Source organism: Blennius ocellaris (genome assembly GCF_963422515.1).
Source record: "Blennius ocellaris genome assembly, chromosome: 19".
Classification (NCBI taxonomy): domain Eukaryota; kingdom Metazoa; phylum Chordata; class Actinopteri; order Blenniiformes; family Blenniidae; genus Blennius; species Blennius ocellaris.
This window is the reverse complement of record NC_137668.1, coordinates 10,599,821-10,729,858: the sequence shown is the minus strand read 5'-3', so window position 1 is coordinate 10,729,858 and position 130,038 is coordinate 10,599,821. Positions and strand designations below refer to the sequence as shown.

The following is a 130,038-nucleotide window of genomic DNA, read 5'->3' as shown; positions in this document are numbered from 1 at the left end:
GGGGAAATTCCTTCCTGACTCGACCCATCGGTAGCAGCCACACAGAGCAGCAGTATCTAAGTATTTTTTCATGTATGCACTCCAAAGGTCTGCGAATAGGGCCCATCCCCCTACATCTTGAAAACCCTCAGTCAAATGGTAACAAAACATGTACAACTCTCTATATTTGACTTTATATTTGTTCAATCCACACAGAAACAGAAGTGCAGAAGTAGCAAACTGCATGGGCCCACATTTACTAACTTACACAAAAAGTAATAATCACAGTTAGATTTATGAGTTAGTATTAATCTAACATAGAGATTTCCAAACTGTGGCCAGCTGCGGCCGGTGGTCCATTTTTAACTAGTTTACCACAGTTTCCAAAATATAAAATGGAGTATGGTCCACAAAGAACTTGCACTTACTGTACTTGTGAATTTTAACACTGAGTGAAGCAATTGTATTAAAAAAAAAAAAAAAAAGCTATTCAGCAACACAAAAAACGAGATCAAGAAATGTAAGAGAGCAAGTGAGTGCAGAAAGAAAAGTAGGAGATATATTTCACATCTCATGAGTGGAACTGCTCCCAGTTTATTTTGCTCTGTGTCCCTCAGTGAAAGAGGCTTGAACAGCCTTGATCTAACAGGTGGTTATCGCTCAGCAAAGCACAAAGAAAGTATATTGTCTGGTTCTGGCCAAAACATGGAGTTGTTGAACATAACAGCATCGCTGCAGAATCTTCTTTTTAAATCTTATTCATGACATGTAAATGTCTGAGCTGATCTGAGCTTGTATCATATCAGATAGTCAATCAATCAAACTATATTTAAATTTCACACCTCAGACAAATCTATTTGTTACTGTTATTGTTTTTAATATTTATTATTATTACTGTCCACCTGCTGCTGCTGCAACAATGCAAATTTCCCACATGTGGGATAAATAAAAGATCCTTTCTTTTCTTTTCTTTTCTTTTCTTTTCTTTTCTTATACACAAACACAGAATTAAATATCCAAGGCTATGAAATTAGAGACTAAATGGTAAACAGTTAGACAGCATGAGAAAACAACTAAATTCAAATCAAAATGATATTTTCCCTTCATGAAGGAATATGAGAGGATTGTTTTTAATTATATTGTGTATATCAGGAAATATTTGTTGATGCAAGCGTATGTATTGATATTGTTCATTTAATGAGCATTCTCTTTCTTCAGGACCTGATTACGTGAAACAACAGACAAAGGAGCCCGTGGAGATTAAAGAGGTCCCTGTTGAAAAGAAGGAAGGCTCCCCGAAAGATTCTCCCCACTTTTATCGCAAAGGCACCACTCCCCCCCACTCCCCAGTGACCAGCCCTGGAACCACGCCTCCTCCCTCGCCTCACTCCAGTAAGAAGAAAGGCCAGACCGCCAACAGCACAAATCGCAAAACCAGCAAAGAAGAAAAACCTTCACGCAAAATCAGCAAAGAAGAGAAGTCCAGTCAAAAGCCCAGCAAGGACGAGCGGTCCAGCAGGAAAGTGAGTAAAGAAGAAAGGTCGTTCGTCCCCGACGGTCCCAAAAGTTCTCACGTGCACGTCGAAGCTCCGCCGAAACCCAGTAAAGGCCAGCAGTCTGCCCCAGCGCCGGCCCCTCCTCCCCCACAGCCTCCTGCTGTTCCAGTCAACGGCCAGCTCCACACTGAGTACCACAGTTACTACGTCAAGGCCCCCACGAGGGTCGCTCCACCTCCAGACCCCGACCCTGAGGATATAGACGAGGAGCCCAGTGCCCTGGCCCTGGCTCGCATGCCCCCACAACCCCCCAGATCCTTTAGTACACCCACTCCTAAGCCAGCTTCCTTACGGGACAGCAAGAGTGACTACAAACTCAGGAAGCAGGATTCCCTAAAGCCAAAGAGCCTCGCAGACACAAAGAAAGCTAGCATGGAGCTTGCAGACGGCACGGAAGAAACAGTAAGTAGCATAAAATGACGTGAGTCATCCATGAAGAAGAATGTATTTGATGTGTATTTAGATTTTGCTTGGTGCCCATCCATTTACACAGCGACGGTGGGATTTATGAGCTACACATCTGCCCACAAAGATATTACATCAATGTTTTGTATACAACTTGTCTGTGAAAAGAGAAACTCAAACATGCATATTATATCTTTCTAAGTTTCATATGTGAGGAAACTGGTCACAGGTACAACTGGGAATGAAAACATGTTATCTGGTTTGTGTTGGTGCTGGTTGTTATCTTGAGATGAGGCCAAACTGGGCGTCTGGCCATGTGTTTAGTCTTGAGGCCACGCTCGGCTAAACACCTGCTGCCTCTAATGTCATGTGATCTCTTATCAGGTATCAATGTAAACAGAGCTATACAGGCCAGTTATTTATTTTCTGTCTTTATTTGATGCCAAGCTCAAAAGCTGCTGACTATAGCATCTTATATGATGATCTCTTATGACGTATGAATGTAAAATGAAGCCAAACAGGGCCTCTTTTTAATCCTCAGGCTTTGGCTAAGCTAATTACCCACTGGGTATATTATTATATTATCTCTTCTGATGAATTTTATACATTTATCTAATCCTGAATATACACTGATTGTTACACTGCAGTGATGCTTTTCTCATTTAAATGGATGCTAACAGCTTTGATTTATGAAGAACTTTAGTTGTGCACATCATTTGATGGACTATGCTTATTATGTGAGATCTAATCTGTGTAAATTGCTTTAATTTTTTTATTTTTTTTTTGCAGGGTCCTAATTCAATCCTTGTTGCCATGGTAATGCTGTTGAATATTGGCCTTGCAATTATATTTGTCCATTTTCTGACATGATGATGCTGTTTCTCAGGTGAGTTTCAGTGGTGGAAGTGTTTGCTCGCTCCTCGTGCGCTGAATTGTAACGAGGGCCCAATTAAAAACCAAACTGGTTTTTTTTGTTTTGTTTTTGTTGTTTTTTGTTACAGTGAAACCATGGCGACCGGTACCGTTGCATCGCCGGGCCTTGAAAAATAAAAATGGCGCCAGTGAGACACGGAGGCAGCCCGAGGTGTTTTAGGAATCGGCATGACACCGAAGAGAATCAGGAGGAAGGCACCGCGACCACCAACCTGTCTTTGGCCTCCTTCGGGCCCAGCCCCGTGAATTATCTCTCCTTTGGCTCCTCAAAACCAGAGGTGAAATGTCGTGTCTAGTGAGATTTAAAAAAAAGAGGAAAAAAAAAAAAAGAAAAAAAATCTCTCTCTATATATATATGTAGATATATATATATATATATATATATATACAAAGATATATAAATAAAGCGTTTAGAAATGCAACCAAACATACACAGTTTGAAAACAGAAGTAATTGTAACCCACACGGGGGCCGATCCAAGCGCGGGTCTCTGTGGTCCGCTGCCTCGGCGGAGATAGCGGCGGGCCGAAGGACCTCGCCGCAAGAGTGTGGAGATGCACTTTTAGATGACGGGAGCAAACAGCTGCCTTTCTATTTTGCCATCTGACGTTTTAATGGGGAGATGTGAGCCCGGTCCTGGGGGGGGGGGGGTGGAGGCGGGTGGGGGTGGGAGGGGTGGGGGGGGGTGGGGGGGTGGTCGCAGTGGGAGCACGCTCAAGTGTTGGGAGTGTTTTCTCGAGGGTTCACGCCACTCTTGAAAGGGGAGGAACTGGGCATGGCCGTCGCCAGCAGTCAGTGCTAGCACGGTCACTCGCCAGTCTTACTCTTTAACCCAAACAATCTCCGCAACTTCCTCGTGCTCCGTCCATTGTTAACCAGGACACACTGCTTTGAAACACTCCCCGTGCATGGTACAGTTTAACACTTTGTGTGTTTTCTTCTTTTTTTTTTTTCTTTTCGTTCTATTGTAACTTTTTGTTCGTTGTTCTTCTGAATGTTGGTTACCTGCTTGTGGAAGTCTCAGAATGAGTAAATACATTTATTTTCCCTTTTTATTTTCATTTTACTCATCTCTAACAATTGAGCTGTAATTTGACATTACACATCCATGAAAGTGCAATATGTTCTGTTATTTTTTTGTTTTTTTGAAAAGCTTATATTTTGCCAAAAAAAAAAGAGGGTTGTATCATCATAAGAAATATTGTTATTTTTGATTGTTTAATTTTTTTCTTTAATTGTCAGAATGGCATAATTTATTTTAAAAGTCTAATTTAAAGAGGTGTTCTTTTGACAGCAGGCATTGTGGTTAAGAAAGCAGTTCTAAGCTCTGTGAGGGTGAAGTAACAAATGTCTTATAAAAGTTTTGAAAATCAGAAGGCAGATTATTTCATTGTACATGCCTAGACCATTCTAGCTTGAATTTTTAACTTCACTATACTTTGCTTTCAGTGTACTGAGATTGAAACACACAGTTCACACCGCTGCATGCTTACAAGACTGGATCAAGTCGGTCTTGTGGACAGTGGGAGTATATTCAGGTTGTGGCCGTGGGGAATGTGGATGAAGGAGAGATGCCTTTTTAAGTCTTTAACAGTACTACTGTTTACCTCAAAAAGATGAGGACAGGTGGGGAGGGTGTGTGTGTGCGTGTGTGTGCGTGTGCGTGTGTGTGTGTCTGTAAGAGATGCCATCCTTGTCTTAACTTTGTTGTGTGGGCGATAATCTGACTGTTGTCATCACCTGAGTCATGCTTTTAACTTGCCTCATCGCAGCTGCTTGTCGTCTTTGTTGCAGGTACGGCGTGAGTTTCTTTGATTTTCAAAGTGGTTATTTATATGGTGGACATTCGCTGTCACCACTACCAAGATTGATTATTTATTCATTGTACATCTGACGTGTTTGTGAACATTGGTCACCATGAAAAGGGCTTTGATATGTCTCGGTTTTCTTTGCTGCATTTCTCTTTTCCTTTTCTCGAAGGTCAACTTGACTATAACGTCTCTTATAGAACGATCGTCAATCAGTTTGAAGTCTGCATACTGTCCGAATGAACTACTGCTAATTGAAACTACTGAAAACTAACTACTGAAATTAATTTAAAATCTGTTGTAGACAATAAAACAGTGCTAATGGAAGTGATGGAGAGTTCACCTGAACGGCCTGGTTATGGGATATTTTTTGAGATGCAACATTGCATGTTGGAGACATTTATATATATATAGATTATTATATACTATTTGTAAGGATTTTTACAGAGCACAATCCAGAATCTGGTATGACTTGGTATTTTTCTAACAATTTGCACACCTGTATTTTGACAATGGGTATAACTTGTTTGTAATTGGTAATGTAATGCACATATGATAATGTTTGACAGTGGAAAAAAAAATATTTTATTTCTAATTGGTTGTACTGTATGTACTATTTGGGGATGTGAAAGGCAGGCGTATTTGTTTGAGTATTTTAGGAAATAAGAAGAAACTGTGGGAGACTTTTGATATCTCAAGGTTAATGTGACCCCACTGATTTGTGCAAAGTCTTTGGAGATGAAGTTATGTGTATAACAATAAAGATGTTATGCCTTGGTAAACAATGATATGCTTTCTTGTAGTCTGTCAACAAGCGACACCCACGACACAAAATACGAACATCAGCCAAGGTTTCATTGATTTCTCAATCAAAACATACAAACAATAAAGTTTCAGGCAATTTGATTTTATGAGAAATTCTGATAATTTTGCGAAATCTAGTATAAAATAAAAGAATTACATTACATCATTTTAGTTTGTTTCTGTTGTATTTCTATTACATCTACAGTTATTCCTGTTCGAAATACGAAAGATTAAATCACACTCGCACCCCGGTTGCTTTCAACCTTAAACGACACTGTATTTTGAATCTATTTACATAGATCGTTCAAAAACGATGTGTCCATTCAGATTGAAAGAAGCAATGGTTTTGATCTCTCTCGTGAGATTGTTTTAGATTCCACTCTGGTGTCGCCGCGTATGCGTCTCACAGCAGCGGTGGCCTCATGATGACCTTCTCATAATGAGATCCGGGGGGAAAAGACCAGGCACAGAATCAAAGTATCCGAGTCCGGGTCTCACGTTAGCGGCGCGGGTGCAGGCAGGTGCCCCAGTTTGTCTCAGGTCAGTTCATACTGTTTCCACTTGCTGGTCAGCCTTGGATTAGTGTCGCATTACACCAGCGGTGGCACCTGCCTGGAATCCGCACCGCCATGCCATGCACTTGTTGTGCCCTCTGCCCTGACTCCACGAGAGTCTGCAGAACCAGCAGGGTGTCTCCTCACCCAGATTCGTGGTGGACACGTTGGCTTTCTCACAATCTCATTCACTGATTTCTAATGAGACGCTTTCTTTTCTAAAGGAATTGACTGAAGAATATAGAATCCTCCAACTTAAAAACCACTCTGTAAAAGTAAACTTGTCAGTAATAGTATAGAATATCTCTGTTACTATTCTAATATGGAGCAGCAAGCTGGACAAGATTTGGTTGCAGGCGCTGTCTTGGACAAATATAAACCGAAACCTTATAAGCATGTCTCATCTTCGTAGAGGCCGTTTAACAAATTCCAGTGACATCTATGATTTTACCAGGCTAAAGATTATTCTGTGATTGGATTTATACACAGTGAAGGTGGCTCTACCCTCTGCTGGACAGGAGACAAATATGAACTCATCACAAGTGGACAGTGGCATGCGTCTCAATTTGGTGCTGTCGTAGAATTTGTTTACAAAGAATTTCAAAAGCGCCTCTCAAGTTTTCACAGTTACCAAAAGCACATTTAGGAGGAAGAAGCTTTCCAAAAAGGCCTGGCTTCAAGATCATGCACAAATCACAAAAGAAACTCTAAAAGAAGCATTACATGAAAACCTTCTATTAAAGAACATAATCATAACAGTTCAATTAATCAAAAACAAACTCACATATAAAGGAATAAGTGTTTTCGGGTTTTTGTATGGGTGTGGGAAACACCCTGTGAAAATCCACGGGGAGAACATACAATCACTGCATAGAAAGGCCCCCAACCAGATTCAAAACTGGGATTTCCTCACTGTGAGGTAACTACGAGCCACAGCCTCACCCTGCTCTCCTCTATGACATTTGTGTTTTGAGTTTATCGCCTTTAAAACATAGCAATTTGCAGCAACCAAACTCCTACATGAATATTTTTTTTTTTTAAAGAACATTTTTGAGATAGAAACACATCATTTATTAATGCTCCTTCTTGCATAATAGTTATTTATATTGTGTTTTCCAGAAGCTGCAGGAAGGCTTGTTTGTATTTTCTAACTTTCCAAACGGTTATCTTATGTTTCCTTATTGTTTTAATCATCGGAAACCTTTTATATTAAATGCATCTAAATACTCACAGGAGTTATTGAGGACTTAATTATTAAGAAAAGAAAAACTTCCTGCTTGCTCTTTTTTCCATAACAACCCATGCTTCTATAATGGGTACTTATGCTTAGATAGCAGTGCACAGAGAAATGATCATTATAATAATATTTCTCTTTTGCTTCCACTCACGAGGATAAAAACAGGGGTTTCTCCTGTGTATATCTAACATCTCTCTCTGAGACCAAGCATCCACCAAAAGCAACTTGGTTGTGTTTCTAAAATTGGATTAAGTCTTGTAAGCAGTGAGGGGATATCAGTGGCCAGCGTTTTTCAAAACTGTAGCTAAGACATCAGTATTAAGCGGATCCCCTTTCCATGCCTCGCATAGCCAACCTAGCTTAGCATCACTTCATCTGTTATATTTACACAGAGACAAATCTCAGTTATAAAACTATAAACCTGTCACCCTGTCATCTAAAGTAAACTATTATCTGTCTTACCGTTTAAACATGCGCTGTAAGTCTTTTCTCATCATAAGCTCATGCGCAGGTTGCGCCGGGCCATTTTTGTGCCCACCAAAAGATCAACGCAACTCAGACGTATGCCATTTAAGCACAAGGCTTTCTGCGTCGTGTTTATTTAGCGACATGCGAGTTACACTGAAGGTTTTCATCATAGCAGGCTGTAGGGTGAGTCATTAGAGTTCAAACCAGCAAGACCTCAACATAATGCATTCGCCTCAAGCTATTGAAAGTAAATGGTTGTCACATCCACTTATGCGTCTGTTGAAGCTTTCATCATGAGCAGAGTACAGGCTGTAATCAGACAGGGTTTTGTTGAAATAAGCAGGAATGGACTTCTCCGATCATTTGGAAGATGTTGTTTTATTCTCTTGCTTGCACCCATGTCACGAGAAAAGTGGTTTATCTTAATGGATTGCACAGACTGGCATCATCACTGCATTGCAGGGTGTGCTGTTAATGACTGGATCTTCACAATGTTCCCTCCCTGGCTCGCAGGTAGCTCCTATTCCTCTGTGACACATTTGTTTGATCAACAGCTCAGCAACCTGCACGTCTGTTTATTCAAGACACACATGAAGAGACTCCAAAGCGACAAAACCAGTTTGCAGAGACTACTCTCATGTGTAAAGTGTCAGTGTGACACTGTGTGTCTCACACAGTGAAACATTGAAATAGACAACAATTAACAATAATTGAACCACTGGGCGCTATTCGAGGGTATTTTCTAAGTCTTCAAGTTACTACTGTAAGTGAACTACAGCCCATTTCCATAGGATAAAAATGTGCACAAACTACATAAAACTAACCAGAATATATATATTTTTTCACTATTCTTAACCCAAAAGTACTCTAAATCATACGATTTATCTCTGATTTGCTGTGAAATATTCTATTTTACATTTAAAGTCATATTTTCTAAAGGGAAACATGATACATGATTTATTGGGGACATGTTTGTAGATGAATACACTGTGTTTTGCATTGGGTTTGTGTAAACATATTTTCCACCACAACTTATGTTTTGTCAAATACGTCCAGTACACAGACTAAAAGGCATATTTACCTTTCCAAAACAAAACGCACCACACATAATGGCAGTTATGCTATTGTAAAGTGATTTGTCATAGCTTTAGTCGTGATTTTGTAAAAATTCAGGAATCCTAAATAGTAAGTAAGTAAGTAAAATGTATTTATAAAGTGCTTTTCACAGATAAAATCACAAAGTACTGTACAGGAGAAAATAAGCAAAGTCAATTAACAATCTCACAATGGAAACTGTGATGTCATCAATTATTTTAATGTTCATTTAAAAGAACGAAAAGTGGTTGTAACCAAATATGTCGACATGATTGATTATAAATTTGCCTTCCAACCCGAATCATAGATGATTTCCTTCAATACTTGAGCACCAAAACATCGATTAAAACAACAATCATATACCAAATATGACATATTCACTTAAAGTATGTACATTTTTGTAGTAATTTCACTATCATGAAATACATTTGGATCGTAATTAGCTCTTAGTCAATGAGACAGTGTTGTTTGCCTCATGAGTTTCTGAGCAGAGGTCCAGGAGAATTGCAGGATATTGTGATTGGCTGCAGGCAAAGGGGAAAGTACCCACAAATTCATTGTGACAAGCCTTTATTTCTTTTCAGAGAAGAAATGCCCAAAGACATTCCTCCCCCATCTTTCTCTATCATGACTAAAATTCTGACCTGGTTTCTCTCAGGCCTTTTCTACCAGAGCCATTGTACTGTTCATAAATGATCGTATGTATTGACATTTGACCGACATTGTGGAAGTGAAACAAGTGGTGCTGATGGAAATGAGACTTGCTGGTTGAACATGGGGATGTGGGACACAGCCTACATTCAATCCATAACATCACTTTTACATAATAATTAAGCCTTTAAAAGGAGCAAATATGGCAACCTCATTACTGCAATATCACCGTGTGAACAGAACATAAGCCATGTAAAAAGTGGCACATTTAAATGTCAAAGATGTGCAAACATGGGAATAACCTCACAAACAATGAGGTGAGCAAGTGACTTTTCTAGCAGATTAACTCTATCCCACCATTTCCAGAATCCCATACATGCGTCCAAGGAAGTGTGGCGGCAGAAAGTGTAGGGTTGAGTTGTTAAAGGGGTAGATGTTGTCATTTGGCATGACAAGAGACGTTTGCATGCATTGTGTGTGTGTGTGTGTGGTGTGTGTGTGTGTGTGTGTGTGTGTGTGTGTGTGTGTGTGCGTGTGTGTGTGTGTGTGTGTGTGTGTGTGTGTGTGTGTGTGTGTGTGTGTGTGTGTGTGTGTGTGTGTGCGTGCGTGCGTGCGTGCGTGCGTGCGTGCGTGTGTGTGTGTGTGTGTGTGTGTGTGTGTTAAAGGAGCCCTGTTTGAAGGGCCCAAAAATAGAGCTGAGAGCAGCTGCCGCCGGGTGGGTCATATCAGGGGGACTTCAAAGCTCCTGCCGCCACCCGCCCGCTCTGATCATAAGCACTTATGGTGTAATGGGGGACTGGAAGGTCAGTGATTGTTTTTGGTTGTGTGTGTGTGTGTGTGTGTGTGTGTGTGTGTGTGTGTGTGTGTGTGTGTGTGTGTGTGTGTGTGTGTGTGTGTGTGTGTGTGTGTGACAGAGAGAGCAACACGGGTCGTCTCACAGTCTCACAGAGGTTACTGGAACTTTCTGGAACATAAACTGACAGCATAGTTGAAGCTGGTATTATTGTAAATGCAATACTGGGTCAGATGTCACCTTTGCCAACTTCTCCAATGACATCTGATGGCAACAAAGGGCACAACCATTTAAACAGAGACATAGACATCTAAAATGACAACTGCATTGCAACTATCTCCTCAATTTGAGAAAAAGCTTGTGTATAAAACACAGGACATGAATTGAAATTCAAATTCTTTACCATCCTGCTCTGGAACATAGAGCACCAATACCACAGTATTCTGTTCTTAGTGACACGGCTCGGGTAACTCTGCTTGAGAAGCTTCACATTTCAACAGTCATCACTTTTCCTACAGGAGGAAGAAAATATTCTGTGCAAAGCCACACTCCGAACCTGTATGTGACAACTCGGTGTCCCCTCTTATGATCACACAGTCCCAAAGGTAAAACACTTGTTGAGCTGTGATAGTTGTGTTGTACATGAACCACAAACTGATTTACACTGATTTCTTTTATTGCTTGTTTCACCTTGCCAGAAAATGCTCAAAAAGCATTCAAATACTCTGTTGAGAGTTCAAATATGTCAAGCGTAATAATCTTTACTGTCGAAATTGATTACCTATTTTAACCAACTCGACTTTGGAGAATCTATTAAAGTGCAGATTGCATGCCTTCTCTTGCTGTCATTCTTTTTTGAAACTGGATTTATATCTCTGTCATTTCCAAGCAGCACCTGCTGCTGCACATCACCACCACCAGGCACATTCAGAGTGGTTCATTTGCGCCCCCTGCTGGACAAATAGGACAGTGGCCTGTCAGCGCTGAATATGGCAAGTCATTTTGCTCAATGGTGTCCAATCCTGATCAGGAAAGTTCTCTGCATAGCATGAATTTGAATATTGCACCATTCAATTAACATATGTTTCCTCATTAAGATTTTAAAAAGGGCTGCCGGTGAGTTAATGCGATCCAAGTTTCATTCACCCTGACCAATGTGATTCGAATAGAATAGAATAGAATAGAATAGAATAGAAATACTTTATTAATAACAGATTACAATTCGTTTTGTAGCTTTGCTCCACACACAATAGAATATACAGAATAAATAGAATAGAATTTTAAAATAGCAATGAGACTAAACAAAAAATGAATAAGTAACATTAAGTAATAACATCGACAGGGCTAAACTTGTAAAAGTATAGATGAATTTAACAGAAAAACACATCAAAGAATATTTACAAGAGAAGTTACAGCCATATTATTTGTAGACATTATTTCAACATTATTATGTGCATTATTTTGTTGAATTTTTTTTAAAGTCCTTTTTCATGATAATCTATCTGGATTTAAAATTTACTTCAGATTCAGCCAAAACCATAGCATTTTACTTTTTTATTTATTTATTTTTAATATCAAAGAGGAACAGTTCTCCTCGAGAACTAGTTTCTTCGGAGCACATTCTGTGCGGACCGGTGTTTGTATCCTCTTGTGGCTAACGTTAGCTGAAACACGCCGTAAACTCACCTTCGCAACGGTAAGAAACACTGATATGTCTTCATAACAAGCTATAATATCTCACCTCGCATTCTTGACTTGTTATCGGGACTCAATTTCCAACTGTGACAAAAAGATGTAAACTAACATCGAGTGTTTTGATGTGCGCTAGCTCGCTAGCCTGTGCTTGCTAATGCTGACTCGCTAAAAAAAATCTTGTAAAATAGAGAATAAATATTTATGTCCACAGCTGCTGTAGGACTCTGTTTGGATTTGCGAACTAGATGTATCTTTGAATCCACCTAGATTCGGTTCATAGTTTGGTTTTCGTGCAGTCACTAGCTGATGTGTCCTCGCCATTTGTCGCAGTGTTTGCTATAAATATCTCAGAAAGCCCGTTGTACAATTGTCCGAGCCGTGTTTCATATAGTCCATGTAACTTGATCTGAGTGTTTCCCCGTCGTGTGTGATTGATGATCATATCTATTTCAGGTTTGAGACACTTCGGAGCAGGATGGGTGAGTAATTAACACAGAGTACACCTCCAAATTTTCAACGCAGGTTTTTTTTTCTTTTCCATTTCATACAGTGTAACAAATTGGCAGGCTATTGTAATGTTTGCTCTCATGTGACGATCTTGCTTGTTGCGTGTTCGAGGTAAGAGAGTGTTAAAAGACTGCCCTGTCTGTTGATGTTACTTTACAGACGGCGAAGAGAGAACTTATGGTGGCTGTGAAGGGCCCGATGCCATGTATGTGAAGCTCATCTCTTCAGATGGCCACGAATTCATCGTGAAAAGAGAACACGCCCTCACATCGGGCACTATCAAAGCTATGCTCAGTGGGCCAGGTAAAGATTTGCACAAAGACAAAGCTGTTCTTTGGGATTGCCTTGTTTATTTTACTTTGGAAAATAGTTGCGTAATCCAGAAACGAAATCCAAATTATTTCATTCTATTTCATAATGTTATGACGCCCCCTCTCTGAACCAGATCAGTACCAATCAATGACCACTGGAATTGGTCCTTGTCTGGTTTTCTTTAGTAAGTTTCATGCATGATGTCGGGTGTAGTTCTTTTCTTCTCTTTCACTCCCTCCAATACGAGCACAAAGGCCACACAAAGACTGATTGTAAGGCAAAAGGGAAAACAGCATTGGAAGACTGTTAAAGGGGACCTGTTAACATAATCCTTTTTGTCAGCAGTCAAACAAAAGACTGAAAGTAGTTTACTACATTTTCTGGCAGGATTGTCAGCATTTGTTTCATAGTTTGAATATCTACAGTGCATTTAAACTCAATGTATTGTCTGTAGGAACTGAATTGTGGCATTGATGAAAGTGTTGTGATATTGTGTTTTGAGGAAACTCATATCTTTAAACAAATGTTGCATCAGTTTAAAGAGTCAAAGTACTTTATGAATGCATCCCATGTAAAACTAAAACAAGAGGAATGTCACTGTATTAAGGAATACGAGTAATTATATCCCTAATCAGCAGTATTTAAAAAAAACCCTGCTTGCTTTCATCTTTCTACTAGAAAATATATTTACTTGGCTTTTAGAGATTTTGCCTGGCTTTCAGGTGATGGTTAGATCAGAAATGGCAACTACAGCCTCCTAAATGACATTATTGAATCTAGAAATTGCAAAGATGCAATGAGATTTTTCCATCCATCTTGAAATGAATCCAAGATGTTGAATGTGGGTCATTTAAAGGCAATATTGTCAGAATTCATAGGTGTTTTCAATACTGAAACAAAATAAACAGTTTGAAGTTATTCACAGGTCATGAAGCCATCATTTCACTCACTCTGCCTCAACTGAGACCCAATTAGTCTGTACATGACCCCTCAACTAAAATGAGTTCCACACAACTAATTTATAGCGAAGTATGTTTTTTTGTAATTTCAGTTTCTGTGAAAATTGCTTGCTGTGAATTGTTGTTCCTCTCGCGCTGTAGCTATTTATTTGTGCATCAATTATTAAATCAAATATTCCGTGCTGATGCTTTACTAGGTTAATCGACTGTGGATTGGCAGGAGGTTGAGTCTGCAATACCTAAGTATCTTGATTAAAATGGGTTTTATTTGCTCTCTCATTTTGTGAATTTTCCTGTCCAGTTGGTGGCACTATACTCACACCAGATGAGCATTCATTAATAACCTATTCATTTTTCAAGAGTGCAAATTCCCCATATTGTTAGTGGGGGGGAATAGTTTGAATGCTTAGTCCAGAGTTTGACACGGTGTGTGCATAAATCATTTAACTGCTGACACGTCGGGAAACTGTCTGCCCACAGGACAGTTTGCTGAAAATGAAACCAATGAAGTGAACTTCAGGGAGATCCCATCTCACGTCCTGTCTAAGGTCTGCATGTATTTCACCTACAAGGTCCGGTACACCAACAGCTCCACCGAAATCCCAGAATTCCCCATCGCTCCGGAGATCGCACTGGAACTGCTCATGGCTGCCAACTTTTTGGATTGCTAAAGCCACAAAAAATTAATGTCTCGGTTTCACTTTTTTTTTTTTCCTTCTATATTTAAATTGTATTGCTATCTCCTTCATTAGAAATCTTTTTTTTGTGCTTTCAGTTGATTGTGTCGTCCCTGTCATATTTTCATTAGTATTGAAAGACTTCATCTAATAGAAAATGTGAATATGGCAGAAAAAAATGTGACAGGTGCCCCCTCAGCAGAACATTTTCCTCTGCTCTCCATCGTAATAAAGAACTACTTGGTGAGCACCATTTTTACCCCCCAGAGTTCCTATATTATTTTCACATGAACTCCATCTGATTTAAGGGACACTTTCACAATGAATCAGCTCTGCTTTTTGTTGTTGCTGTAATTGTAGTAGAATTAATACACAGGCACATTTTCATCTTCCATCCCTGAACAGATGTTGATCTCCTTTAAGAAGTGAAATTGAAATCACAATGATGATCTGTCGTCATGAACAATTTCCCTCCGGAATTAAGATGTTCAAATGTTAAGGGTTACGTAACCTATTATAACATGTAATACAGAGGCTCATTTTTACAAGTAATCCAGGCTAATAAATGTATAAATTCATTCAACAGCTTTCCAGTGCACTAGAGCCAAACCCTGCAGATTGAGAAGCCAGGTTACACCCGGGACGTGTCACTAATCCATCACAATACAAAGAATCCAGTTCCACCCACAGCCATGAAGTCACCCAAGTAATTAAAATAATTTTGGTTGGGTTATGGGAGATACTTAACAATTTGCATATTATGAAATGCATTCAAACAAAAGGATTAAAAACTGCATAAAAATGAGAGTAAAAGTCAAAGTTTTATTAAGTTAAAAGTAATAAAATAAGTGAAATCTTCTGTTTACATCTTGCACACAGAAAATTCCCCAAGTCCTGCTTTGAACTTACTTGCTGTAAGGGTTAAATGTTAACTCCTTCACCACAGTGCAGCTCAGAGAATGTGTAAATCGGGACAATGTGAGTTGAAAATGACCAATTTCGAGCTTCAGAAAGTAGTTTGGAATGAAGGCTGACATAAAAGTACAACCGCATTAACACATGCATGCTTAATGCCATAAAGATTAGGCATTTTGACTTGCTTAATTATAAATAAGAAGAAAACGCCTGAAATGTGTCAGAGATTTATTTTACGATGAATTAACTCAAACAGATGGTGTGTGTTAAGTTCTGTTGGACTGAGAAAAAACAATTAAAATCCTCTGATATATGTGACTAAGTAAAGAACAATAGTGACTGATGTTTTCTGAATAGTGATTTAAAAATCAATTGAGGAATGTTTGAAATCCCTTCATGGAGTCAGTGACATGTAAATCAACGTTGGTCCAAACAACATCAGCGAAGTCAAATTACTGAGTCTGGGAAATAGAAATAGAAACTAAGGGATAGGAAATGATAAGAGTTGACCTGTATAGGGTGTCTCTATCCTGCCTTTGCCCATAAATTGACACACTAATACCGAATCAAATTTTAAAAAAAAGGCAAAACTACATTTCTAAATTAAATTGACATTCCTGCATTTAATGTTTCATAACCCAAAATAATCCTTATTGAGTTTAATAAGAACAATCCTTCATCCTACCAATACTTTAGTAGAATCAATTATTTATCAATTTCTAGAAGGACTGCAAAGAAGAAGACTGAACAATAGGATGTGAACAATAGAAGCGACAAGCGATACGTTGGTAAAGACCGACTTGAAGAGTCATTTTTACTGTCTTTTTATAATAGTTGTGCTTCAAAAACACACACACCTTAAGTTCATTGTCGTGCACACTGCACTACAGCGCTCTACTTTTGAGCTCTTTGTTTAAACCTGTCAGGCGAGAGCTTTATATCACATCTCAGCTCAATGTGAGAGAAGGTCAATTTTCCTCAAAGGAAACCTCAGAAGGCTTGTTCAGTTTACAATTCAGCTGAATAAAATGTTCCAAAATGGTTTGCTTTTGCAAGTGAATGAACATACATTTTGTGCTTCAGACAGCTCGGCAGTGATGAGCAAAGGGAAATGAGGATGTGTCCAGTTTGGACAAATTTATGCTTCAAGGTGTTTTGAGCTGAGAGTTCAGTTGGTTTTAATAAAATGGATCCATCAGACAGGAGAGATGATAAGCAACTGTCAGGGGAGATGGTATCTGAAAAGTAATCACAGTTTAATTTGAGATGAATTTCTGAATTTGTGATAGTACTTATCAGATCATGTGTAATTATTGCACACGGAGGGGACATTTAATAAAAGAAAATAGCGAAATTTAGCATTAGAGTCAGGTGGGGCAACCGTCTCTTAGTAGAGGTCACTGAACACTGTTGCATTCTGTGTGGCCTCATTGGCTTTGTATTTAAATGTGCTGTAATAATAATTTAAAAAAAAAGTTCATGGAGCTCTCACCTAAGCAGTGTTATTAAGAGCTTTACAGCACACAACAATGAAATAGGAATTATATTTACAATGGAAAACCAAAACAAAAAGAATCTTATCTGAAGCACAATAGAAGAAATAGTGGGTAACACACAACACACCTTGATTTACCTTGGTATTGAGGGTCTTACCACACCTTTTTTCACATGTGCTGCACAAATCCCCACTGTGTTGTTTGTGACTATGGTGATGGGTTTTGACTGCTCTTCCAGAGCCGCCGCAGAGGATCACGTGATATTCGTGTTTCATTGAGTCCACAGGTGCTCTTCTTGATTCGACCTGAGCACTTGGTGGTTAACGCCTTGGCTTGGGGATTTCGTAGTTGTGCAGTTGCCAGCGACCATGTCTGGTTACAATGTCACTTCTCTATTCTCTGGGCCACTACTGCCTCAAAGGTTGTGTCTATGATGATCAGTTAAAAATATGTCCTTAAAAAAACCAAACCCTTAATATAATTACAGATTTTTTTTTAAAATCACACTTTTCACAAGGAACTACACGTCACTGTTTTTTAAATGTATGGAGATAAAGAAAGCTGTGAAACCTTGACTTTAACCTTCCAGAGAAACTCTAGCATTTATTTCCACTTTGCCGGGAACCTTTTTTGCTTATTTTAGCCTCTTCCATTTCTATGTTTTTACCTTTTAGTGTTGAATTTGTTGTTGCTGTATATATAATACAGTATTGTCTTGTATTTTGTGCCGCATGTGTATTGCCTATAAGCAAAGGCAAATTTATTTAGATGTAACACCTTTAAGACACAAGGCAATTTACAGTGCTTTAAGCATAAATAATATATATACATTACAGCCAGGCGATTAGAAATCTTAATCTCTTTAACTTTATTTGTAATCAGTTGCCTATTGGGGAAGAGACAAACCAGCAAATTGTGCTTTTGTGTGTGTGTGTGTGTGTGTGTGTGTGTGTGTGTGTGTGTGTGTGTGTGTGTGTGTGTGTGTGTGTGTGTGTGTGTGTGTGTGTGTGTGTGTGTATCACACTAGTATCACAATAAATAAGTAATTCAAAAGTGCAAAATAAAGTCCAGTGGGACTATATCAGGAAATTGTGAAAATAAAAGAGTAAAATAAATAATTATACGAAAACATCGTGAAGCTTAAATAAATCACAGGTTTGTCTGAGGGCGTTTCTGCGCTGTGACGCAGAGCGTCAGCGTGCACGTTCACTGCTGTCAAAACAAGTCCTCCCAGGATCACGTGACGTCCTGACGTACTGCCCTCCCCCGCGCGCTGATGCAGGGGGGTTTCCATCATGGCGTCGATGCAGGTAAGGATACAATTGACAGCGATCCCGTATTTATAACGTAGGGGCCTTTCCGCGACGTGTTTGATGCTGGGTTATTTACCGCTTCTTATTTGTTCGTGAGCGAGGCCCGCGTAGTCGTGACGTCGAAGTAAAAAGAGTGACATTCGCTGTGAACGGCTCAGGTTTAGCGCCTGGTCGCTGCTAGCAACACAACTAGCTCACCATCATCATCGTCATGATCACCATCCACAGTGGGCTGAAGACGAGCTTCCTGGAGCTACGTGTTAGCGGCTGCTTGTGCGTGGACACACGGGCGGAAAACGTAAAACGTGTAATGTTGTGAGTTTAAATGCGGGGCTGACGTTTTGAGACGGGTGTCAACGGCTTGTTCGGTCCGTGGATCTCCTTGTGAAGCAGCAGCGAAACGAGGCGGTGCGGCGGCTTCCTCCCGAACAGGTGCACCGCCGAGCCGAGGCGAGGGACATTTCTTCTGGAAAATAACCAACAAAACCACCCCCCCCCCCAAAAAAAACAACAACAAAAACACTGTTTTCACCTCCCGTATTCACAATGACGCTGAGCCGATCACTCATTAGACCAATTAGTTTGCGCTGTTCGTGTGTTTCCGACAGATGTCTGACGATGTTGTGGCGGAGTTTCAACCTTTACAAATGTTTTGGGACAATCATGGACCGATCCGGCGCTCCTTACATAAAACCTTTGGTGGTTCCTTTAGGATTACTTGGTTGGCTTGGATTATTTTTATAATTTTATTTTCGTAGCATGGAAAAAGAAAACACTAAACTAATTTTACCAGAAATAGCGTTCACTTTAGTCCATAAGTTTATATATTATATGTCTATATATATATATATATATATATGGATTTATGCTATTCTTAATTTCTACAGTGCTTATTTCTTGTTTTTGATCTCGCCCAAAATACTTTTTTTATACTTGTAATGAAAAAAAATTAAAGTACTACCTTTCCTGTAGTAGATATAAATTAAAATCTCAACATCAACTCGAGTGCTAAACCATTATGCAGCAGACTAATTAAACACGTACCACTTATTCTGATTTAAAGGCATCGGACTGTCATGAGAAGAGTAATGAGCTTTGTTTACACCAGTGAAAACAATAATATCTTATAATGTGAAAAATACTTTTAAAGGTTGGCAAATGATATTAATGAAATCAGGATCAACTACATTGAAATACCCCTTCTGAACAAAGTAAATCAACAGTTCTGCCAAATGCTGAAGAAATAATACAGCGTAGCTTCAGTCACCATTATCTGAGCCTGTCTAAGCAGAGGTGCCATGAAATATGTATTGAGGCCAATTGGAGCTTGCAATATAGTACCTCACTTCCACGCAGAACATTGAACTATTTAATTATTTTGTTGATTTTGTTAATTTCTCAATGCTGAAATGTGCTAAAATCACACACACTGTAATGTTTGAAGTGATGGTGCATTTTGGAGAACTTCTATTGTGGTTTTAGTATGTTTAACATGTATTTTTGTGTGGATTTTAATCAATATTAGCTGTGATAACCCAGTGTTTCATTGAGAGATTTTGTGGATGAAGTGAGTATAAATCCAATCGTCGATGTTTGATTGAGGATCTCGTGACAAAACGAAGTGGGGGACGATTTTTCTTTTTTTTATCATTTTCATTAGAAATGTGTGCCACAGCTGTCAGACTGCACTGCGAATAAAACAGAACTCTTACAAAGAACTCGACCAAGTCAACAGAAGTTATGTAATGATATAAAAATAATGAAAATACAATTTAAAACCTTTTTGTTTTTTTTCCCAGTCATTTATATAAATAGTTATAGTGCCTTAATCTGTTCCAACAGGTCGGTCTGCAGCCTCGGTACTTCATCACAAATGTTTATCTCGAACAATAACAAAGCATCTGAGAATTTGGACAGAATCGAGCTGGATAACCACGTGTACAATGTGTTTTAAAGTAGAATCTTTAGTTCCGAGTGAATTCTAAAAGCACCATGTCAACTTCAGCCAGGATGGGGGGGGGGATGCATTTTCTCGAGGCTTCAAACTCACACACTTTCCCTCCCAACAGAAAAGGCTAACAAAGGAATTATTAGCCCTGCAAAATGATCCACCCCCAGGAATGACGCTCAACGAGAAGAGTGTACAGAACACCATCACACAGTAAGTCATCTTCTTCTTCTTTTTTTTTTTCTTCCTATTTATTTAAAATGATTCACCTGGGTCAGTGGCGGCATTTAACACCACACATCAATCATTAGGGTTTCTGTCACCTACGGTGGCGGTGGCAGGCATGACTCAATGACTAAGCACAAATTTAATGTGACTTTTTGAAATGTCACGTGGAATCGCTCGGAGAGGGCAGAGCTGAAAGCGGCGCCCGGTGCATCACGTCCAGTCAAAGGTTGCTCCTGCAGGAGAAGTAAGATCCAAAGTCTGAGCGGTGTCTGCTGTGGAGGAATTGGGGTCAGCGAGTGGCAGCTCTGCCTTCTTAGGAGTGTCTCTTAACGCAGTGTCACTATTCATCCTGATGAAATATTTAATGGTTGGCACAGTGGAGTCAGGCTAGAGTAGCCGGCGATGGAGCTACTTCGCTGACCTTTCTGTCTGGGTGCCTTGACGTGTCCTTAAACTTGATTTGGTAATGATAGAAATGTGTGTCAAAAGCTTTAGGAGTTGTGATCTTGAACCAAATTCCTGGCTGTTGATAAGATGTCTTTTATGCTGAAAGCTTATCGCGTTGGAAGGCAGTAGTGGTCTAAAGAAAGGGAGTCACATACTGAGACCGTGGGCCAAAATCTTGCCTGCAATGTTGGATCCGGCCAACGAAATGACCTTGGGAAGTTTAAAACCCCCCCCAAAAAACTTCACTGCCATTTCTAATATGTCATTGTGTCTGGATTTATTTTATTTCCCTGCTGCCTGTCTTTAAGCAAAATGAACCCTAATCTGCTCAGGTTGTGTGAGAAAACTCATACAGCATTAAAACAAAACAAAAAACAACCTTTGCTCAAATCAAACACTAAAAGGACATGAACCTCAGTGACGAGCTGCTGAAACGCCCTCTTATCATTGAAAGTGATCACCTTCACTAAAAGAAGCCTCGCAATGATAGAGGAGCCATTATGTTCACATTCTCGCCTCACTCGAAGGTAAACAACGATTGAGATTGAATGAACGTTCGACAAGACTCGGCTCTCAAAACCAGTTCATCTGGCTCCCGCAGCCACTGCGGATCCCAGGTTGGAGGTGGTGTGTGTGGGTGTGCTCTGTCGTGTTCGCCGCTGACGTTGAAGGACTTGTTCAGCTTGTGTCGGGTGATTTGGCACGACGAAGAACGTCTCCTCCGCGTCATGTGACTCCCAACGAAGGCAGATACAAACACTTCGCTCCTTGCGTCTGACGCTTCGGCGCATGTGGAGATAATGTGTTTTCGGTTGCGTATCTTCTGTTTGCATAATACACTCGGGCGCCCCGTGCTGCTCATTAGATCAGTCTTTCAGATGACTGCATGCTGGTACGGATAGCTTGGCGTGACGGTGTCGCGAGCCTGCCATTGCGGACAGGGAAATTGCTGCTTTTAAGTGCTGTCGAGGCTCCCAAATGCGAAACCCTCCCGAGGAACGGCTCGGTATTATTTTTGTTGACTGGTTCTCATAATCATCAGACTGTGGGGAATTTGAGCATTATGTCCTCGGAGACCTTGACTGCATTCAGTGCGGGTTGCATCAGGCATCACTCGCACTTCACATACGGACGGAAGCAACGCCTCAGTTTCCAGGAGAAAAAAAATGAATCTCCTCTGTGACATTCTGGCTTTCCAAGGATGACCTTTTAAAAATAGAAGTGACCGCACATGTAGGACCAAATCGTTGTGTGCCTCAGGCCAGATTTGGAAAGAGACACAATGCTAGAAACCCAGATAGCAGCCACTCGTCTCGTTGGTGTCCTGCCCGCTCTGCTTACATGGAAGACATTCGGTCAGAAATGGCCTTTCTTCCGTCACTGTGCCTTTTGCTTCTCCTCTGAGGTGTTTACTGCTAATAAGTGCTCTGCAGTGGACCTAAACATTTGGTTTGTTTGCCAGCAGGGCTGCTTCATCCTGTTATTTACAGGCAAAAAGACGGTGTGGTGTGGGCAACGCTTTGATCACAAACACTTGTACTTTCAATCATCAGAGCAGGACTGCTTTGCCACAGCTCACTCAGCAGAGTTCTGTAACCAGACTACAGAAGAGAAAAATAGATTTTGTCCACCGGATCAATAGCGTATCACATTAGTACTAAACCACTGTCATAACCCAGCTGTATATTGAATGTCACTGGAATGAGTCAGACTAAAAGCTTTTGATTGCACACTTACAGATTTGGCAGTTCACATTGTGTTTGTGTGATTTTATATAAATATATATATATATATTTTTTTTTTGTTTATTCCTTTCTGATGCCAGACAAGCTAATCAACTCATTTCTTGCTTACTATTTTTACCACGTTGATAAATGCTCCCTGTCTTCTTACACATCATGAGATTAGATGCAACACAGGGCACGTTGAGACGCAGTGAAATGAAACTTTATTCATTCCCAAAACACAGAGCTGTTCTGTGTCATAAAGGAAGTATAAAATATGACGCTGACATTTGACAGGAAGCATTCAAAAAAGACCGAACGAGGTGGTTCTTCATCCAGCTTGTCAAGCCAGTGTCTCAAATACACTATAAACAAGATAGTTATGAGTGTAGTGTTTTGTCTGACTTGTGTTTCTCTTCATGTGAACAGTGCAATGTTATATTTCTCCTCAGCGACACGACTGACTTATTTTTTTTGTTTCCCCTGCCCTTCCTTCAGGTGGATTGTAGATATGGAGGGAGCGCCCGGCACACTGTACGAAGGAGAGAAATTTCAGCTGCTTTTCAAATTTAGTAGTCGATACCCTTTTGATTCACCTCAGGTAAGCTCATTTCTTCAAAGTTCTTTATTGCAATAGTTCTCGCATCCTAATGGCCAAAATACAAGGAAATGTCCATCAGCCAAATCCTGTGTTCGTTGCCCCCCCCCCCCCCTTGAATTTTATTGCAACTGAAAAATCAATGACTCATCATTGTGGTACATTTTGTTAATTAATACTCTACCTGCCACAGTGTTTCTCCTCACACTAATGTTGGCTAAAGGTTATTGTTTAACAGTGCATGTGGTTTCATCAACCTTCATCATGCGCGTCTGAACACGTTTTCCTCACAGGACAGCAGCTGCTTTTCTTGAAATGATGATATAAATCCAATCACTCTGTCCAAATTGAAAGAAATTGATAAAAGATGATGATAGTGACAAGAAAACATCCCGACATAAATGTGACCTGCTAATATTTTGCTTCCATAGCTTGTCTGGTTGAACATTAAACATTGAGACTGGTCACTAGTTATAGTTATAGTGTTATAACTGGAGGCACGGAGGTGGCAAATTCTCAAATAGATGAACAATAATCCTTATCCACAATGACAAACACACAAAAAGCTCTGTAGTTGTAAGTTGGACGCCTTGGCTTGGGAGCAGTGGATCCTTGACTCAGTGACATTGAACCCAGCAGGCCGGTCTTACTGAGGCCACGTTTGATGGGATTAGTTTAACTCAACAGCCTTGTTTCACTCATCAGGAGCCTGCCCCCCCCCCCCTAAAAATAGAGAAAGAGCCAGTATAGAGACAATCAGATAACCCGAGCTACTTAGCCACCGGCCGTTCAATTAAGGGGGACGAGCTGTCAGCGTTGTCCACTGTTGGACTCCTCTTCCAGCTGCTATCAACCTCGCTATCAGCTGCTGCAGTGCCGCATTAGCCTGGTGTGAGCAGCGCTGTGCTGAAATACATTCTCTTTGAGCATTTGTCTTTATTTTGGAGATTTCCACTAATGCGAATGCATAATTTTTTTTTTTCTCCTTCCCTTTTTTAACCATCATGTGATGCGGCCAGTTGTCCATTGAGACTCTTGAGCCACAGTTTCTATAGAAACCTAGCCTTCTGATGCTTCTTTGTTGTGCCCATAAGAATATAATAACTCTGCAAAAGCTGCTGTCCAGACGTCCATCTTCTGTGGCGGCTTATCCAAATTAGGATTGTTTTGTCAGCTTTGATTTAACATTGGTGTTTAGACAGTGTTTTGTGTGGATGTGGAGGCTGCACTCTCCTGTGAGGCCCTGTCAGCCCCCTGGCACCCTCTTCACCAACTCCCCCCCTCTCTCCACTTTAGCACTTCAAGTCTTGACTCCAGTTCTCATCGCACTCCCTGTATCTGCTCGGGTTGCCATCACTCTTAGCACTATTTTTTTTTTTAGAATGTTTATAAGATCCATTTTCTTTAGTGTCCTGTGCTCCCCCATCCTGGCCCCTCCGTCCTAATCCCAGAGCCTCACGTCACTGTCAAGGTTTAAGCCTGAGCTCATACCGCAAGTCACGTTACAATACCAACAAGCCTTTCGCAGTCTTCCGCCACAATTTACCAGAAATTGTCACAGATTTCCTCTTAAACTTCTCTGTCTGTTTCATCCGTGCAGGTAATGTTCACAGGAGAGAATGTACCTGTCCACCCACACGTGTATAGCAATGGTCACATCTGTCTATCCATTCTAACGGAAGATTGGTCGCCAGCCCTCTCAGTGCAATCAGTTTGTCTTAGCATTATCAGCATGTTGTCCAGCTGCAAAGAAAAGGTAACGCTTCTCAGTTCCGGGCAGAAATACAATTGGCTGACGTGAACTGTGCTCTCGTTAATAGCTCAAAAAAAAAAAAAATCTAATTCTTTCTCGTTTTTTCTGCAGAGACGACCACCTGATAACTCCTTTTATGTAAGAACGTGTAACAAAAATCCAAAGAAAACGAAATGGTGGTATCACGGTGAGTGTTTCCAGGCTTCATCTGTTTGTTTGTCTTTTCAAGGATTCAAGACGTGAAATAATTCAAATTCTTAAGGCATCGCAATGAAATGTGTTTGTTTGCCTTCACAGATGATACGTGCTAGTGTACAAACTTTGTAATAGTCGTAGAAGAAAGAAGTCCTACTGACCTACGTAAAGCACTTTTTAATCATTCAGTCTTTGAACTCTGACCTTTGACTGGAACAATGGACACCATGCGCAGGAGGCTTCCGACTGCACCCCCCCTCTTACTGGCAGTTGGCTGCATGTTTTAATCGGGTGTAATATAGAAACCAGAAACAAACGCAAAGGCGTTTGGACACACCCAAGATGTATCGTTTTTGGCAACAAAAAAACAAACAAAAAAAAAAGGTGCAGCGAGCGACAAAGGCAGGTTTGTAGAGAGATAATATTAATTCCTGTTTTCAGATTTTTACTGTTACTTTTTTTTTGGCGTGGGTGCATTTTAAAGTCTTTGTGTTGTGCAATAAAAACTGATGGATGCCAAGTCTAACCGTCTTCTGGAAGGGATTTGACCATCAAAAGCCCAAGAAAATGCTCCATCTGTTTTTTTTCTAATTTCTTTTTTTTCCTTTTCGTTTTTCTTTGAACTATTACAATTACGATATGCACTGTGAAAGTATCGAGGTTAAGAAGTCACCATTAGTACGTCATTTCCACCTTGCAGGTCGTACTGTTAGCAGTCCTCCATTCACGAGGGTTTTTTTTTTTTTTTAAGCTTTCTAGCCACTGCGTTGAGAGTGCACGCAGTTTGTTCTTCTTCATCTTCCAAATGAGCAGCCGGTTGCGGTCCTTCCTGCCGACGGACAGAATGTCGGTACAGACGAGAGTAGGGCAGATATGACGGTAGAGCTGATGGCCTTGGTGTACGTCTCCTCTGGAAGTTGGACCGAGCTCTTCTAGTGTTAACTTGTCCAGCCTTTAAGATGTGCGGCAGCCTCTCTTTCATTGAAAGAATGTCTGCAAGAGAAATTTGCCGCATTTATCCATTTTTATTTGTATGATGCTTTTTTTTTTTTTTTTTTTTTGGAAATTCATGCTTTAATCCTCTAAAACGGTTGATTTAAATGTCTTTTTTTTTTTGGTACTGTTTTTCAACAAGCTGATACTTTGAAAAGCGGGGGTGTTTTAATGGGTCACTATGGTTATTTTTGATTGATTTTTATGCTTCTTTTTTTTTTTTGTATGTTATTTAATTAAAATCTTTGTTTGATCTCCAGAACGGCTTTGAATGACTACAAAGGAGAGTCTTTCTAGTAAGTCATAAAGATGAGGCTTTTGTGATTCCCCCTGGTCAGAGTTTTGGCTCAGGTACTTTTTTCAATAAAGAGATCACCTCTAAAAAGATACCTATCAGATATTTTGAATTTACCTATATTTTCACCAAAAGAGACTGTTATATTGTAAACCTATAACACGTCTGAAACTATTGTACATATGTCTTTAAACTGTTGGATGATGTGAAAGAAGTTGGCAGAGGGCGCATTTACTTTCTCGCAGACTGATAATAGGAGTGCTTTATTTCATTGGAAGTTAGTCTGCATCTTTTGCTAATTAGGACGTGTACAGTCGGCAACAAACGCGTACGTTGCTTTAAAACAAATAGTAGTTTTACAGTGGGGGTGCATGCGATTTTAAAACCCTGCTTTTTCTTATTGGCATCAAACATCGTGACCACTTTTAGTCGTTCCATAACTTAGACAATGGTTTATGGGATGAATATTACAAAATTCACCTCCAGACGCTGTAGTCCTTACAGACTGTAATCACTCCATTCTGGGAAAAAAAAAAAAAGTTTTATCGCCAGTCAGAGATACTTGAATTTACCATCTTGGGTTGTTTGTATTTCCTTTTTTTTTTTTTTTTTTTTTTTGTTTTTCTAGCTGAGTTTCTTGAAGAAAACTTGAGTGAATGTGATGATGCTCTATACTGTAGAGGAGATTACCACAGCACACTGCTATCTCAAAAAGAACTATATTGATAACTTAAAGACATCTATTTAACCAATGATTTTTTTTTTAATTATTATTATTAGCTTCATAGAATAGGGTCTTGTCAGCCGTCGCTGCGCTGTGAGGAATTAGAGATTAGGACTGAGATGATTGTGTAGAAATGGAGTCGCGACGGCATCCGTGCAGGGACAAAAGGCCTTCACCCAGTGGGCGGTGGATCAGTGGAGATTTTGAGAAATTTCTGAGTGAATATGTTACAAGGGTTTGGATGTGATTTTTTTTTTTTTTCCTTTTTCTTTCTTAGGTTGCTTTTCTTTTTTCTTTTTCTTTTTTTCTGTTCAATGTGGTTTGAATACTTAGCTTGCAGGTTGTTGTGAGTGATCAACACTAATGGGGGTGTGTTATTTATATTTGAAATTCTGTTCTGGGATGTGCAAGCTCCATGTAATAGGTGCCTGTTCATTTTCATAATCAATAATAAAAAGCAAAGATTCACTTTTATTCAACCTGGGTTTGCACCCTGTCTTTTCTTTTTAAAACCAAACATCCTAGTCTGAAAGGATTTTGCTGATGACGTTGAACATGGTGACTGGGTCAGCTTGAGTTTTAGCAAATGGTACAATTCAGCCAATAAGTAGTGAACGGCAGTCATCGTATTGTGTCTGCCACAAATATGCATGGTGATAAGGACGGTATAGCAGAAACTGTCGGTTTGTTCAGTCAGAAATTCTTTGGTTATTTTATCAAATATATCCTGCAATGTTTGCTCTGTAATGCAAACCCCTTTTACAACCATGTGTACTTAAACCTTTGACCCTATCATTAAATCTTTGGAGGGTGGCCACATGAAAAATTAGGACTATAAATAAAACAAACATCAGTCAACACCAGCCACCATGAACTCAATATGTACACAGGAAAAAATAAAGCTGCCACTTTGAAATTCCAAGCAAAGTTATTACCAGCATTATATAGATAAATCTGAGCTTGATTCATCACTTTTAATTGACTTGCTAGATGGCTGGTCCAGGACAGTCAAAAGGGTTTTCATGTGGTCCATGAGCCATTTAATGCTAAGGTCTGCAATATAGTGATGAAAAATGAGGATTACAGTTATTAATATGCAAGTCGCCTGATTTTATGAGTGAATCAAATTCAATGTTATGTAAGTTTAAGGCCTATGTTAAAAACAAAATAGAAGTGGGGAGACTTATTGATTCCCTTCGTGATGGTTGATATTTTACTGCAATAATCTATATGTTGTTATGAATTTTTAGTCCCACTGTGTTGTTGGACAGTTGGATCAGGGACATAGGATGTATGGTTTTGTGGCCCCCTCTACTGGTCAGGCCACAATAGCATGTGGTAGAACTCTAATAAACTACACCTTAAGCTTTGATAATGAATGGTTCTCCAGTCAGAGATGGACAAACGGAAACTTGCATGGATTCTCTTCAGCTGCACCCAAACTGCCAGGAACCCTCTGCCACTACTGGAAGCTCACAACTTGCCTCGGACACCAAGGTTTGAGGTTTGTAGGGCAAACCCAAGAAAATCCATCTGCTTTGCAATGCTTTGCATGTGATCTATTTTTTTTTTTTTTTTAATTTAGGTCAAATTCATTTTTATTCACAGTACAATACAACCGGCCTCAATGAATGGAAAGTGAATGGAAAGCCTTTTCATAAATAGAAAACAATGTGAAGCTACTGTATATTTTCCCGATGATTATCATAAATTAAGAAAAATCACTTCTTAAGTTCCATTAAATCACACCATAAAACCAAGCACATTTTAGGAAGTAGATGTGACGTGCATAAGAAAAAGAAGCTTCTTTTGGTTGTGAATCAAAAGTTACACTGAAGGCTCAGAGGAAGCGCACCAGGAAGGAACCATTCTCACCGCCGCGGGGGTGGCTGATTCATTCAAGATTTACCTCCAACTCGAAACACGGTCAGGTGGTGATGTGCAAAAATTACCACTGGCAGAGTAAACTAGGGTGACACTTTGTGCATTAAACGTAACGATGATCAGTTCATAGCATATAAAATAAGTTATTTGAAAAAAAATTACCCAGCTAATAGGATGGTACGTTCCCTCTTCCATCCAGTTCTCTTTAGTGTTTGCCAATGTTGGAGGTGTAACTGGGGTCTGGCCCTGGACAAAGGTAAAATATACCCTAAAATATTTGTCCCCGTGTTGTTGAATAGTGGCTGAAGTAATAATCACGCTGTCGCCAGTCTGTATATGATGTTAGCGTGGAGTGAAATGGCCCAGACTTTGGTGGAGGATGGGGCGGTATGGAGATGCTAGCAGGAGGGGTGCTCGGCCGTTCAGCCATGATGAGCTTTCACCGGCTAAACTAGCGTATCTGGAGGCGGAGAGCTCGGATTTATCCACCGGGAGGAGTGACAGCGACGTGTTCATGGCAGTATGCACGCTTGCCCATTCTGTCAGTGTGTTTTTAGGCGCTGACATTTGGAGGAAATCCCGCTTTCCTCCCCTCTTGGTCACGTTAGCTTCCTGCTAAGCAGGGCACAGACGAGGCTGTGTAGCGTTGGTACAGGGGGGCTGCAGACAGTTCTGGGGCTCTGCCAGGCGATCCAAACCTCCTCAACGCCCCCACGATCAACTGGGTGTGCAAGACAACCGTGCAGCAAGGTTGCAATTGAATGCTTCGTCCGTGCATACTGCTGTGAGACATCATGAGGAAGAGAGAGGGAGATGTGTGAACCTCCACTAACACGCAAGATGCAATGAGCATATGGACAGGAAAACCTCAGAAACATGCCATAAACCACTGTCACACACACATGCATTTGACAATTTGTGTATGCAACTGATTGCATGAGTTGTCTGTAAACGCAGACTGCACAGGTTTTTTGCACTCGTACAAAGAAATGGCCCATGATATGGACAGGTGACACCTGTAAGCATAACAGAGGAGTGAAGCTGATGAACTGGATAGAAATGTCTATATGAACCTGTGTGATGTCGTACGCAATATCATCCGTCACCTGTGCATGTAAGATTTAGCCAAAATGTAAGTAAATGCCCAAGAGCACTACATAGAATTTGTCCACGCTCTGCTGCACAAGTTGTGGTCCTGCATGCTTTTAGATGTTCCTCTTCTTCACAGACTTGTCACGAGTCATTCATTAATAGACTTAATGATGAGTTTGAAGGTGATATATTTATCACACTCGGGTGTGTTGGAGCAGAGAAACGTCTCCATGCCCCGGACAAGACAGTCTTTTTTTTTTTTTTATTATTATTCCTAGGATGGGTGTGTCACACTATTGTAGTTCAGGTGGCCACCTACAGCTCTTTGTTGTCAGTTAATTAAAACTACATTCTTAAAAGTGTTGATGTTTAACACTTTTGTTCAAAACATTTGAGGAACTCTTAAAATTCTATCAACATTTTTTTTTTTTTTTTTTAGCCTGTTTATCAAGTTTCTGCATCATCATGTTGCTATAATTGGCTGTTAATGAGTTTCAGTGTTAAGTCTTATATTATTACTTTAATTTTGACAGAATCTCAAATATGCTTCACTTTTGTTAGAAAGATTTCAGTTGATGACTTTCTTTATAGCTTTTACAAGTTTATCCCCCGGGTTAGATTGGAACCTCCCGTGTGCCGGTGGGATATATATTTGACTCACTTGGTCGAGGGCCAGGGTGTCAAAATCCTTTTTCAGTGAACCTGCCAGAGAGCCAACACTGGCTTATTATATTAGCGTAAACAATGTCTCCTAGTATCAGATAATATCGATTCCATTTGTTTTGTATATCAGGAAATAGCCACAGATTTGCAAATGAGTTCTGCGGTTTTCAAGGCACAATTTAATGCAATGTTGACATCAAAAGTTATAATTGGTTCTCTAGTTGTACTTTATTGCATCTATCCTTCCAGGTAAAACTATGAATCACATGTATTTATTAGGGCCTTATAAAATCTGAACGTGGGTTGAGGAGTTCAGCTTTAGCATCTTTAGCAACCTTTTGCTCTTACCTCTTTGAGGCCTGAAAGGAATTTCCCTCATTTCCTTTCAACCGCACTGAAATAAAAACTCCAAATAACATTTTGGCAAGATGTTTGGACACAGTTTGGGCTTTATTTTTAATTAAATCCTTCCATTACATATTCCATCTTTCTGTATTGCTGATACATAACACATGGATGCATATTCAATTACTTATGTTTCTTAACTGCAGGCAGTAATTGCGTTCACATAAATATTACATGCATACCTAAAAGATGAAACCTAAATTCTGGCTGCTTTATGAGTAGTTTCAGCAGGCATCAGGTTCGATTGCATGACATTAGAAAAACAAATGTGAAAAAAAAAGGTTCTGAGGCTAAATTGAGTGCGTTGGAAGCATAAGGATAATATTTAAAGAACAAGTTAATTAATAACAAACAGTACATGGTTGGTAAGAGAGGACAGCGTTTTCTTGAATGTCAGCATTGCACATGAGCCGTCAGAAGTATTGTGGGTCTTTCTTAATGAAACTGCTTACTCAACACTCTCATTGGGATTTCACAAAAAGCCTCCTTGGTTAGGTGATTTTACGTTTGGTAATGTCAAACAACACTGTTGTATAGTAACAAGGTCACGCGAGGAAAGAAGCGTGAGTGAGGTTTCACATTGGTAGTGTTGACCGCTGGATTTGTATGAACAGTAACACATTAATAAAGGCTGTCCCAGGTGAGCGACGCCACAGGCCCACAAGTTTATGTTCATGTCTATGAAGCTGAATTTTACTTTTTTTTTTTCTTTCTTAGGGCCGTTGGGTTCACACTTGTGTTAAACGTTAACCTTCCTGCTCTTTTAACCTCACTTGAGTCACAAGTAAGAGAAGATCTGACTTCTATTATGTGTTAATGCAACTATCACAGGATTCCTCCTTTTTTTCTGCCGAGCTTGGCGGCAGTAACACGAGCAAATCTCCTTCAAATAAAGCCTCATTGTCTGGGTGTATTGGCTGCCAGTGGATCAGAATGCGAGATAGGCCCAGTGCTGCTCAGTCTGAAGTCTGTCCTCCACAATTTGTAGACAGAAATCTAACAGTGAAGAACTTTGAATAGTGCAAAGTGTTGAAAATGCAGATAATGGAATAGTGGAATATTCAGTTAAACTCATTTCTGTACAAGTTACCTTCACTATCTTAGGTGGTAAAAATGGGTACAAACTAACAGTGAAAGACAGCAGGTATCATTCTGCTTCACTGTCATCAAAACAGTAGATACATTACCAAAAAAGCACAAAAGCTGTTGTCCAGTTCCCAGCTGACTGCAGCAAAGATGCCATTAACGACTTTGAAAAAGATTAATGGACATTCATCATCAGGCTCCATTTGTCAAAAGCTTGTGTTGCTGGAGTAAGATAGACTCAATACTCATCTAGTGTCCTGGAGTAATATTGCATGCTTATATCAGTAAATATCCAAGCACCACATTTTTGACATCCAAAAACCGCCGCGTCTCCGGTCACCTGGGATCAGTTCCTGTACCCCGTGACCCAGAAATGGACCGAGCGGTAAAGAAGATGGAAAAATGTGACATGCTGAACTTTGAATACCATGACCAACACCTACAGTGGCCAGAGCGTTTCACTTTTCACACATTTGTCTTTGGGTTTCAGGAATAGAGCATGGCTCAAGTGAAAGTACAGACCTCAGCGCCCCTGGCTGGTCCTGGCCTCTCCCCCGGAGTTCCCCCGACGGCCATGGCCAGCCCAGGAACCCTGGGTCTGCAGCCCTCCGTCAATGGCACAGGCCCGGCCCCCACACCCGCCTGCCCTGCTCCTGCAGTCGGATATGGGGACGCCCCTGTGTCTGCCTCTCCACCAGGTAGGCCACCGTAGAACCGTCTCTGTGCAACAAGCAGGAATCTGTATTTTGCTTTGCGTGGAGTGAAGGGAGTTAATACGTTTTAATACCTTTGGTTTCATTGAAGTTGTAAATAAGATGCATTGTTTAAGTGTTATTGGCAATGTAGAGTTGTGCTCAAGACAAAGTCCTCCATCATCTGCTCTCCTTCAGGACCATTCATAATATATGAATATCTCATAGCCTGTCACTCAATAAAACTCTATAATTCACCATGTTAAGACACTATAATTATTAATGCATGCAGGTCTAACCCACAGCAATGCTCTTTATCTGCTGTGCTCTGTTATAGGCCCACCCCAGGAGAACATGGCAAACCCTAAAGAGAAAACTCCAATGTGTTTGGTGAATGAGTTAGCCCGTTTCAATAGGATCCAACCACAGTACAAGCTCCTCAATGAGAGAGGCCCAGCACATGCTAAGGTAAGCTCATTTGATCTACAAATCCATCTTGCCATATGGGCTCGCGATAGAAAACTGTCTTCGCTGTGGGGTAAAGTCCTCCCCCCACCCCCGGGTATCCCTGTTCCAGATCTTCACAGTGCAGCTGACTCTTGGGGAGCAGATGTGGGAGGCCGAGGGCACCAGCATTAAAAAGGCCCAACACTCCACAGCTGCCAAAGCCCTGGCTGAGAGTGTCCTTCCCAGGCCGGCGCCCCGCTCTCCTAAAGTTGACGTGAACAGCAATCCAGGTAACGGCTTCACAGACACCCGATTCAACATTTCACACAAATCTGTCTTTGTAAAGAATTAGCTGAACTTGGAGCCTCCTTAAGATTTTTTTTATTTTAATTTTTTATTTATATATTTTTTTATTATTCATGTCAGCTGCAGTGACATTTAATGATTCATACTTTAATATTAATCTTTAGCTCAGCGTTCGTACACCCTCCCAGTTCACCGCTGTTGTTTCAGATTCTCAGATGAAATGCTTGTAGTTTGACACCGGCATCATTGTTTTCCATACTGTGCCTGTCGAAATCAAACCTCCAAAAAATGAATAGAGCTCTGAATGCAAAAGTTTTCTTTAAATTAGTTTTACTTTAATATACGTTTTATGAAGTTGAAGCTTCTTTGTTGCCCTTTTTTTTCTTTCTTCTTCTTCGAGGAATTAAACTTTTCATTTCCACTCAAAAATGTCGAGGAAATACCAGTATCTTAAAGTACAAATACTTATCGTGGTTGAATAAAGATTTTGTATTTAAAATGCTGTGTCAGACCAGACTGCAGCTGCCAGGCAACATCAGGTAGGAATAAAAAGGCTTTTGTCAAGCTCACACATTTCTTCCGTACTTGTGTGTACTAACGTCGATCATTCGGTGTACGTTTTCACAGATCCTGTTCTCACAAATATCAACAACTTCGAACAGTGTGAATATGACGTTTGCTTTTTGTTTTTGCCTCATGTTTGATATAAGCGGTGGGGATAAAATTGGTATTTTTTTTGTCCATTTTAATGGAAAAAACATAAGAGAACATCATTTTGAAATCCTGTTTCAATCTAATGCAGCCCAGCCTGACGGCAGTAGCATAAAGTCCAATGTGAGCGTAGGAACTATGCAGAGGAAGTAAGAACTGTTCGGTGCGAGCTGCAACAATTGAAGGGGAAATAAAGAAGCTTTTCTGTGGTTTAGGATTTATTGCAAAGAAGCTCTGAGACATTAATAAATCATCTATCAAATGCAATTGTTGGGACGTTTGTGTTTTGTTTGATATAGTTTAATCAATAAAAGAAGTGTATCAAGTGAAGTCGGCATATCATCATCCGTTTGTAACTCTATAAGTCTCCACAAGTCTGGTTAAACTAATGCATTTTTTGTTGGGAACTGTGAAACTAATGACTTAAATGAAAAAGACAGCATTCGATCCAAAGGAAACATTCAGTGTGACAAAATGTCGTAATAACTATTTCATCAGATAACCTATATGATAGGTTGTTATTGTTTAACACAATCACCTCATACGACTTGTTCGCCCAGCTTTATAACCTACGCTTTATAACCTGTGCTGACAATGTAACCGTATTCTATTGCTCAGTGATTTTCAAATGTTTTGCAGTGTAACACTTTAGAAAACTTTCAGCTTTCTTTGACTACTACCATTATGACCATTTCAGAACACACAGATTCTTGTACTCGCACCAGTTTTAGAACCCAGAGATTTTAGTCCATGACCCACATACAGACCGGTGGTTGCATTTATTTCCACTTTGGAATGACATTTTCTGGCCAACTCTGAATGTATCCCTTTGTTTTTGTTCAAATTAAGACTTGACGTTTAATTTAATATTTGATTTTCTCTAATATAGATATGGACTATTTAAACGTTGCGTAATTTTAACAGTGCCTCCTTGTGCAAAATACTGGGACATTTATTACTCAATCTTCTCCATTCACAGGATGCTGCAGCCGCTAGCTCGCATGTATGTCTTCACAAAGCTTTCACTGCTGTATCACTCACTGATACACTGTTCTCACCAAAACACTGCCATTTCTACCCCCGCCTGATTGGGCCCTCTGGCAGGCCAGTTTTGGCCCCTGGGCTGGATGTGCTTATTTTAAAAGTAACAGGTTTTGCATTAAGACGCTTTAACACCTCACTTGTGCTATACTTGTTATCACAAAGTAAAGTGCGAGGAAGAAACATGGCCGTGCCTCATAATATCATCATGAAATTGATTAAACGTTTCACTATTTTGAATGGGGTTTTTTGCTTTATCTCCTTGCAGTACACTCAAACCACAGAATGGCTTCAAATTAGCCACGTTCTCAAAAAAAAGCCTTTAAAGACCATTTTAGTAACACTAACAGACATACTTTATGTTTTTACCGCTGATAAAAACTGCCGTACTGCTGCTGCATCTGGTGATTTTCTAGTAGTAGTGAAGCTCAGAGCCAGCGCTTAATGAGATTAAGAAAGTCTTCTGATAGATTATAGAACATCAGTAGGGAGCTGTGGGATTAGTAACATGGGAGGTAAGAATGATGGACAAATTTTGTCTGGATGTATTCACCTTCGTTTTCTCGTGTTTCATGTTGTCAAAGTGACAGCTTTTCTTTTCAAGTGTGTTGTTTTGGATCCCTTCCGGGAATGTCAGTGACTTCTGATATGCTAATGCACAATTTTACATATTTAACGTCATAGAAAATACCTGGTCCTGTTTTCTCCTGCGTTCTTAATGTTTTTTCTCTGCGTGTAACCACACAGGCAGTATAACACCGACAGTGGAGCTGAACGGTCTGGCCATGAAAAGAGGGGAACCAGCTATCTACAGGCCTTTGGATCCCAAGCCCATGCCCAACTACAGAGCCAATTACAACTTCAGAGGGATGTTTAACCAAAGGTGAGCTCGTCAAAACTCGATTATATAACTCTCATTGTTTTCTATGAGTTGTGCTTATTCTTAAGGGCACAAAGAAAACATCTGGCCGGATGTGTCCGGCCCGTTGAAGGTAGAGTTTGAATCCTCGCACACACATGCAAGTTTACACTGAAAGGCCCCAAACTGGTGACTGTGAGGTGAGAGTATTAACCCAACAGACACACCATCTGTGCTTAATTTATATTTGTGAAGGTTTATCCTACTGCAGGGATGTGAAAACTATTTTAAATGATAATGACATACATAAAAAATATGTGTGGGGGGTAGTTATATGTCACATATACTTCTAGTGAATGAAAACAAGTAGTAATAGGGAGACAAATTATGCTTGATAATTGCTGGGAGAGCGATTAAAAATGAGTCACAGTCCACACTTGGTGTGCAGGCCACAGTTCGGGTTCCCTTTGTCCCACAGTGAGACTATTTGAGCAGACTCAAATAGTTAGCGTTAGATGGTCTCTCAATCGGAAGGTTGCAGGTTCGATCTCCCAATATATCGAATTGTCCTTGTGCAAGACATTGAACCCCAAACTGCTACCAATGGATGGATTGAGCACTTTGACAACGGCTGCCTGCTTTAATATCTGAGTGCAAATGTGAATGGATGAGTGTGACCAATAATGTAAAGCACTTTAGGTACTGTGAAATCAGACGAAAAACAAATTGCATCATACTATTTTATGGCGTTTTATGGTGTTACCTGGATGAAAAAATACAATGGGGATCTAAATCCAGAGGCCTGGTTAAATGAACCTATTTGTGCTCCTGTGAACACGGTTGTTCTGAATGTCGTTGATAAAAACACAACTCCTCTCGGGTCCTTTCATAATCTTTGGAGTCGTTTCCAGTTGACGTCTTGAAGCCCTCCAGATGGCAGTGTTTCATCATTTTGAAAGTCCTACAGCAGAGCTCTGCAAAGGTGACTGAGCACCCATTTTGAAGCCTTTAAGTTGAGAATGTGGTGAATTGATATATAAAGTTATATACTTGTGGATTTCTGCCTTGTAATCTTACAGTTTCAGGACCAAGGTTTTATTGTTTTGGGGCATGATTTCAGGCATGTAGCAGAGTTGCTTGTATGCCTGTTTAGCTCCAACGTAAAGTTTGGCTCATTAAGGTATCGCGATGGTGAAAGTGTGTAAATTCTTTTCAAAATGTGGCTCAGTACTCAGGAATGGTCAGTGTTGCAGGTTGCAGCGTCGGGTGAATGAGTCTAGTCAGCAGACAGTCTAGCATCTGGCTCACATCTTCTACTATTTGATCCATGCAGGAACAAACAGGGGGGGTTAAAGATAAATGTCTTTGGGGTAAGGGAGAAAATCTGTTTTCCAGCATCTGTCTGTCAATGTCATATGTCACAGTGATGAGTTTCTAAGAGACAGGCCTTATCTGTTCCTCATGGTCTGTTTTGTTTTCTTTTGCCACTTTGTAGGTGAGACAGAAGACGGGTGGAGTGGGGGGGGGGGGGGGGGGGTGTCTTTGAGGATGTGAGTGAAAAGACACTCAAAAGACATAGCTTATTCCAAGGTCACTTATGTTTTCACGAGGTCGCTTTCTTTCGGTGTAGTCGAGCCCTTGATGGATGAAAGCGAGACCTTCCGAATATTAATTCTTTTAATCAGATGTCTGACTATGTGGCGGAGTGACAGGCCATATTCACAATCCATCACCTAAATGATGCTGCAGGGAAAGGAAGGTTTCCATATGCCCATGTCCTTACCTATTATGATGAATAAGAGTGATCCAGAGTCATGTTGATGGAAAATCTCACCATTAAAAGGGCAGCCTGGCTCTGATCCATCAGCGCTCTAATCACCTCCAAGACCAGTATTGATTCATTCAGAAAGTGCCCTGATGAGGAAAGACAGCGGTAATATGAAACGAGCATTTATCAGCGTCTTAATGAATCTTATTTATGGCCAAGGACCCGTGCATAATGCCTTACCACCTAAGACCATGTTTAAATCAGCGCTTCATCACTGTTTTTCTGCAGACGTGGCCGTGCCATTGTTCATGCTCGTCGAACAATGTGTGCAGCTCATCCATTCGGTCACCAAACTGCTCTGAAACGTGTGGAAATTCGGTCCAAATGATTAGCGAATGCGATCACCGACTCCGGAAAATATTTGGGTTATCGAGAAATCTGGTTACATCAACCGTTTTCACAGACAATCCCCAAACTCCCGTGTTATCGTTGGAACACCTGATTCCAGTGAGTCATACTGGGCTCCTCCGGTTTATCCACGGCGCTCCCAGCTCTCCTCCTGCTGCTCTCATCTCACGGGGGTGGGGGCGCCTGCATCCTGGATTCTGTCAGTGTCGGAATTTGGATAGGACTTTCCCTGTTTGAGCAAAGCCACCCACCGACTCGCAGTCCTCATTTGGTTATGACGGTAACATTTTGTCAGCTGGACGAACAGTGGGCCGGGAGACCGGGGGCGCGTAGCTCCGTGTCATTTCCTCCTGTGGTGATGTCCCGATACCAAACTGACCATTAAAGGCTTTTTTCAGTAGGAATCGGATTAGAAGAAATGGCGCCCAGTGTGGAAATGAATTACAGCAGGTGACTAATGGAACATTTGTTCTTTGTTCCATTAGCACACTAGATTATTCATTAGGTTTTGCTTATAATTCCAAACCCACGTGGAATTATTACCTAACCCTGCACTTCCCTGAGCTCTATGGAGCATTAATGTGGCTTCTAGCTTATTGTTGTGACGTGAAGGACGATAACGCTTCATGCATCAGCTCTTTTATTGACTTTGTGTCCGACTGCAACAAGCAGCTTTCTTTGAGAAGTTGGAATATTCTCATGGAGAAAGTCATACGTTGTTGTACTTCCTAATGCAAAAAGTGTAAATTATGTTGCTTCTATCAAATTTCAAAAATACATTTAATATGGTGATTTTATTACATTTTAGCTGTTCAGCCCTTTTCGAGTTTATTTTGTTATAAGTAGCTGTCTTAGACATTTTGAAGGTGTTTATAGCTATTTTTGGTTGTTTTTTTATGCAATTTGCGTTGTTTTAACTTTTTTATGTTTGCAGTTTTTAGTAGTTTCAGCTGTTTTACATTACTTACTACGTTCCTTTTTTTTTTTTTTAGCTGTTTCAACATAAATATTTTTGTTTCTCTTCACACATCGCATTTACAATTAAACCAGCATCCACTCGTGAAGGCAAATCAATCAGTCGGCGAATGAAACCGTTTTATACTGATTTGTATTTGATCATGGTGGCTGTATCAAGAACATCGTTTGTAAACTCAACATTTGTCACTTGAACTGAAAATTAAGAAAAACAATCTTTATTTAGGAACTCTTTTTATGAATGCTTCCGGGAGAGACTCCAGCGCCTCAGGTTGCAGACCTGTGACATAAGTTGTATTCCCATTTGTATCTTGGTCTGGGCCAAGGCTGAAAAAAGAGGAAAGTCCTTCCTGGGTTACAGTTTGATTTTGTCAGGAGAATTTCCTCGTATAAAAAACAAAAACCTCAAGGAGACAGAACACACAGGAGTCAGACTGAGAGCAATTTGAAAAAGTTTAAGACAATTTTATTACATTATTCTTGCAAGAAGAGACACTGTCACAGTACAACCTCTGCACGATTGTCCGGGAGTTTGTCTAACTCTGGAGTGAGGCAGTACATTCTTAAAGGCTGAATTGTTTTAAGTCTGCATTGAAGGACACCAAAAGTAGCACAGAGGTCCTAAGAGATCTGACACAGGTCACACAGATTACACATCATTCTTCATAAGACAAAACAAGATTTCTCGAAAAGGTTTACTGCTGTTGTGACGTTTGTCCCACAGTATTATTTTGACACAAGTTGTGTGTTTGGATAGAAGCAACACAGTTGCATGCTTGGCTTATTCAGAAGGGATAATTAGCAGGTCAAAACTTAGGAAATGTCTATAAGATATATAAATAAGTGGAAAAACAGCAGACATTCATTCAGTTCGCACGTGTTTTTTGATAAACTAGAAGATGTTGGTGTCTACAGTCTCCTCTTGTCTGTGCTATGTTCACACGTCGACTTCACTTCAATTGTACTGCACTGGAGGACTTTTGAAACTGTACCAAGATCTACTTTTCAAACCTACCAGGTCCACTGGCAATGGCAGCGTTCACACTTCAACAGATGGACGGGTTAGAGAATGTGAATGTGATTATTGGGCTCAGATGCTTCAACTGCAGCTTCAAGCAGCACGGCTCATTTTCACGCAAATGTTACAATGCAATAATATATTACTCTTGTTTTGCCATCTGGTGGTTGGAGGCCATTGATGCAGCCTTAAAACCAAATTTGCTTGTTAAACGTATGATGTTTTATATTAAAAATATCTTCAAACGCCGATAAAACCAAAGAATTAGGAAAAACTCGCATCCCAGACATTCGGGATAAACGTCGTCTTAGTCACTGACTCTGTGGCACTTCGGTGCTTAATTAGTAGCCCAATTGCGTGATCTGCCCACATGTTTTGACATTGCTATCACCACAGGCATTTCATGAGCTGTTCTCACCGTGGAGAGCTGTATATACTTCACCAGCGACTACTGTGCGCATGACAACCTAAAAATCTTTGTTATAATTAATTTACACGTTTAATCCTGCTTATGTAACCACAGTATTTTAGGATCTAAAACACCCACAAAAAAAAAAAATTTCAATAATGAGGAAATGATTAATTAAATCCCAAATGCTCATCTTTTCGTCAATCTCTGGATTAATGTAGCTCAGACCATGACTGTTGACTGAGGCACACAGAACGTTAAAGGCATTATAGCTGTCTTCCAGACTTACCTTGTAGCTATATAGCCATGCCCTTATAAAAATGAATGACATCTTTGCTTATATGAGGTGTGTGTGTGTGTGTGTGCGTGCGTGCGTGCATGTGTGTGTGTTGGATGGCAAGATTTATCCTTGAAAACTGAATACCCTTCTCTTGCCTTAAGGAAGGCAGCATAACGTCTGGCAGCAGCACAGACACAAAGAAGGTATACACAGGTGTACTTTGTCATCTCCATCTCTAATTGGGCCAACCGGCCCACTGAAAAGGCAATTCTGCCCATGAGCGCTTTTCTATTTTCAACATTTCCTCTCATCTCTTCTTATGTGGAGGTGTCAGATGTCCTCTGAGGTCTCGTACGACCGAATCAGGACACCGTGTGCCTTTTTTTTCTCTTTTTTTTCACATCAATTCAAACATTTCACAGTTGCGTTTCTTCTGATCTGTCTCCTCAGCTGATACCAAATGGAGCTGACAAGGTTCGAGACATACGTTTAGAAACATTCTATTTGAATAGTTTTCTCTTCACTCACGTGAAGAATGCATTTTGATATCCATTTTCTTAGATGGACTCTGAATTACCACGGACATCGCGCCAGGAACAAAGATTTGATGTCCTCATTGTTTAAGTGGGTGTACACACATAAAACTGTGTTTTATTGAGGAGAGCGGAGGACTGCAATGCAGGTCCCTCCTAAACAAATGCCCGGGGAGATTTATGCTCGACAGATTCAGTGACACAGAAGTCTGGTCCGTCCTTTGATCTCGCCCACCTCTGAGTGGAGTTTCATGTTTTCGAATCTCTTTTCGCCTCGGTGGGTCGGATTTAAAAACGGACCCAAGTTACATCAGCAGATGCACCGTTCGTAATGCTGTCAGTTTGGCAGTCAGGTGATTTAGTGGGCTTCGGCACAAGTGAGTATCTGTTCACACAAACACGCCACTCAAGTCCCTTCCCGGGAAATTGGTCACATGTTGTGCAGCTGTTGTTAAAGTGATTGGTCCTACCTGATGCGCAGTATCACCGCTTCACAGCAGACGACTGTCGAGAGAACGGGTTGGTGTGTCTGACTGTCATTAGAGAGTGCTTTTTTTTTTTCTTTTTTTTTTTTTCCTTCTTTTTTTCCCGGGCAGTAGACACCAGCGCTGCGTGATGCGCATCATAACATCTGCACCCATTGTTGGCGAGGATCATCACGGGTTGATGCACATTAACTCGTTAGGACACACCGCTGTCCTACTTTCCAGTGTTTATGTGCGGAAACTTTGCAGGGCGACTGCCGTTTCAGAGAAGGCCCTTCTTAACACGTGATGTCAAACTTTGCTCATAAGCGGCCTGCTCAAGGGTCCAGTCTGGCCAAGGGGGTTACCCTGGTAAGTGAAAGTCAAAAAATACAAAGAACAGATTAAGCTGTTTGCATTAAAAATCAATGGTGATCACTCCTTAGGTGGCATAAAAAGATTGTATAAGTTGTGCTACAAAAATACAAGAAATGTACTGAAATTAAGTTCTCACATTTTGATATTAAGACCCCGAGGTCAGGGGTGGCCAATTCTGGTCCCCGAGGGCTGCAGCCCTGCAGGTTTTCAATGTGTCCTCCCATCAACACAGCTGACAGCAATTAGTGGCTCGTCATCAAGCGTTCTGCAGAGCCTCATCATGAGAACTCGGGTGTGTTTGAGCAGGGGAACATCTAAAACATGCAGGGCTGCAGCTCTCACGGACCGGGATTGGCCACACCTGCCCCGAGATGATACAATTGAAAGTCAATCTACTCCTTCATGTATGTTCTGTGTGTGTGCTGAAGCGCTGCATCAAATCCTGACCGGATTGCAAACTGTTAAACCCAAACTCAAAGAAGGCAGAGGACACTTTATTCTCCGCTCCAAAAAAGACATAAAAAAAATCAATAAACCACTCATAATTGTTCTGTGAAACTTCATAATTGTTCTGTGAAACTGCTGAAAGCCTAAATATGTGACTGATATGGACGACCCTTCCGTGCTCATTTCTCAGTGTGATTTGTTACATTTCTTGGGAACTTACAGATGCATAACAAATTTAGAAATATCACTTGTGACCTTCGGGGGCAGAGTTAAGCAGTGTAGCCCATGTGACGCGAAAGGAATGAAGAAAACGACAGAAGTGACATTTCCTTCTCAGATACAAGCACACATGCTTGTTGTAGCAATTTTGAACCTGTTTCTTCGGCCTTTGGATTAGAAATGTCCTTTTGTAAAATCAACAATGCGCTCTGCTGGATGTATTGATTAACAGCCACAATAACGTACAGGATGCAAGGTGTATATGATTTATGTGCTTCAACCAAGCATTCTGGGCCTTTAGTTGAACTACATCCACAGCTCAACAGGGGAGCAATAATGCTGCAGTTAATGCATGAAAACATTCAACCAGAGAAACACTGTAGAATTCAGATGATTCGGCTGAGTTACCAAATAAAACTTAAAGATGAATCACTTTTCCTTACAACAAAATTCCAAGACTAAAAGCAGGCTACTAATAGAGAACGTGGTTGTTGGATAGTTCAGTGTCTTTTGCGCTAAAAATCACTGTTGAAATGAGAAAACAATGTAATTTACACATATGTTTCTGGTAAAAATGAAACGCGTTTTAGATTCAGCACCTCTTGCTTTCTTCCCCTTCCCTTATTCACATGCCTCTGTGGTAAAACAAACCTTTACTCCTACGGTATATTGATTTGTGACATCTTCAGTACTTTAAGGAAACAGCACCAAGGAGACATAATCACGCTTTTGTCACTCTCAAGGTGTTCATAGGTGCACTTTTGTAATTTCCTGTAAGTCAGTGTTTATTAAAAGAAAAGACATGGCAGTCAATCTTTAAAAATTGAGAAATTTTAAAAGAGAACAGACGACAACAAAATTGTGTTAAAGTCTGTTATAATGGAAGACTGAACTGGCTTTTAGAGACACTTTCGTTTGACTTCAGTTCTTGTAACAAAAAAAACAAAAAAAAAGAGCACAGGTTCCAATTTCTGGGAAAACACAGATTTTAATCGCATTTTGACCTCTGTTCCCATCACAATCACTCTGCTGAGGTTGGAGGAGTCACTGGAAGATGTTACAAGTATAATAGCATCACCAAGTGCACTACTAATTTATGCTTTGTTTACTTTGCAATAAATCAAGCGCACAGTTGACAGAGAGCTGGAATATGCTTTTGAGACCTGTCATCTCGCATAGTTTTTTATTTTCTTCGGCGCAGGGGGAGTCAAAACAGAGTTTACTTTGTGAAGCGATGCTGCATTTCTTCTTTGGTGGTCCCACCGTTTAAGAACTTGCAAGGAAAGTGTGGAATCAGTGCAACCGATATGGGTTCACGATTATGCACCGTAATGCTGGAGAAATCCATTTTTTTTTAGGCCAAACGCTCCTATTTTTGAGCACATTGAGTTGGGAGAGAATATGGAAATTAGCTTGCATATTTAAATGAATGTGTGCATTGATGTGCACTGCAAGAGAGGAGAAAAATAGAAAGGCAGTGTGTTCAGCACCATGTTATCTCTTCATGAACAAACCAGGTAGCCTGGTGACAAATCATGAAATTAGTTAATCTGGTTGAATTACGGTATTCCCTGGGTGTAATCTTTCACCCCGGACTCCTCAGCTTTCTCCCATAAACATGTGCATTAAATTGACGAGCAACTAGAAATTGGCCCGTTGGTGTGAATGTGTGTGTGTGTGTGTGTGTGGTGGTCTCCCTGTGTTTTCCTTGTGATAATCTCCCACTCTTTCCAGGGTGTAAGTTTGACCAAGCAGGTGTAGAAAGAAGACGGATGTATGTGGGGGGGGGGATCTCAAAAATATAGATTGTACTAGAAAAACATGCATATGCCAAATTTCTGATTCATATTCGTATTGTAATTTTTACTAAATCGGCAGAGTGAAACTCATTTATCTCAACTGACACAATTTAAATAATGGCCTCAAATGTTTCCCTTTGTTCTTTTGAATCTCAATTTTTAATACTTTTCTTATAAAAGAGGGATGTCAAACATAAGGTCTGTGGATCAAATGGGGCCTACAAGAGGCTCAAATGTGGCCTGCCAAAAAAAACAAGCAAATTGGAAAAATTTCAAAGAAAATATCGATTTTTATCACAAGTTTCTTACAAAACAAAGCATTGAGGCCCGAGCTGAGATATCGGGGATGCTGCCATGAAAATTCTCGAAACTAGCTATGGAACTAGCCTGGGCCATGCTGTCAGTGTGAGTTTGTTAAAACTTACATAATGCAGCAGCTATAGGAGAAGGTTGTTTTGGACCTTTCACTGTATTATGCACCTGAAGGTTTCATTAAGATTTCAGCAATTGTTCGTTTTTGCAAAAATATCAGCATTTGTGGCAAATGTTCGTAAAAACCTTTCACTTCTCAGGGTTGCAAAAGCCTTCAGCATATATATGTTTTGATGCTGATGTCACTTTGCTATCAATAAGTTATCTGCCTTTCTCTGCTGCGTCACGTCTCAGATGTACGTGTCGTGAGCTCTCCGCTCCTCACTAATGTGATCACCAGCAAATAAATCAGGGAAAGTTAGACAACGGACTAATTTGGTCGAAACATCAAACACTTTTTCTGAATTAGGTGATACAATAAGCTGCATAAAAATAAATGCAGTTATAATGTGTTGCATCGACTAGAAAAAGAAAGAGCATTTCTTTGGCGCAGGAGGATTATTATCCTTAACAAAGCAATTAGTTTCTCCCTCTTAATGACAATGAACATAAAACAGCAGGTCACGTTGGAATATTCTTAATGAGGACAGAAGGCTCTGATTTTAGTCTGATCCTCAGCCAGCCATTCCTCTCAGTCAGCCAAGTCTGAACAGTTGGCACCGAAAGGGCACGGGGGTTAGGAAGTGTTTTTTTTTTTTGCTGTGTCACATAAATGCACACATGGTGTAATTGGTTCGCACACATTGGCAAGTCTTCTATTAGTCCCCGATCTTTATCTCAGCTTAAGTAGTCAGATTTATTCACGCGATGCCTGTTTTCAGTCAGATAATTACAGAATAGACGATTTTCCAGTGGTTGCTTTTATGACTAGCCTAATGGAAGCAAGCTTTAGTTTTATACCCAAGCCTATTAGGGTTTTTTTTTTTTTTTTGGTATGCTACCTGTCAGCTCCAGTACTGCCAGTCTAACGTGTCTGGAAACGACACTGGTTGCACCACTGTGGTTCAGCAGCAAAGCGGTGAAGGAAACCCATGCAGGCAGAGCCGGGACTTATCGTGAGCCAGGCCTTGGAAGGAGGGCACCGAAACGGCGCACTGATTACAGAGCTTGCACAAAGAAAGCTTTAATCCCTTGAAAGGGGGGGTGAGGTGGGGGGTGGGGGGGAAATTAAAACCACAACAAACAGGTACTGCAATGAATGCTGTCAATTTGGACAATTTAATTAGAACAGGTTATGGAAGCTTTGTTTTATGTACCGGGTCTGTCTGTTATTCTTGGGTAATATCTGTTGTCAGTGAAGGCAGCGGTTTGAGCGGTCCGCACGAGGCACCGGCTGTCTGAGACACAGCGACATGCTCCGCTGAGGGAAGGTGAGGGAGGATATAGATTGCTCCCACAGTGAACTTTAATGAAAACCTACACAGTTGAAAGAATATTTGTGATGAGTTCAAGCCTCCGGTGACCTTTTGTACAAATTGATTTCAAGTCACTTCTGAGCACTTTACACCCGACTTGAGTTTTCGCACAGAAGTGTTACCGTGCAATTTCTCAACAGTTTACACGACCACGACAACCATTTTTACGCGGCCAAAAGAACGTCTGATTGAATAAGGCTATTTTTGGCTTCTCGGAAACCACTACTCATCTGTCACACACACACACACACACACACACACACACACACACACACACACACACACACACACACACACACACACACACACACACACACACACACACACACACACACACACACACACACACACACACACACACACACACACACACACACACACACACACACACACACACACAGCTTGTCTTTATCCCCCTGAGTCTCTGTTGGGACTCCCCAACACCTCTTTACATGTTTCGACTCTCCTGTAAACTGTCAAAACCACAGTCATCTAAGGACGAGGCTTGCAAAAAAAACCTCCAGCTAAACTAAAGTTCCTGTATAAATGCACTTTGATAGTTTATTATTGTTACTCATGAGTCACATATTTGAGTGAGATTATTAACCACGGGGTGTTTATGGTTTGTACTACAAAGGTGTGTTGGTGATGGACATGAGCATCATGAATACAATCTCACTTTTTCAAGAATAAGGTTTTGTTGTTCGTTAAAAAAAACAAAACAGTATGAAGCCCTGTTTGCAGAAATCCAATCGTGAGAGATGTGAGTACACAAGTAGAAACAGCACCTTGGAAACATGTCTCACGTATTCACTTTGCCCCTCTTTATGGCCTCACCGCGTTGCCTGCGTAGATATGACTTCAGCCATTGGAGAACAAGGGATGTCCCTTGGAACTTAATCATAGTAATGAAAATATTATCACGCCCATGTTTACACAACGTTTCTTTTCTTTTTTTTTGAGAAAACAGAAAACTTTAGTTGCGTTGCCAGTGTCCCTTCATAACATGCAATGGTGCTCGGAGCCACTAAAGACAGAACTTTTTGAAAATGCTCCATATCCGTGCAGACTGAGGAAAACACCACTTTTTTTTGAAACGCCTGTACTTGCGTGCACGCTACGGCCGTGCTAAATAGTTCGATGAGTAAATGGACAATAACAACAACGGCGGCTTCCAGAGCGGCATGACTTCCAAGTCCATATTCTCCCGGGGCTTGTTACGTTTACAGTTGAGTCAATAGTAATAGCATTGAGGTAGTATCGACAACACAGCCATACTTCAATCCCTCTTTTAGTTTTCCTGATAAAAGTTCTGTCAGTCTGTTCTGATGGAAAAAAATAAACACCCCAGCTTGTTGCAGTTTTGTCGCTGGTTGCATGACAGTTAAACAGTGCCTTGTTGACAGACAAAACACTCGCCACTAATACCCTACTAATATTTCTGGTGCTGACTTGTGAGGGGGTCGACGTTTCATTGTTTGGTCAACAAGTTGTGCTCAGCCCCACACAAAACATCAACCACAGCAAGATTGAATTTGGGCAATGCTTCCCAGAGCTTCAGTTCATACAAAAGTGACTCATAATGGGTGATTTATACCCTGGCGATGCCACCAGAGGTTGTGGTAAATTAACCCCTGCCCCGTCACACCACACTGTGCCGTAATACTAAGAATCTGCTGGAACAACTTCACGCTTTGTTTCTCCAAATCAGCATCTAACCAAGAGCTTAATGAAACAGATTATTTCCAAATAATACTTTGTATTATTGCATTCCATGTCAGTGAATCGGTACAATGCCATATGTGGTGGTAACAGACAGAACAATCAAATGAAAAATACCCCAAAACATAAAATCTGCAGCTGGTTTATCTTTGATACTTTTCAATGGCCAGGATCACTATATTCCTGCGTGTATTTTGCTGTGTATGTTCATTTACTGCTTGTTTGCCACGGTATCAGTTTTAGATTTAATTGATGTCGATCACGTATCAATAATGAGTTTAAAATTATCGTTTCAAAGTAGCTTTTACTGTTTTAACACACCTGCATTAGTCAGTAACTGAGATACTACTGTTTTCCCCCAGTACAGGAGCACATGGCGATTGCAGCGGCCACATTGTTTTTGTAAATTGAGCATTTTCGAGCAGAGTACTGTTTGGTTGCAATCTTCAATGCATGCGGGTAGAGGCAGCTGAAGTCATGCCCTCAAATGCACGCGTGAACTGTGCCAAACTAGAAGAAGGTGTACAATCCCTTGATTTTTCTGCATTATTGGATTTTGACAAACTCGGCTAAGGCTTTATCAGGGTTTCAAACAAAAAAATAGGATATTTGAGCAACAGGAGGAGATCTGGGACGCTCAAGTCCATGTGAATTTCTGAATTTGTCTTCTTGGGACAAAGAGGGAATTTAAATCTTACTAAATTACAGCAATTGAAATAAAAACAACGTGACCACAATTTTCCTTTTGTGTGTTTCATCTACAAGTAGCGTTTGGAGCCAAAAGGATTTTTGAACCACTTCTACATCACATCGGATCAGTTTCACCCGTGTGGGCTCGTGGTTTGTAACTTCAGATAGGGTCCAAAGAATTAAGAATACACCCCCACAACACAATGACAGTTGGCGTTGTGAGGGCCGTGTTTACTTGACTACATGGGCTGTTTTCTCAAAGTACTATTTATTTTCTACATGAGCAATTGCGTGAGGCTGAAGGGAAGGAGTGCGTTCACTGGTGGACAAAGAGAATGAAGTATGGAAGTTGGGAGGGAGCGAAAACAAGGAAAAGTCTGGCAAGAGATTGGAAGAAAATGCAGCTGTTGGATGAGTAGGTTGGTCCAAGTTTTTGTATGTTTTTTCTTTTTTTTTTTTGTTTGTTTTGTTTTGTTTATTTTGTTTTATTCCCCAGATCTCTTGTCGCCTTTTTGCTCACAATACAGTCTGATCCACATTACAAAGCGCTGTGTGTGTGCGCAACTGTGGTTTCATGCATTGTACAGCTATTTATATTTGCCTGTGTGCTCAAGTAGATGTGTTGGTGGTCAAGCTCAGTGATGCTGGAGCACAAGTAGGTCAGTCCACTCCCTCTTTCATATGTGGTTATTTATCTGTGTGTGGTTGGTCCCCTTTCTCCTTTCTGCTGGATAGCAAACTATTTGTTTGTTTGTTTTTTCTCGTTGCAAAATCCATCAAGGATGCTGTTATTACTTAAATGCTTCTATCGGGTTAAACCAGATACAGGCAACTGGTGCCCCACAGGCCACGTGATGCCCCCATCCGCAACCTTTCCAAATGTCTGGTTTCACTATTGTAAACACATTGGAAATAGTTATCTATTGACATTTGTGTTTCGAGGTGAGGATATTATATACATGCATGTTGAGTCAAATTAAAGACATATATTTTGACATGTTCTTTAGCTATGAACATTTATGATATTTCGAAGATTTGAATGGTTGCCTAAGGTGTTTCCCCACCCAAAGCATAAATCCACAAACAAGCTGAAAGGTTGAATGAGTAGAAGTGCACTTATACCTGTGCATGTCCAATCATTTTTACTCAACTAGTGTATTCTGAGGTAGTGGAACTCTAATCTCAGGAGATAATCTTTTGGTCTGTTTGAACCACTCTCCTCCATCTTCTGTCTTCAACATGGCGTTTCCGCATGTGAGAGTGCACCTGTATGCAGTTTTCACATTGTTCCGATTAAACCCTACAGACCGTTTCCAAGCAATTATGCAATACTTGCTTAATCTATTCGAGAGTCAAGGAAGATTAGAGACTATCCCAGCCAGCACAAGGCAAAGAGCAGTTCTTCAATAATCCTAAGACAAAGACATACACTCACATTGACAGACAATTGAGAGTCGTCAGTGAGTCACCAGGTAGCAGAGTGGAGCAAGGCACAGTCAGGACATGCAGGTTATCACCAGGAATCAGGGCTGAACGATACATCACAAATTGATCATCGTCACAATGTCAGCATCCATAATATACATACCACATACCATATAAATATATATTACGTTTCTGTGCAGTGATCTGCAAATTCGAAATTAGCCATTTTTAAATGTGAAAAAGAAAAGTGTGATTAATTTTGATTGAATGACAAAAAATTTATAATTACATTAAGATTGTAGTCCATTGACAGGTGTAATTTACTCATATCTGGTAGCCACATTGGAGAAAGCAGGAGCACAAAAACCATGAAAAATGGTAAAAAAACAAACAAAGAAAAACAGCAAAGTGAATAAGTGCTTCTTCAGATAACGTTCAGACAACAGCGTAGCTTTCGTAGCGTTTTTGGGTGTCCATTTACACGACAACGGTGCTTGATGCCACCGAAAACATAACTTTTTGAAAGCAGTTCCCGAAGGGGAAAAAACTTCTTTAAAAAATTGTACTTGCCATTGTTATTGTTTTTTTTAACTTATTGTTCTCTGCGCACATGTGTTTGTAGTTTCATTATAAAAACAAGCAACAGCGCCAACTTGTGGTCTGGTATGCTCGCTCCATAACTTTCCGTGTTTCTGCCATTTCTGTGCAAAAGCAGAGCTGTTCTGAAACGAAAAAGCCAAGATGATGCACTTCGACTTTTTCCTACGCTGTACATACACCGTGAAGTATATTTCAGCTTCTCCCAGTTAAAAACACCAAAGAAAGGTGGTGAAATACAATATGTGTCCATGTGTCAAAAGTTGTGGTCTTTAACACTTCACAAGGCAGATTAAGAGCTTTGGAGGCAAAAGAAAAGATAACCAGCCTTAAAACCTTGATCACTTTGTCCAAATGTGGAACCAAAAACCTCGTTTCTGGCCTCTTGTGCTTTTAAAACCAACCAATCATCGTTCTGACTGGGGGGGAAAAAAAACAAAACTGCAATTCATACAAAATATTGCTTTTAATTCTGCTCTTCTCACCAGCTGTGTCCTATTTACTTTTTTTTTTCACTCCTCTCAGCAAAGTGAAAGATGTTTTTTTTTTTTTTTTTTTAATTCTGGAGTGCAATTTTTTTTTCCTTCGTAAATCAAGTTTTTTTCGTTACTCTGAAGAACAAAATGTGTACATGTAATGCGCATAATCAAAAGTACCCATCAGCTTAGAACAACCAAAGCAACAGCAAGACTTCACAGCTCGTTCAAAGTCTGTCAGCACAGCATCGACCTCAGACACATTTACCAAACTATACAAAGAGGCAATGACACAAATCCACACGACACATTTCAAGTCACTGTGATGCCGATGGACGTAAGCACCGGGGGGAAACAGATTGGCGAACTGTGGAAACTGGTGGGGGTGTGTCTGATGCCATGAATGCAAAGAAGCTACAAAACAATCACAAAGTCAAACCAGAGGATGAGAAGTGAAGCTGTTCAGTTGGGAAACAAGGATATAACATACAGTACTATGCAGTTTGTGTGTGTGTGTGTGTGTTTTTTTTTTTTACGCATGCATCTTGCAGCTTTTTCAACCTTTGAAGGAAATAGTTTCCAGCTGAAATGTCACCCTATCGTTTAAAGATGTAATTGCAACGCCAAATCCCCCCGTTTCCCCCAGTATGACTGTGTGTGTGGGCTCCAACACGTCTTTGAATGTCTCTCTCGCTCCGTGCGCTTTATGCATGTCTTTAAACGATTACGATGAAATGGTTACCTACACAGGCCACATTAAAGAGCGCTCCGGGGAAGGTTCTGGCTTTAAAGTCAAATTGATTACTCACTTCTAAACGCTGATGATTTATCATTTGATTGAGTTGCGGCGTCAGTTGTTTATCTTGCTTGAGTCATGCCGAGCGTGCACATGCAAACGCTTACATCATGCAGACAGACTTCTTTTTTTTTTTCTTTCTCCCCCCCCCTTCCCCCTTAGAGCAGTCTGCGCTCCCGCCCCACAGGTGTCCCGGTTCAATTCCCTCTCCGCAGGCCTAATGATAATAATAATAATAAAAATAAAGACTGACAACACAGCACAGGGCGAGCGAGCTCGCGTATGCTGATTTCCACACTGGCTGCGGAACACAAGCGATCTGTGATGTTGATGTGCGTACGTGTGCTCGCCTGTGTTCTTGGCTTGCTTTCTTGTGTGTAAGCCACTACTTTCCCACGTTGCAGAGTCGGGTCTCCCACCAGCCTCCCTCCACGTCCTGCTCCTGCTTTCTCTTCTCTCTCTCCCTCTCTCTCTCTCTCTCTCTCTCTCTCTCTCTCTCTCTCTCTCTCTCTCGCCCTCCCTCTCTCTGCACCTGTACTCAGCGCTCCAGCCCCAGCTGCTCTCATCTCGGCTCAGCGCTGTTGGCCGGAGCCCATGTTGCACTTGGCATGTCCTCTGAGACCCTGGGGCCACACTTGACGTGCAAGGGCCAGGCAGGCCCCCGCCCAGAGAAGGCTCCCGTGGCCAGGAGTTTGAGAGCAGACGGATGAGAGGAGGGCTGTGGGCTGGAGAAAGGCCGGCAGGAATTCTGGGAGTAATACGCTGACTCATTGTTAGGCCTGCTGAGCAAGACAGTGTGGAAAGACAGAGGTAGAACTCGGAGCAGTGGAATTAATTACTTGAAATAATTATTAAATCTGGGCTTTTTGGCGGATTTGTCCAGATTTATCCTGTGTTAGCCTCTCAATTTTTATTGAGCGCTCCAATCTTTCATTTATGACCAAAAACGGATGACTTTGTACTCCTGGTGAAGTCAGCTGGACTTATTCATGAGGAGTGATCAGCGACTATACTGTATGTTAAGCTGAATGAGACAAGGAGACATTTCTCTTTGTCTTCTGCAAAGTTATTTTTAGTGCTGCAGTTAGAAATTAAAGCTACTTTCTCAACAGGCTAGACCAAAAAAACAGAGATTTAAACCCCACATAAATCTACAAACTGGTCATGTAACAATAGTGAAACTCATCCAATTAACTCTATAGATACTTTGATTCATGGTAAGTCAAAACTTTTTGCTGAACTCTGGATTTCCCCTTTTGTGACTGCAAGGATCCTAAAAAATACTGATGAAAGCTTAACAGAGGGTTTTACTGTTGAGAGTCAGACTCTTCTTTATAAGATTGGGCAATGTTCTTGCACATGTGCAGAAGAAGTATTTGCTCTGGCCGCATTAGCAGCATTTTCAAAAAGTTGTACTTTCCTTTGCACAGAGACGGGAGTCAGAACATTTTTGAAAAGTTCCACCTTGGGAGCCATTTTCAAAAAGATGTAGTTTCAGTGGCTCCAAACACTGTTGTGTAAACGGGGCCTTATAGTTTCCTTGTTTCATGATCGTAATTTAAATTAATTCCAACTGCATCACATTGAGTTTTTATGAAAACAGAATAATCAAAGTAAAAGAAAGCCTCCCCCTTCTGGTTTCATTGTAAATTAAGCCATATTTTTACTTTTACACCGAGTAAACTTGTTTTTTTTCAGGGCATTAGCATGTGGACATTAGCTTTTGTTTTGAAAATGCATAAGGGAGTGTTTGTAAATTTCAGGTGTAATAAGTGCTTCAGCTAATCTTCATTTAAACGTGTGCGTGTGTGTAATTTGTTGTGGAAAGAGCCACAAAGTGTTTGCACGTTTTTCCTGCCCTACAATTTAAAACCTCGTCAGATTCTCCAAATTCCCACACAGCAGCTTGCCACGGTGCCAAGTAATATTTTGCGGTATAGGAATGTATACGTACAGAAAGGGGATGCGCGCGTATTTGGAACGCTTGTTTTCATTTTCTTCCAACAGGTCGTGAAGTAAACGACGACACAGACTCTCATTAAAAAGCTCAGCGTCAAACTTGAAGAGGTTGAATACAGTTTGAAAAGCCGACGCTAGTCGGAAAACATTTCCATAAATCTCAGCTGCTGCTGTCCATTTGTGTCGACCACATATGGCGGCTGTATGTCATTGTGAATATAAGTGTATATTGGCAGAGAGTGAAGCTGACAGGGTGACGGATATTAAAAACTTTGCATTTCTCTCTTCTCTTATTAGTTTTCCCACTATTCCTCTTTCCTTGTCCACAGTCCAGCAGACATTCTCAGCCCTTCTCCTACTGACCCAGGAGGGGGTATCACACACGCAGACCTCTAAATCTGCCGGGTGACAGCTCAGTCCCGCTCTGTCAGGGCCCAAAGAAAGGGAGTATAATCTATGTTTGAGGCAGGAAGAAAGAGGAGAGGATATATGTGCCTGTGCTTTGTTTTGCATCCCTGAGTGGAGATTCAATAGCAAGGCATTACTCAAGCGGTCGGCCAACAGGCTATTGTGTAGTAATTGACCCTGATGAAGTGGTGGGCCTTTTAATTTGGGAACGGTCTAAATGGCATGAATTTATAACTTGGCTCATAATGTTAGAGCCTCCCTCTTCTCTTGTTTTTTTTTTTTTTTTTTTGGTCCTTTTTCCGCTTCGAATTAATTCTGAAGTATATTGATTTGTGCCATTGAAGTTTTGTGGTAAACAGCCCCTTCTCTGCTTTGTTGTTGTTTATTCCAGGTACCATTTTCCTGTTCCTAAGACCTTCTATGTGCAGCTTTCTGTCGGGAGTCATGAGTTTATTGGCGAGGGACGCACCCGCCAAGCAGCCCGGCACCACGCTGCCATGCAGGCCCTGCAAGCCCTGCGCAATGAACCCATCCCAGAGCGGCCACCACAGGTAAACGCTCACAAACACAACAAGCAAATGGCTCACAATAACCCTGCACAGGAGTGTCTGTTAAGCATGCACTTGTTGGCTTTTACTCCAGGAATAATTCCCACAGCTATCCTTATTACACTCTTGATATTAAAGGAAATGCGTTCTCGGACTTCTGTGCGACTAACTCTGTCAAATTTGCTGATGAAAGTTGTTTATTTCTCACTTTTCTGGCTCCTGAACACAACCATATTGTTTCTGTTCACTTCTGTTGCATATTATACTTTGGCAACACTCTTGCAAAGTGCTTGTGTTTTTTATTAATCTATAAAAGAAAGTGTTTTTACAATAAATTGCTCAACATTACTCTGCAACTGTAAAAAAAAAAAAAAAAAAAAAAATCCTTATTTATTATATAAGTGTTAGGTCTGTTTGCAGGAAAATGCCAGCATGAGTCGATATTTTTAATATTGTGGACAAATTCAGCAATGCTCCCCCACTATTTCATGACTATGTCAGCCTTTTTGAACGTCCACACCCATTTCAACTTAATAAATGTGCCATGAATACAGTTTTAGTCATTTCATGTGTTTCAGTTCATGTGTTGCTTTTGAATACTTTGAACAAAAGCATTTTATGATGTCCAGTATTTTGAAAACGGTGTTTTGTGGTGGTTTGGGGGAAAAAAACAGGCAAAACGGGATCGTTTGGTATATTTTCTGACAAGTGCAGTTTCTACTACTTCTAATTCAGATGACGACTTCAACCTGATAACTATTGAAACTCTTCCCTTAATGATAACTCCTCCCTTTTTTTGTTGTTGTTTTATTTTATTTTTTTTAACCCAAGTCACTTAGACAAATGCAGAACCAGCTTTCATCAGATTCAATCCAAATCCAGCACAGCTCTAATTTCTCTAATGTATTATTTAAACCCTTCAATCTCCATAGTTTTAGCTTGCACCTGGCAGGGGTGTATTTTCATTTCCAAATTTCTTTTTTGGGGCCCTTTTTCACTAACTACTCCCAGTGTCATTGTACCTTTCCAGAGTTTCCCCTCGGGCATAGCTGTTAGCTGTTGTTATCATTTCCCACCGGAAATCAAATTACCCCATATCTTCACCGCCTGGCATCGCTGAGGGTTATTCAAACCGCTTTGGCTCTTCTCACTTGCCTGCCTCGCTGTCTTGTGGCGTCGGCCTCCATAAATGAGCTCTTTGTTTGCTGCTGCTTCTGAGTCTTGATTTACAAATTGAGGCACATTGTGTCTGCAGTATATGTCTGTCATTCTGCCGCCGCGTGATTGTGGGTGTTCCTACCAGTGTGTGTGGACGCCCTCGGACTGAAAGCAAGTCTTATCACTGTGACTCGTCAAACGTTGCTCCGAGGAACGCCACAGGTGAATATCAGTGCTGCTGTAATTAGGGTGTTTATACACAACTAGATCAACAACACGTGACCTCAGGAATCACAAAATAGGGGCAACCCTACATTGATTCAGTCAATTAAACTCTGTTGAGTATATGTGTATTGTTGCCACTGGGAATGCTGCGTATGCTATTGAAGTCTAATGTAAGATGTTAAGCACGTCTGTTTTCCCAGAAAATATCCCTCTTTCCTTGTCGTCACTTTTTATTCACACACACTCTTCAGTGGGACTGTGAATATCTCAGTGAGCTATATATACATCCTATACCTTCCCCTCAAGTCTCTCTATATGCCCTCCATTTGTCTTTGTCACGCAGAGGTTGTTGATCTGCTTGGTCACTCTGGTTCACACATGAATAAACGTATACTTGTACTACTTATACATGTATGCAAACACACACACACACACACACACACACACACCCGGCAGTTTGTTACAGCAGCCTTCAGAGAAGATTCACAACATTAATCACAAGTATCAAGGATGCACAAAGGAAAAGGAAATGTGACCGAGAATATCATGAATGCATACTGAATTATCAACTCAAAAGAGTAGAGGGGGGGGGAAATAGACGGACTGATTTTAGATCAAGGGTGGACAATTATGTCTGTCGATTCAAATGATAATCGTTCAGTGTTTTGAAAGGCACTCTTGCATGCATTATGTTCACTCATTTGGATTTTGTTCTTAATTTATCCTTGAAACCGGCATGCCCCATGTGGCCCTTAGAAAGTCCTGCTTTGTTGTCGATGCTTTCATATCATCGCTTTTACACCCAAATACAAGGGAAGTAGAAACATTGTCCATCCATCTTCTATGCAGCTCTTCTCAATCCAGGGTCACAGGGTGCATAAGCTGATTTTAACTGACGGCAGGGTGTGTGTGTGTGTGTGTGTGCGTGTGCGTGTGTGTGTGTGTGTGTGTGTGTGTGTGTGTGTGTGTGTGTGTGTGTGTGTGTGTGTGTGTGTGTGTGTGTGTGTGTGTGTGTGTGTGTGTGTGTGTGCGTGTGCGTGTGCGTGTGCGTGTGTTTTTAAATCATTGAATGGTTTGATCTTTCAAAGGCTGTTGGTTCATTCGTTGCTGCACCTTTTGAAGAAAGTTCTTTGTACATTTGTGACGTTGGGATCATGCTGCAGGAAGAATTTAAGATTGAGCTGACACAGCCTTGATGAAATTCAAATATCTAAAGTGCTTTCAACTGCTGTATTTAAGATAAAACAGGTGTCCTCTTCGCTGGCGTGGCCGGTGCAATGAGACCGTTTCCTGTGAAATCCAAGCGATCGCACAGTATTAATCATGCAACAATATCAGGTCACACAATGAGGTAGGAGAAGAGAAGAAGCCCAAAGGGAAAGCCATTCAGACTTTATCAGACAAAGAGGTGGACATGAGAAGATAAAGATCAAGACAGCACCCTGTATTCCCATAGACAACAAGCGGCAAAAAAAAAAAAAAAAAAAAAAAAGTCCCTTGTTGCATGGCCGATGATATGATCTCTGTGGTGTGAAACAGGTTTCTTTATTAGCCGAAGGGACTGTCACAACCAATAGTCGGACCTCTATTCAGGGCTGAATAGTGCCCAGTTTAAAAATCCCTCAAACTTGCTACAATTGCTGGTTATCAATCACATCTGTACTTAAGTGGGTAACTTAGTAATTCAGAACCCATTAAACTGTCTGAGAGCTCAGACCTGAGTCATCTGATAGCAAGACTGCACTCACTTGATTAGGTGGAGAAACATTTCTTCTTTTTGTTCATTCAAAGAAATGCTAATTATATCTGAATCAAGAGTTTAAGAACGATCGAGCTTGATGAAGTTTGTTTTGTGTTTAACGTCCGACCTTTGATTGAATGCTTGTTTTCTACTTCACATCGTCGCTACAAAAACAACACATCATCGGTAGGGTCAAGTGAAGTTGTGTCACAAGGGCACTTCATGTTTAGGACAAGTGGTATGACAATCATGCGCTTCTTCTGCCACAAAATCGAAAAAAGAAAACAAACGTTCAACTTTATGGAACAGATTTAATGGATCGCCCTTTCAAGAGATTGTAGTGCTGCAAAGATGTGACGCCTCTTTAAGAGTTTGTTTATGCATTTGGTCGGTTTAAACATTTGTGAAACTGCGCCAGAGTTCATCTGGAAGACCTCACTTTTCAAGTGTCGGTCCACTTGTTCAGTGGCGCACCAGGGTTTGCATGGCAACGTTAAACTTCCAGAGATGGACTCCACTAACACAGCTATGGTGCCAGGGGTTCATTTCAACCGGACAAACATGACAAGTGTGAACACACACTGAGAGACCTTGCTTCCTAGACAAAGGACCACCAGTCTTGCCCTGGTGACTGAGCTCTCGGTCTCATATCAGATCAGGATTGTATCCAAGAAGACAGACAACCGTCTTATTGCAGCAGGTTGGCTGACGTCCACAGGCTTGGTGTGCGATTCGGAACTGCGCTTATTTGATATGTGCCACAGTTTCGGAGTGCCGGTTGTATTTGTTGTTGTGTAACTGAAGTTTTTGTCTCCGTTCTTCTCCAGACCTCAGAGGAAAAAGGGGAGACTGAAGAAGGCACCGACGCCAGCAAATCCGAGATTAGCCTGGTCTATGAAATTGCACTCAAGAGGAATCTGTCTGTTAATTTTGAGGTGAGGCCAACGTGATCATCATATCCACAAGCATGCTATGCCACATTTACTTTTTTTTGTGCTACAATGATTTGCAAATCATTTCTTGGGTAAGAATGAGCTTCGGGGCCATTACAGTTCAGGAACATCCAAAGAGTCATTATTTCCTGGATGGAAAACGTCAGTGTGGGAACGTTTACGAAATCCGAACACCTCATTAAGATAACAGCGAGGAAGCCGAGGGAGTCACGTTGATAATGCTTCGTCATGTCATGATAAAATATGAACTGCGGAAGGAGTTATGTTTGCTTGGTTTTCCTTCATTTACACATCACTGAGGTTGGCTAAATAAATAAAAGATGACATAAAATCTGTGAACGGGAATTCTGAGATGGATTACCGCCACTTAGCAGCTCGCGGAAATTCCTCTGGTGTTGAGTTCAGTGCGTTTCATTCCAGAAAAGATGGATTTAGCAGGCTGTCAGATGGGGTTGTGTCCAGTGACTCACTTATCATGTAATCATTACTTACTGTAAAATTCAAATTTCTTGTATAGTGTAGTGCATGTCAGTTCTTCAGCATTCTCAGAGTGGTTTGCACGCACACCCACACACACACACACACACACACACACACACACACACACACACACACACACACACACACACACACACACACACACACACCCACACCCATTGCACCATCCTGCAGCGCCATCAAGCGACTACCAAGTCTATTTTGATGATCAGCTACATGTTGAAGGGAACTTGAAATAATCTATAAAAAACTCTTTCCAATAGTGCTTCAGGTTGTTAAATCTTATTTTGCTTGATGAAGCAAAAAAACAATTTTCTCTGAGAAGGTCAAAGGATTACTATTGGGCTATTCTATCTGTTTTTCATACATTGTCAAGGTTTGCAGTACTGTTAAATGTATTTACAGAGGCAAGCGTTTCTGTTAAATCTGCGTGTTCTGTTTTCGGTATCCATCCTCTGTGTGCTTTCGGGCAGAGCTGTGACCCCGTGCTTTACCTTCTCCTCAATATTCTAGCTTAATCTTTTCTGACTAATTCAAATTCAGTCTCAACATTTTCTGTCTTGAAAGGTTTTCTGGTTTGCATTGTGTGATTGTTGGGTTTGCTTCATGAGGAGTCAGCAAAGTTTAGACAACATTCTGGACGTACAAGTTGTACTTGTAACATTTATACCCACTTACGCTTTGCCCAGGAGAGAGCGTATCTGTTTTGGGGTCTCTGTTTTGAATACCCGGGAAATCATTAGCTGCTTTTGCATTGTATGTTTTTGTCCGTCAAATTGACATGTCTTTCCCATTGAAAGATCAGATTATCCTGTTTACATGAACACTGGATGAAGTGATCAGATTAATGTTCATGTGCACCAAGAATATCATTCAATGCCGTCACCGGATCGGCCTCATAAAGCTTTGCTCTGTGTCACGTTGACCGTTTTTGACATGCACACATGATCCCGCGTCCAGCTTTACCCGGACGCCGGCCAGGATTGAAGATGGATTTGTTCGCTGAACTAATCAAGCTTGTTGTGTTTCATTTGGCCTTTACTTTGAAACTGCCACACCAAAGAATACATTTTCCTTGTTTCCTTGAATATGAAGGAAGTGGCGCATTCGCCTCTATCCACCAGTTGGTTTTTTATTTTCCATCGCCGTTTTACTTTAATCATCACTTGCCGAGTGTGCGAACTTGGTGATCATAGGCGGCACACGTGCACAAAGCTCATGTGTTAAATGTGCCGTTTACACAGAATCTGAATGGATCACAAACGTGGTTACGTCACCTGGTGATTGTTGTATCAATCAAATAGAGTCAGTCTCATCAAATAGAAGGGTTTACGTGATGGTATTAATTGGGTTGGCGTTTAAATTGATTGCTTCTGTACTGTGTTGCCACGGGTCACGATGGTCCATATCCCAGTTGTTATTATCACTTTAAAAATTGGGGGGGGAAAAAGGAAAGAAATAAGAGGACACAATCATTATTGCAAAAGAAGTGGAAAAAGTGAAGAGTGAAAAAGACTCAAATGTAAAACAGTTGATTCAGTGTGAAGATAAAAGTATTGTGAAATAATTCCTGAAAACTTTGGGCATCCAGCAGGAATAATTAAAAAGTAATGACCGGTGTAATTTATTGACTCTTGAACATGTTTTCTGCATCGTTAGGTGTTGAAATGATGAGCCACTTTTTAAAGCCTCCTTATCACAAATAAGGATAATTATCAGGCCGAGAACTCTGGCATACTAGTTATCAAGGTCATTTATATTATCCATTAGTTTGTGTATCTTAACTACGATCAGGGGGCCTTGATTATTCTTTATTGATTATCGAATAATTATCATCTGATCTTAGACGGCTGATGAAGTTTTGCGATTTAAAAAAACACTGTGCATAACCTGAATTTACAGAAGGTTTGAAGGTAATCTGATGTATTTCTTGAGACTCACGCAGGCTTTTAATTGTGTGGAGGGAGGCCACCTTTGGCGTACACGTTTGTGGGAAAACCTTTGAGCGAGTGTGTTATAATATCGGGATGGCGAAAGAAACTGTAAACTCGGTTGGATTTTTTTCCCTTTCAAATCAGCACTCGCTGCCCACCATGCGGAGCAAATTAATCCAACGCAACCTCTGCTTTGGCCTCCATGTTGAGATGTGATGATTTCTGAAAGGTAAGAACATACTTAATCATCGCTGCGCCTGGGAAAAGGCTTATTTGCATTAGCGGGCTGACGCTCTGGATAACCTCCACAACGTGACATTCTAAAAGGAACAGCCGTTTTTACAGTGTTGGCCACATTCACTTGGCTGTTGGATGAGAACAGGGTTAAGGTGCTCCGAATGCTGTGACTTATCTAACCATTAGAGCCACGGCCCCGAACTTGTATAAATCCACTAAGTGTAGCACGGCCTCGTGTGACCCGCTGGTTCCGCTCTCCTTGGCTTCCGCCATATCTTCGCTGACTCATCCAATATTCTCTCCCTAATCGCCCCTCTTCTTCTTCGGCACTTAGCAAGGTGCCAAAAACAAGGGCGGCTCAGTTTACACTGTGTGCCCCCTCCCTTCCTTCACAGAAACCCTCCCTTCCACCTCTCCGATCCTCGTTCCCCAAAATCACACACAGGGAAGTTGCGTGGAGAGGCGCGGGAGGAGGGGTGGGACAGATGTGGTTCATAGGAAATGGAAAGCAGGAGGATAGGAAGGAAGGGAGGTCAACTATTCTCACGGTTTTGACACTTCTTGCTAATAGGAGATAACGCAACGCTCGAAAGATTATCGGGAACATCGTCCCAACTTCCTTTTAGCGCCCATCTTTCTTCTTTTTTTTTTTTTTGTCCGAAAAGGCATTTGCTCATCAGAGCATGACAGGGCCATCCTTCCTGGAACTGCTATTAATAATTATAACCGGCTAAATCTGGATTGATGTGATTCATTATCCATCATGTATTTGTCACTGTTAGCAATTATGCTGCTTTCATTTTCAGTCCCGTCAGATTGAAAGCAGACCAGTGTTTTTTTTTTTTTATTGTTGTTTTTTTTTTACAGAAAGGCCACATTCCTCCAAAAGTCTGTGTCCTGCTTACTGTCAATCCAGAGACGAGCTGTTCAGCACTGCTTCTGACGAGCAGTAAATCAATGACTTAGCCCCCATGTACTTTCTGTAACACTTTGTCTTTCACTCTCCATCGATCTGCAACTCTGTCAACAGTTCGTATTTCTTTTGTTTATTTCACGGGTTATGATTTGCCTGCTTTTTGACAGCAGTGTGTTTTGTTCAGGCGATCCTCTGTTTTAAATAAATTTCTGGATTATAGTTCAGAGAAGGGAAGGTGAGGACATGTCAGATCAAGAGTTTTGTTTTTTGTTTTTTTTACTTTTTGTGCAAATCTGTTTGTTTCTCTATGGCACATTAAGCTAAACTATCTGAAAGCTCGCTGGCATTGAACAAAAATCAGCATTTAATGGCTTTTGACATGACACATGATAGCAAGCAAAGAGGCATTTGGACACAAAAGATGTTTGGTTTAAGAGACAAAAGAGAATAAAAACAGTCCACAAGTGCAATTTGCAACGGTGCATAAAGCCAGAATCAGTGCAGGCAGAGAGAAAATAAACAGACACCCACACACCATTCATTCAGGTAAAGAAAGTAATGTCTAAAAATAAATACAAAAGATAAATTAGAAACCAAAGCAGATAACAAAAGTAAGAGCCTAAAGAGTGAACACCACATCGAATTGGATGCAGCGAAACACCAGAATAGAATTTTAATTAGTTAAATTGCCTCAGCTGTTGTTCGGTTCCATATGCTTATAATTTGCAATTATTTCCTCTCACAGTTTTCAAATTGTAAATATTAATCACATTCATTGCCAAGTAATTTAACACCGACAATAAATTAGTTTCTGTACAGGTGGAGGGGAAATAGAATGTAAAAGGCAAAGTGAACAGAGATGAAGTATAGCCCAAGAGTATTTACAATGCCAATACATTGTAAAGACTGAAGTGAGATTTTTCAAAAATAAACATTGATTTACAAAAGAAATCTATCTTCTTGAAATTAAAGTTTTGGTAGAACTCTATATTATAAATGAAATTATGAATAGCAGGCATACAATGTAAATCCGCAATGGAAATTATATATGAGTGTGTTGCAAAGACTCATTATTGCAGAAGGAGGGGAGATATGAAGACCAGAGGAACATTCCCTCATTCATCCCAGCAAATTGCACCCAGACTTTAATACCTGGATCCATATATGAGCCAGAAGTCCACGGACACTTGTTACCTCTTTATGTTTCCTCTGGCTTCCCTCCTTGTTGTAGCTCAAGGGTTTGCGTTGAAACATAATGGAAGTTCGCCATTGAAGGTGGATGAAGAAGAGTCGGGTAAATGGAAATCAATCCTTTCTCTCTCGTGACATAACATGCCTCTCTGTCCCTCTCATACTCCCCATTTCCCTCCAGCAGACTTACTTTGATCCTCAGTCATTTCGTGACATATTGCATACCACCTTGTGTTTGTGAGGCCAACTGTGAATTACACATCTCTCGGTTTTTTTTTGTTTGTTTTTTTCCCCCCTTGCCCTTTGGGTCTGTGATGGTAGTCGTATCTCATTGGACAACACTTGACTTCATCTCATTTCCTGCCGTTTGTTCTTTGTTGCGCTGAGAGGACATGGTAAACTCCCACGCACCCCCCCGAACGCTAAAACCGACACACAATCATGCACGGTTACACATTTGCGCTTCCAGCACAAAATTGCAACGGTCATCTCTCATGTGAACGGCTCTCGCAGCAGCTATGCGTTTACATCATCCCATCCCTGCCTGCACCGGGGCATGAAATTACTCGTGAGTCACCACTACCGAATGTCTGCTTTCCCATCTTCCTGCAACGATGAGGGTCGCCGCCACCCTGAGAGCCAGTTGGCTCAGTTAATCCCCCCGTCAGGCAATATCAAACAGATGTCAGCATCAAAGAGGAACCAATCTATAAATCACAGCTTGTGTGTTGGATTGGAGGCTCCCTTTCCAAGGAGGACACAAGAGGAGAGGGTCCGGGCCAAGAACCACCCATCTTACAAGGAGCTGCTTCCCTTAGGGCTTGTCCATCCACCACTCGCCACAAAAGAGTCTTTATTCCCTCTACCAGTCCCCGCCATTGTCCTGCCCTGCTCCCATAGCTTTCGCTTCCAGAGTACCTGAGTTCTCGCATACACCGATCCGCAGACTGTTCGGGGTATTAATGTCTATGGGAAGCCGAAGAGAAGGCCTCGCATGTTTGAAAAAAGAAGAGATCAGCCGAGAATGGGATTGGAGCAGGAGTGGGGAAAAAAAAAAAATCAACATTGAATTACCAAAGGTTTCCTGTGTCCAACCTGATCCCTGTCATTAGGTGGGAGACGGGCGTGTTTGTGTGTTTGTTTGCATCTATGTGTGTGTTGCTGTGCGCGAAGGTGAATGAAAGTGCTGAAATCCCATCGGTGTGCTGCAGATCCCGTGTCGTCTGCCAGCAGACTGACTGCAGCTTGTCTGCCGCCATCCCGGGCCAAGAGTATGTGACATTGTGTGCACGGATATACACTTTGTCTCATACCCTTTGTTAGTTGCGTCATGTACCTGCACAGACTGTGTTTGATGCCTTTATGTGTGTTAGAAACTGTATGTTTTCACTTCAGATGATACAAGTGAGTCATTTGTCAGTGTAACAACCCCCCCCCCCCCTCCTTCAGTGGTATTTATACAAGTTTAAAAAGCCCTTTGGATGAGCAGAAAAATAAAGCAGACAAACATCCTTATCAACAAAGAGCAAAGGTATAATTACAGGACTCAGAAGCCACAAACAGGTGAGCTGCCATTGACTGTCTCACTGATTACACTAGTGACAAGAGTGAAACATTTTTTTTTATTGCCTCCATGTAGTCCATAGTAACTGTTTTGAAACTCAAAGTATGTGTTAGGAAACACAACCTGCCCGGCATTGTAAAGGAGAAATGCATCATGAGAAAATTGTGCGTTTGCTTTTTTTGCCAAGAGTTGCATGAATAGATTGGTCCACTCTTTCATGTCTGTATGTTTAGCTGCAGCTGGTAAGCTGGCACAATGCAACGACTCGCTCTGCTCTCCCCAAAGATGACAAAAATCTGTCCATCAGCACTCCTAAATCTAATTCATTACGACTTGCCCAATTGTTGGGTCCAAGTGGGATCATTGACAGTTTGCTTTTTATGGGGCGTTATTTGCGGAACAATTTCTCGGCCCGGGGCCCTGACTTCCTGAAGGCCCCTTTCATTGCTTGACACATTTACAATGACATGTAACAGAGGGTCCTGGTCAGAGTCAAATCAGGAACAGCATCATCACTCCTGTCTAACAAGACGGCCAGTTTTCCCGTAACTGAAAATCATTCTGTTTGTGTGTGTGGAAAATCAGCTTTTGTTCAACCCCATTCGCTACTGCAGGCATGTTTATGTCTCAGTTACCATCGTTCTTCCCAACATAAGCTGAACTCCTACACGTTCCCCGTGATGAACAAATGGGGGAAACCAGATTTGAGCGACTGATTCCGTGGTTAAAATGAGAGGTAGCCGCAGAGCCGAGGACAACTTGAAGACTTGAATGAACAGTTAACATATCAAGCAGATTTTACTGATCCAACATTGGGAGAAACGTTGCGTTCACTGCCCTGCTCAAAAACCCGTTGACACATTGACGGGACAAGCTGAAAGTACCTTCTTCTGGATTGGAAGACGAGCCGTTTAAGATGGTTTTTTTTGTCCACTTTGTGGACTTGTGCTTGGTGTATGACCTCGAAGCGATTAACATTTTTAACAGCTCATTTCTGTTTATCCCAAGTGACATAATCTAAACTTAGCTGCAGACCATGATGTGGGGTGTCATCACCGACACCATCAGCACATTTGCAAAGTTCAGAAATGTGGCGTTTTCGGCCCTGTCGTGTGTTATAATGTACAAGAAGCTGCCATGTTTAATTTCCTTTTCCTGGTGATGAGCAAGACCAGAGGCAATCCCCTGAGAGGGAGTGGGCTCCACTCTTAGCTTGTGCAGCTAACGCTGTGTGCAGGAAGGCTGACAGCTTAACATGTTAAGCTTCAATGTGCTTTTCTAAATGGAATAAAGTTGCATTTCAGTTGCCAGTTTTCGCTTCAACATCATGTTTTTTTTTCTGCACTTTGCTGCAGTTTTTATCTTTCATCTCTGAAGATTCAATAATTGATAGTCCTTGGGTTTCGTTGTTATGCCTCCATTAAGGCTGCACAATGTAAGGACGTTATGCAATGTTCGATATTGTGTTTGAGTTTTTGAGAAAACCATACAAGTTATGACAAATACTTGACCCAGTTTTATAGTTGAGACTCACCTCTAATAGCATCCGATTTGTCATCAGTCCCTATTCCTCATTTTGTTCATGTTTGTAGTGTTTTGTTCTGTGTACACGTGTCCGTGTGATTTTATTACCAAAAACAAGCAATCACCCACCCCATAAAACCTCAGTTCTCTAAAATGAACTGATTTGTTTGTGTCAGTATTGTGTAATGGCCAAAAAAAAAAAATGAAGGATATGCACCATTTCTCCTTTGTTTTTGTCAAGGTCTGGTATTAGTCTGTGTTGATGTGTGAAGTATATGAGGAATGCTCGCCGTTCCGCTTATCAGCATAATCTTTTCTTATCGGTCACCGGGTTCAAACGAACTGTTTGTAGATTGCATGTGATTGCTACAATTTGTGCTGTCTGCACCACAAATTAAGCTTAAATAGAGAAAAGCCGGAGAGCGTGGGAGGTGGTTTGGAAAAACCGAAGCAACACACACACACACATGCACGCGCGCACACACACACACACACACACACACACACACACACACACACACACTGAGAGTGCCAGAGAAGGGCATGGAGTTTAGACCTGCGACGGTATCCACGTTAAGCAAAAACGTACCTCAAGACGTATGAAATGTGTGAAACCTAATTCTTCCCCCAGTATGTTTTCCTATCTTGGGCTGAGGAGAACCCCACCTGCCACACACACACACACACACACACGTGCGCGCACACACACTGTTATTGGACTTCACAGGAAGTAGATGTGATTGCAGAAGCATGACCTAACGCCAGCCGGTGTTTGTTTTAGGTCTCCCAGGTGACCAGAGGCTGGAGGAAGGAAACTGAGCCTCCATCACTAGAGACAGTCATCTAGGAACATGTTACTCTTTGTATGTGTGTTTGTGCGTCAGTGTTGTTCATTTCGATGTGTTTTTGTATATGCATAAAGCGCATATGGGTGGGTAGCAGTGTGACCATCGAGAGCAGATGTGTTGGGCCACCTGGTGAAACAGCTTGCCGAAAGGCGCCGCACACACTCCCTCACACCCATCGCGCACGACAAACACACATTCACATCCATTCAGTTAATTTCTGCCTTGTGTCCTCGGTCGTTATTTAATTTTCTGTGACACTTATTGTCCCGCCTTCCTCAGGTATTGAAGGAGAGCGGCCCCCCACACATGAAAAGCTTCCTAACCCGTGTCTCCGTCGGGGAGTTTTCTGCCGAGGGCGAGGGCAACAGCAAGAAGTTGTCCAAGAAGCGCGCCGCCCTGTCCATTCTGCAAGATCTGAAGAAGCTGCCCTTCATCCCCACTGTGGAGAAACCCAAGACACACTACAAAAAACGTACCAAGACCATCCTCAAGGTGCTACACCTGACTCAAAAAATATTTGGAAGTTATAGGTGGATGGGGGTTTTTTTTTTGGCCTTTTTGTGGGTGCATCCTATCTAAGGAACTCATAAGTAAAGCAGAGTTATGCACTAACGCCCTTTTTGTGGTCACTGATAAGAGCTAAACTTAATATGAAACTCGTTCTCAGTTTTACTGACATTCAAGACATGTGAAATATGATCATGTACGTTTTCTTTCTCGCCCCCCAACTCATTTCCTGTATTATCCTACAGGTCTCTGTATCTTTTCTATCTATCCCTTACAGATGATTTCATTTCCGTCCATCTATGACCAAGCGACACACACTTCTTATCAGCAACGCTCAGAAGACTTATAGTGATGGGAATTATAGAAGTGAATATGGTCACTGGAATTGACCACGTCCATGTGTTTTCCTCCTAGACGGAACCAGACTATGGCCAGGGCATGAACCCCATCAGCCGTCTCGCCCAGATCCAGCAGGCCAAGAAGGAGAAGGAGCCCGAGTACCTGCTGCTGTCTGAGAGAGGGATGCCCCGACGTCGAGAGTTCATCATGCAGGTGAACACCGTGTCAATTTGATCTTGTTCATGCTGGTACAAGAAAAGAAACAACATTACCTGACAGGGATTTCATATGTTTTAGCACATGTCGGGAAATCTAAAAGTGTTGGGATTTATGAGGATGAGCGGACGAGGAAAAGAAGCTTAACAAGCGTGTGCTGAATCCAAGTCTAAATCCAGTGATGACTGTGAGTCAGAGGATAATGAATATTACTCCGAAGGTGCTCCATAACTTGTGTTGGGACTGAGATCAAAAGAGAGGACACATCAAAAAAGAAAGACGACTTCATCCGTCTCACCAAAGGCAGCCAGCAGCAGTATTACATGACCTGTTCACACTACAAGACATGATTCTTTGTTTCCTCCTGGGATTAAAGTACCTCACATGTATTATTTCTCTCCTACATAATGTGATCATTGAGAACTTGCACATAAGCAACTCTTTTTTCTTTTTTTTTCACCATATCTTGTAAGTCATACAAAACAATAGTATAATGTCTCTCTATTTGATTGTCAAATATACAAAGAGTTTATCAATTTATGGGTTGAACTTGTTAATACAATTAAATGTGAAAGAAATAATAAAACATACATATTTGTACCACATGGTAAGACATGATCACTGCTAATAACAAAGTCATCATGTCAAGCACATTTTAGTTCGGGGGCCAGATTCAGCCCAATTCCAACTTGAGTGAGCCAAACCAGTAAAATAGTGCAATAATACTGTTTGAAGTTAAACTTTAAAGTTTGTCTTGTTGTACAGAGTATCCGCCATGAAAATGTCAATATTTTTGTGAAACCAAGCAAGTACTTTGGAAAATTACTACTCAATCTTAACAAAAAGCCAATTTTATTTAAACATTCTGGTGCAAAATACGGCGAACTGCCTAAAAACTGTCTCGTATAACTGTTGCGTCATCCGTGCTTTTACAGACTCACCCTGACAGCATGGCCTTGAGGCTGGAGTTTGATAGCAGTGAGGCAGCCAGATGTCGTGGCAGCATCACTGATATCTCGGCTTGAGTGTCAGTGTTGGGTCGTGTCCACTATTTTGAGGAAATTTGTTTAAAAAAACTTTTTTTTTTTCTTTGAAACCTTTACAATTTGCGTGGTGGTTTGACAGGTTGGATTGGAACCTGTTGCAGGCATTGTGCTTGACGCCCCTGCTTTAAGGCCTTGCTTCCAGAGATCATCTCCAGACATCATCTGAGGCTTTTTTTTCTGCCCTGATTTGCACATTTTCAAGAAAATCATAATGCAACACTTTAATATCAGTTTGTATGTTGACGAGAGTAGGCGTGTCCACCAGAGTTTGGCTTCACGGTAATGTTCTGGCAAATAGACTGAAGAGGGGCATTTATCTTACTTGTAATGTTGTGATACAACCTGTTTTTTTTCCACGGAAGTTATGGATCCCTAACAGTGGAGGCTAAAAAGGGTACTTGATTCCTTGGCTCTTACCCCCCTTTGTGCTCTGTGTTCCCTCTTCAAAAGTTCTGTTTAACATTTATTGTCTATATAGATGCAGTCATGGCTCAGAATAGACACACATTCATCTTTATGGCCTTGTTCTCTCCTCAGGCAGCAGACATTTGTTTCATGCTATTAAATGTCTTCTCGTCCGTTGTTGTTAGTACAGGCAGCACGGAGTCTGTTTTCTGTACAACGGGCAGAGAAAAGACTCCAGTGGTGTCGTAAGGAGCCAGTATTTATAACAAAATTTTAAACGTTATGTTCCTGAGGCAGTAGCAACCTTTAGCTCTTAACTAAGTTGTGCTTGATTTCCTGTTTATCGCTAATACAGTAAACAGAGCAGGAGAAGGAATCTCATCAGATGCTACAGTTGCCTTATACAGTGTTGTTTTGGCTTATTTCGGTTCAGGCAAAAAATAAAGTACGTTTGTAGAAAAAGAAAACAAATTGCCGTGTCTAAGTTTTTGCAAACTTTGACCATTTTGTGGTTTTGATTTTCTGAATGCTTTAGAGATCTAGTGTTTGATCAGATTTGGTTCACTTCTACTACGTTCCAGTGATAAAATTATGTTTTTATCCTCATTCTGCTCTTCAGATGCCAGTGATCATTTTATTGCAAGATTTAGGCCAAATTTAAAACAATCCTCCTAAAATTTACAGAAAAGGTGATCTCATCATTAGATTGTATTTATTTTTTATTGCTTTAGGGTTTCCTCCAGAAAGCTCTTTTAAATGTATTATTTTATAAAGTTGGGGTTTGTGAAAGGAAAGCTGCAAACCCTGTGAAAACGTAGGTAATTATTAAGGGCGTTCCTGGCAGCATTCAGAAAACAGTCATAATTTAGCACAATTTATATTTAAGTATTTTCAACATTGTCCACAAAAATGCTGTGTGTATTAGGAGCCATTCGAAGCCTTTAATAGTAATAATCTGCGACAACCATATCAGATGTTAAATGCTGTTTAAGTTTGAAGCGGTTGGCTTTGTGCGGTACCCTGGAAATCTTTTATTTGCTTCTTGGCATGATGTATTCATGCTCAATGTGTTCAATTAACTTCCTGAAGCCCTTAAGTTCAACAAAGCTAAGTGGAAGCATACCTTGCCAATGTCATTGTGGTGATAAGCTCCATTATCTTCTCATGCCTGGTGGGATTCCAGCGTCTCTGGGTAAACAATGTCATGAGTGTGGCTCGTACTACTGGCTTAAGTTAATTTTCCAAAGGTTTCAATTTAATCTTGTTGGTCATTGCTCCAGCTCAGTGATTATATGACAGACTATTTCCCCAACATGCTTTTTTTCAAAGCCGCACTCCACCCAGCACTGCCTTGTACAGGGATAAAAGTTATTAGTTTGAGCAATTAATTGTTAAGAACTGGATCAACCCGACTCGGTAGCTCTGTTTTGTGTCCTGTACAGCTAACCGGTCTCGCTTCCCCTGGTCCATTTTAGTACCAGTGCCACTGCAACGTTTCACTGCTGCTTCTGGTTGTCTCTCTCTCTTCCTCTCCGTCCTTCTCTGTTCGTCGCTCTCAGTCAACCTCTTTCCCTCTTTGTCTCTCCTTTTTCCGTAATCCTCCTCTTTCATACGAGGAACAGAGCTTCTCTTAGCATCAGGCAGTAACTCAGCCTCAAACCTATTCTCCATGCCTCTTTGATACACACATTAGGCCCTGTGAGTGTGTGTGTTCTTTTATGCAGTCCACTCACTCTTCTAAAATTTCCACATTGTTTCCCCCGGTAAGCAGCGGGGCTCCAATGAGGCTCTGTTTTCACCTCTTTTGTCTGCACCCATCAGCAGTTACAGAACAGGCTCCACCTTGTGTCAGATGCCTTTGAGGAGCTGATCATCTTTTAAAAGTGAATAAAAGAGTGATTGTGTTTGTTTTAGTGGTTTGGTAATTTATTGCCGGTTTCCCCTCGAGCTGTATGTTGTGGCCGACTTGATGCTTTCGGACGAGTGCTCGGCGAGCGCGTCAGACCACTTTGAGTAACTGCGCCGAGGCCTGGCTGTTCACAGGGCTTTGGCTCCCAGGACGTTATTTGTACAGTGTAATTGTCTGTTTGGATAACATAACGACGGCTGATATTCTCGCGGATTTCTGCTTACATTCTGTGCGGACAGATTTAATGTTTCGGGATTAGTGAAAAACAAACACTTTGCTCTGATTCGTTATGCACGTTAGTGCGGTTGACTCGCAACTGGAGTGGGGGAGGGGGGGGGGATTGAAGTTTGCGGAAAAAGTTCTCCACAGCTGTAATAATTGGTTGTAAACATCCCGAGCATTTCCTGTCATTACCCATCTCTTGATCTTCAGTGTTTGCGTGTTTGTCTCCGTGCAGGTGAAGGTGAACAACGAGGTTGCCACGGGAACAGGACCCAACAAGAAAGTGGCCAAGCGGAACGCAGCTGAGGCGATGCTGCTGCAGCTGGGATACAAGGCCTCCACAGTCCCCCAGAACCCCACAGAGGTACGGACCAAACCCCACGGATGCGCATACCAAAAAACACATCTCAGTGACTGTGTCTGACTAGTGTAAGCAGAGACATTTTTTCAGTGCGGCGTGCTGTCATTGCTCTGCCAAAAGGGGCTGGAGTGCAGAGGACTGCAGCTTTTATTGTTCGCAGCATGTTTCCATAACACACTAGGACTGTGCAAAGCTATTTTTAATAAGGACACTGATGCCAAACCGCGAACTTGTCTGAATAGATGATTTTTAATTTGCTTTGAATAAGGGCTGCACTATGGGAACAAAAGAGATATGAGATAATGTCGTGAGGTATTCCAATTTGTTGTGCGATAAATAGAAACACTCGAGATTATTTGCGTATCTGTCTGCATTGAAATTTGTTGTACCAACTTACATCGCTCTTTTTCTTGCCCCTAATTCACACCGCCTGGACCTGGGTCATGTTTTCCAATTTCTACATCACCTGTGCATCTGCAGTTTTGGGTTTAGTTTTTTTTACTTGAGTTTTGTGCTTCTGACTTTGATCTGTGATCAACCCACAATTTTTGTAAACCAATTACAATTATTCACATTTTGCTTTCGGATTTAAAATTGTGTCACTTTAGGGTTTGTCATTTTAAATTTTCCTTTCAGTTTGAAATTGGAGTGCAAACCAATCAGTTCAGTCGATACGTATATATCACACATCTTTTTTTTTTTTTTTCCCAGGCAGGTAAATCCGGTAAGATTATCTCCTGTTCAAGTTGAGGCTTGGGGTTGTTTCTGTGCAGTTTGCATGTTTTCCCTTCACATATATCAATTGTCTCAATGTCTCCTGACATGTGAGCTTAAAGCTTCAGCGTCCCACAGCCTCACATTTTAATAAACCGCTTTAGAAAATGAATGCATGGATCTTTTTTTTCTATAAATATCTAATATGACATAATCTGTTTATATTTTACAGGGTGTGATGTACCCGTTATTTTTACTTCAGTGGAACAGCTGCAACAATTACAGTTAATTATAGTTACAGTATAGTACTGAACTGGCCGTGTATGCATCGTCAACAGAGGTGACTGGTTTACTATATAGTCAGGTTTCTGTACCGTCCTTTCATAGGTGCAGCCAGAGGCACACAATCTCTACGTCACTATGCAACTGACACAAGCAGCAGAGGTGAAGGGAATTGATGTCCGTGGTTTGGTGTCCGTACAACTGCATCCAGTCCACCAATCCTCCTTTTAGCTCATCTCCACAGCCCCGTGCTGAAATACTGATCGTCCATTCCCAGATTCATCACAAAGTCCCAATGCCGCTGACCTATTATGCAACCTGCTCAGCTCCTCTGAACCGAGTGTGTTTTGCAAGCAACCATTGATCACCGTCATCTTTATTCACCTCGTTGGTTTTTTAAGCTCAAGGGAGCAGAATCCGATAGAGATGACGTTACATAACCTTGCTGTCTGTTGAATGTTAATTGTTCCCCAGACAGCTCATTAGCTGAGGAATGTGGTGTTCCATATATATTATTTAAACCGCCATACATATAGATACCGGAGCGCGAATCATTGTCCTCTCTAATGATGTTGACTTTTATATTTCTGAAGTAGTGCTGCAGTCACACTCTCACATTGGCCCGTATCGTCTTCAGTGAACTTATCAAAGTGTGCATTTTGAAAGCATCAGCAGGGACGTCTTGTTATAATATTACATCCTGTACTCAGAACATGTGCGCATTGCCTGTGTCGGCAAGGAAATGTCAAATGCTGCATACATGTGATTGAATTACGCTTTACATCATCACATGTTGTATTTGTTAGCCTTATAAAGCGCCATGTTTTGTTATCTAATGTTTCAGATAAATGAGGTCCTGCTGTTCTGGAAATAGTAGTGCGTTGGGTCTCACTGTTAAACTAATTTCTGGCAAGAAAGCCAGACCTCTCTGGTTACGTCCAAGGCTGGATCTTTAGCCTGAATGGAATCAGAAGCTGATACATGGATGTGCATTAGCTTGACAGCTCTGAAAACATCTCTATAAGATTTAGTTGGACGGCCTACTTTTCCTTAGATCCTCAGACAACCCCGGGCTCTGTAGCTTTTGTGGGATAAGTTGTCTCTCTTTCTCTCTCTGTCTCTCTCTCTCTCTCTCTTTCCCCTCTCCCCCTCTCTCTCTTCTCTGGGAGCTCTCCTGGTCGACATTCCCACTATGAGTTTTTGCCGCAGCAGGGTTTGTTTACAGCCATGTCATCTCCTGAGCTGTCACACACATCAGAAATGATTTGTTTCTGTTTCACACACGTGTTTGTGGCTGTGTGTGTTTGCGCAGGCAGACACGCATACCACAGCAAAAGTAACACACTGAATGGAGGCATTTTAAGTGACTAAACACTGACAACCCCCTCTAATTAAGTAGCTGGCCTGGAGAGACACACTAAACTCCTTAAGCATCCCCTCCTGTGAGCGCTCGTCTCTTTGTGGTCCAAACAGTAGGAAGGAACTTGTCTGACATGCGTGAAGAAGCTGTCTGTTCAGGAATCTACATCTCTCTTACCTCCCCCTTCTCTCCCTTTTTATCGCATCACTACAGATGGACAACAAAGGCTGGAATGGACAAAAGGCGTCTTTTACCGAAGCGACAAGTAACAGTGAGTATCGGCACGTCTCCCTGTGTCTCTTTCCATTTCCTTCTCCTCCTCCTCGCTGGCCCTCCATCAGTCCCTCCATCCTGCAGGTGGTTTTAGCCACCGAGATGGCCCGGCGTTTAATCTCTGTGACTGGTCAATGGGCTTCTGACTGTCAGCTTAATTGGCCGTGCGTCCTCGTGGGGAGCCTGCGAATTCAAGCTCATTCACACAGGCTTACAGGGCCGGCACACAGAGGCCCGCCGGGGAGTCCCCCCGCTGCCTTCCTGTGCATAAAACATCGCCTTTCACTCAGGATTAACACACAAGCACACCGGTGTGCAGATGCAAACACACACATACTCCTAATCCTACACACAGAGAGAAGCAACACATACGATGAGGCAGGGCATGTGATAGTATGACATCAGTATCGAAGTGGAGAAAGACACTTCTTCCAAGTTTCTACCAGCCGTCGGCAACAAAACAATCTGTCGAATCAACCTCATTATTGTAAACAGAGCCGCAAAATAAACCAAGGTTCATGTTTTCAAAATAACTGGCTGTGGTTCCATGAACCAGCAGTAATTCAATTCGACTTTTATCTGATCAGATTGTCCTTATCTGATTGATATGATCAAATGCGACTGTTAATGATCCAGAGTCCGTCTGAACAGCACGTCGGCCCTCCACCACAGTATTGTATTGTGTATACAGTATACAGTAATACAGTACAGTATTGTGAATATTACTGTTACATAATATCATCAAATGATGGTTCATGATGAGAAAAACGGCAGTGACGCTGGAAACACTGCTACTATTAAGCAATGAAAACACTTGAAAGGCTTTGTGAACTTGAAGTTTTCTGTCCACGAGAAGCTGAGTGTGGAGATAAGTACTTCATTTCCTGTTAAAGATTCATGTTTGACCATGTGTCAGAAACTTCTAATGTTATATTGCAAAGTATTATGGGATTAATCCCCATATTTAATCTGATTATAGTCTTCAATCAATCTGATCACTTTATTCAGTGTCCAAGTAAAAAAAAAAAAAGACAAGCTGATCGCAAAGTTAGAAAAAATTCAATCAGACTGAATAAAACTGACCTCTTAAATAACTTTTGCCATTTCCCTCCTGGTAACCTTGTGACTGATGGTCATCTTGTTTGTTTGTTGTTGCATTTCTAACATGGGGTGTCATATGTTCAGAGCTGGTGCTCTCTTCCTTATTAACTGATGTCCATCTCAAGAAATACCCACAATCATTTCCTCTCAGAAAGGTCAAGGTCTTGTTTGCTTCGTTCGGATGTTTGTAAATGTGATATATCATGGAAGAGTACAATTAAACCTTTAGGCCTCATAAACCATTTATTTGAGTCACTACAGGAACATTTATAATGTTTATGCACTTTTAGAGCGAGATGCTGGCTGACTTCACCTTTTCTCGGATGCACTGCTGTGCAAAGGTTTTAACATGTCTGAAAACAAATAATTTTCCCGACTATAAGTCACACCTGAGTATAAGCTGCAGCTGTCAAAAACAAAATACATCATGAATATGAAACTTATATTGAGTCACAGTGTGGAGTATAAGGTGCATTTAAATTTCTGTTGTGCTTTTCGCTTACAATTACTATTTGGAAACTGTTTCTTTGGTTTTCACCAGTCCGTCACACGTTTGAACACTTTCTGTTGTTTTCTGCTGCCTATTTTGGGTTTTTTTTCCAATTCTGCTTTGAATTTTTTATTTTTTTTTGCTTACGCTGTCAGTAAAATTTGGTTATTTCATTGGTATTGTAGCTCAATCTGTTGTCATACAGTGCCCTCTCGTGGTCCCAGCTGGTATATACAGGTAAGTTAAGGATAAATAAGTGATGTGACCAAACAACAACAAAAAGTTTGATTTATTGTCCAGAGAATTTGGTATTCCATCACGCATTACCGTGTCCCCACATTACCTCTACAGAAGAATGCAATAATCCTAACCATGCAGCCAATTTATTCACAACTGCCTTGTGGTGAAATGTGGTTTGCCCCCCAAGTAAGTCCTCATCTCAGTGTCGTGGAGTCTGTTTGGGATTACATGAAGAAAGTTGTGTTGTGAATGTTTATGACAACTTTGCTCACATGTTGCACGTGGGTGCACAGCGTGAACACCTTAAATACTGACTTCTTTGAGAGCATCCTTACCTTCAAATGCTTGTACAGTATTGTATATCAGCAGACATTTTCATCATGTGTTCTCTGCACCACAACAGAGAAAAACCTTTTTAAAGTTTAAATGTAGAGGTGGTTATAAGAATATATTCGAGAGGAAATTGAGCTGCATGTGGCCACTGAAGTAAAATGTCTTTGACCTCTCTGCTGTAGTGGGTATTTTGCGCGTTATATTAACGTCAAAATGTCCAAGCATTAGCATGTCAGCATTGCCCTGGTGAATGATTTTTTAATCATGGTTCTTAAAATTAAAATCAAAGTGCCTTCGCTGTCACCTCAAATAGCATCGGCAAGATTCCCACACGTAGACAACATGGGAGTGTGATAGGGTGAAGGGACATTGTATTTAAAGAGGGGTGGGTACGACTCAAAGGACTTACCACCTAAAGGCACAGGAATGCTGTTTTGTATGAAACAGCTGGTTTCAATCTGCTGTACCTGTTGTTTGGTTGACTGTTTGTTAGTAATCAAAAGACAAAAAACAGATTTTCTCATTTACATGAGAGGCTATTTTCAGTTGGGTTTTTTTTGTCTCTCAAGTCCAGCTATGTTTGGGTTTTTTTCCCCCCCCTGAATTTACATGGTGCTCAAGTTGAGACAATTCATATTTATCACAGGTTAAAAAGCACAAATAAAGCATGATTGTGTTGATGTAGCAGGTGGTTGATGAAGCGATATCGAGTCTGATAAATGTTTATGTCCCGGACTGATGAACGGACAAGCCTGAAAGCACTTTTACCCCAGATGCCATCAAAAGTAAATGCCAGCAGCTTGAGAAGGAGAGGTTTGGGGGACAAATGAGCAGCCTGTAAGACGTCGAGCAGCAAAGTAGAAAACAAACAGATAGCCTTATTAGATTCAAATGTGCTGTCGTCACTGGCCTAATGGAGGCTCTTGGCAGAGCGGCGGTGCTCTGACACGGGGTATCCAACTTCACTCTGGAGAGGAGAATGGATGTGATGTTTCAGCTCTCTCATGTCGAGCTGCAGGGGGAAAAAAGGAAAGCTGGGAAGGGGTAATCACTGGGGCTTGTTGTGTTTGCTCGTTGCTGGTTGACACTTGAAATGACGAATCCAGCTGAGAATTGACATGCTGCCACAGCTTACAAAGCACTCATATCTGTGATTGAGTCCAATCCTCTGAGTGATGCATCATCCAAATGATGTTTAAATATGAAAGATTATTCTCTTGGATAAACTATTTTGGTGGTTGTGGTTTCTATGGTTGCCCAAGCTCCAGGCATTGCCCAATACCTCCAGAGTCGAGCCCCTCGGGGAAACAAAGTCTTCCTTATTTGGTGATTATTCTATTGCTGGCGAGGAGTGTGCCCTTGGTCCGGTGCCATTTCTATTGAGTTTATCTCACCCAGCTTGAGGGCTAGCTCTCCGCTAATTAGCTTTTTAATGTTGCTCAAACCGCTCAAAACACTCACACGACGCTAATGTCTGAATGATGTTTATCACATAAACGCCATTTACAGCTCGTTCACGCAGATACAGCTGGTCTCGGTTTTTCCGAGTGTGCGAGTGTGAGAGGAGGATGTTTCTGGTTTCGGCTTTGTTTTGATTGACCGCAGTTTATTTGGTAGAAGTGGAAATCACAAACTCTGGTGTTCGCTGTAAAATGTGCTTTCCTGTCACTTTTGCGCTCTTTCACGATCACCGGTCGACGGACTTGACAGGCGTTTTTTTTTTTTTGCAGCTTTCTTTGCAGCTGAAGTTATTACGTTGTTGCGTTGTCAATGTGAGTACGTTGTCATGGTAAGCAATGAATGCAAATGTTCAAGATTACAAGGAGCCGATCGAAAGCTGCTGCACTTTAAGCCAAGTGAGCACAAATTCTGTAAAAAGCTTTTTCTGTTGGAAGAAATAAGGCTGTAAAACTGTCCCCCTTATATTTTGCACAATAGTGCAGGAGAATATTTTGTACTTTTTTTTTATCTGCAACTAATGCGATTTCATGCAGCACTGTGCCATTTAACCAGCAGGACCACAAAAGTCTCATAGCCTCAACTTGCACAGCAACAAATTAACATCCTTGAATCTGTGTTGTGTTAAACTCAAAAAAGACTTAACCTGCAAGTTTATTGTTTGTTTGTTTTTTGTAAACTGGAAGAGCTACAATCAACATTTCAACTTTCAGAAACATTGTTGGAACTTGCATTTTGAATTGTCTCATTGTGACACAGTTTGTTTTTAGAAAGCTGTGACTTTTATAGATAAATGGCAATTTTACATGCAGTGAAAAGACACAACATTCGAAACCGGTTTGACTTTTCACTGGAGCTATGCAAGGACCAACTAAATGAGTTCAAAGTTCTTTTGCTGAATTCCTTATGGAGGCAATTACTTCCAGTTTGGTGCATTATGATTATATAAGTAGAATTACTTAGATTTCTGAAATACCATTTGCAAGCCATTGTAACTGTTGTACGAAGACATAATCGTGGTTTCCCCATTTGACTCGCTCTTGTTATTTTTCACTTTACTTATCAGAGTAGCTTTTTTCTTAGTCTGCTCTAGAAAAGTTGGATCAAAAAGTCAAATATGATTTGAAATCAACTTTAAAGCCACTCTCAGGTGACATCTGGAAGATTTGTTTACTGTACATCTGTGATCATTTGTACAGTTTGCTTGCTTTAGGCAGGAAAAAAGATTTTCTATAGATCTGTTATGTCATCAACTACATTCTATACAAGGATCCTTTGTACGTTATCTAAGGCAGAGTTGGAGAAAATAGGTAAATGTGTCAAGGGCTGTCTATTTATTGCTTTGTCTCTTTTCTTTTCTTTTCTTTTCTTTTCTTTTCTTTTCTTTTCTTTTCTTTTCTTTTCTTTTCTTTTCTCGTACACACGCACAGACACACACACGCCTTAGACCCCCATTCAACATTCATGATGTGTCTATGTGTGTGCATGCAAGTGTCCTTTGCCCCGTGTAAGCTGTGGAAGACATTGCTACAACAAGCCGGGTGGCTTTAGAGACAGGAAGGAGGAGTTAAAAAAAAAAAAAAAAAAAAAAGTAAGGAGAGTGATTTTTCTCCTTTCTATTGCCATGGGTATTGCAGCGGGGCTTTTCACTTGAGTTGCCACATTTCATTTCCTGCTGTTCATATGTGTGTGCGCATGTGTGCCTGCGCATTGTGTGCATGTGTGAACTATGTGAAGGTCTTGCTCCACAGTGGTGATTTATAGCAGTGGGCTCCGGCCCTATCTGTTTTCGATCAGTCTCATGCTTGGCTCTGGCTTCCCTCCAGTGCTCCCCTGGCCCACCGGACACCGAGTCTGGGTGGGACCCCTCCACAACTGCCTGGAACCAGCACCACGAAACACACTCTCCCTCCGCCTTTCATTCCCCATCCCCTCCCGCCCCCCCCCCCCCAACTCCTCAGCCTCATTCCGCTGCTCTCCCCTCTCACTCGAGCTTGCTCCCACTTCATGTAGACAATTTCACAATCGCCGTCCAACAGCACGCACAAACACACTCCGTCACTCTTACTTATTCTCTCTGCCTCCTTTGTCTCGGCACTGCACTGCCTCGCTCTCACGCTCTCGCTCACTATCTGACAACAGCTTCAACCACTCAATCACATGCGACCATGCAAACATCCTCACATGCTCACTTAAGCAGTCACACAAGCTCACATGGATTGCATTCACTGCCCCTCCTCCTGATAGTCTTTGTACGCTGCTGATGTCATGTTGGCTAACACCTTTCATTTTTTATGATGCTACATTCAGAATGCACAGGCCTGCGAGTTTTACTTGTGTAAATTCAAATTAAAGTTGTCATCATAATTGGGAGGGGGGGGAGAAAAATCCTAGCGGTTGTGTCATTGCTGGCAAGGGGCAGTTTGTTGTAGTATGAGTAATAAGCCCTGGATTTCATTGCTGTTTCCTACAGCTTTTCTGCCCTTCTGGAAAGGAACGCAAGGTTTTTTTTTTTTTTTTTCCCCCTGCATAATGGGAAATACTGTCAACAGGTTCCCAGAAATCTTCGCGTAGCGAAAGATACGAGTGTGCAAAACTGTCTCTCTCGTCCTCGCTTTCGGCGTGATGGTAAATGTTAACTCAAACAGGAAGTGGCCTGTCACTCATGTGCTCACTCCAGTGCTCTCTCCCAGCTGTTGGTCCATATGCACTCACAAACAAGCCCACAGACGTACGCACAGACACACAGACAGCTGGTCTTCCTGTCTCTGGTGACCCTGGCTGGGCTTTGGAGGCTCTGCAACGGGTTTTACATCCACTCATCTCCACCTCCTCCTTCCATTTCAATAGCCTTTCAGCTCACCCATCTCTTTTATCCTTTCACTCAATTCATATACCTGCTTTTTCTTCCCCCGTCTCCCTCTTCTATGACTCATTTTCTTTCTTCTCACTTTCACCAAGTGACGACAACACTGAACATCAGCCCACCAGTGTTTCCTCCTTCCACCTGTCACAACTGTTTCAGGCCAGTATTATCTGAGTCCACAAAGCCAGTGTAAACGATTTATCCAAGTGGTGTGCACGAGGATGTGACCCTGGCATGCTTTTGTGCTCAGCAGACTGGGACCTGCCCGCATGTCTACATTGAGCCGCATCCAAATAACGAAGTGGCCGACGTCAAAGATCGTCACGTCAAAGCGGTTCTGCTCAAGTTTATTCCACACCAACAAAACGTCCAATTAATCCGATCCCGGTTCTGTTGGATCCAGTCGAAGAAGCACTGATAATGACGTGGAGCCGAGGACGTCGTTTCCCATCAGAGATGAAGTCATAGGCGCTCTGTTGATATTGGTCGACGCGCCGTTTGTGTCTCTGTGTTTGTGTTCGAGTGTGAGGACGAAAGAGGCAGCGTCTTTCCCAGCAGACCCTTTGATAGTGCCCCGGCCTGCCAAACCACAGGAAACTGTCAACTACGTTAGATGCAGGAATGCCACACAAATAGACACAGTTGGGCGAGCGCTGATGCAAAAACACACCTTTGTAGGGAGTTTGTGAGGCTGATCGAGGAGGTTTTCCTCAATCAATGTGGAATTTAAACTCATCAATCTGTAGCCAATAATGAGTTAAGAATGCGAATCATATTTTTTTTCTTCTCCCCCCCCCCATCTTTTCTCTTCCTCCACCGCTTCAGCCCAGAAAGGTCTGCTCCACCTCAGCCCCGACGTGTATCAGGAGATGGAGGCCAGTAGAAAGCAGGGTGGCAGCGCTCCGGGCCCCGGGGGCAGCAGCGGGGGCTCGGTCAACTACATGACATCCAAAGACCTGGGGCCCTGCTCTTCCCCGCTCCCCCCAGGACACCCTCCCTATTACAGTGGCTCATCCACCTCGCCCAGCCCCACCGCCACCATGGCCAGGGAGCTGCTGCTCAACGGTCAGTCGCCCACAGCCGAAGCCTCGCTGCCCATCAAGGGGAAAAGCCTCGCCTGCGGCGTCTCGGTACAGCCAGCACAGCAGCTGGACTACCTGGCTCGCATCCAAGGCTTCCAGGTAAGCTGCAAGCTGCAGAAAGGCCGTCCCGACGTATACCAGAGTCCACTGCCTGCCGAATGCGACAGAGAAACACATCATGTGGCGTTACACTCCTGAAGCGAGACTTAACATTTTATCCACAACAGGGGTGTGACGCGCTTTCAGTTCATTTGATCTTGAGAAAACATAGCACAATAACCTATGAATGAATGCATCAAAGTTCTCTTCTATTTCAGTGTAAAAATGGTATGTCTACATTATGAAAAATTAAAAATTTTGTAAAAAAAAGAAAAAAAAATTTAAATGCAGGAACATCTGTCAGTTTTTCCACTTTTATTTGGCTTCACCAAAACCTAACTGAACAAACATTCAGCTGGGTGCTTCCCGTCTGCTAAAACAATTAGTGAGGCATCTTTGAAAGAAAGTACAAAGGAAAAAAAAAAGGCCACGTTTTTATAGTATATAGTTTAACTCTCCCCACATATTTTGATGGCCAGAATTTGATTAGCCTTACCCACTTGGTTCAGCTACAGGAAACCAAAGCATGCCCAGTCAAACCCCTGCCGAGCTTAACTGGATAGAGTCTGATGCATCTCATTTTCTTATCAGCTGAACAGCCACCACCTCTCATTAAATGTGTGACCTGTGCTGTGTTGTGGACGTTCCCCTGTAGCTTAATTGGTGACTATTTACTCAATTTTGTCATTCTGTGCGACTTCTTGTGCTTCCTAGCCACAATGTCAGATCTCAGCGGTGTATTCAGCACAGTAATCAGCATTTCCTTCGTTTCCCCTCTAATTATTGCCACAAAGAAAAAAGAGACAGAAACACAACTACTCGGTTGTAATAGGCCCTTATTTTCTTTCACGGTCTTTCCATTTTCCAGATTTCATTTTGCCACGGTGTGTTTCCAGCATTACAACCCATTTTAAATTGGACTCCACGCTGATATGCGTACAGTGGTTTTTAATTTCACATTTATTTCACTTGCGGAATGTACCTGGCATCAATTGGAGGATAAAAGTCACAATTTGAAATTTAACTAAATCGTGCAGTTTGTACACATGCACTTGAAGTGACAAGACAGCTGTTGGAAAGACTGCGCACACACACACACACACACACACACACACACACACACACACACACACACACACACACACACACACACACACACACACACACACACACACACACACACACACACACACACATCCTGTAGGCCCATGCCAGGAATTAGAGTGTGGTCTTGGGCAACTTGTGTGGTTTTAAAAAAAACAACGTCAAACAGCCACACAAATGAACCACTTGAAAAAGTTTTCATGCAGTCGTTGCAGACTTTTATAATATTGTCTACAAAGATCCTGCATGACCATACAAGTGGTTATGAGCTGGAGTGTGTGACTGTGTGTGTGTGTGTGGGGAGAAGGTGTATTTCGATTTGTGCAATTCTTCTAATCCGCATGCTTTCTCCTCAGCACTGTATCTCAATATTTAAACATAACAGCAGGCGGCAAAATTTTCATGACATTACATTACAGAATGAGTAGAACTTGGCTTTAATAAACCCTTAAGTGTGCCCGTCAGTCTAGACTGAGGGCACAGGAGGTCCGTAGCGGCGGAAGGTAAATGTGCTTGAGAAGGTCCTGCCGGTTGAGAGGCAGGTGAAGATATTGACATTGATGACAGGTTCTTGTTGTTACGCACAGATCTGAGTACATACATTTCAAATATCTCACCACACACAAGTTGTTTCACACATGAACTGCAATTACACGTCTTGGATAAACAGACGCGCAACAATTCCTGCATCGAAGACTTTTTTCTTCTGCAGAAACAAAGCTGCAACACAGGTGGAAATATTAAAGACCGGCACTTAGAAATTGCATGATACACACTTTTGGGGTTTTCTCACTGTAGAAGTTATTGGCGGGCTGTGGATTTCCAGCTGGAACCAAACCTTGCAGGTGTTTGTGGACAGACACACACTCATGCATTTGAATGGGGATACAACTTCTTGGTGTGCGTTTGAATGTGTCCGGGCCGATCGGCTGCACATACCACGCCACTGATACCAGCGTCAGTTCGTTTAAGCTGCAGATGCTTTTTATCAGTTTGAGCGAAAACATTTTATCTTAACCTGCTGAGGGTTCCTTTGAAAGGCCTTTGTTATTGCTTTGAGCCTTCCTGTGTGAGTGTAACCTGAGAGAGCTCTGCTGCCCGGCCAAGCCCAAACACACACACACACACACACACACACACACACACACACACACACACACACACACACACACACACACACACACACACACACACACACACACACACACACACACACACACACACACACACACACACACACACACACACACACACACACACACACACACACACAGCAGGTTCTGTTTAGTGGGAATGGAAGAGTTGGGCAAATCCTGTCTGCGACGCTTTAAGTCATTCAGTCGTTCATAAACTTTACAATCGACAACTCTTTTCACTTCGGTCTGAACGTGTGTCTCGTCAGTGAATGAACGCACAAACGAGCGTCGGCACACTCAAATATTTCCATGTGCCTGTTTGTTGCGAGTGTGTTTCTTCAGTGAAGAATCCGGGCTGTAACTGAGACATGTGGACAATATGTGTTCCATTGAGGGGATGTTTCATATCATGTGGGTTTGTAATGAGAACCTCTGGCTGCATACACAGCCATGTTAGGCAGGCTTTTTAGGGCTTATGTATTCTTATGTGTTTCTGTGGGCCAAATCACCACAGATTTCAACTGTTTTTGCCAAAAGCTGCACTTGTCTGCTTTTCCACTGGTCACGTCATGTGCTGCTTTGTGTCGGAGTGGCTTTCCCTCAACCACAATCAACAACAAACCAGCACTTCGATCCACGAGAATATTTTCTTCTTCTTTTTTTTTTTTTGTAGTAAGTAATTTGATATTAATCTAGCGGTCTGATTAGTAACTATTGTTTGTGTAACGTAATTACGTTATCCAAGTGAGCGGATTAAAGTGAGCGCCCAACACTGGATTAAACCAACTAAGCAAGCACAGAAGACATTTTGATAGTGTCTGTTTCATCCTATCCAGCCCCGCAGACAAAGGCCCAGGCCTACCTGCTAAGCCCTTCTTTTGATTTGATTGGAAAATAGCCTCTAGTGGAAGCTCTGGCTGGATAAGCAACAGTGTGTTGTACTCATGCCAGCTTGGAGCAAGGATGCTGGCACTTATTCCGGTGTGTTTGTGTTTGTGTGTGTGTGTGCATGTGCAAGTATGTGTATTTGCTATTAATTTGGCTGGCTTGTTGTTGGCACGGCGGGTATGTGAGCTGGAAGTAGGGCAGAAACAAAAAAGCAGGAGGTAATAGACAACACATGGACCAAGGATGAAGTACGGAGTAAAACCCACGTCACAGATTCCCCCTGATTTCTCACCATCCTCCTTATTTTCCTTGTTTGATATTTCTATCCGCCTGTTTTTGTTTCCTTTCTTTTTACACTTTGAACAACATCATTTCCTCTTGAACTCTTTCTCGGATCATCTGACTTCGTTAATTGCTCTCGCTGTTTGTGCAGTTTGGAGTCGTTGAAGGGTTTGATCTCGGCATCGCAGTCACCAGCTGCCCATTTATTCTGCCATCACATCACTTAATAGAGTCGTCTCAGACTCGCGTCATTTTATTACTTCCATTCAGAAATGAGCAGGAACATTTTATATTAGAAGATCATTGATTGATGGAAACCTAATGATTTTTTTTTTTCTCCACGTGGAGCTATCGTACACATCTGAATCAAGATAGACCCCATGAACCCCCCCCCCCCCTCCCCCCAAGTGACTCTGAACTGAGCTCTACCTGTTCACTTTCTCCCTCTTTGCCAAGTTGCTGGGACCACAATACACTTTCTATGAGTACTCTACATGACTATTGTATTTATGATATTTATTATGTGGATTGTGTAAACTTTTTCTCTGCTCTGGTTTTTAAGTTCTTGTGTGTTCGCTTACATGACTACTCTGCGTGGGCTGTCTCAAATTGCCCCAAGGGGATGAATAAAGTATTTTGAATCTTGAAATGTGCTGAGTCCAATAAGATGAACTCTCTTTACATCAGGCAGGTCTGTTTGCCTGGACTTTGTCCAAAAAGGAGGGGGGGAGGGGGGGGGGGGGGGGGGGGGGGGTGGGTGGGGGGGGGAAGCAAACTTTAGAAAAAGATGGATGATTATAACAGAAAGTTTGTCTTTCTGGTGGAGTTCAATATTATTTTAACAGAAGAAGACAAGAAAAGTCTTATAATATCAGATACACGACTGTATCTGATATTTATGTGTCCCTCTTATGTTTACAATAAATCTACTTAAGCGTTCATGTGTTTTTATAATGTATTTCTCACTTTTAGCTTCACTTATTTTGTATTATGATCTCTTCTCTGAGAAATCTAAGAAAAGGGAAAATTGTATTTAATAAGGGCAACCATGTGGCCCCCACTGCTGTTTTACCCTTTTTAAAGCCCTCTGATACCCCTCCAGGGGAAAATGTTATTACACTGACTGAAGCAGTAGCTCTTATTAAGTATCAAGCTTTCAAATGGAACAGTTTCCTCTGAAATCACATTTTATATGGTTAATAAATGAAAATGTGACATAAATGTCAATTGTATTGGGTTCGTTTTTAACTTTTTACAGATTTTAACAAGTGTTCTGCAATTAGATTTGTTGTGCACGTGGTGAATTAAAACATGAACAAAAAAAAAATACACTGGCCACTTTTCTTATTCCCTCTCATGTATCTACTCTCAGTTCTAAATGTACTTAAGTAGTAAATTCTGTAAATGAGGTACCGTAAAGTAAAACCCTCCAGCAAACATTTTGTGGAAAATTTGACAGAATCATTTAATGTATCGTAGCATAGATTTTAAGCAGCTTGTAAAATGTTGATTACCTGCGAAAATGTATATTAGTGATGAATGATATTGCTTCTGAATGAGAAGGGTGAGGGGATCACTCAAAATGTTTAAATGTGTGCTGTTAAATGTACAAAAACACATAATCATCGTATGGATCAGAGGTGAAATATTTATTTTGTTTTGTAAAAGAGAGGAGGCAAAGCTGAACACATCGTAGTTTCATTGTGGTTCCCGTCTTGGAGCGTTGAGTTCGTATCGACTGTATCTATAAGATCCGTCCAATCTCCCAGGCAACAAGATCAGCAGAGATCTCAATCAGCCCAGTTATTTCATCTCGTCACAGCAGACCTGGCTCGGAGACGGCTTTTGCCGAGAAGGGAGGGATGTACTGGTGCTTTGCTGGACTCCGAACTTTTGTGTTGGAAATCCCGCGTTAATAAAAACACTATCCTTGGCGGGTGGCGGGTGTTGATATCCATTCAGTACAGTTCCCAGGATTTCTCACACTTTCACGTTGTTTGTTCTTCTCTCTCCTCGCTTCCTTCTTTGGCCGTGTCGAAGAACCACTTCAAATGGTGCCGGCTACAACTTGTACCCTCCCTGACAGTTTCGACATACACAGACACACATTTCTTCCAACCCCCCCCACACCCCCACCTCCCTACCCTCGCTTTCTCCTCCTTGCCTGATCTCCTTTGCTCGCTCTCATCCCTATATCAACATCAAACGTTCACAGACTCTAACAGTTTGTTTCCAACCTCCTTGTCATCATCTCATTCCTCCACTCTGTGTTTACTCTGGGATTTGCAATAGAAAATACATTTTGCGATGGCTAATCCCACCACGTTTGATTTCCGCGGCAGGGTGATGGCTTCCAGCTGCGCTCTGCGGCATATTTGTGTGAAGAGCGATCTTCGAAAACAAGTTTTGTCGGCGGTATAAATCAGACCGCTAATGCTGTGCTGGCTCGGCGCGCAGTCTCTCTGCTTGCATGGTGGCCCTCCGCATGCGTGTTGGTGCGTAGGCCCGCGTCTGTGTGTGTTTGGCAAAACTGAGTGATGATGGTTTTACACCGCAATCAAGAACATTCGCAAACCTTTAAATCAAATACCGTCATGTGCCCCCACAGCAGTGCAAATTTGAATATGCTGCATAATCTTTTTTTTTTTTTTTTTTTAACTCGCGTTTGATCTTTTGTATTTTGACAGTATTGATCTTATTTTATGTCATTCTCAGCACTTCGCAGTTATTACAGTTAAGCGCGAGCACTGTCTCGGCATGGGCAGATGGAGGATGTGTTCAGCTGGAGCGTTATTTGGAACCAAATGCAATCAATTGTCTTTATATTCTGAACATCAGCCGGTCTTTTCTCAGAAGTGCTCCAGCTCTTTCATCGGTTCGAGCTCCTTTTCCACCGTGTGAGCTTGTGCAAATTTCCGTGATGACAATTTAATGACAGGAACAAAAACATGCTTAAAATTACAATTTTCTCTCTGGATATCTGGTTTATAATGCAACAACAATGGGCAGAGAACAATGCAAGTTATGATGGCAATGGGCTGAATGTTTTCTTTTCCGCCTAACAGGAAAATGTTGCAATGTCACTTTGGTTTGCAAACTTCTGACTGCATGGGAAAGCACTTTACGTCCATATTTCTTACCTCTTTGTGAGATATTCTTTTTGTCGATATTTGCACACGCTGTCATTGTCAGTTAAAAAAAAAAAGTTTACTCACTGGGTAATTAACCTTAATTTCACTTTATCCTCTGCATCCTCTTGTCATACATGAACTATTCTCATGCTCTTCTTCGCTAACATTTCCTTCACCTGTTGCCCAATACCTTTACCTTCAACAAGGATTTTATAATAGTGACTCTGTTTCTATTTGACAAGATGAAAAAAAATCAATTAAAGGGTCAGCTTGATCAGTTCGATCATAAATAGCTATCAGAGATGACACAGCATAGCAAGAGACATTAAAACCTCTTATTATCAAAAAGAAGGCTCTTGAAAATAAAAGTGGAAAATTAGAACAATTATTAAACTTCCCACATAAGACAACTCCTCCAATAAAGATAATCATTTAAAACTGAAACATCTCTTTCTATCCATTCAGACTTAAGACAAAAAGTGCTACTTTCTCTTTCATGATTAATGCGTCATGTTTTTTTTCTCTGATCAATACTTCTCTGAGAGTATTTATTTGTCTCTAAAGCAGTGGTGCCCAACACATTTTAGGTCAGGTGTCACAAACAGCCCAATTTCGTCTTGAATGAGTTGGACTGTTAAAATACCAAAATAACCGTTAAACTTTCATTTTGACGTTTTTATTTGTGTGAGTATACTTGATTAAAGTGTCTGTATTCTCACAAAACCGACAGTCTTACTATGGAGAAGTACTAAGATCGCAACATTAAGCCACTTTTAAAGTAACCTCCTGGTGCAAAATATCGTGAAATGTATAAACTAAACAAAAACATAACTTTTTTCCATGTTTACAAACTCACCCTGACAGCATGGCATCACCGATATCTCAGCTGAGGTCCCAGTATTGTGTTGTGTCCACTACTCTTAAGACAATTGTTAAAAAAAGTCATGTTTTATAAATGCTTAGTGATTTGGCCGGATTCGAGCCTCTTGTGGTCTGGTTTAGGCCCACAGGCCTGATGTTTGACACCGCTGCTCTCAAGAGCAATATTGCTCCAGGGCTCAGTTGGCTCACCTGAATGCTATATTTTAAGGGGTATTTAATTCACATGACGTGTTTAATGAACAAACTTGATATGTTTGCTTGTAAATAGTGCGGTTTCTGTGATACTAGTCCCTTATTGCACTTGTTTTCTTAACACACTCGACTTGAAAGTGTATTTAAGAAGCAACAATGAACTGGTTTCAATGGGCCCTCCAGCTCGTTTTGTCTCCTCTTCTTTAGACTCCTCGCTGAGATTAAGGCAAAGTGCACTTTAAGGTTTTCGAGGAGCAGCTTTGTTACTACAAGTGAGGGCTATATTAACAGCATGCTTCAAACACTCTTGACCCCCGAGGTCCCCGCTGAAGTGGCTCTGCGTCGGCCTCTAATTGCTTTTCACCAACAATGATTGTGTTTATTCTTGTGAAGTGAAAAGTTATTTTACTCCCCTTCAACTGTCTACTGCCTACACTTGGTTCATTGTGGGATTGCACTGTTCGTCCTGCAGTGCTTTCACTGTTGCGGTTTCCCCTGGAATAACGTGACAGCACACCTCAGTATTTGTTTTTCCTGTTACCTTGACAGCACTGTGCAACGGAGCGCTCACGATGTGTTTGTTTTTACTTTGGCGCACTCGGGCATGAATTCTGCTCATATCTGTGTGTGCGCTTCATTTCTATATGGCTGTATCATCATGGATGTAGCCATTTGTGTTTGTGGGCTTATTAATTGCATGAATGCTGAGCGTGATTGCTTTTTAGTTTGTGCATGTTCATGTTTGTTCAAATGAAGAGGAGCATTGGAAGAGGAACCATCCTGCTTTAGAAGCCGGATGTCAGAGGTCGTTCCACATTAGTGCCGCCGATCAATCGCAGGCCTTGCGTAACTCTCCTGCCTCTTTGTCTCTCAAGGAAGTGGATTAGAGGCTGTTTTCTGTGATGGACCTGGGATGATTAGTTGGGCCTGTTTAGAATGCATGCACTCACAGATGCATGCAAACATGCACTCAAAACAGACGGGCTGGATGGGAGAATAGACTGTTTGTTTTTAAGATGCTCGTTATTTTAGTTTCCGCCAAATCATCACAAATGAGATGATGCTATAATGTTCTTTGATGCTGGCAGATCAGGCGACTTTCTTTCCTGCCTGCAGGTCAGAGTTGCTGGTAAATCCTCAGAAGTAATCACGCACTTTGACTGTTTTATCAAGAAGCCACCAAGAGCGAAAAACCTCCGGGTGATGTTTGGTGACCTGCCAACATTTGCTTTTATTTTTTTTAAATTTTTTAACCAGGATTTGGCTGGTGGCTGGAGTGCGTCATGTTTACTTCTGAAGTCCAGTATCACATGCAGTTTGTCAGTGGGCACGGCAAGCCGACAGCAGCAGTCAGTTCAAAGAGCAAAGAAAAGAAAAACCTCAACACATAGAGAAAGGCAGACGGAGGGGGAGTTCAGAAGTTCTTTTGCAGAACTGTTGGAACCAAAACTCAATATGTTTCTTTGCACTAAATTGTTCTTTTTCAATAAATTGACAGCTGACCAGCATGGATGCATAGACTTTGAGCTCTTGCTTACCAATAGAGAAAGACTTTGCCCAAACCCAGGGAAAGAATGAAAAACATTATATAACATCACCGAATAAGATTGGAGGAGCAACCTCAGGGAAAGCAAAGACCCCAAGAATACAAAGTAAAGTAAAAAAATTAACATAAAATCAAGCACACCAACATATGAGCTAGCATGGCTACCTTACCAAATAGCCTGAGATTAGTTGTTTGAATATTTAAAAAAAAACGTAATAGTTGAGATGACATAAACATTTTGTTGTTGTTTTATCATCTGAACACTTATTATTATGTAATAAACAGTCACAATGAACAGTAATAATTATGACCACTTACAGGTGATGTGAATAGTTCTGATTATCTCCATCATAGCACTTTTTTTTGTGGGAAGCATTAATTGAGACACCAGAGAACATCACAACACCGACGCTCTTGTTGGGCGTTTCCATTCGGCAGTGGTCAGTAGCGGTCCAGCAAGTGAAAAGTTGTGACAGGGTCATTAAACAGCCCAGGCCCATGTGTTCATGTGGTCATATAGAGGGCCAGCCTGCTGCATACATCTGAGTGAGCAGTGGCAGCCTAGAGGTTGGAGAAGCGGACTTGGGAACTGACTTTCACTGGTTTGATTCCCACAGTCGACAGGTTGACTCAGGGCCCCTGACCCTCTCCCCTCGCCTCACCCGCTCCCCGGGCCCTGTGGTGGCAGGCCACTGCTCCTAATTATAGAACCGGTCAAATGTAGAGAATTGGAGCCAGTGGTGACCGAGAGGCTGGAGAGGCGGACTTCGGATCGGAACTTTGCAAGTCCGAATCCCACGGCAGACCAGTCACCACTGTTGGTCCCTGAGCACGACCCTTGACCCCCCCACTCGTTCCACCGCATCCCAGAAATATGAATTTCCTATTGGAATGGTGATTGGTGTAAATCTGGGTTGTAATAACAAGAGCGTTGTAAAACCTGGTCTTAGGGTTCAGTTATTATTTGAGGAGGAAAAAAAAGCTTCTTGAACCTCATTTAAAAAAATTCATGTTAGATATATTGAAGTGATCCATGAGATAAGGAAGCCCAGTTCACACCAGCAGCTGTGTTTAGTAGTTTCAGTCAATCCCAATCATTTGCCCATCCAGGGGCCACTCATTTAAATAGATAAAGCAAGTGTTTGTAACACTTGGTTCCGTGTTGTATTACTATCTTAAGGCAGCATACAGTGATAATATTGTTGACCACGTCTTAAATCAGTGACACATAGTTTTGGTGGCGTTGTGAAAGTATGGAGCACCCACTGAGATTCCTGGGTTTACGACTCATGTGCACTTTACTTGTCACACACAAGTTTTTAAACTCATTACTGTGAAAGAAAGTTAGTGTTCTGGATTGGTTTATTTGACATGCCGCCCACAACACGGCTTAGATTAATTATGAGGTTGAATGCAACATCTTTGAACCATGTGCTGTTCTCTGCCCTCAGATTATGTGCTGCTCAAGCAAAAGTGGATGTCGACATGCCCAGATACACTTGCAACACACCCTTTAGATTTCGCCCAAAGTGGCTCATGTGTGTTGTGATGGTTTTCGTGTAAGGGTTTGATTAAATGGGGGGGGAACTATTATTTTGTTGTTGCACAGGGTTTAACTCATTTACACTCTACTATGCACTTTGTGCTTATTAACTGGCACAGATGGTTCCTCTGGATTGATTGCTTTGACATGAAGCTGGAGGAAACATCTTAACACCATGTTCTGGACAATGCATTCAAATCATCTGCTATTGAAAAATATTTGTTCTTTTTTATCTGCCAATAATAAAAGCTGATGTTGACGTACTGAACCGACACGTATTGTAGATTATGTCCAAAGTTGTTGGCGTGTTGTTACAGAGGGTTTAACCCATTTACACTCTTACGTGTTGAATACAAAGGTTTGGTGGTTTTGAGAACATGAATAGTTGGTATTCTGGATCATTATCTTTGAAATCACACTCTAAACATGGCTGTGATTAGTTATGAGGCTGAGAGCAATGTCTTTGAACCGCGTGCCAGGCTTTGCCCACAGATTATCTTCCGCTTAAATGACAAAAACAGATCTTGACGTGCCCAAATGTTCTTGTTACACACATTCAAGATTTCATTTGTGCGGTTGTTGTGATGGTTTTCTTTCAAAAAGGAATGGTGTGATTAAAAGGAGGGGAAACTGTTATGTTTTGTTGCAAAGGGTTTATAACTCAGTTTCACTCCACTTGTTGCGTACAAAGGTTTTGAGGTTACAAACAGGATTAGTTGGTGTTTGGGATCAGTTTCTTTGAAATCACACCCTAAACATGGCTCTGATTAATCATGAGGCTGGGAGAAACATCTTTGAACAGGCTGCCAGACTGTGCCCTCAGATTATAAGCTGCTAGCAGAGCAAAAATGGGCCCAGATGCACTTTTGGCACGCACTTCAAGTTAAGTAACATTTTGATGACGATGAAAACTTTCATTGTTATTTTGTTGCACAGGTTTTACTCTTGATATTGAAAACTGAAAAATGCTGAAAACACAACTTTTTAAAAACGGCAACCAGGGTGGAACTTTTTGAAAGTCCTCCATCTCTGTTTCAGTGGTGGAAAACGCAACTATTTGAAAATGTTCCATCTGGCATGACTCCCAGTCCATATGCTCCTGGGACTTGGTATATTTATAGTTGAGTCACTTGTTATAGCAATTCAACTTGGTCATCCGTCCATATGGATGTCAGTGTACTCGCTATTGTTAATGTTTATAGCGGTTGCTAATGTTTATAGTTGTTGTTAATGTGTATAGCTGTTGTTCTCTGTACATGGACATGTGTGTGTGGTTTCATTGCAAAAACAAACAGCACCACATCTGTTTCTGCGTTTCTGTCGTTTCCATGTCAACTGGAAATATTTCTGATATAAAAATGGAAAAAGAATTATGCATTTTTACTTAAAAGGTTGTCATTTAAATGCGGTATTAAAAGAATTCATCCTCAGCGGGGGTCCAGACGTTTCGCTACGGATGAACCAAGCTGGTTGATTAGACCTCAGTCACACGTTCCCGACTGCCGGCCTCCATACATGTTTCAATAAATCTGCATTAGGGACATTCAGTCATGTTCATGAACTTTTTTGTGTTCACAGATTCTTAGTTACACATTAACTGAACTACCAGAGTCATTTAGAAGCGTTTTCAACACTCTTGTTGTTATGACCAAACTATTAGGTCCTTACCTTGAAATAGTGCCTTCACTCCTTAATGTGGAGGTCTGGAAAATTTATTGGAGATGAACTTGTCAGGGAAAGCTTTTTTTTTCCAGGGCTCACTTTACTACATTCATAATTCATACACATAACAGATAGAATTCCTCAATTTATCACCGCGGGTCCGTCTTTCCATCAGTAGGTGTGTGTGCACGTGCATTCTGCCGGTCATGCCTGTTCTGTACGTAACATCACTTGGGTGTTCATATCTTCACATTTCCATATCTATCAAACAGATTGTGCACTTTAGGATGGGTCTGTGTCTTTATAGGCAGACTTCCATGTGGCTGATCATAACTCAGTCAGAGAGAAATGCACACACCTCGCTCTGGAAGCTTTCAGTCACAGATCATATCCACTCAGGTCTTGAGCGCGCCTACACGCACTGGCACAAACACTCACGTAGGATACTTTTATCAGCATTCAATTATAGGCGATTCGAGATGAAACTTTGATCCAGTGAGGAAAGTGTTTCTTTGGAATGGAAAATGTGTTCTTGGTAAATAAGCTTCACTTATATGGTGATTTCCATTGCTTCAGCCTTTTCAAACTGCTTCACCCTGTTGGACGCGTTCACACACCAATGGTGACGGCTGCCATGCAAGGTGCTCAAGCTGCAGTGAGAGCAGTTCAGCGCTTTGCTCAAGGACACTTCCACATATGGGCCGGGGAGAGTTGGCATATCAAACCCACAACCATCTGATTGGGAAAAGACCCGCTCCTCAAACTGGATCCCTGCCTTTTAGCAACTCGGCTGCACAATTATGTAGTTCCAGGTTGGCGCATGCACGAGTCTGTATCTGTCTGTGTTTTGCCTTTCGGTGGACTGGCGACATGTACAGGGTGTAACCGACAATCCCCTAAAGGCTGGGATTGGCTCCAGACCCCTGCAACCCTGAAGGCGGCTATAAACTGTCATTTTGGCCATCTCAGGCGGAAGATAAGCAATTTTAACATGTTGTTTTATCATGACTGAATAGATTTAATCTACAGTGACTAACAACCACTCACAATGCGAGACCGTGTTTCCAATCTACAATCTCCTTGCACTTAAATGTTAGAACATCAAGTTGATTCTCCACTGGCATAATTTATTTCCGTGTACGTTTTTCTTCTGTACTGAAGTCAGTTCCGTGGAAAACGGCATCATACAGTCACTCACTGTCGTACTCAAATTTATGAAATCCATGTCACATAGTGTAGCAGGTAATCTTATAAGATTGCTAAAATGGCCTAGTGTGTACAAACACTAAGTTGGATAAAGTTATATAAAAGATGGATAAGAAAAAAAAATCCTTTCTTTAAAATGAATTCATAATTGGAGACTGCCATATTTTTTTGCTGTATCTGAGGAGGTTTGAGTGCAGTCCATTTATAGGGACAAAAGCTTTAAACTTTGCTGTTGCTTTAGTATTATACCTACGAGCTTACTTATTTCCTTGTGCTCAGTGAAGTGTAAAGCCTCCAGTCGGAGACGTCTTCTCTTGTTCCTTCTATCCTTTTGTCTCTGCAACCATCGGACATTTCTCTCCTTTCAGAGCTCGGGAGTCATTTGTAGTATTTATTAAGGGGCCTGCAGCTGTCTTGGGCATAAGTAGGCCAGGCAAACATATGTACACAAACACAGATAAACACATTCAAAAACACATGCCTGCGCAGAGTGAGAGCCAGTGAGAAGTAGGGCAAACTAAGCAGGCAGTATTACTGAAAGCTTTGCATCTCGGGAGCAGACCGTCCCGGAGGACCATCATGTCATAACAGCCCTGATTGCACAGCCTTTAGGAATGCCTGCAGAGTTAACCTCCCAATGATGAGGGGTCGCCAGCGATGCGATCACTATGCCCCCCTGCAAACCACACACGCACTGATTGACGCACTTACATCCATTTATGCCGATTGCCATTTCTATACGGTGTGGATAATTGTCTACAAATGCTCTGTAGTGGCAATTAGACATGCAAGATTTCCTCGCAACCACGCAGCATTGCACATCACTGAGGCGTCAAGATGTGTCAGTACCTAATTTCTCCGCCGATTTATTTGGAGGTTACTAACCCCGTCTCCCTCACCCTTCCAGGTGCAGTACAGTGATGCGCAGAGTGGCAAGGAATTTGTGACCTATCTGACCCTCTCCCCTGTGCAAATGACTTTCCACGGCACCGGGAGCACCCTCCAAGCCAGCCATGACCAGGTCTGTGACCACATGTATATTCTTATATCGTTTTATAACGAGAAAAAGATTTATATGACTCTTTTCAGAGACAATCAATCGTTCAATCTTTATGTATATAGCACTTTTCAGGTAGTAAATGTCGCTCAAGTTGTTTACAGGTGATTGGTATTCTAAGCAAAATATTAATAATGATCATGGTATAGGTGCGGCCACTTTAAAGGCTCCACAAACGTATCTCAAGAGAGTATTTTGATCCAAATGGACTGAAATCAGTTATTTTTGTTCCTATATAAAACCAGTATTTTATGTGATTATCCCTTCTAAGTTAAAAAGAGTGATTCTTCCTTCTTGATGGTGACGATAGTTCAGTATTGCCTGAAGCTGTTTGGTTGCACTATTACAGTTACTGATTGCAAGTGGAATTTGGGACCAAATTGTTTTCTGCAAGTTCCTTAAATTGTGCAATTACATGATCAGAAAGTGCATCAAGTGATTTGCATCTGTACCGTTGAGTTCCTAATTTTTTTTGTGCTGCATTCAGGGAATAAATGTTCCAATAACTAATAAATGGCTTTCCTTGCAGCTGAACTGGATTTCATAAGTCCAGCGCTGCTATAACTGTTTTTATTATCGTATGATTTTTCCCTACATAAATATAAAATGACAAATAAAATAAACAAGACATTTGTAATGATCATATTTCTTCGCGAATGCAGTCGAGTCAAATATGGCAGTAACAAGTTGATACTCAATCTAACAAAATAAAAAACACTTGTAAAACTTTTATTGCTGGGATTTGCTGCTCTGTGATTTCGTTTTGCCAGCCTGCAGAAAGTACGCGCTGATGCTGGTATGCCTGCATTAACCCTCTCACAGTCCCAGATTCTATTTGCGTTTGTCCTGGCGTGATAAAAGAGACCATATACACTATATAGTGTTACATATGGAGTATATTGTGAATAATCTTTGACAGGGGTCTCATCCTCTAATTAAGCTCTGTCTCCGTGTCTCTGTTATTAATCTCCTGGGTATCAGAAGCACCTGTGATAATAATCACTGGCTGCATTTCTTTCTGACAGCCGTCTGTTCCTCCCCACACATACCCGCCACTTCACAGTGATTTCCAATCCATCAGAGTAATCCCCCCCCTCCACGTCCATCCAGAAACCTGATGGAGTATCTCCACAACTTGAGGCGGACCCCGCGTTCTCGCTCCCTCCCTCTCTAGTTTTTCTCACTCACTCTCTCTGGCGTACTCCCCGTATTCAGAAGGAGGCTCTTTGTCTTGTGTTGCCCAAGCAGAAAACCAGTTGCTTACATTCTATCATCTAAACATAGGACAGCCCTTTGTTCAGCGCTCTTCAAAGCTTTAATAAAGGGCCGGCTCCGCCCCGAATGGGACAGCTGACAGGGGGCTGGTGTCGCCACCGCTAACAGAGAGCCAAGCCAATATAGGCCAGGCAGGTCTGCGTCCTTGGGACCTGTTGTTGCCAGGAGCACTGGGGCATGACCGACTGTTAGAGAAGGCCTTTCTTTTCCCCTCCTCAGTACAGTGAGGAGTATGACCACAAAGGAGCACCTAACAATAAGGGGGTCACCCTCAGCAGCCCCCCAAACCCCGACACTTGAACAGTCCCAAGGGCGTCACACACCCGGCCGGCTTCTCCGCGGCCGGCCGGGTGGACAGTTGCAGAGATACAGGCTGTTGTTGTCTTCTCAACAAGTCCCCCAGAGTACACCTGTATGAGGGCCACGCTCACGGGCGTGGATCACAAGCCTCCTCTTGCACAAATTCTGAACTCATCTGTTGTTCAGTGGAGCTCCGTGTGTTTTCTACGCCACATTTTAACAACCGTTCAACCTGCAATTTAACCTGTGCAATTAGACAGTGGTGAGCCTGATAAGAAGGAACAAGAAATCTCTTTTGCCAAGATCTAATAAATATTTTCCCGGAGCCTCTTTAAGGTGCCACACACATTCAATTAACACAGCAGGCTGTGGTGATTCCAGGCAGCTTAATTACGCTTCTCTCTGGGAATTTCCTGCATGTCTCCCTTTGAGGTTTGCGGAAGGTAATCCATGGGCAGCTAATACAAATCAACAGGAACTGTTCTACATGTGTCTCTGCTGATAGAGGATGAAGGCTTGAAGAGCCAAGATATGAACAACATATCTCATCAAGTATAAAAAGTCAAATACATTTTCCTATATGGGGATTCTATGTATTTTTGGTTTGAAAAAGATGGATGAAGCAAACTCATGTCTTTGTGGTCGCGGCAACTATGCTAAAACTTGGCTGAAACATGGCGCTTAGATAAGTGGTATACTTGGTGAAACATTAAAATACCTTGTATAGCAATTAATTGAACATGGATTGCGTTAAAAATCAGAAACCATCAAGAAAGATGACATTGTTTTTGTTATGAAAGCCATTCTGATTGAGCTTACCTTAACTGGGACATAAGCCACTTGACTTCTTGTGTCTATTGAAGAAGAATCTGTTGTTAATAATCCAAGCAAGTGGAGTCTGCAAGGACAAGCATGACGCACATTCATGTCTACTCTAAACTGAAGGATAAACACTGCTTGTAAAATACAACTGTTTTAAGATACAGGGTGATTTCCATCTCCTTGAGCTTTTCATGTTTTATTAAGCTGGGTCAAAGTAACCTAAATTAGAGATTTAAAAAAAAGAAAAAAGCAAAGTGTGTGGAATCAAGTGCCAAATATCTGCAATGGAGTTAATCCTTGGACCAGACAGGTGTGGCGCCAAGAGACAATACTAACAACATGTGACCATTAGACAAGCATTCCTTCGACTCGGGGCAATAAAAGGCCAATTTTGAAATTGAATTTTCAAGGAAAAGACAAGGAGTCACTGAGAGTGGAGAAGAGGCTGTCCCTATGCTCGATGGTGGCAGGCCATCTGGGGTTGTGCATAACTCAATGTGTCCTTGATAAGGAGTTGGACGACTTTCCATTGCAGCCCGCTGATAATGCGATGATCAAGAAGGACTAAATACAATGTCAATAGTGGACGTGGACGAAGGTGGAATGACTGTACAAAGTCTGTGTTGTGTCTTTTTGAATCATATTGACCGAGTGTTGGTTATTTTACTTCACTTAAAATATTTATATTCAGCTTTTTTAAGAAACAATGCTTAAAAAGAAATATATTTGTTTCGCGGGGATTCAGTCTCCTGCAACCCTGAACTGCATAAAGTTTAATAGAAGATGGAGGAATTTCAGAAATGACAGACGACCAAAGCTCAAAAAGAGTGGTAGATCAAGGTGGGGAGGATACCTGCAGTGTTCATATGTATCCACTGCTCTGCCTCCTTTCATTAATCAGTATTCCACATTTGAATACGTCTTTCTCGCCATCCAGTTTTGATTTGATATTTTCAGTAATTGCAGTGAATGTTGAAATGACTTCAACAAGCTTAATTGCTGACATCTGGAGCGCACAACCCCAAGTCAACTATTGTTGAAATGTAAATAGTTGTAATCAGTAGTAGTTTTGGTGTAAAACGGCAACATCATGCATCCCCTTTCATGTTATAGTGCGGTTCTGTTTTTCCGCTTTCATATCGGTTTTTCCAGCTGTTGATGAACTCACAAGACTCAAGTTCTCTGTGATAGTTGGCTAGTTTGAAACTATTGATTTACGCTTAATTAAATAGGAAATGCTTTGGCTCTTGAAGACTATTGGTTGCAAAAAAAAAAACAACCCAAAAAACACATGTAGGGCTTTCAATTGAAAATTACAGGCTGTAGAAACTTGGCAGTTGTACAGGACGTTGTTTCAAGATTTCACTGCCAAGTGTTTGCAAACGTAAGTATTACTTGGTATTATTTCCATCTGTATATGCACAGAGGAGCATGTGCTCGAAACATCCAGTTTTTCTCACGATTGTAATTTAACTTAACATGTAATTTAACTTTACAACTTCAGAACCATCCACGTAAACAAGACTTATTTCTATTGACTTTGTTGGGACGTTTGTGTATATGTTTGTATAACATGTAGTATTGTTTGTGTCATAAAGTTTGCCATGCATTTAATTTATGGATTACTTATAAAAGGTACACAGTGACGGTTTTGTGTAGGTTTCTGATTTGGACATTGAACGCTGTTCTAAAAACCGGAGCTTTGAATCTGCTGACAAAGGGAACGAAAGGGCAAAGAAGACACAAGCAACAGGTTCAAAAAAAATGTCCTGATACTAAATACGTGCAATCAAATACAAGCAGCATTACAATTAGACTGCGTTCTGTACATTTGCTTAGTGCTTCCCACAAACACACAGCCTCTTACCTAAAAGCTGAAGGTGAAGCTGTGCTGTTGCAATTTCGGCCCATTTATTTTTGAAAAAAGTCATTTAAAATGCACTTTATTATGCTTTGCTGCTCTCCCTCTCATCAGTTTACATCCTGACCGGCCTGTTCTTTGGACTTGTTTGTCATATTTACCTAGCACTGTGTTGTTTCTATTTTTAGACATTCGTTTCTTTGGACAACAGCGTCTGCTAAATGTAAATGAACATTATAGCTACAGAACAGAGGTGATGCATGCTACTTTTTAATGTTCTGCATGATATAAGCAAGTGTAAACACACGTTACACAGAAGCTCTTTTTCTTTTCTTTTCTCTTTTGCAAAACGTGAACTCCACAGAGCTTCACTGCCATACTGCTCTGCTTTGTACTGACATTCCTGGAGGGCCTGTATGTATGAGAGATATACAGCTGAGGGATCTTTCTGACTTCATATGCCATGTACTTGGTGCCATCTGCCAAACACATGTGAGCCCATCAGCTGCTGCATTTACTGGCGCTTAACTTGAAGCCAAAATATATTTGTCAACATGTTTTCGGGTTAATATCCAACTGATTTTAGTGGATAGACTCATTGGTGAGTCGCGGCCCATTTTGTTGATATGTTAAGCATAACATATGAAGCGAAAAGAAGGCCCAACACCCCAAATATAGACATATTTGGGGATAACATACACCTTTAGCATGAAGGAAACAGTGGATATTAGAAGTGATGGTGTGGAGCCCACAGAGCATCTCTCTCAACATGGTGGAATCGTTCTGAGGTTAGAAGAAGATGGATTTCATCAAGCTTACGACCACAGAATTTAATTCTATTCAATTTATGTAGCACCAAGTACAACACAGTCATCTCATAGCACTTTTAGAGAGCAGTGAGGAAAAAGGAAAACTCAGTTACCAGGAAGAAACCTGCAAACTCGGGTAGAGACACTGCTGTGTCGAGGACAGACCATCTAGCAACAAACATATTGTCATGAATCCACTCACTTCATGTGAGCAGGAGGCTGAGACCATGGACTTCCAGTTCCACTGTCAGAGATCCTGCAGGGAGATATAGAGAGAAAGGAGGAGAGGGAGAGAGAGAGCACAGACTACAGGAGAGAGAGAGAGAGAGAGAGAGCACGTTAGTGACACACGATAGTGATACGGAGAGTGAGAAGTGAAAGAAGCTCAGTGTAAGTTTACCAGCCGTCTAAACCAATAGCAGCTTCACTAGAAAATGGTCCAGGGTGGCCTGAACCAGCCTGAACTATGAGCCTTAATCAATAGAGGCGTTTGAAGCCGAACCTGACGTTTGAAGCCGAACCTTAAAAGTAGATGCCGTGAGGACCTCCCTAACTGAAACCGAGATCTCGTTCCACCTCAGAGGATCTGTGATCATTTCCCAAAGATAAATAATGAAAGTGAAGCGCTTGCATGTTTATGTTTGTCGTCTGTGTTACTTCCCGACGGGACATTTTTCAGTTGCAGGTCTGCGTTTCAGCAGCTTAGGTGTTCAGCCGGATTGGGCTGACTGAGATGACTTCACTGCGCCGGCATTTAATTCAACTTATTTTTGTAGGACTACATGCCTTTTTTTTTTTTTTCTTTCATTTTTTTCGACAGAGTGATTTCTGTGTTTGTTCTGCAGAGCTGAAGTAACTCTCTGGCACTCCCTCTGTGGCGGCAGTGGGACACCAGGGGGGCCGAGGCCCACTGGGCTGTGTGTGAGGTGTCGCTGGTCCAACATGAGTGGCCTGCAATCGAAGATGACAGGGTGACTGTTGTCTGCCACCAGACGTTTGTGTGTGTGTGTGTGTATGTGTGTGTGTGTCTGTGTGGACTTTGGCCGGGTGTGTGCCGGGTTGGCTTTGCGTGCAGTAATGTCCTCAGCTGAGCCACCCTGCGTCTCAGGGACCCCGGCTCCCAGATTCGCCAGCCGTGGCCACTTTGGTTTCCTGCAGCAACGAGTACTTTGAGGCTGATTTGATTTGATGTGTTGACCATAGTGTATCGGGATTAAAATGTGTTGTAGACGTGCTTTCAGGTAATGAGGGCTGCTCTCCTGGATTACTGTGTTCCACGCACTGCAGGTCTCTTGCGTTCCTCTGGGATTTGCAAACGCAAGCGCTTTACTGCTTGTGATTCTCCCTCGCCGTTGGGTCTCTGGACCATCTTTTATTATCTCGTACAAAATACACAAACACGGCGAGATAACCCGAGCCCTCAGGTTACACAAACCTCCCTAAAATAACCAAATGTTGGACAGCTCTGGGGAAATTAATTGGGTAGCTGTCCTTGTGCTGGTATGTGAGTCTCTACTGCCAGCAGAGTGGCGATGCTTCAACAAAGGGAGAAGAGCCAGAACTCGAGGGAGTCGATAATGAGGGCTCGAGATCAGGCGTGCGTTTATTTACATGATGCACATTATCTGGTCTTATATAAGAGGAACTGTCTCGCCCTATGGCACAGAGCTGGATGTATGCTAACATTAGAATATTGAATAGTTGCGCCTGTGGCATTAATACTCGGGAGCGGCCTTCATCACTCAGGCCCGAGTGGCAGATAGTGGAGGGGAGCTGGCAGAGATGCCCCACGGAGCTCCGCAGAACAGCAGGAGAGGGAGCCGCAGAGGGGCGGAGGTTGTGGAAACCTTATGTTTGAAGTCCTCCTCCGTGACTGGAGTGCAGACGTTACCCCAGGCCGGGCTCCTCTCGGGGGGTCCCGCTGGAGTGTTACCCAACCAGGCAGGCAGCTGTTGGACAGCTTCTTCTCCTTGCTTATCCGTCTTTGTCTGTGCTCTTCATGTGTCACTGTTGTGTAACCAAACGCAGCACCTGGACGTATCCTAAATCACAGAGTGCTGAGAAAACAGGTCATTGTGGCCTAATCTGCATCTGCACGGCCCGCAAAATGAGAATTAATATGAAGGAGTGTGAAGATTTTTGGCACAACTCACTCGGGGGGGGGGGGGGGGGGGGGGGGGGGGAAGGTTTGAAGAGTCTAAAAGCCAAATGTGGAATAATTTAATATTTAAAGTAATGCTTTTTGGCTTGCAGCCTTCTTCAGGACCATTCATCATTGTTTTAATAATAAAATTGGCTTATGCACTTTGAGTGTTGCTGGATTTTCAAGCGATTCAATAATCGTTCGGCGAGCAATTCCAAGTTTGTAATTGCCAGCCTCAGTTAAAGACACTCTCACGTCACTTTTCAACAAACCATCAATCATTAAAACGAGGACACTAGGTTTATGAAGACAGTTTTAATCTACACATTCGTTCCCATGGTCATAAATTGTGAAAAATTGGCCTGAAAATGGTTGCTTTGTAGAGGTTTATAATACAAATCATGTAAGACTGTTTACAGTCTGTTCACAAATTCCCAAGAGGGATTTAACTGTAGATTATGAAATATCTATATGTCACATTTGTAAACATTTTGCTTTTCTGGAGAAACTACTCTTCTCGTACTTTGATAAATTATAGTGGGTGGCTTCTGAAGGGGAAAAAACACGTTTCACCAGTGGGAAGACTCTGCAGACGCAGTAGTGCAGTGGTTGACAGCTGTATATTAATAATCACTTTATGTCACAGTCACAATTTAGATATGAGTTCAATATTTTAATCACTGTTGCTGCTCATATTGATTTAAAAAAAAAAAAAAAAACTTGGGTTGAACCTATAAAAAAAAAAAGAAGCCAAATGTTCAACAAGATGCTGTAAATAATTGGCTGATACTCAGTCACAGCTGAGTGTAATGAGCCAAAAATTTGGCTTGGAGGAATTATTCATCTGTTGCTCTTCTGGGCCGAGCCCGTCCAAAAACTCCTCCGCAAAGAAATGCAAGTGCAGTTTGCAGTCCATGACAGAGAGTCATCATAGCAGAACGCGATCTTAATGTTTGGCTTGGTGCATTTCCCTCTATTGTTGCTTCACAATGCCTGGAGTCACTGCTCAATTTGTATTCGATTTTTCTTTTAGCATCATATTGTTGGGTCCAGGCTTTAAACCTCAAACCCACTCATCCCCCGGCCCCCCCACCCCTGTTCCCACCTCTACAAAGCTCAGACCTTGCACTCCCGCTGTCAGCCTGCCCTCTCCTGCTGATTCCCTCAGCCATCACCACCCCGTTCCCGCTGTAAAAAGAGGACAAAGTGAAGCATCCGCGGAGCGATCCATCACTCCCGCATGTCTCGCCGCATGCCCTCCTCAGGAAACACCTTTCAGGCCAGGAGATTAGAGTGTGACGGGAGAGAGGAGCAGTGAAAGAATGATGGAGGAGGAAGCAGGGAGGAGGGAAACGACTGAGCGGAGACGGGAGATGCAGAGGAGAGGAAGAGAGGAGGCTGGAGACGAACTGGGGAGAAATTGATTAAGTGGGCATATGGAAAGATTGATGGGGACAAGGAATGGGAAAATGGAAGATAAAAGTGACTGTCTCTTTTTTTTTTTTTTTTTTTTTGTGTTCTTTCCTCGCCAGAGGAAGGAACAGCCAGGGGGAGAATAAACATGAACTTGCCCATTAAGGGACCTGTTGATAGCTCCAAGTGGCCCCTTGGAGCATTAGCATGTCTATTAAGAGCTGACATGGTGTGGAACTGAATAAACACACACACACACACATGCACACATGTAAGCCCAGAGCTGCATCTAAACCCACTTCATATAAAAGTCAAAACAATCGACATATGTCATGTCTTTGACAAAACATTGTAATCGCTGTTAGAAATTTAAAGTGAGCAACATCAAAAACTCAAGGATATTTTATTTGTTTTACCTCCACAGTGTTACCCAACCTGATGAATGAGAGAAGTTTAAAAGTGCCCAGTGCCAATTCTTCAATACACAAAAGAGAAAAAGTTTTGGATATTATTTTTACTGTGTTAGGATAATTGTTGCGATCTTACAAGCCTCGAGTTTATGTTTTAAACCTGTAGGAAGAGTTTGAAACTGAGAAAATAACCAGCATGACCACTCAGACAATGGGTGGTCTCACTATTTCACTGGACCTAAAGTTAGGCTTAGTTGTTGTTCTTGGTTAGTTGTTTTTTTCTGAAAATGCCATCTGTCACTCCTTTGCCTCAAGCACCGACAAATCATTAAGAACAAATGACTAAGGTTAAATCCTTCAGTCATTAACTCACTAAACCGACGAACGTTTAGTTTCAACAATTATATTTTAGGTTTATTTTCAAAGGTAAGTCTGTTTCACACAATTCAATAAAAAAAAAGACTTAACTTGTTTCATTGAGCTAATTACAAGCTTTTGTACTTTATGATTTCAGCTTATAGCTCATAAAAATATATTTAAATCCATATATAAATAAGCCTTTTTTATTGAATTGTGTGAAAATGTTACTTTTCTATTGTGATCTAAGTATTTTAGATGCACTTCTGCCTCCATTGATTTGATACTAAATGTATTCTGATAAGCCCGGACTTAAAAAAACTAAACAAAACAGAAGAATTCAGAAGCGTATTTGTTGCTTTTGATTGCAGCCAGCGGCGTTTCCACAGCAAATAACAAATCTTGAAAAAAAGCAGACAATAAGACAGTGTTCTCAGTTAGGACATCATTTGTTCACATGCCAGCAAACCTGTTGATAACATTTGTTCAGTTCCGATAACAACAAAAGTAAAATCCTTGCATCCGCCACTCAGGCTGTACAGGCAATGTGCCCGTGAAGGATGTGCCGGGAACTGGGCTGACATTTGAAGATGTCAGACACGTACAGAATTGTGAGACACTCAAAGGTATGACACATCATGGCCAGATGCATGAATGCTTTCACAGATGATGACAGCTTGGATTGAGTTTCAGCGCCTCCAGCTTCTCTTAAGGCGAAGATCTGAACGTTTCTTGTGTGGTAAAAATATTCACCTGGTATCATGGTAACCAGTCCAGCTATTTTAGAACCTTTTATTGGAACTGAAGTAACTTAATGAAGTTTGTTATACATCTATTTTTTTTTTTTTTTTGGTTTAATAAAAATGATTCCCTCCCTCCTTCTTGGCCATGTATCCTCCAGATCAGTGTGATCGCTTTAAGTTAAGTGAAGGTGCTAGATTCATTATCACATCCATGCTAAGAGCAGCAGTATGTTTTGACCTTGCAGCCTACGGGTGTGTGTGTGTGTGTGTGTGTGTGTGTGTGTGTGTGTGTGTGTGTGTGTGTGTGTGTGTGTGTGTGTGTGTGTGTGTGTGTGTGTGTGTGTGTGTGTGTGTGTGTGCGTGTGCGTGTGCGTGTGATCAGCCCCCACCCACACGTTTGGTGTGGATAAAAATCTGTAAACTAATCACACCTTTCCTCACTTGTCACCTCTGTGGGAGGCACGAGAAAAACCAGGCGGCTTCAGCCGCTGCCTCGCTGTCCTTTGTGAGCGTCTTCCGCTCATTAACTTAATGACATTTGATACTGAGTGATAGTTCGCCTCGCTGAAAAGGTCCCCAAGATAAGGGCCGCATTTTTTAATCTCTCTTTTCTCTGCGCGCCGCAATCTCCCCGGGACAACGTGTGAGATGTGTCACCTTTAGAGAAAGAAATAAAAATAAAACACCTTTTTCTCGCGCCAAGACGAGACTGGTTTTTCACTCGGCATCGGTTAACATTTCTGCTTTGTTTCATAATCAGCGTTATGCAAACAGCGACTTCTATTGCCTGTCATAGTCCTAGTGTACAGTGGTGGAAGAACATGTTATAAATGCTCAAATTACAACATACTGTACCTCAAGTAATCTACAGGTGCAGCTCAAAACATTTGACTTAATTACACAAATGGCAGCTTTTTACCCCTTTTTTCTATTTCACCCCCAAAAAAGGGATGCCTTAGAGACCAGTAATGAACATTTCTCTCCCAGCCACTTGGAAATGCTCCACTTGACACACACTGTTGACGATGACGTGCGTAAATCTGCCCAGTCTCCTGATCTCTTGCTCCCAAGAACAATTTCTTACAACATAGATGAAACAAAGTGGGACAACATAGATTCTGTCAATCTGCTCCCGCAGTGTTGCGCAATATATAAAAACTTCTATTGTGCAACTCCGCCAACAAACCTTTACTAAGAAAAGGAGGGGGGGGGGGGGGGCCTTTAACTTGATATCTGACACAAGTCTTGTGGTTACAAACTTATAAGAATTAATCTTCGCTGGACTGCTGCAAAAGCAAATCACACACTGACAGTAATTGCAGGCATACTTGTTTCACTTGCAGACATGAAAACAACCACACGTACATGAAGGTGCACACTGCACAATGTCCTGTATTGTTGCTTGTGATCACGCTCCTTCCTGACATAATGAAACTTGATCTCCCAGATGCTTAGATGCTATTTGTTTGTGACAGTTGTTTGCAATTTCAGCGTACACAGTGTGATTACAGTGTGTTTTGCTGGCATCACAGGTGAACACTGACATTTTGCTGACAGCGTCATGGTGTTACCGGATGAGGCTGCTTCTACCTGATGCAAATTAACTACAGGTTATGATTGATGATGATGAAGGATCCACAACCATGAAGTAAAGGATGAGATTTTGTTGTGTTCTTCTATTCCCATACCAAACTGTTTTCCCTGCACATAGTGTAAATGCTACGATAGCAATTATTAGCTTTCTTATTTTTTTCTGCATACACGGTATTATCCAAGTTAAGAGTTCAGTGAATAATAAACTTGACTAGACTGTGTAAATCTGCTAGTTAAATCTAGTAGGAGAGAAAATGGTAGGACAGAGAGGAATGAACAAGTTGAGGACAGAACAAGCAGAATTGATGGGAATGCAGATCCTGGACTTCCAGTTCCACGGTCAGAGACCTTCCTGGAAAGGACAGAGGGGAGACAGTACAGACGCATGATTTCAGTGACACGCAATGTAAATATATGACAGTATGGAGAGTGAGGACAGAAGATTGGTGCATTACATTTCTTCCGGTAGTGGGAACCTAAAAAAGTGGCCCAGGTTGACGTGAGAAAATAGAAGCTTTATCTAAAAGGAAGGTTTAGTGTGTCGTGTTGAATGCCTGCCTGACTAAGTATTCAGTAGCGCCTGCTGTAGTGGGAGTTGGGTCGTTAATGCACCATGTCAGGATCAGTGCTTTCTGGCTGTGTACTGAGTTATGGAGATGAGCGTAGCGACTGGGGAATGTTTTCCTGTCTGTCTGAGCCCCACCACCTCAGCCGCCTCCCTCTTCATCTGGATGTTAACGCATTCTCAGGCCTCGGAACTGCAGACATTTTGAAACACTCAAAACAACAGTCTCATCAGGGGTTAACACCAGTTACGACTTAGGTGTCACACACCCCTGCAGTTTAAGTTAACGCCGTGTGTGCGTGTGTCTTCGGTGATCTCCCGAATCTCCTCTGTAAATAAAGTCACAAGTGACGGCTTGTGTTCTGTTTTATATGTAAATTCCGCCCGGCCCTTTGCATTTGAAGGAGATATGGCAAGATGAAGCAAACCACACTGTCCTTAGGTAAAATGTGAGAAGGAGAAACTGCAGTGGCAAGTGAAACAGGAGGTGCATTTAACTTTCTTTCTTCTTTTTTTTTTTTTTTTTTTTTTAAAGGGCGATCACCTTTCATTTTTGCAAGTCTGAGCAGGATACAGGCTGACTCTCCCCCGGTGAATATGACCCCTGTCACAGGCTTGAAACAAGTTAGCAAGCATTTACGCTGAGCCTGATCTGGCAGTACTGCACAAAAAGACTACAGCCACCGTCTAATGTCAGGAAAAGGCACGAGAGGAGGCGGTTTGCAACACTATCTGGTCCGCCGACATGCGTTTGAGCCGGACCATAAATCCAGCGTCAGACTGCAGCCAGTTAGTTTCACCCAACTGCAAAGATGTGAACCGACTCAAACGCCTCGCCTGGCTCTGTTCAGAGTTTGGGGTGTGACAGTGCTTGTTCCAAATCGATCTGGTAGGATTCTCCCTTTGTTTGCTACGCCCCGTGATCCAACCTTAATGTGTTGTGTCTACGACTCGGTGCTACTTCCATGCAAAATCCTGGAGGAAAAGCTCGGCCTCGAAGGTTCTGGCAGCGCACGCGTTGTTGTGTGTCATTTATGTTCTGCTCAAAGGGTTGCCCTCCAAAACTGTGCCAGCGTTGTAAGTTTAATGTTTCGACTCGCTGCGCAACTTTTATTTGGTCATCAACGATTACTCGGCAACTCGTAAATGCATTTTAAAGAAATGGAAAAACAAATCACATGCATGTCAGTTTAAAAGGCTTGACAAAAAGACATGCACTTTGTCCATCTTCTTAAATCAGTAGCAGTAGTTCTTAAACTCCCGTGGGAGAAGTGATTGGTCCTAATCTGCCTCTTTAGTGGGGGAGTTTCTCTGACCCTCCAATATTCAAAGTTACTCAACCCTGGGTGTTACTTTATGCAGTCATCAAGTCAAAATGAGAGTTCATTTGATGAGCAATTAACTTGCTTTAATATTTTCTTTCTGTTTCATCTGCACCACTCAGAAGCTTCTTCCTCAGTCACTTGTATTTATGGTTCACTAAATAGTTTTTTTCCACAACTACTTGAGTCTAATCATTGCTAATAAACAAGTCATGTTTACAAAGATGTGGAAGAACATCAACTCTATAATGCTTAAATGTGAGACAGTGGTACATATTTCCTAATATTACATTTATTGATTTCAGTGTAGGAAATGTTTTCAGTTTAATATCTGTTTTGCAATTATGTGGCTCTGTGTATTAGCAGATTTATTTCTTACAGAAACAAAGACTTTTTTTTTGTTTATCTTTTTCTAATTTTGTTCATAACATACAGTTGTTATTGGTTTGTTTTCCCTTTGTACGCATTAAAGGTATATCTCTGTGTCACTTGGGTTAGCGTGAAGGATTGTATAATAGAAACCGTATATGTAACAACAGTACTTGTAGTCAGGAAAACAATCATTTCTAAAGCCATATGTAACTCATCTGGGTTTGTAATGAATGGACCCACGAAAGGAAACCACAGCAAGTCATTATCGCAATGATCACTTTCACTTCTGCAGACTACGCACCACCGTGCACCGCGAAGGAGCGGAAATTATGTTTTGATTGCACTTGCCTAGATGCACTGTAAACTATGCGTGTGTGGAGCAGGAGGAGGTATTTTATCTACCCAACATTTCCAAACGCCTGCGTGCTCACACATACTCACATCGTGCTTGAGTGACGCGGTAATGAGTTTCCCGAAACAGTGTGATTTATAGGGGATGCTTCAAATAAGTGGTTTAATGCAGCATAGTTACAAAATAAACATTTGTTTTAGAGGCCCCCCCTTTTTCCTTTGGGACCTCTCTTTTCCTAATTTTCCTGTTGCTTTCTCTCACAGCCTCTCTCTGTTTCATACTCTCTCTCTCTCTCTTGCTCTCTCTCTCTCTCTCTCTCTGCCCGTCTTCTTCAAAAACTCCCACGTCCACTTTTTTCCTCCTGGTGCCCAGAGAGTAAACGTGGAACCGTGTGAGCCTTCAGAGGGACTTTGAAATGAGACATGGCTTGGACATCAGAGGGCTCTGACAGTCTCAATGAAGCCTGCCTGATTTATAAGAGAACAGGGAGCGGCGGCGGTGGTGGTGGTGGTGGTGGTGGTGGTGGTGGTGGTGGTGTTTCCAGAGGCACACAAGGCCACCAGGTCCTCCATTAGTACCTTGACCCCTGTTTCATGGGACCAACCACTGCACAAGAGCAGAAGAATAGAGGGATGGATGGATGGTGTACGTGGGGGGGCTTGCGGGTGAGGGGATCTTTTCTTTTTTACTTTAGAAAAGTCTGTTATTTACATTTCCACCACTGAGAAGGCAGCCGAAATGAGAAACCCTACCTCGATCATTTGTCAGCGGCCTGCTGTGTCCTGACTTAAACGTCTGTTGCTCGTACCTGATCCCTCACTCAGACCTGTCTCTGCTCCCGTCTTTTACGATTCCCCTCACTGTTTTACAGTCCGCTATCTAATTAGCTGTGTCTTAATCGCATGGTAAAGCACTGCGCTGTCCTGGTGTTTACTATCTGTTTGCCATGCTGTAAAAATGTGTGAGGTTGCTCGTAAAAACTCGCCCGCAGATAATTAAGTGCTCACTCGCTCTCACTGGATAAAATCACTGCGTCACTGACACATCGCGGCTCTGAAGTAAACTTCACACAGACTGACCTTGCTTTTTTTTGACTGGAAAACTGTTGATTCTCATAAATGCGTAGGTTTATTTATTTACATGTATTTCCCCACTTATATACGCATTCATATATGTATATACTTATGATTATGTATGCACACTGTTGAAATTAACAGCTGCCAATTTAATGTTGAATTGGATTACTACGCTTTGAAAAAATAGTCGCAACTAAATCTCCATCAACCAAATGTTAGCAACAGTCTCCCATAAGCAGGCGAGGAGGTGCCACAGGAAATGTGGGCTCATTTTTCAGTGAAACAGCTCCAGATATTAAGGGAAGCTTTTGTAAAGCCTATCTACAGAATTCAATATACATCTTTTATTATTGTATTAGATCAAATTAAAGAAAAGATAGTGTGTAATAAATCTTTAATAAAGATATGTTCACCACTGTGGTATATGAAAGTAATCCACCTAAAGATAGTATTTCCAGTGTAAATGTTGCTAAATTTGTGTCTGTTTAAACAAAACGTGGTGCTTTCAGTGTTTCTGTATGAGCTTTTCTTTTTTTTAACTGTTTGACATAATCAAACCCAAAGTCCCACTATGAAAAGAGAAAATTAGGTTCAACTGTTATAAAATGAAATCCTATGAGTGTCGTTTAATCCTGAAAATAAAAGACCTCTATTTCTTGGAGCTCCTTTGCGAACCTTCCCATCTGTTAAGAGAAGATTATGCCATGCGGCTTTGATTCGAGATGTGAGGCCCACCATGTTTATGTCAATCTATGATGGCTCATCATGTCAGCCCCTCCGCGTCCGGCCTCGCCTCATGCTGGTGTTCGCAGACAGAATCCATAACGTAGCTTTTGTTCCTCTACAGATTGGTTCCTGTTGTTTACGAGCACTTTATGACAGGCCTGCTGGCCTTAAAGCTAACTGGGTAATAATTTTGTGCTGGCATTTTGAGGAGACATGTGTTTCCAGTATGCATTACTCGCATGTTGTCACTCTCACGTTCCATCTTTGGTTAGTTAGAGTGGCTCCCCGACAGACTCCTCTCGAAACAAGCCCGCTCGGAGGAGCTCTACCCAGCGAAAGCCTGCCTCTTGATATCAGCATACAGGAATTTATTGTTTTCAGTAAACATGCCTTATACATAATCTGTCTGTGCAGCACACACTGACAGTTGCTATAGGAACATAGTAGGGTTTTCATAACACGTCAGGGGTTGACGCTTGGTGGGTCTCAATTGCTCCCGTCACACAGTGAGACGGAGGCCCACTCTGTGGTGGTGGGTTGTTTTTTTTTTTAGGATTTAGCAAAAGATGAAATGTCTGACCACGTCTTATAGGCCCGGTGAGCATGCTGGATAATGGGAAACATTCACAGGCTTTGCGAGGATACTTTGCAAATTATAAAACAGCGCAACAGTTTTTACAGGCACGTCCCTTGTGTCTACTTGGTGATTAAAATGCAAAAAGGAGCTGAGGGAGCTACAAGGAGCAAGAGACAAGAGGAAGAGCGTGTAAAATGCTGTCTGACCGCTCGTCCTCTCTTGTTACCGGATGTCCACGTCCAGCAGACGTCCACTTTCTTACACAGTGTTGTTTCTTACATAAAAAATGTAAAAGACTCACGATGGAGGGTCGGGGATTATTGCATGCAGCTGGTGGCTGTCACTGTAAGCCTCGCTCCTTCCTCCCGACCCTTCATCTTAACCCTTTCGTCGACTACATTCCCAGGTCGTCCTGTTTGGCTTTTCCACACCTGTAAGTCTTTCCTGTAAACTTTGTCCACTTTATTTTCTTTCTTTTTTTAGTTTGAGGAGAATGGTATGAACGGATAATTATCCAAATTATGAAACAGCTCTTTCTTACAGACGTAAACTTTTTTTGTCACTTTGACAAAGGAAATCCAGTTTGTTCTTGAGCTGTTTTTGCATTGGTGAGTAAAATCTTGTGTTCAAGACGACGAGCAGCTGTTGCAGAATGATCACAGAGGAGGTTTTATAACATGTGGAAGTCACTGCTGTGATGACTCATCGGAGCAGTCTCCACATTCATTACCATTAATGCAAGCTCTATTTAAAGCCTAATGAATTGATTAATGAACTGCAATTTAAATGGAAGGACTGATGACAGCCAGCAATATTACTTGACATTAAAGGGTGAGCTCCTCATTAGAGGCAGGTTTAGTCCACTGCTATATCCGCACCAAGGAATTAGCTATGCATACGTGGGAAGCAGTTAATGCCTTGGAGCTTGCCTCTGGCGGGAGCTGCCCGCGCCTCTGTGCTGCACATTAAACAAGCCTCTTTCAAACTCGACTGCAATATTTGCATCTCCACCCAACCGCTCCGTGTGCCGCTGCCCCATTGCAGTCGGCAGTCCACTCCATCACCGAACAAACGGCTCCAGTTTTTCATTTCAAATCTGGGACAATGGAACTGGCAGGACAAGAGCAGTTAAAAGGATCATATGGTCGATCTTGGACACAAACGGAGAAATGGAAAAGAAAGAGAGATTAGCAAAGCAGAAAAGAGAGAAATTGGACGCCCCTCGGGGCCGATCGCTATCTCTCTGCTGATAAGAGAGCGAGTGCCTGAAGGCTGGCTTTTCTTCCCAACGCTTTCTGTACCTCCCCAAGGGCAATTTGAGTCCAATTGTTCAGGATTATAGCAGCTTCTCCCTCTGGCATAGAAAGGTGGATCTCTGCAGGTGGAGACGGGGTGATGTAACACTGCTCAGGAATCACTGGGGAAACCTGTTATAAAAGGATTTTATCCACAGAAGACACTCAGATGGTGTCTCCACACCTCCTCCTTCTAATTTCACCATGAGGCCCCAAGCTAGTTAAACTGTGACATTTGACAACTTCTTCAACTTCCCAATAACTGTGGTGGATCGTCAGATCTATGATGCAGCTTTGTTTTATAGTCACACAACCACAGGCTGCGCTGGAAATGTAATTATTGCTGTGCCTTGGGTTAGTCAGATAGGAATAGCACAACCAGAGTGTCATCACCAAGCTTGTGTCTGTGTGTTGGGATGTGCTTACCCAGTGAAAGTCAAGGCGACTCCTTGCAGAGGAACTTAGTCACTGGTCATGTTGGTGAGTCACCAGCCTTCAGGTCGTTCTTCCGTTGATATCCCGTATCTTCAATAGCAGCAGTCCCATCACTAATGCATTCCTCATGCTTTACAGCACATATCAAGCTGTGTTTCGCCACTGATTCATAAACAGTCTTGGAATAAGTTGGAAATAGTGTGGAAAGAACAATATAGGTTCCCCCATGTGACCTCCTACGCCGACCAAGTTCCTTTCTCAGTAGTGGTGTCTCATTGTTTAAGTTCTGATGAAAGGGTGTAATGCTTTCTTTCTTTCAGAGAATGTGTCATCCAGAGGGTGTATCCGATGCACTGTCAGTCTCTGGTGACTTTGTGGTTTTAAATGTATTTGAAGTATATAAAGTGATGTTTGTCTATAAAATGTTCAGTGTGTCACACTATAAAGCACATTCTGCTCCTAAACTAATCCAAACGCAGAATAATGACTCCTCATATGCCTTTGGCCTTTAGGTATAGGTGAATTTATTTGTACTGTAGGTAAATTGCGCTGAAGGCTCATCGAAGCTCTTAGTTACATATACTTATAGACACTCACAAAGCCATCTATCATTTCCATCCATCTTTTCAAAGTTTAAGATTGCAGAGCCAATGTTGTATCACCATGAGTCATGGGGACAGCATTGAGATTAGAACTAAATGCTTTCGAAAAGCAACTATATCTTTTGGTGAGAGGCCCCAAACATATTTACGATGTAACTTCAATCGGGCAGAGGGACAAGCAGCTTTTAATACGATCATCGCCGCTGTTGTCGTTGACTTTTTACTTCTTCTCCAATAAAGAAAAGAACTACACTCTACTTCTTGGTATTTGGCCGGTATGTTAATCCAGTGTGGTGCCTGTGTTGGATCGATTGCGAAACATTGCTGATTCCAATGCAAAAAAAAAAAGCTTGAAGGCTGTGACATTTGGAGGTCAGCCTCACAGTTAAGATATGAGATTAGAACCAGCAATAAAAACAAGATCAAAGCATATTAAACTATCAAAAAAACCTTGGCAGTTTTAAACCAAGCAAGATGCAAAGCAGAGACAATTTAAAAGATAAGTAGTAAAATGTGCTATCAGTACACAAGAAAAACTGGACTCTGAGATATGAACAAAGATCCTGTATACAAGAACTAGTGATGGATACTTGGACAGCATTTGCAGTGCAATGGAGCTGTATAATTCATTCATTCATTTATGTCCGTGTACTAAAAAAGTGCAAACATCTCAGCTTATCTCTCTTTTCAAGCTATTCTGATGTGGGGTATTCCAACCAAAAATAACCAAGCCGAGTGATTGGGTTACTCGACAAAGTCTATATATCGTGTTAAAGTAGCATAATGTTATCTTAGAGGCCGCCTGTATCTGCTTATCCTCTGAGATGCTTTGCTGACAAGGCAGAAGTAAGGTATGCTGAGGTGCTTCTGCCCCTCGCCCTCTGCCCATATGTTTTGTATTACGCCCTAGGAGGTGCCATGCTCAGCAGCCTGGGGGTGGGAGGGGATAAAGCAGGCCCCTCCGGCCCAAATGACGCATGACATGGCGCTGCGCCCCGGGCTCTTATTTATGGCTTCCCATGTCAGCAAAGGCTGGCTCCCCTGGGGAGCCCCACAGCCGTTACCCACTAACGTAGCCCAGCCAGCATTCAGCGCGTGTATCATGCCTGCGAGACACACAAAAGAAAACACTATCTACCAGGGGGAAGGCAGATCGCCATGATGGTCCCCCTATTCATGCGACTGAGGAGTCGAGTTGAATTCCTCATAAGGAAGTTTTTTTTTTTCCAGCGATCACCTTCACAGCTACACAGTTACCAGCACACGTGAAGTGCTACTTCAGAGGAATTAAAGTCATGTCAGGCTACAGCGAGGCCACTGCCAGGCGCACACTGCCTCTTTTATCCATGTCTCTGATGTGAAAGAGGATGTGAAATCTGGAGAGAGAGTGAGGATGAGTATTTGGTAAGAGGATCTGAATACATTTTCTCTGCAGTTACTCAAGAATCCATGTACATATCACACCGCATTAACAAACGGAGCCACACACTGCCAGCACTTGTGCACACACAGGTGTCCTCCACGAGCCGTCCGGGAATATTCCAGTGATCCTCGTCCAGGGGTTTTGATGTGGGTAGACGGGAAAGAAAAGAATTTAGAGGAATCGAAAGCCAAGTAATGTGAAGAAGCTGAAGAGAAGATGGCAGAAATAAAAAAGGAGGGGAGAAAATCGTCGGTGCATTGGACATCAGAGAGAGACTTGACGAGATGGCGCGGTAGCAACAAGAGGGTTAACGGGGGACAGAAAAGATGGCTGGGATTTTCTCTTCCCTTGTATCTCATATTTCTTTTTCGCTTTGAGGGGCGAGCGCAAAAGAGAGGAGCACTGTCAAGGTTTTATGTGGCCTTTTGAAAACCGAACAAGCCCTCTCCAGAACAATATATCCCGCTTTAGAACCTCTCTGACTACAGGGCACTCATTTTTCTAATTTCCCAGGTCCTGCCTGTAAAACACCCTATTTGAAATCCACTCTGGTTATTGTTTAGTCTAGAGGATGTCCCTTAGATCATCCTCATCAGCAGCTGTCCTGCATCTCCTTCATGTTCGGGGTGTCCCCCGCCTCACGGCAGCTCAGAATCGTCCAACCCGACGTTAATCACGCTGTTTCTTGTGTTAGTACGATCTGATAAGTGAGCGGGTTTTTTTTTTTTACAGAACACGGGGATGAATAGTAGATTGTACAGTTGAACAAACAAAAGCAGGCAGTTTGGGTTACAGCCCGTCCACCCAGCGCCGTCTTAAGTTATTAGTCAAATAATGCTGTGGTTTATGTCTAACAGTAATGTGGTGGTACTTGGTAGAGTTGGGTGAAGTGTGTGTTAGTTTATATTGTTCCTATTAATTCTGCAGTCCATCCATAAATCTGTTTTTTTTGTTTTTTTTAACCAAGAATTAATATAGCAAGAGTGCCATTAATGAATGGTGTTGAATGCAGTGTTAAATGAGCTGGAATAAATAGATTTTGATGTACTGTGATTCGAAAGTTTTACATTTCCATGCTTCCTTCTTTTTTTGGGGGGGGAGTGGGGGTAGATTAAAGGAGAACTTCCCTCCTTTTTTTTGTTTTTGTTTTTGTTTAAAAGCCAACGTTCATTGTAGTGTGGGTTAGTATTTTACTGCACCTGCAGAGCTTCTGAGGGATTATAGTGTTGCCAAAATCCACAAGGAAAATGTTCATGAACCAAGTATTCCCTCTCTGCGGTTCATTGTGGACACTGAAACACATGACTTAGACAATGAAACTGGATCAAAGCAAGAATGGGAGGTAGTCACTGATGCTCTTGGCCTGGCTCTGAGATTAGGGTTTGAGTTTGATTATTCCAGCTGGACTTCACTGAGCCAAAAAGACAAAAAGCAGTCCTGGGAATCTAGATTTGCTTGGCTTAGAGGGGGAATACCACAGTGCACCTCTCAGACTGGGTTAAACCTTAAATTAGTGCTTGGACTTTCATCTTTCCCCCTGCAAAACATAAACCAGGTCTGATGAAGTCAAGAGATTGGGCAAACCATGGTAAGGTTTTTGGGTAAAGTAGGATGAAGATTTGTTTTTGGTTTTTTTTCTTTTACTATTACTGTATATTCAGAGTATATGAAGAAAAGATTTGCAAGTACAAAGGACCCAGTGATGTGCTGGTGGTCTTCACCTTTGTGGGACCTCCTTAGTGGATTTGATGGTGGTTCAGGGTCAAACGATGAAGGATTTAGATAGATGGACTAAAGGGTCCCAACCCCATTTCTGTCCGAGTCGTTTTCCCAAATAACTTTGTTCTGTTCCTTTTTCAGCTTTTTCTCTTGCCCTTGTCCACTCAAATGTCTTCAGTGCGTCCCGAGAAGCCAGGAGTCCAGCATTGAAGACTGATACACGGGTCTGATTTGTCAGGGTCAATGGGATCTGATGAGCCATCAGATCAATCAGGCCCAGGCTGCAGAGTCCCAGTGGACGGAGGTCTTTGTTTGACCAAGCTGCTGATGGAAGTGAAGCCTCTGTTGGGGAAGCCATTAGCAGCGCAGCAGGCCTAGAAAAATGACCTGTCCTTGTCAGTCCACATCAGGAGCTCGGCCACGGTTGCAGATACTCGTCCGTTCTGTCACATTTGACCATTGTTTGTCGAAGCCTTTGAACTCGAGACAGACTGATAGATAAATGGATGGATGAGCTCGTGGGTGATTTTGTTGTGGGCTGCTTTGGACTCCTACAAGTTTTGGATTGATGGCATGTACTACATTGTTATCTAAAGTTGTGGTGAAGGAGGGATCGTTCAAGAAACTTCTTTTGGTGTCCTCAGTCTCCTTGTGTGGGCACGTTGCCATAGACACCACTTAGGGAGTAAAATTAAATTTTTTAGTTAAATCTGTGAGTTTTAAGCATTTCCATATCATCTGCTCACTGGTTTCTAAGTCGTGGGGGGGGGGGGGGTCTACCCTACAACTACGACAGTTGTAGGGTGAAAACAGAGTAATGCTCGATACTCTATTTACACAACATGATCTAGTATTAGCAGGGTGGCTACTAGGTGTGAGTTGTCTGCTGCATTGCATAAAGGACTCGACATTCAACAAGTAATTCTTTGTTTTGCTGGCAAAGACCACGACACCAATGTCTTTGCTCAGCTTTATTGATTTCAGGCGTCTGAAATTTCTCTTCAAGCTAATTCTTCTACCGTTATACAACTATTGTTGCTGTTTTACTAATAATCGTACCCATTTATGTTAATGACATGTCAAACATACTCTTCCCCCACTAGAGGGTCATCCCTAATAGGTTGGTAAAGTTTTAGTGGCGAATAATTCGTTTTCTCTGTTTCACCCTCATATTTGCGAGCCATTTCTTTCGTTGCTCATTTGTTAGAGGGACACACACATTTTCTCTTTACACACTTCTTTCTCTTCCTCCCTCCATTCTTTTGACAGAGATGGAGCGTCTCCACCTCGTGTTTCCCGACCTCAGACTAAACACACTCTTCTGGTGTTGATGCGTCAGTGTAGCGGCTGCCTCGAACGATGGCCAACTTATCACATTAGAAAAATAATGATTTCGCTGGCTGCCATTCTCACAGATAGGCCAGTATTTGTATTAGGCTCAGCGTCCTTCACTGGGCTGCTGGGCCCTTATGCCTGCCTGTCGTATATCAGCAGCGCTGCCACTGTCGAAGCTCCTGATTTATGGCTGTTTATCTCCAGCCCCTACCCCACCACTTCTACCCCCCTCCCACTCCAACAGATGGTCTCTGGGTATTTACTCAGGGTGGAAAAGATCCCAAACTGATTGAATAAATACAACAAACAAGCTGTTTAGTTGGCTGTGATTGCAGTTTATTGGTATCAGGTCAAATCAAAAGCTACGTATCTGTTTGGATCAGTTGATCCTGATTGTTCTGTCTGGTATTCATTTCTTTCTTATCGTCATTACAGTTGTTCTACTTCAATGTGCAGACCACGCTGCAAAGAGTCGACAGAAAATTCATGTAACTGTTCCATGCAGCCCCTCCTAGCATGATATATAATTATTAACTCTGTTACTGTGAAAACATACCTTTTTCTGTCATGTTCTGCTGGGTTGTCGCCTTAAATCTCCTCAAGTATATTCACCCTCTAAATCTGGCTGGCTGTCAGATTCTCACAGAGAGAGGGGAAAAAAACAAAAAAAACATGTTGCACCATAAATTGTCCATTATAGACTTTAGAGCAGCTTCAGTTGATTTCTGGGTCTCTGGAGAAAGAACTTAAGTAATACCCAAACACTATCAATTTTTCAAATCGGTCCTGATATTATTGTTGTATAGTTTTTCTTTAGTACCTGTAACTATCACACACTTTTTCTTTTTCTCTCTATTTGATGGATACAAACCAGATTTTGACCCCTGCGCCTGTCAGTCATAAACTATGATTCCTGGTTTATGTTTCTCGTGGTCTGAAGCTAAAAGCTTTGAAAATAATTTTGTATGCAAGCACAGAGGTAATAGTTTGTAACATCCTCCTGTACATATTGCATTCCATAGAGGCATATTGATATGGCATGCGGTGGGATTCATATTTTCTCAGGATTTAAAGTATGATAAATGTTTCCTCTTGGGCACATGGCTTAAATAGAAATCGGTATTCACATGGAGACATCTCTGTCTGCATGTCAGCACATATCAGACATTATGTCTCCCGGGCCAGTGCTCTTGTGGGAGAGGCTGGTGAATTTGTCTGTATGGTTCCTCTGGTGTAACTAATAAGACTTAAGTACAGGGGGACATTGGTGGTCCTGGTAATGAGGTGAACTCAGCCAGTCATCACATCTCACTCATCTACTGAGCAGAACCACTTATGCCTTATCTTGACTCTGATTAACCAGTGATGGAGTGCAACAGGCTCGCGTTGGGTACCAGATGTGCCCAGAATTATGAAGTCGAGCTGTTGGAAAGTTTTGGGGGTTTTTTTTCACTGCGTATACCGATCAGTGAAAACATTATGACCACTGAGAGGTGAAGTAAATGATACTGATAATCTATCTAAACTGATCCAAAGAAGAAGAAACAAGTGATGAAATGGTGAGGGGGTCGTGGGTGGCCGAGGCTCATTGAGTCACAAGGATCTAAAGCGGAGGTGTCCAACACAGTTTAGTTCAGGGGCCAGGGGTCTATATTTTCCACAAGGGATCATTACAGAACATATCTGCAATCTCAACATAAAGCCAATTTTTATGATGCTCTCTTGTGCCAAGCAGTGAAAACTCAAAAGAACATGGCTCTTTTCTTCACGGTTAGTTTGTTATCACCAAGGTAGCTATCGTTCATGGCAGCATCACCGATATCTCACCTCGGGCCTCCGTATTGTGTTATGCCTGCTTTGTTTTACAAATTTCTGGAAAAAAACCATTGTTTGGAGCCTCTTGTCGGCTGTTTTTGGCCCACAAGACTTTCATGTTTGACACCCCCGATATAAAGGATCTGCTGCTAATATTTCACCTCCAACTCCCAAAGCACACATTCAAAAGGAGGAAGCAAAAAGACAAACTCACGCATCATCATAATGCTATGGCTGGCTCAAGGCCATACATAATGTGATGGATTATGATTTTTAATGCACAAAATTGACAATCAGACAAGCCATTTTTATGTCAGTGATTTGCTGCAGATAACATATATTTCCAGTTTTTCAAAGGTTAGATGACAGTTGACGTCGTTAGACGGCGTGGCGGCTGTGACGACCCTGACTGTGCAGACATGCCTTCCAACAAGGGTTGCTAGGACAGTTGAATGATCAGGCTGAATAAAACCTGAAGTTCTGAGAGGAACTGTTGAGGAAATGTGAGCCATGTCAGTTCAGCGTGACGTGTCAACAAGGGCTCGATGTGGGTATTTAATTTTTCTTCAATGCACCCTGAGCTGTTTGTGTGTTTGTCTTCCAGTTTTCTTGCATCCAGAGTTGTTGTTGGTTAGTTTTTTTTTTCTTCTCATAGAAGATTGACAGTTCTGCTTTGATGCACATGTCTGTCGTGGAAAGTGTCGTAGAAGCCAAATCCTTCAAATACGTCCTTCTAACACTTCTTTGAGTGCCATGATGACTCAGTTCTTCAGTGGGTATGAACATTTCACCCAATAAAAGGTCATCTGGTTTGGTTGCAGTGTTTATAGGTTGAAAGCAGTCAGTCTTGCTCCTCAGCTGAATTCTCCCTGTTCCCTATTGAGGGGACTCTCATGAGCAATGTCTTCTGCATTGTGAGTGGCACCAGAGAGAGCGGCACGATGCAGGGCAGTGATGGGAGGTGGGAAACATGCTGGTTCCTCTGGTGTCAGTTACGTAACTTGCGCCTCACTTTTATAATGTTTGAAGCTATTTGAAGATCATACCTTATTGTATATCATCTTTAAATGGCTTCAATCTTCAAATGTATCAACAAACACCCAAAACACAACGGAAAGCATAAATAATTACATAGAGAATTGCAATTAGTTGAATATATAATTTCTCTCAGCGCGACAGATGGTTGTCCTTTTGTGTTCTCCCGGGTTCTGCAGCCACCGATGACGTTCTGTCGTCTTATGCCATTCCACCTATTGACCGACGGAGTGAGTGTACGGCGGCCAGAGTTGGAAAAGTCGATGAATTGTTAAGTGTTGCAACAATGGCTTTCGAAACACCAATCCCACTGGAACCAAAGAGCAGCTCCCATTCAAAGCCCCTTAAATTACCTTTATTCTTCATATTGATTCTCACTTTGAAACTCTTCAGTTTTCGTCCACGTACAAAACGGAGTTGCATTACTGCATGATTGGTGTTCCTCACGTTGTGGCCTTCAATGTTTTTTTTTTTTTCTTTCCCTCAAATAGCCTGTCTGCTCCAAATCTGCCCACACTGAGAGGAAAATAACAAACACATCTGGAGCAAATCCTCAGGATCTGTGTTATGATTAAACTTGTTCATATCAGATGGACCGTCTCATTCGAAGAGCAGTTTTCTAACCAAAGTGTCTAACAAACAGTTGTGCCACTCGAAGACAAAGCAGACAATTCACAGTCGCAGTGTCACACTAAACAACTTTCTTTTTTTTTTATATATATATATATATTCCTCTTGTAATCGTCTTCATGGCCCACCTTTGGTCGTGTGCGCCTCCACGTCGCACCTCCTGACTCCCACACATGTTGTACATATATCATGACAGCAGGCTGGACCCTTCTCACATCACCAGCAGAGCCGTGGAGCTGGCACAGACCGGCAGGCAACCAGCAGGACGGAAATGACTTCATGGCATTCTTGAGCCAAGGTTCGACGACATAGATAGCGTATAGTTTCTTAATTGACACTGCTGTGGATTCGCTGGTGCCCCATGGCTGGTTGTGATTACGGACAGACTTGGGCAGACGCTGTGGATTGTCTGGAGAGCGAGCGCCGCTGATACAAGCGTGCGCTCACATGGAAGGTTTCAAATCTCCACCACAAATGGAGCGTGAAAATATTGATATACAACCATTAATGCAAATGTAATACACATGGGCACTTGTTTATCTTCGTCCGTTTTGGTTATTGGCGCTCATTAGCGGGTTTCGGCGTGTGTTTTGTTCCTGAAACTTGAGGATCGGTAGGTGTTCCGGGGGTATTTGTTTAGCTGTGGTCGGCACGATCGCAGATGTCACTCGGATTGACTTAGGAAAAAAATGCGGCGCAGCCAAAACATAAAGTGGAAATGTTAACCCAATAACGCTAGACAAACAGTGAGAGAAAGGAAGCCAAAGACAACAGAGAGGGAAGGGAAAGTGTCCTGCTGGCATCAGGTTTCCCAGAGTAAGTGTTATTTGAAAAGCAGCTGAAGGGTGACACTCACTCTCTTCCCACCCAGTCTCCCTCCCTCCTTCCCTCCCTCCTTTTCCTCACTGACTCGACCATCTGTTGTTCCCTCTCTTCTCAGGCTGCTCTAAGTGCCTTGAAACAGCTGTCGGAGCAGGGACTGGACCCGGTGGATGGCCCCATCAAGGTACGGAACGACACGGACCCAGTCAGACCACAAGCGGCCGCTCGGCGTCCGGCGCTCGTAGCCGCTCAGCCTCAGCTGGAGCTTTGTGTTGTAAATCATCAGCTCCTGCCCCGCCTACACACACACACACACACACACACACACACACACACACACATACACTCGACACTTCTTGAGCTACAATAGTCATTTGTATTTACATGCACCACGCTCCCGCCAGCGCTTTATATCTTGCATGAAGGTTATCAGCACCCAGGCGCCGTTGTGATGGTGACGAGGTCTTCCTCCACCTAATTCCCCTCCCCTCCCTTCCCCTCATTCACTATTTCCTTCAAGTACGACGGCGAAGGAAGGAAGGAAGGAAGGAAGGACAGCAGCAGAGAAGCCGTGGGGCCTTTTTTTGGGAACCACTGTTTCCTCCAGTATTTTCATAGTAGGTGTGACTTGAGTGCGGAAACAAGAAGAGAGAATGCTCAGTGCTTTTCTCACCACTCTGTGTTTCTCCTTCACAGTTAAAAAAAGAAAAAAAGGACTGCAGTGTTACAACAGCTTCATTTACGTCATCGACGGAGAGGAGGGGCAAATGTGGCAGCAATTACACTTTCACCTGAGCAGTTAGTTAATCATTCGCTTCTCGTTGGCGCTCATTAAAGCATCTTTAATTCCCCACATGCTATGAAGGTATTGCTGGTTGTTTGGAACCAGTGGGTGAAAATACAACGCAAACCCTGTCGCGGTGCCGTCAGACACAACGCTCTCTCTCTCTCTCTCATCTGTGGGGTCTGTGGATATATAACCGCACCGAACAGGAGCCGCAGTCAGACAGATCGAGGTCAAGGGCTTGTTAAGTGTCTCCAGTCAGAGTTGCAGCACTTTCCGTGTCTCTCGAGGTTTTCTTTTACAGGAATCGCTCACTGCAGATTTGAAAGCGTTACTCATGAGTGACAAGAGGCGAAAGCCCTCGGTCCATCCCACGCAGGATAGACCTAGCCCTGAGCGGGAGCGATCGCACGCAACGACCCCCTCCTCCCCCCGCCCCCCTCTCTAACGCCGCTCCATTTTGTCTTTTCAGACCAGCGAACCGTGCGGGAGGGAGGACGGACATTAAACAGACTAACTCAGGCACCACCACTCAGGTCTGCAAGGATTCAAAGGCTGTCGTCTAGGAGCTGACAACCTCAAACCCTTCCTTTGGCATACATGACCCCCCTCCCCCCCCCCTACCCCTCCCCTCCCCCCACCTCATAACCCACTTCCCCTTCCCACTACCCACAATCCTCCCCCCCCCTGCCCTCACCCCACGATTGCCACTGTATCCTGCAAAACCTGTCAACATGCAATAGGGTGGATGTGCACCGAGAAATGACCGAAACCATTACCTGAGTCTATGTGAAGACAACGCTATCTTAACACGTTTATTGATGATTTCAGTCAGAAATTTTAGAGGACAAAATAAATAAACGGATAAATAAATATACAAATTAATGAGATAAATGCATGGTACTGTATGAAATTAAGGGAACTCCAAAGTGCTCCACTGCATAGACAATTTTTCCCTTTGGATCAATGTCGGTATGGTTAAAACAAATATGTACATCATGCCATTGAAGTATAAACGAAACATTTTAGGGGAGAAACCAACTTGCGTACCGTAGCTTGTTTTTTCGGGGGTATTATGTTTCTTTTCTTCTTTTTTTTTTCCTTTTTTTTCTTTCTTTTTTTTTTTTTTTTTTGGGTTTATTTGAATTTTTTTTTTTTCTTTTTGTTATTTTATTAATCTAACAATGCTTGAGTACTGTATTTAAAATTAACCAATGCCAGTGCTGTGAAAGTTGTAGTTGTTGTCTTCATATATAGTCACCCAGCTTACCTTGTATGCTGACATTTAAAAGAAAAGAAAAAAAAAGAGTTCATCTATCTATATGGATGTGTATGACTTTTCAAGAGTATCATATTACGGAAAAATAACACAGAAACGTTTTTTTTTTTTTTTTTTTTTTTTTATGTGGACAAAAAGGACAAAACTGGTGTTAGCAGTAATCAGTAGACGTGTGGACCGCCCGGATCGGGGGGGTGGGCGGAGAGACGCCTTCGCCCTCTGCGGCGCTCCACCTGTCCCGTTTTAACATAACCCCACACTGGCATAGCATCACTGGAGCATCACCTGACCGACAGCAGGGGGGGGGGGGGGCAAACGGGGGGGGCCGCCACAGTTGTACTTTTTAATCGGGAGGAAAAACAGGCCAGTTCTAGATTCTCGCGCACATCCTGTAACGCCAGTAAAGTTTTATCTTAGAGTCCAGAGAGTTTCGTCGGGGCTGCATGTCCTCCAGCGAATGAAAAGTCTTCATTCCAGTGATTATGTGTCAGTGGATTTGCCCCCTTTCTTTCTCTTTCTCTTTCTCTCTCTCTCTCTCTCTCTCTCTCTCTCTCTCTCTCTCTCTCTCTCTCTCTCTCTCCGCTTCTCCCCCCTCACCCTCACAGTTTTGTCGATCACATCTACACCCATTGTGTGTGTTGTATTGACCCGCCAAGGCATCAACTGGGTGCTTTTAATGCCTGCATTCTGCAGGGCGCCTTTGGAGCGGAGGGGGCCCGCGGAAACGCTCCGCGGACCCCCTCTTCTCTCGAAGGGCCGCTTCAGATCACTTTGTCCACTGACAGAGGATGTGTGTCCTTCTTCGCTGTGAGTGCAATGTGTATTAAGGCTGTTTCTGTTACTGAAATGCAGTAAAAACACCTCAGTTCATGTGGAGAAAAAAAAAAAGAAAAAAGAAAGAACGTTTGTGTGTCTTCTTTACTTCTTCCCCCAGGTGTAAATGCCAGATCTCACCTAGACAATTACCACAACTGAGCTTCACACTTATCTACACGTCATACCGCTGCGTAAGCTGGAATGTGAAGCACCGCTAAGGAGGTGACGGTGAGGTGGTTAACATACCTGTCGCAGGATGTTCCCACCACTATTGTCACACCGGAGCTCCCTTGGGAATGGAATCCAAAGCTTTGTAGTCATGGACTTTAACAAGTTGGATTAGAAACACAACTGTGAGATTCAACAGATCTTTTGTGTCACGCACAAATTCATCTGATATCTCGTCCTTCTCTCTCAGCTTTGTTTAGGGATTGAGTGCATTTTTCTAAAGTAGTTGAGTAATGATTGAGGAGTGAAAATGGAAAACTTCTGTTGCGTTTTGGGTGTCTGTTTACGCCACGACGGTGCCCGGGAGCACTGAGAAAACGACTTTTTGTAAACGCTCCGATCCCCAGTTGGTCTGACGTGTTTTCTCTGGGGACTCCAGTTTTCTCCTCTTGTACAAAAACATGAATAAGAGATAGGTGACCAAAAGGAGGACCAAGAAGATGGATAAAGATAAAGAGCAGCAGTGACTTGAACGTGACAGAAACTAGAAAACAGTCAGATAAACTTTGTACTTTTAGTTCTGCATCAACCGAAAACAAACATTTATTTATCGTCATAGAAAGTCGAGTCAAGAATGTAAACTTTAAATCATCTTAACATGATGTTCTGGTGCTGGACTTGTTTTCACATCTTATTAGCTTAACATCAAGTGAGCTCTGTGTCCGGATGTCATTGTAAAGGTAGTAATTTACTTTTTTTAGAACAGAAACAACAAAATTGTCCTTTGCAGCATTTCCAGGAGGATCTACTTCTTTGACACTTTGCACAACACCAAACAAGTTTCTCTCTTTCCCCATTTCAAGACCTCGTCCATCAATAAGTAACTGCAAAATAAGCATGATGTCATGACACCCAGTTAGTTTCTGCTGCCGCCTCTGCACTTCCCCCGGTTCAGTGTTTTTCCCACCTAATGTTTTAACGGCGCGACTCTCAGGTGGAGCAGATTGCAGGTCATCCGTCACATTCCTCTGATGCGTGGCTTGATTCCTGCACGTTGACTCCCAGCACCTGTGCCGCCGTCCTCCAGCC

General features: G+C 41.9%; 4 protein-coding genes across 4 annotated transcripts in view; all 4 read left to right on the top strand.

The window, feature by feature from the left end:
- jph1a (junctophilin 1a) overlaps positions 1–3,501 on the top strand; it is a 32,535-nt gene extending 29,034 nt beyond the window's left edge. The window contains 3 exon segments of the mRNA XM_080515438.1: positions 1,198–1,937; positions 2,730–2,826; positions 2,942–3,501. Coding sequence (XP_080371564.1) covers positions 1,198–1,937; positions 2,730–2,810 — 821 coding nt within the window. The 3' untranslated portion in view covers positions 2,811–2,826; positions 2,942–3,501.
- Positions 3,502–11,884: 8,383 nt separating this feature from the next.
- On the top strand, positions 11,885–14,692 carry eloca (elongin C paralog a). Its single transcript, XM_080515375.1, has 4 exons — positions 11,885–11,979; positions 12,432–12,457; positions 12,645–12,788; positions 14,237–14,692. Exons 2-4 carry the CDS (start codon positions 12,454–12,456, stop codon positions 14,425–14,427), a joined length of 339 nt encoding a protein of 112 aa, XP_080371501.1. The 5' UTR covers positions 11,885–11,979; positions 12,432–12,453; the 3' UTR covers positions 14,428–14,692.
- A 3,453-nt stretch (positions 14,693–18,145) lies between these two features.
- Positions 18,146–27,541, top strand: ube2wb (ubiquitin conjugating enzyme E2 Wb). The gene is made up of 6 exons (XM_080515391.1): positions 18,146–18,154; positions 20,227–20,318; positions 23,003–23,105; positions 24,703–24,858; positions 24,967–25,042; positions 25,153–27,541. The coding sequence occupies exons 1-6, from the start codon at positions 18,149–18,151 to the stop codon at positions 25,164–25,166; spliced, it is 447 nt and encodes a 148-aa protein (XP_080371517.1). The 5' UTR covers positions 18,146–18,148; the 3' UTR covers positions 25,167–27,541.
- A 1,621-nt stretch (positions 27,542–29,162) lies between these two features.
- stau2 (staufen double-stranded RNA binding protein 2) lies at positions 29,163–128,240 on the top strand. The gene is made up of 15 exons (XM_080514759.1): positions 29,163–29,202; positions 32,683–32,890; positions 33,222–33,352; positions 33,462–33,621; positions 36,137–36,272; positions 55,198–55,357; positions 59,306–59,413; positions 68,423–68,635; positions 69,065–69,202; positions 73,023–73,151; positions 75,718–75,775; positions 83,091–83,446; positions 97,926–98,039; positions 126,021–126,086; positions 127,159–128,240. The coding sequence occupies exons 2-15, from the start codon at positions 32,692–32,694 to the stop codon at positions 127,192–127,194; spliced, it is 2,004 nt and encodes a 667-aa protein (XP_080370885.1). The 5' UTR covers positions 29,163–29,202; positions 32,683–32,691; the 3' UTR covers positions 127,195–128,240.
- Positions 128,241–130,038: the final 1,798 nt, after the last annotated feature.

Coding starts and splice junctions, on each gene's coding strand:
- eloca (XM_080515375.1), top strand. Junction 12,789..14,236: donor AGCTATGCTCAGTGGGCCAG/GTAAAGATTTGC, acceptor GTCTGCCCACAG/GACAGTTTGCTGAAAATGAA.
- ube2wb (XM_080515391.1), top strand. Junction 23,106..24,702: donor ACCCTTTTGATTCACCTCAG/GTAAGCTCATTT, acceptor TCATCCGTGCAG/GTAATGTTCACAGGAGAGAA. Junction 24,859..24,966: donor TGTCCAGCTGCAAAGAAAAG/GTAACGCTTCTC, acceptor TTTTTTCTGCAG/AGACGACCACCTGATAACTC.
- stau2 (XM_080514759.1), top strand. CDS start 32,692: ATGGCTCAAGTGAAAGTACAGACCTCAGCGCCCCTGGCTGGTCCTGGC. Junction 75,776..83,090: donor TACCGAAGCGACAAGTAACA/GTGAGTATCGGC, acceptor CCACCGCTTCAG/CCCAGAAAGGTCTGCTCCAC. Junction 98,040..126,020: donor TCCAAGCCAGCCATGACCAG/GTCTGTGACCAC, acceptor CTCTCTTCTCAG/GCTGCTCTAAGTGCCTTGAA.